General features: G+C 37.8%; 1 protein-coding gene across 1 annotated transcript; it reads right to left on the bottom strand.

Annotated features, from left to right (window-relative positions):
- Positions 1–24,950: 24,950 nt before the first annotated feature.
- On the bottom strand, positions 24,951–82,048 carry LOC122808817. The gene is made up of 2 exons (XM_044079880.1): positions 76,489–82,048; positions 24,951–26,383 (listed from the first exon to the last, which is right to left on the bottom strand). Exon 1 carries the CDS (start codon positions 81,822–81,824, stop codon positions 76,518–76,520), a length of 5,307 nt encoding a protein of 1,768 aa, XP_043935815.1. The 5' UTR covers positions 81,825–82,048; the 3' UTR covers positions 24,951–26,383; positions 76,489–76,517.
- Between the last annotated feature and the right edge of the window lie 62,131 nt (positions 82,049–144,179).

Here is a 144,179-nt window from a genome sequence, read left to right as displayed (position 1 = left end):
CCGTGAAAGTCCAACTTGGCCAGAAAGTGTCCATTTTCAGTAGAGACCTGGGATGAAAAGCTCCACAATCACAATATTACAAAAATGAAGTACAGATATTTTCAATCACAAAGTATCATGTTACATTACAAAACATAACAGTGAAAAAATGTTGTAATGAGAAAAACATAGAACATATATTTCATGTTAGAGTGCAATGAAAAACAATAACATGAACCGAAGAGAAATGTGTGAGGAAAAATTCAATAATCATGTTATTTGTTACATAGATTAGTATGTGGTAAATGAAACCTGAGACAATTTTAATAAGGTATTCAGAGATATCAGAGACAGTGAGGTGAAACCGAGTGATGTCTTAGTATGAGAGACAGTGTTCATATTATGTTTATAGAAGGAAGAAAGACGGAGAGAAGGAGATTATAAGAGGAGTGCAGGGTAGGGTGTCTTCAGGCAGCTTAGGTGAGTAGGGAGGAAAGAGAAAGAGGCAGAGGAAAGGTCTGCAGAGATAAATTAAATAAGCTAAGGTGGTGAGAAAAACAAAAAGGAGTGGAGTAGGAGGATTGTGAAGTGTGATCTAGGATGAAGGGGTTGAGTGAAGTATAGTGAGTAAGTTCAGCCAGGATTGGCACAGGAGCAGGTCCAAGATTTTGTAAAGTATTCTTTTAGGGAGCATTTAAAGGTGGGTAGGTTAGACATAGTTCTGGTGGTTAAAGATAAGAAGTTCTGTTTTTTTTTTACTTGAAGTTGCTTTTAATTGAGGTCTGTATAGCTTTGTGCTGTTATGTTTGTTACATTAGAAACTTAAAGACTATTTGGCTGCATTTTAATTGTCATAATGCATCACACTGACTTTTCTTATATTTTTGAGTGAAATACTTACACTGATACATTGTCCTTTTATATTGCATCATGTAAACTGACTGAAACATTAGGAATGCAATTTATACTGATAGGAAGGCAGTAAACCAAAATGAAGAATGAAATTTCATATCCAGTATCCAGTATGATATAAGGTTGCAGGTAAGTTCACAGAACAAATAGAGTGTTGAAAGAATAAAATAATCCTTTACAAAACTAATTCCTTCATTTCTTTGAGCTGAAGAACACAGCTGATATCTTCGTCTCCTAACGTATGAAAACAGATTATTTATGATGATTCATCCATTTTTAATAGCTATTTAATCCATTTCAGGGTCACATTGAGTCACAAGTTGTCCTTGAAACATTAGGATGCACCGCAACTTGATGGAGAGAAAGAATCTTAATGCTCATAACCAGGAATGACACAAGTCAGGGAACCTAAATGAGAATTTATTTGTAGATGGAATCTTTTCAATAATTTTATATCTTCTGTGATTGTACAAAGGTGCCTCAATGTGCAGAAGGTTAGGAAAATACTTCATGCATGTGTGCTATCATGTATGCATGCACACACACAGACACATGAACACACACACGCACTTGAGCACCCCACAGGCACACAGAAACAGACGTGCATAGGCAAGCATGATCTTGTAGACAAATACACAATACACAAAGCCACATATACAATTTCTTAATTTTAATTAGTTTAGTCATGATTTTATATAGCCATCCAGTTAAAGGATAACCACAAAGCCTTCTTTGTTGTTGTTGTTGTGTCTTTCGGCTTTTCCCGGTTAGAGGTCGCCACAGCGGAACTCCGGTCTGCTAATGATTGGCAGTAGATTTTTACGTGCCGAGTTGTCAGCCCTGACGCACAACCTTCAAAGAAGGTATGCCCATTCACGCATGTCTCCACACAGAAGACGCTCTAGCTGAGAATCGAACAGGACAACGTCTTACTGTGAGGCGACAATGCTACCGCAGCACCATTAATTACATTAAAAATCTCAGAAACCATGCCAAGCACTGCAAAGAGCTAATAGTAAAGGCTATGACAAACTCAAACCCAGAGGGCATTGCCAATCTTCTAGAGGATAAATTTAACTCAAACTTCACACTCTTTCTCCTACAATATTCTCATATCACATACCCATATCTAACCTCTCTTAGGTTCATAGGTAGATACTAGGCTATTGGCCCTAGGTCCTATATAAGCCTAGCCAAAAAGGTACCCTGGCTTTTGCCATGCAAGAAAATTATTTTCCTGTGCCACTGTCCAGCAGAGCCACAGAAGTGATCCTCGGGGTGAATTTTCTATTTCCCATCCAAGTGTGCTAATGAGGAGCTTTGTTTGATATAGATAGGTAGTTTGTTCCAGAGTATGGGGAGTGTCTGGGACAGGAATCTATCCCTCCAGCATGTTCTGTTTATTGTGGTGACCAGGTTTAGGTCCCTAGAGCGTGTAGCTCAGAGGGATTGGGATTTCTTTAAGTGGAGCATGTCCAACAGCTCTGGGTTTGACATAGCTTTGCATGTTAGGCAGAGATTGCCTCTGAGTAGGCGATATGCGACGGAGTAAAGCTGGAGTTTTTTGAGACGGTCTGCGTAGGGCATCTGTTTGAGGCCAGTAATCATCTTTTTGAGGTACTTCTGCTGCCTTTCCAGTTGTTATTCTAATATTTCAAGAATAAGTTTTCAAAGTGCTATCAAAGGTCAAGCACACTACATCTATGGGTTGAGCTAGCATACCAGTCTGCCTACAGGTCAGTAAGAAACATGACTTGTCTAATCCGTTACAGAAGCTATTCAGTATCAGGCTGAAAACAGGCTTCATGCTGGATGAAATGGAGGACAGCTGTGTAGATCAATATAGCATCATGGTATTGAACATGTATAAAAGACTGTGTTCACCTACATAGCACAACCATGATACAGGCATCAGTGGTGGGGGGAACCACTAGACTTCCAAAGATTACATATCTTGAACTGCCATGATGGCATTGACATCACAACAGGAAATGGATGTAGAAGAGCCATTAGACACCAGGGATAAAGCAAGGATAATTTCACCAACATCAGTACTGGGATCGGAGGGTGGGGTATATCCTACACCAGCACAGCATTTCAGCTATGATGCAGGTGGGGGAAAATTGGAGGGCAGACAGATTAGAGACAGGTACTGGGACTTTGGAGTGTGTGTTCATTTTGTGTGCACTTGTCTGTGTGCATGTGTGGGAGAGTGATGGGAAGAATACCACTGCTTACATGATCAGCAGTTTAGCAGATCGGTAATGATCTCCATGACGTGTTAGCAAAGGCAATTCAAAGTCATGAAAATTAGCTGATAATGAGGACTTACCTCATCATAGCTAACATGTCGCTGAACTGCAAATGGATGCACTGTGGAAGAAGAACTTTTTTAGCATGAGCTTTATGGCTCATGCTAGACCCTTTAATGAATCCCCAGATGTGTGTTATTTATGCATATATGAATACGACAGAGAAGAAAAAATGGTTGAAGAGAGAAAAAAAATCTGTGGTGTGCATATGTCAATAATTAGCATAGGAGACTGTAACTCAAGAAAAGATAACTCAAGACATAAAAGTTATAAAAGAAGTTATTAAATGTGATGTTTAATATTTGAGGGGAAAGAAACTGGACTTATCAGAGAGGTATATTTAATACAGAAATAGGTTATGTGTTATTCTCAAAAGGTATGAAAGAAAAAATGGGGTGTGTGAAGACTGCAAAATTTTTTGATCATAAAACAATATTGATTTTAGTGAGTAATAATGACAATATTGTAATAGAAGGAAAAGGAATAAAAAGGTTGACAGCTAAGTTTAATTAATATAGTAAAACAAGAAAAAGAGAAGTTGTGGTATGATCATATGACCATGAGGGAATAATATAGAAATTGTGCTTATTGGTGAGTTGTATATAAAGGAAAATGTAAACAGATATTGCTGAATATTATTTTAAAAGGCAACAACTTTGGGAAATGCATGAGTCTTATTAGCCTTGTAAAGTCACTTACTACTAAATTAAACCACTGTCTCTCTCCCCTATTTAGATCCTAGATAGCCCCCCAAGCTAACTGCTCACCGCGTGGCACCTAGACTACCTACGCTGATCTTATGGACTCCCTCCAAGTGCGAATGCACCTACCAACTACTATAAATTAACTGATAATAGATGTAAAACACCCAAAGAGTTTTAGGGTAAATAACAATTCTTGAGCCACACTTCCTAGTCAGGACGTGCTCTGTTGGCGGGAATCAGACAGTACCTCACATAAAATCAGCCTCTGTAAATTTATTCCCAAACAGTAAATCCAGGGAAAAAGGCAAGCATTTACTTTTAAAAATTGACTACTGCACCTAAAACCAGATACCTTTAGGACCCTGCTGAGTTCTTGTGGTGTAATCCCCGCTCCGCTTCGCCCTCGCTTCGCTCGGGCTTGCTCCGCTCCCCACCCTGCCCCCTTATCCCACCCGCCCCCACTACCTCTACTTTTATTAGGTCATCTAGCCCATCCCATATTCCATTCCACCAACCACAACTGTCTCCCACTTTGTCACTTTCCCCTCCCACATTTCTGACTCTCTATACTATTAAACATATTTCTTCTTGTCCTATCACTATATCATGGCCAAAAACACATACTCTAGCATCCCCTTTATAGTACCACTCCTTCTTATTCCTTATCTTTTAACTAAATACGAAACTCTCACACTCTCAGGTATTCCTCTCCCCAAAAGACAAACCTCCTCTCATTCAAACTATCCCTCCAATCTTATCTCTCCCTCACTTTACTCTATCAATACCCTAGGCTCAAAGATAGTCTATCCCACCCTCTACCACCCCAAGAAAACCACAACTAAAACAAATCTAAAATTACTATTTAAGCTCCAAAGACTACTTGACCACCTGAAAGTTTGTATCACTAAAGATGGCGATATCCACCCCAACCCAGGCCCTAGCACCACCCGAAGCTCTATACCCTCTAACTACGCCGGAAGTTCTGCTGGCTCTCTCCTTATATTTCACCTCAATATAAGAAGCATTAATAACAAAGTTCACAACTTACATGCGTTGCTAGCTACCCACTCCCCTGACATTATGTGCCTATCGGAAACATGGCTTAAACCAAGCACCAAGGATGAAGAAATTATCCCACCCGGGTATAATATTCTTAGGGCTGACCGGTTAACTAAAAAGGGTGGGGGAACAGCTGTTATATTTAAAAATTCACTGAACGTCATAAGGAATCCACTCCAAGCCCCTAAGGTCTCCAACCTAGAACTGATTGCCCTAAAACTATGCTTAAACAGTCAAAAAAGCATTAACCTTGTAGTAATTTATATACCACCAGGAAAGAACTTAGAAAACCTAGAGCAAACCCTCAGCTGGTTAGCCACTAATTTCCCTCAAGAAACCATAATACTAGGAGACTTCAACATTGACTGGTCCCTCTACTCCAAACACATAAATCCCCACCCTATCAACCTACATGGGTTCTCCCAAAATATTCTATCTCCCACTAGAATAGGAAACACTCAACAAAAAGAGAGTATTATTGACTGGATTCTTACCAACAAGGGTAAAAACAACTATACCACCGGGACCCTTCCCAATGACCTTAGTGACCACCTTATTACTTATATCAGAAAACTCAAATGCCCACCTACTAACCTCCCCCCAACCAGACTAATTAGAAACAACAAGAAATTTGTCCCTAACCAATTTCTTGCAGAACTCAAATCTTGTAATTGGTCCATCCTAAAAACTTTATCGCTAGAAGAGAGCGTCTCTTATTTTAACGACACTTTCCTTAAGATACTTGACTCCCACGCCCCAAAGCGACTTATCAGAACCAAGGTACGAATTGCACCTTGGTTAACAGGAGACACCAAAACTAAAATTAAACTTCGGGACCAAGCCTGGAACAAATGGAGAGCTACCAAATCTCCCCTAGATCGCATTAAGTTTCAACAGCTTAGAAACTCAACTAAAACTGCCATTACTACAGATAAAAAACAATATTTCTGTCACCTCCAGGATAAACATCAGCATAACCCAAAGAAATTTTGGGCTGGATTCAATAATCTCCTCCATCCTGGCAAATCCACCACTCCCACCCCTGAGAAACTCATTGGGAAACATCCAGAAGTAATAGCCAACACCTTTAACTCTTTTTACAGAGACTATTCAATCACTAGCCAGTCAACTTTCCTGTACCCCCACCAGCAACCCTAACTAATGACCAAGACCACCCTCCTTTAACTTACAGCCAATATCCACCTCCTATATAATGCACCTTCTGAAAAAGCTCAAACCAACCACCCTGGCGGACCAACTCCCAGCAGACTACTTACAAATCGCATCTGATGCCATAGCATACCCCATATCAATCTTGATTAACAGAACCATAGCTGAAGCTACCATTCCCTCTATTTGGAAAATTTCCTATATCATCCCTCTTCACAAAGGCGGGACCTCTACAGACACATCTAACTACAGACCCATTGCTATACTGTCTCCACTAGCCAAAATTATGGAACGGTGTGTTCATAAACAGCTCATAAACTACCTCACCCTAAATAGTCTATTGTCCCACACCCAGCATGGTTTTCGCCCCATCATAGCACAACCACTGCCCTTCTCTCTTCGTGGACTCACTCAACAGCAACCGTAACAACAAATTAATATCCTCCGCTCTCTTTCTTGATTTGTCAAAAGCCTTCGATATGGTCAATCACCAACTCCTGCTCCACACCTTGAAAACACTACGTCTTAGTAACCTCGCTATCAGCTGGTTCAATGCTTACCTCACTGGTAGAAAACAAGCCATCCAATGGCAAAACAAGCTATCCGATTTACTCCCAAATAACATCGGTGTTCCCCAAGGCTCTATACTTGGTCCCCTTCTCTTCTCTGTCTTTATAAATGATCTTCACTCAGTCATCCCTAGAACCTCTTGTATTCAATATGCAGACGACTCCACCCTGATCTGCTCAGACATCTCCCTCACCAAACTCCAAGTTTCTACCCAGCAGTGCTTTACTATAGTTGAAAAATGGTTCTCAGATTTAAAACTTTTACTAAATCCTACTAAAACCAAGTTACTGCTATTTTTTCCCTCTGCATCTATCGCGCAAGGTAAAGAACCTCCAAACGCCAACAACCCTACTTTCCACGTGATCTCTACCAATGGAACCATCATAGAGCCTGTCTCCCACACCAAACTACTTGGTGTGACCATTGACCACAAGCTCAAATTTGACATACACATCATCTTAACCATTAACTCTGTCAATAAGAAACTAGGCTCCATGTACAGAATAAATAACTTCCTAACCCCACACACCAAACTAACTATAGCTCGCACCCATCTCCTTTCAACCCTCCTTTATGCCTCCCCAATATTTTCATTCCTCAACAAGACTGAGCTAAATAAACTTTCTACAGCTTATAACCATATAGCCAGATTCATAACAGGGACGCCTTATCGAACCCACCACTGCCTAAATCTAAAGGCACTTGAATGGTTAGAACTGCCCAATATTCTCAAAATCAACCAACTCACTGAGGCATTTAAGATAATTAACCAACCAGACAACACCCCTCACTTAATAAAATACTTACCCCTACTCCAACCTAACCTGCCTCAGATCTTCTAAAACTGTCCGGGTACAAACCGTCAAATCTAATAACTCTGGAGGTGATGCTCTCTACACCAACTCCATTGGTAGGCTTTGGAACCTCCTCCCAACCAGCCTAAGAATTATTACCTCACTCAACCAATTCAAAAAACACCTCAAAGAATTCCTCAAGTCACACTGGCTGTGCCCCTGTACCAAACCTGACTAACAAAAAGTTCAGGCCTGTACCACCCCAGAATTCCACCACTTCCCTCTAGGACGACAATTGCAATTGAAGCATGTGAGATTATTTACTTAAGTTCTGTGCCTGTTTTATATAGTGTGTAAAGCCAATTGTTGTATTTTTATTCTCTATTTCAACTACATGTATAGCCAATTGTTTTATTTTTATCTCCATTTCAAATATATGTAAAGCCTATAGTAATTTGTACTTTCTTAGCATCTATTATGTTATCTGTACCTTCTTCTTGGAGCTTTTCTCCCCGGGCCTCTACTGAAAATGGACATGTATCCAGCTAGACTAGCCCGGTAAACAAATGTAAAATAAAATAAAATAAATAAAATAAATATATTTAAATGATGAAAGAGGACAAAGAAAAGAGAATAAGGAAAAATATACAGAAATGTTGAAGATGCTTGAGACTAAAGTTGAAAAATGAAGTAAAAATGTAAATGATCGAAAGAGAAAAATGTAAATAATATAATGTAAAATAAACTATAGAGCATTTTTCTTGACTTCAATTGAATAAATATTAAAAATATTGGGATTTTTTTTTTAAATGAATACAAGTGGAATAAATGTGAAAAAGTATGGTGATGGGATTACATGGAGAGTATGGAAAAGAAAGCAAATGTGACATTGAAAAATGAGGTAAGATTTTGTTTATTACTGTATGAATGTTATAGAAAAGGAGACATGGAAGCTTATTATATAAAAATACAGAGGATGACGCTGTGTTAAAGGAAACAAAGGGGTGGTTGTGGAGAAAGAGATGGGGTGGATTAAAGTACTTTTTAATAGGAAAATTGTATTAAGATTATTTTGTATGATATTCCAAAAACTAGATTATGTTAATAGAAGAAAGAAAAACGTAAATCTGGGGTTGAAAAGAATGTAAATAGTGCAAATGATGTATACGTTTATAAACAGCATAAATAATGTATCTATATGTTGTTGTTCTTCTTCTTTCGGCTTTTTCACGGTTAGGGGTCGCCACAGCGGAACTCCGGTCCGCTAATGATTGGCAGTAGATTTTTATGGTGCCGAGGTGCCAGTCCAATGCCCAGCCTTCAATGAAGGCATGCCCATTCACGCATGTCTTTCGAATGCCACTCGACCGCATAATGTAAATAATATAAATAACGTAAACAATGTGAAAGATGTAAACAAAGCAACTCATGTTCTTTTCAATTAGTGGGATCTTTTACCTCCACCTGAGCTGCCACTTACAAAGGCAGATGGGGCCTGTGGTTAACGTCTCATCTGAAGGATAGCTTGATTAATGGGGTTGTAAAGGACATGGCTCTGAAGGATAAGTCAAGAAGAGGAACAAGCAAAAAATGTCACACAAGTGAATTAATCAGGATTTTTCTTCCTGGCTTATAAGTAATGAAATTATAAACAAGAAGATTCTGATTGCTGGAAGCAGTTATAGAACATAAAAAACGTACCCAGGAATTCATTAAAGTGCCTAGCATGAGTCGTATGGCTCATATTAAAATTGCCCTTCTCCCACAACATGCTCCTTTGTGATTCAGAGACACTTTAGCCAGGATGAGATATGTCCTCATTATCAGCTAATTTAAATATCTCTGATAATATTCACCACTATGACATGTAAATCATTGCTGATCTGCACTTCATAATTGTAAACTGTTGCTCTTGTAGGCTCTCCCCACTCACTCTTCCAGATACACAATTATACAAAACACAAATACACAAAGCATAATCTTGTACCTGTCCCTAACATGTCTGCCCTTCTATTTTTCTCCACCCTATCACAGTTGAAGTGCCATTACTGCATGTATCTATTATGCCCTGGTGGCTAGTGTATTCCTCCATCCACAATCCCTGTAATGCTGTTGGTGGCCTTACATCACTTCCATTTCAGAGTTTTCCTGGTGTCTAGTGGTCTTCCCCAACAAACACTAATTTTTGTTGTACTGTTAATAATGTTAAGGCACTTTAATCTTTGATTATCCCTGATGGTCTAGTGCATCCTCCACTCAATCCCTGTACTGCCTTTGGTGCCATTATGGTACTTTAAGAATAATCCCTTTTGGTGTACTACATCCCCATCCCTAATTCCTATGCTGCCATCAGTGCTATTACAGCACTTTAAGAGTAATCTCTGGTGGGCTAGTGGTCCCTACCCACCAATACCCAAACCACATTTGTGGCAGGCAGTTGAAGACAGCCAAAGGCTGGCATAGTCATTCTGTCCTGTTGCTCTGTTCCTTTTTCTGAAAAGACCCTTGCTTAATGAGTCATCAGAAAAAAAATTTCCATTTTCCAAAGTTGAGTCTCTATCAAGTTTAAGACTTTTGACCATGAATTATTAATGGTGGATCTTTACTAAACTCTAATTTTCTTAACAGCAATCTATTTCTGAATTACAGGAAATTCCTAGTATTGGGGAACAATGTTTATTTTTTACCAATACATACCTCTCAACTGTACAGATTTTCGCAGAATGTCCAGATTTTTGGCTCATATTTTTGGTCCATTTTTCATAAAATTGTGCTTTTCTGGCAAATTAGTGGAAAATCATTCATGATTGACATTAGAAAATAATGACAGACATTTGAGTTTCAGACTTCATACCCTTTAGAAAATTCACGCTAATGCAAAACCTGTTATTCTATCAACCTTCTAAGTTTTGTAACAAAAAAGTGCACCAACTCACAACAAACACAATGTCCAATCCAGTAACAATAAAGGCTCTCCTCCGTATAAATAACACAATTCCACCAGGGTACTTCTCCAAGAGTGGTAGTAATCCAAAAAACGAAAGTAGCTGAATAATGTGTAATAGTTTATTATATAAAACACACAATTCAGACAAACTGATTAAGCGCTTTCATCTCCTTCACGGAGACTTCCTCAGAATCAGTTTGAAACAATGAAAATCTCCATTTAAATACAATCAGTTAATTATTCAATTAATTGTTCAATTGTTTCTTTATTGGCTGGCCATTCTGGAATGTTTATAAGGCATGTAAAAATAATTTTGATAGTATACACAAAGAGAAGAGCAATAATAACCAACATAATAATTATGGTGATATAATGTTTTATGTTTACAAATATTTAAGAGTAATACACCAAAAGCATATAAATATAGGTATAGGTATAAATATAAATATAAATATGAATATAGCTTCCACATAAATATTAAGTAAAATATTATAAAATATTTAAATTCGGCTTATAAATATGAAATATTGAATATAAATATAAATGTATTGAATAGGTGTCTATTTAAATCATACTAAAATGTAACTGATAAAATGTATTTAATAAATAGTATGTATTTAATAAATAGTATTGTGTATTTAATAAATAATATGGAATATTGTTATGTATTAATAAATAATATGGAATAGTGTTCTGTCAAGGGGTTGTTAGACTTGTGGCTAAAAATGTCTTTTTCGGTCTTCTACAAGTAGTTTGAGGGATGGGCTAATGGAAATATGGTAATTTAAACCATATATACCACATGCGTCTAACCTTAACTGTCAGATCATCTCTCTAAATTCCAGTTTGGTTTCCCAGTCACCACCTTTTTCTTGCAAACCAACTTCTTCCACTGCCCAAAATTTAAAATCAGCTTCTTCACAATTCTGTGTATGTCTAAATAAAGCATTGTTGTCATTCTTTTTGGTAATGTCCCGTATATGCTCATATATTCGTGTTCTTAAATTGCATTCTGTTTTACCAATGTAATATTTTGAGCATTTCTTACAATAACAAATATATACAACCCCTTTTGTATAGCAACTATAATATTTGTTTCCTTTTAATGTTACATTAATATTGGGGATATCCAAATCTTTGGTTCCCGCTATAAATGGACATTGTGCACATCTGCCACATTTAAATGTGCCATATTTGGCACTTGCACCACCTATGGATGTATTCACATTTTTCTTTTTCTCAAAAATATTTTTGAAATTCCTGTTTCTTCTAAAGCTGTATCTGAGTGGCTATTGAAATATATCTACTCTCGTAGGTATTTTGTTAAATAAATCCCATGTATCATTAATACATTTTTTTATCCAACCCATGCCATTATAATATGTTAAAATTAAGTAGGGCAGCTGTTCATCTTTACCATTTTTGTCATTGTTCCTTTTTTCAATATTGGTACTTACACCGTTGGTGAGTAAGGGTTTATAGATAGTCCCCCATTTTTCATATACAATTTTTTTAACGGGTAATATAATATTATCTGGGTACCCCCTTTCTTTAAACATTTTATAAATGGTCTCCATTTCTTCATTAAGATCACCTCTATCTGATGTCATCCTAGCTGCCCTAATCATTTGCCCTTTGACTATGTTCTTTTTGGAATGGTATGGGTGGTCACTTAAAAAGTGTAAGTAAGAATTAGAATAACAATCTTTTCTATAAATCCTAGACTTATATTTTCTATTAACATTGTCTTTTTTTAAGTTTTACATCAAGATAATGGATTTCTTCTGTGTCCTGTTCTGATGTAAATTTTAAGACTTCTGTGGTATTATTGATATAATTCATGAAATTGATAATCTCCTGTTCTGGTTCATCCCACAGGATAAATATATCATCCAAAAATCTATAGTAATCAATGATGTATTGATAAAACATAGAATTAAAAATATATTGTTTTTCCCAGTACAGCATAATAATATTGGCATAAATGGGTGCATAGGCAGATCCCATAGCAACGCCATCTAGTTGGTGGTATAATTCCCCTTGGAAATAAATATAGTTGTACTTCAACACCAACTCCATGTTCTCTAAAACCACTTTAAATTCATCTTGTGTTAAAATCTGCATTTCTACTACCATTTTTTCAAACCAATCTAGGCCAATATTGTGTGGAATTACTGAAAATAAATCTATAACATCCACAGTAAGAAAAATTATATTATCTCTATATATATTGGACATTATTTTGGTGAGAAAGTCCCAACAGTCTATTAAAATATGGGAATAATTTTTGTAAAATTCTTTTAGTTTTGAATCTACGTAAATGGCCAAGGGTTGTGTTTTCTAACCCTGTGAGGATGCAATCGGTCTTAAAGGGGGGGTTTCAATATCTTTATGTATCTTTGGTATTCCAAAAATCACTGGTATCACCGGTTTCATAACCTTTAAAAAATTGTATAGGTCTACATCAATTACACCTTGAGGTAAATTGTCCTCAAGAATAAGATCTATTTTTCTATAAGAAATATTTACCTCATTTCTGGATACCCTCATATACCTATTGTCTTTCTCTAGTGTATCAAACATTCTTTTCGTATAATCCCATGTATCCATTAAAACAACCCCCCCACCCTTGTTGGGTTTCATAATACGTAAATTATCATTGTTACTTAACTCATGTAACAATATATTTTCTTCTTTAGTAAGGTTTTGTTCAAAGATTTTTCGTTTTTTGCATCCTTCTCTAATTAGCCCTGTGACACATCTTTCAAAATTTAGTATGTCACTTTGTAAAGGGGGGGTTGTAGGTACTAACCTTTTTGAGAGCATCTGCATTGCATTTATTCACACTCTCCTTAAAAATGTGATGTAAATTCAATTTCCTAGTAAATAGTTTTATATCTAAAAGAATATCTTCGATACCAGGTCTCTTTACCGGTACGAAGGTAAAACCTTTAATAAAAAGGTTAAAATGTTCCTGATTAACCTCTACATCCATGTAATTGTAAATAAAAAAATTATTCTGGATATGAATAACAACTTTAGAAGCCCTTTTGGGAACTGCAGTCACTATTTCAAATTCATCTGTTGTATCTAAAGTAATGGACACTGTTGTAGCGTTTACTATCTCCTCTCCCTGAAACCCACTCTTTTCTGTGGGGGTACATAGTGATTTCTCGTGACAGCTGCATATGAGGTCTGTTGTTCTAAATTCCATATCCTCTCGGACCTTCTCGGTCCCTGTTCCCCTAAACAGATTGTCCTATCAGAATTGCCATCATCACCCAAGTGCTGTTTATATATGGGGTTGTGTTCACCATCAAAACTAATATTGTCTAATACACCAAACTGTGGTTCTTCTCTATTGTTGTGGTATCCCCCATTCCTAAAACTACTGTGTCCTTTATATCTTTTATTCTCTATGTAATATGCAGTTCCCTGTCTATAATCAATCAAATCTCTCTCTAATTTTTGTGTCTTCCTAAAGTGACTCTTATTTGTAATATTGTCAACTTCTTGCAAAGTTTTAAAATAAACATTTTTGTACTCTGTTATAGAAAACAACAAATCAGCATTAATATCACCATTAAGTCTGTCTATATCATTTTTACAGCCTACCATCAGTTCTTCATTGTTCTTAATCATGGCTTTAAGGATGGCCAGTCCACAATCATTAAGTATATCTACTATGGTTTTAAAAAATTCCGAATCATGATTTGTATTGTTCAGAAACTTGTTAATTCTGAGCCCTTTGGGTACTGTTTTGGTTTCTATACATTTTTTTTAGGTACCAATTATCTAGGGCCAAAGTTTTATACTTAGTTAAACGCCCTTTAAGAATCTTACATTTGTCCTTATATGTGGTATTTTCGGTTCGCTTTGGTCCATCTCTGGAGACGAAAGTACCAAAAGAATTGTCAAGCCACTTAGTAAAATCCATGTTCGTATATTGTTGCCAATGGTCCATTTTAGATTTATTTTCCATTCTGTTGGAAGAATTGATACTCGCACCAGCCACACGCTCACGATTATGGTGATTTGGTTCAGTATTGCCGCCAGTACAACTATTTTCCTTGTCGGCATCTGACGTCACAGTTTCTGGTTCACCCATGCATCTTGGTGAACTCTGTGCACAGGGAATCTCGTTGGTGGAAAAGACTCCGTTGTTGCTATGCCTTATAAACATTCCAGAATGGCCAGCCAATAAAGAAACAATTGAACAATTAATTGAATAATTAACTGATTGTATTTAAATGGAGATTTTCATTGTTTCAAACTGATTCTGAGGAAGTCTCTGTGAAGGAGATGAAAGCGCTTAATCAGTTTGTCTGAATTGTGTGTTTTATATAATAAACTATTATACATTATTCAGCTACTTTCGTTTTTTGGATTACTACCACTCTTGGAGAAGTACCCTGGTGGAATTGTGTTATTTATACGGAGGAGAACCTTCTAAGTTTGTAAGAGCAATATTAAAAATTGCCCCTATTTTTAGGCCTTTGTCCCACTTTTATTTATGACTTTGTCCAGATTTCTTGCTCTAAGAGGTTGAGAGATATGAAACACACATTTCTATAAAATAAAACAAACCGTGATAACATGTCCACAGTTACAAACATTAAACATCACATATAGTCCATTATACAAGTATCATCTTTCCAACATTACACATTGATCAGTTCATGCCTTCCCTTAAATCTCTCTCCTCCTCCAAAACATTATTCTGCATGTGTTGTTCTCCGAATTTCCATTTTTGTATACGTAATTTACTCCTTCCCTTTTCCAAAGATCCCACTTCCAGTTCTTTTATATCTGTTACAATATTCACTACATCAAAAACTGTTTGTTTAGACTTTTATTTCCATTTTCTAGATGTTTTTTGGGAGCCACCAGAATTAAACTTAACAAGGCCTTACTACTTCCAGGCAATTTAGATCCTGTATCCCAGCTTAAAAAAATAATTCCCTTAGTTACACTCATTTGCTCATCAAGTATTTCTGACAAGAATACTCTGTAGGGAATTTTTAAAGTCTGCCAACTCATTGTGCTCTCAAAACATATGTTCCCAGTTGCCTCTTTCTTCCCCATCCCACCTCAAACATTTGCCATCTACCAGAGGAAAAATTCTTTGGAGACTACGTGAGGTATAAAAATACTTATTCAAACACTTTCAAGAAAAAATCCTAAATCTTCTAGATTTTGTTGCATGTTTGGGAGTTGTACATATATCCTCCCATTGTTTGCTAACCCCCTCTGATTGATTCCTATAGTTATCATGCAATATTTTATATGGCCTACTAATTATTCCATTTTTAACGCAGCTTATGCTTGAGATTCAACTAAAAACTCTACCAGAGCAGGTCTTTCACTTAGGATTCCCCTATCCTTTTGTCTTTGCATATACTTTGATATCAATCTCTGATAGGGAAGGCAGTCTCTCGCCTGCAGTCTTCTTGGCTTCTTCCCATTCCATCATCTTTCCCTGTCTAGTTGTTTGATCCCAATACCTTGGCTCCATTACCAGTTTTCTCAGTAAATTACAACCCCCTCTTGCCTATTCTCTGTACCCTATTCTATGTCATCCCTATCAGTAGAATCTCCTTTCTCCATACTTATGTTGGCTTGAATATACTAATATTCTGTATAGCTGTTATTATTCTCCTCATAGATCTGCATTCAAAATCATACTCTCTCCTTATTTTTTGAATTACCCCTCCCCCTGCTTCATTATTTTCCCTTTCTACCTTGAATTATACAGTACCTTTGTAATTGTGTTATGTATACGAGCCTTAACTGTGCAGCTCTAAAATATCCCTTCAAATCAAGTAATCGTAAACCACCTTGTTCTGTTGGAAGTATCAACTTGCCCTCTTCCCTTCCCAGATAAAATCTTCCATCTCTTTATTAATTACTGTCCACAACGTCTCCTCTGGTTAATAAAACTAAGTCTGACCTGCGTGTAAAACTAAGGGGACTAAAAGCATTTTCACTGCTTGTATCTTGCTATCGATATCCATAAAAAAAGCTTCCAGTTTCTCAGTTTTTGTATTATTCTTTCTTTAGTCTCCTCCCACATATCCTTTACTTGCACAACAAAATCCATTTTAACCCATACTCCTAAACACTTTATTATGCCTCCATAAACATGGGTATTGCTGAACCCAATTCATGTACAGGTACATAGTTTACAGCTATATCCTTTGTTTTGTCTTCACTAATTTTATATCCTGAAAAGACTTGAAACTCTATCAGAATGTTTCACAACACTGAGGCATCTTTGCCTGGTTTTATCTGGTGCACAATAATATTGTCTGCAAATAAAGCCAACTTTTTTGATTACCCTACCAATTATATCTTTGAATTTCTAAGTCCCTCATTTTATTTGCCAATGGCTCTAAATATAACCCTAATAACAAAAGGGAAAGAGGACACCAGAAAGAGGACACCACACTATGGTTCCTCTGTTCGGACACAGTTTATTAGAGCAGAACTCTCCAATTCCTCATATATCCTCCTAATTAACCTTGTTATTGTATCAGGGAATGCAAATGCTACCATTGTCCTACACATAAAATTCCAACTTACTCTGTTGAATGTTTTTTCTACATCAAGACTCACAAACAACAGTGGTATTTTCTTACATTCTGCTTCCCTCCAGATCATCACTGTTCTATTAATCTTGTCAAATGTTTGCCTTTCCTCCATAAAACCACATTGATCCATATCTGTTAAATATGGCAACACTTTTGCCATTCTTTTAGCTATTATAGACACAAACACTTAATCATGATTTAAAATTGAAATGGGCCTATACAAACTTGTGCCTGATGGTTCTTTACCACTTTAGGTATTACAGCCACCACAGCTTTCTTCCAGGATGCTGGTGTTTCCCCTCCTTTTAAAATACTGTTAAAATCTTTCAGACCTTTATCACTTTTTTTCACTCCTAGCTTCCAAACGTCCACAGGAATAGCACCTATTTCTGGAGACTTTCCTCCAGATTGTTTGTACATCATCATTTTATTTCATCTCCTCTTTTCATAACGGTTAATTGTGGAGCCTCATCTACCTCTAACCTTGGCATCACTAAGTGTGACATAAATATTTCCATCTGCACTTTTTCCTGATTGCCACATTTTTCTCCTATATATAATGTTTCATAACATTTCTGAAATATCTTTACTACCGCTACAGGAACTCTGGTTATTTTCTTGTTATAGGCTCCCTAAGTTTGGCAACATCTCTTTCTACTGTTTGTTGCCTAAGTTGTTGTGCTAAAAGTTTTTCTGCTCTGGAGATATTATAAAAATACTTGGTTACAATAAACTACAAAATGGCTTATTATGTAAACTTAAAAATGATAAAAACTCCACACCAAAAGTCCCAGCCAAACATTTATTCACCACAGTTTTAGTGCTTTCGTTCCAAAACACAGGAACTTACTATTTTATTATTATCAAAAATACTTGCTTAATCTTTCTAAACTCATGCACATTATCCAGATGCAACAGTATTGTCTTGATCACTCTGCAATTGTGCCTCTCTGTGCTGTGAGATCTGTCTTTTTCTGTAATACTTTTAACCTTTCTCATCCCCTCTAAATAATTATTGTCACTTCTTAACCGTATCTCTTTTTCTTTTGTTTCTTCCCTATAGTTAAACTCCACTTTCATTTTATCCTACTCACAAGCTATAACTTTGGAAGAAATTTCTATCTTCCCTAATAACTCCCCAATAATTTCCACTACCCATTCCTTAAATTTCTCCCTTTTTAACGGGTAGGCAGGGAAACATCAGTGTATCGTTTATACTTGATTATCCTGCATTTGTGTCCTTGGTGTTACTGGCACATGATCTGAAATAGTTATTGGATGTATGTTGAAGCTTTCAATTAAATGCACATGTGCCTGTGAAATACGTTTCTGCTACTTAATTCAATGAAATAAGTTTCTACTACTTAATTCACATCTTCCATAGAAATATTTTCATAAATTTCTTCAGAAATCTACCTTCTTTTGTTATGTTTTCATTTCTGGGTCCACCAGATATATCCATGCTGTTGTAAATCAAGTTACACTCCACCAATAAGTAATATTTCTTGCTGAAAACTGATTCTTTTCCCTAACATTTTCTTAAGCTCAATAATAGCAGTTTTATGTGTAATATAAAAATAGAAAGTCCCCCTGTTTTTTATTATTACCCTCCAGAAATCTCAGTTTTGTATTTTGTCTTCCAGAACAAGACTAGTTTTGTTTATTTGGCATTTTTGTGTAAGAGGGAGGTCTATAAGAGTAGTAGTGGAGTAGCTGAAATATTTTATAAACCCCCTGAATTAGTTTCCCCCTTTCATCATATTGTTTTGGAATGTGGGTAGCAGAAGAATCTAAAGCTGACTCAAAAATTTCAGACTTTATCTGTACAATCGTACATGTTCTTTAAAGCATGTTTAGATACCTGAGAAAGAATAGAAACTGCCTGATCCCAAATCAAAAGTATTTTCTTTTATAGGAAGAGTAGAAGCCAATTCCCTCAGACAGTCCATATGACATAGCACAAATTTCCACATACGTGCTTAATAATTCCGAATCCTGAAAGCAAAAGTGGAAGAAGAAGACATTCTTTTACCTATACAGAAAAACATTCTACCCTCCTTGTCACCAGGTGAAGGGTTGGTATTGAGCACCAGCCTGTTTCTAGTATGAGACACAATTGAAATGGTACCTGAGTCTAACCTAAAGTGAGAGAAAAAAGATTTATCAGCCTGAGGTACCTCATACAACTTATCTGCATTTTTAGGGACTGACAGCTGGGTATGAGTACAGGCAGCATTGAACATATCTTCCAAGGCTTGCAGTATAGGAGTGATAGGAGTAGAATTAGATATAGCCATTTGTAATGTATAATATTTCCTCGTTTCAGGGAGAACATCTAAGTGTTTCCATAAAAGTACCGCATTCATCCTGCCAGTGGTCTGTTTAAAAGAAAATTCCTCCATAGGAGGATAAGAATTAAAGTTTTCCTCACAATCAGAGATTTGGGCTTGGGAATCTGCAGAAGAAGCCCTATCTTTGTCAAAAATCAGAATAACTTTACAGTAAATGCCCATATGTAAAGGCTTCTGCATACCAGAATGTGTGTTATCTGTGATGCCTGTGCAGCCGAAATACGAAACTCATCTTTTTTAACAGTAATGTCTGCATCAGAAGTACAATGTTTAACTTTTTGTTTTTTTCTTAATAGGAGTTCTAGAAGAAGAGAACTGAATTGAAGGAGGTGTCTGCCTAGTCTAATGGTCTCTTGTCAAAATAAAAAAACAGACTCAAAGTGAAGCAGTTACTAGTAAAACTGGAGCCAACAAAAAAGAAAAAAATGAACACAGCAATGTACTGATAAACATTTTAATGTACAAAGCTTTTGGGTAACACATGCCCTTCCTCAGTGCTAAAAACAATATAGTAACATCATGTTTAAATAGTAGAAGTAAAACACACAGCCAATAAAATTCTGTTTGCACTCAATCAATTAAAACAGCATCACAATAAAAGGCATAAACAACATTTAAAGATACAGCATAAATTACTTAAAACGTGCTTGTTTAAACCTAAATACAGATTTTACTGTAGCAGTTTGGTTGATACCTGGTGAATAATCTGATTGGAGTTGCATAATCCACTTATACTACTTCCTTGTAACATAGATGCTGTTTAAGGTTGGAACAATTTTGATAGGTAAACATAGGTTTACTCCCAATAAATTTTTGTAACTCAGGCATAGTTCATAAAATACCCCAATTATCAGATATAATATTCTTGATGCCTTCACTACACCTACTATAGGCGGTTATATATCGTACAACATTATTATCCCTAGGGGTATCCTTTTTACTCATTCCTGCAGAATCATTCTCAAAATATGGTCTAGCTACAGAATCTCTTGATGCAATAACATCTTGTCTAATGCTAGCTAGTAGCTCAGCTTCATATCACCTATCAACAAATTCATGAGTCATCTCTTCCATTTGTTGCACACAACCATTCAGATCAGTATTTAGCCTACTTACTCATGTCATCTGTACTTAACTATTCCCTTAAACACATAAGGCGCGTGCATACTCTTCCTACGTAAATATTTGTTCTTATACACATTTTTTTCTATACACTGATGTGTGCACGTTGGTCCCATCATATTTAATAGCAACATCTAAAAAATCTATACTGCTTAAAGAGGTGTGCATAGAAAATTTCAAAAAATCTAGTACTGCTATTCAGAAAATCTACAAATCATATAAGCTCACCAACTTCCCCTTCTCAAATTAAAAATATATCATCCACAAATCGCTTAAAAAAGCTTGCTTTACTTGAATAACATACAGGACCATTATAAATGATCTCATTTTCCCATCCATTTAAAACTAAAGTAGCATAAGTGTTAGCGACAGGAGTACCCATCGCTACTTTTGAGACTTGGTGGTAATACTCGTTATCAAAAATAAAAATATTATTCTCCAACACAATTTCAAGTAATTCACATAATGTTTGCACTTGTCTACCTGAAATCTGTCCATAGGCACATAAAAAATTCCTAATGAATGATACTCCATATTTGTTTGGTATTACCGTAAATAGTGATTTTATATCAAGAACAACCATTTGAAAATGAGTGTAAGTTCTTTTTCTAAACCAATCATTCAGTTGTTCAGAAAATCAGTACTATCTTTAATATAACTTTTCACATACTTAAGATAGGAGCCCAATGTATTCTGTAAATAAACCCAAAAAAGTGGTAAAAGTGCCAAACAAAGTGCAAATAAACACAATAAAGACACCGGAGGGACACACACGATCCAAAATCCATGAGTTTAATGAAAATCCACATCAAAGTAAAAAACATATAGGTTCATAGGTTCATAGGTAGGTACTAGGCTATCTGCCCAAAGGCATTTATAAGCCTAGCCAGAATGTGTTGGATTTCGCCACCCCCTTAGATTAGTTCACTGTGCCTCTGTCCAGCAGAGCCACTGAAGTGATCCCCGGGGTAAACTTTCTGTTTTCCATCCGCTCATCAAGGTTTCTCTTGAAGAGTGTTAGCGAGCAGCTCTGCCTAATGTAGATTGGAATCTTGTTCCAAAGCTTGGGAAGTCTCTGTGACAGGAATCTATCCCTCCAGCATGTCCTATTTATTGTTGTGGTGAGGTTTAGATCCCTAAAGCTTGTGGCTTGAGGGGATAAGCTTTTCTTTAGGTGGAGCATGTCCATCAGTTCTGGGTTGGACATGGCCTTGTATGTCAGGCACAGATCACCTCTGAGTAGGTTCTGAGATATACAGCAAATACCACACAAATGCTTAACTTGATCACCACATTTTTGTCTAAAAACTTCATCAGATGTGAGTGTACAAACTGCTAATAACATTTAAATATAAACTCCCTCAACCAATTAACCAATCATGGCTCATTTATAATGGACGTAAGTATAACATATAAAACATTTAAAATTCACAAAATTAATAAAATACATAAGACCCTAATACATAAACACACAGATAAAATCATCAAGTGTATGAGAATAAATATATAAAAAATATTAATTAGTAAAAAGATAAATAAATAAATACTCAATGCCAACACATTATAATAAAAATCAGTACATCAGTGATATTATTATCCAACACCACCATCTACTGGCCTAAGCCTGTAATGACATGAAGTACTTTAAAATTTAGCTGATCTAAGTTTTAAAACAGGCACAAGAGAAACAGTGTCATTTGGTCCTTGGGAAGCTCAACTGGTGCACAGGGAACTGTATTGGCAGTTAGTGTTAGAAGCAAACAAGTTTCCTGGTCTAAATATTTTTATATATTTATTCTCATACACTTGATGATTTTATCTGTGTTTATGTATTAGGGTCTTATGTATTTTATTAATTTTATGAATTTTAAATATTTTATATGTTATACTTATGTTCATTATAAATGAGCCATGATTGGTTAATTGGTTGAGGGATTTTATATTTAAATGCTATTAGCAGTTGGTATGCTCACATCTGATTAAGTTTTTAGACAAAAACACGGTGATGAAGTTAAGCATTCATATGATCTTCCCTGTATATGTTTTTTACTTTGGTGTGGATTTTCATTAAGCTCATGGATTTTGGCATGTGTGTGTCCCTCCAGTGCCTTTATTGTGTTTATATGTATTCTGCAAATACATAGATATAGGCTCAGCAGACCAACCCCACCCAGAGACAATTAGTCTCATGGGGAGGTTGATCAACGACTTGCGTATTTTAGGCAACCCATACAATATCGGTATCACAGGACAGGAAACAGTGAAATAACTAAAGGTGTCAATCATAAAATGCATCATCTACAGGCATAAATCAGCATATTGACATTGCTGATAAATTTATTTACATCCAAACATGTTATTTCTTTAAAAGCGGGTCTATATTACCATGTCAAAAGACATGTTCGCTAAACACGTCTTAATCGACAGGGAAATATCGACCTGCCAAAATCCCAAATGGCTGAGTTAGTGAATTTTTTCCCACGGGAGAAAAATTGTTCAGCCATACAAAAAAATAAACACATTTTCAAACCCTACAACAGGGGGGTTGTGCCTCCCACCCCCCCTACCCCCGTAACTAAATATACCAACTCTGAGATCGCACTATGGTGGGGAAAAAGGAAAATCCCCATTGATGGCTGAGTGACTTTTTTCCCCAGTAAAATATTCGCTGACTCGGACGTTCCTGATTTTAGCAGGTCAATGTTTCTGTGTCAATTAAGACATGCTCAGCTAACATGTCTTTTGACACGGTAATATAGACCCTTAATAGCTTATCTGATAGAATAGAATACATAGACCTTAAGTAATCAGCTTTGTTCATACTGACAATAGCCCCATCCTTGTCAGCCTCTTTTATTATAATTTCATTATTGTCTCTAATTTATGCAAAGCACCCTGTTCTTCATGGGATAAATTATAAAGTCATTTAAACCTGTTTTGATTATAAAAGTGGCGTATGTTTAATTCACAAACATCATGAAATACATTCATGACAGGGAAGCTAAAAGGAGCAAAGGTACTTGTACATTTTCAGATATTGTCCAACAAAGCTGTAGAATCTTTAATAGTTAATTTTAAATCTAAATTCCCTATGAACACTTTAAAATCAATGAGCGCATTTGTCAACGTGTCAGCAGTAGCCGGTGCAAACTTCAGGTCATTTTGTAAAAGAGACAAGTTAAGTGATGTTAAAATTAAGCTGGATAAATTGAGAATGCATTCATTCATTGTACTTGTTTGTGAACCTTGTTGTGTGTTCGAGGGCCACTTTGGCATCTTCCTCTCTTTCTCCATAATGAATGCCCTCTCAATGGATTGCACTTCATCTGGGCTATCTCTTCCGGTAATTTCATCTGATCAACTTGTGGGCAATACTGAAAATTTGAAACTACATCAACCTGCTGGGTGGTAGCCAGTGGCTGAGCCGATATAGTAACAGGGGCAGGACCAGCATCATTGTTGAGTCTAGGATTCAAAGATTCATTGTTAGACTCCACAACACTGGTAGTTTGGGGACGTGATCATTCAATTAAAATCCTAAGCCAGCATTCTAATCAGAAGTCCCATTGGCTGAAATCATACCACTGGCAATTTGAGAATGGGGTTGCTGATTGAGCTTAAAGGAGCACTAACATCATCCAATGCATACAACAAGTCTACATTCCCCAAAGGTTTATTCGCATTCATTTTAACAGATTCATTTTGATCTTTACCTTTTGGCCAATAAAAAATATGATCATTATTAAAATCATTAATATCCCTATGCAACTTAAGGGACTTAATCGCTTCCAATTTTTTATTAAAATTACACAGTCTCTGTAACATTTTATTGTAGTCAGCAGTATAAGTAGAAAAAATAGGGGAAGTGGAAATGTCACTTTCTGACTTAGTTATCTCTTCCTGGAGTTTAGATTCAATCTTAAGAAAGTATGCATTCATAAGGGAAATATAATCCAATCAAAACTTTAAGTCCAGTTCCTGCCATCTTTTGAGTAAAGCAGGGTGGGCATCCCCAAAAGAAGGCATCTTAAGGATCCCCAACCCCCGCGGCACAATCCCCAGCTCCAAGTAAGCAAGAAAACTAAGACATTGCCACTGTAACATCTTAAATTTTTCCACTTTCCATTCCAATGAGACAAGAAGTTGTAAAAGTCTCTATTATTCTCATCATTATTCTGAAAGATAGTTGCAGCACATAAACAACTCGCATTGTTGATAGAACATAAAACTGGATTCTGACGAACAAAGAATTCCTCTCAAATTATAACTCATCCTTAAACAGATTAGATTAAATACGGCTCTGTGAACAACAAAATAAAATGACCAGTATGCCTTAGACTCTTGTGGCAAACAAAGTAAAAATAAAAAAAACAGAGTCAAAGTGCAGCAGTTACTCATAAAATTGGAACCAACAAAAAAGAAAAAACAAACACAGCAACGTACCGATAAACACTTTAATGTGCAAAGTTTTGGGTAACACATACCCTTCCAAACACAGCCAATAAAATTCTGTTTGCAATCAATCAATTAAAACAGCATCACAATAAAAGCCATAATCAGCATTTAAAGATACAGCACAAATTACTTCAAACTTACTTGTTTAAACCTAAGTACAGGTTTTAATGTAGCAGTTTGGTTGATATCTGGTGGATAATTTACTTGGAGTTGCAAAATCCACTTATACTACTTAACCTCAACTCTGTTATTTATATCACCTCTCCTAACAGTTCTGTTAATAATATCTATAACCCTAAAGATAAATACCTGTGATGAACCAGCCTCTTGAACATGTTTGGCTAGGGAGTTCATTATTACATCTTTCCTAATCTCAGAATTATGTTCAATAATTCTGTCTTTTAGCCTTCGTACAGACTTCCCTACATAGAAGCTGGTACACACTTTACACGTAGCAAGATATATCACACAATTGGTGTTACAAGTTGCAAAGCATTTGAAAGTATATAACTTATTGGTCAAGGGATGCACAAAGATTGGATTCTGCTCAATAAAACCACAACAGCAGCAACTGCAACATGGAACTTTTCCAATCTTAGTTGGTTATTTAGCTACAAAACTACCACGAGCATCCTTGTAGCATAGTCACATCTGTTAAGATGGCAAGTAAGTACTAAAGAAAGCTTCACTCTGACTGCTGATTTCTCTCCTTGGGATTAGCCAGTCAGCAGTCAGAGTGAAGGAACTGGGGGAAGACAGAGCTTTATGAAGTTGGCCAGATGTTTTTTCCTAAGTGGGAAACAACCCATACAGCCTAAGGGAGAAAACTGTGAACATGTGGGAGAATGGCACAAAGTCATCTGTTTCTCAGCAAAAAGAGAAAAAAAAGTCTCATAACACAAATTCAAGAACATAAAGTTGTACCTGTTTTGCACTGATCAGAGATTTGGATTTAATTTAAAACATATTTCAAATTTTACAGCAAAAATGCTGACAGCTATTTGCTAAACAAAATTAAACACTCTCACATTGAAAACAGACGTTGGATAAGCAAAAAAGTAAGCTTCCCTTCCCTTAAAACTCACATGTATTGAAAGCACATCTAGAAACAAGTTAAACTACAACAGGCCTGCTGGGAGTCATAGTCAAATAGTTTATGTTAAAAAAATAATCAGTGGCAATGTGAAGGGTGCAGGAATTCAAAAGATTAATATGTAACACATTTGCAAACAGCCTGCGACAGCCCACTAGACAGGAGCAACCCAGGAGTACTGTCTGGTTAAGTGATTTGGTCAGAGTCACACAGAATTAGTTGAAGGAATCAAATAGTCGCTGCAAAAAGCGTAACTTCACTCATCTACACAAAGCGCAAGACAGATTTTTGCACCCCAAACAGAATGCATTTCCCATCTGCGTACCTGCAAAAAACAACCTAAATTAAAAATGCATTCTTAGTTAAAATATTAATATTCAATTTGCAGACTTCCTTATGTCCAGTTATAAACAGCTAAATAATAAACACTCTGACAACATTCAACAAAATAAGGAAACTATGGTATCTTACCCATAGAACATGGCTTGTATAATGACACTACTGTTTACTACAATCAGTTCCTTTCTTTGCAGCAGAGCTATGTGAGATGCAGAAATCATGTACTTACACACACACACACACACACACACACACACACACGTTATCATCAATTATAGCCCTTTGTATGACTATGTACATAACAAATGTTTCTTCCAATCAAATGAATGAACAAATACATTATGATCTACAAGTTTATTTCATCTCACTACTGAGAGATTCCTGCAATGCAAGGCAAAAAGGAATAAGTTTAAATATTATTTTATTTTATATATTTTTTAACCAAGTGGCCCTACTGGTCAAAATTACCCTTTTCAGGGGTGACTCAGGGGCACAGTCTGAGAAATTTGCTCAAAATTACATAGGAGGCATTTAAAGAAACATTACATAGGAGTCAGATGGAGGTGGAATAATTCAAACCAGGTACTTCAAACTACAGAAAGCAGTACATTAACATCTCAGAGACTTAATAGCTTAACAGCTTAACAGAACAACAGAACTATGACTCTCTAATGGCTGGTAATACTGACAGACTGTAATCCTAAGTGATTTACCAGAAAAGGAATTATTGTTTACTTATTTGTTGACCAGATTAACCCACTAGACAAATTGCCCCTTTTCAGGTGGGAACTGGGAGAACTATTAGGTTAAGTGACAAACAAAGGTATAAGGAATCAATCCCAGTACCCTGGGCACAGGAAGAAGCTCAGTACCAGCTTAGAACTTTAGTCCTCTGCACTGACTGTCAAACCAGTTAATAATGGACAGTGCATACTTATAAGACAAACTCAGAGATATTCTGCAAAATCAGAGACAGATAAGAGGCAACATACTTTAATTCACATAAAAGTTAACAGAACAACAGGTTCTGCATCCATGTACATTTTCTGAACAACAAAACCAATGAAACTGTTATTTCTGGCATTAATGACTGACCATAATGTCTGTGACTTAACAGAAGATGTAGTTAATGAAGGTCTGGCAGATGATTAAGGCTCTAAGCTCTTAGTGAGCTGCTGCTTGCAATAAACAATACATGATTTGATTCTACCTACCTCCATCTGTCTGCTGTGCAACTTTGGGGAAGTTATTCAACCAGACAGTATTCCTGTGTTGCCTACTGTTTACCTGACTGTGTGACTTTGAGCAAGTTGCTTAACCAGACAGTGCTCCTGGGTTGCTCCCCCATTACCTGACTGACGTCCTCAATGGTGATTTACAATCCGACTCTCCTGATTTACCTAAAAATATTTCTCTGAGGTCCTTGGAAGTCAGTAAAGTAATACTGAGCCTACCTGTTGCTGACTTACACTTTAAAAAAATGTACTGTGCCAGGTACTGGGGCACTCACCCCTGCACACAGTTCCACAGGAGCTGCCCTGCCCTTCATATGTACAATCCAGAACTCCGCTGAATAGGTTATATTTTGACAGATTTGCACATTTGTTTAGACTGATACTGAAAGGGCTGCATATATTTTTTCCATGAGGACTGCAGTTTCTTTATGCTGAGTCTGCATATTGCAGTCATCTCAGATTTGCATAGCTGTCTGTGAGCCTCATTTTTTATATAACTAATAATGTGGTAATCTGAAACTTTTTTTGTGCCTATCAGTTACTTAATCTGTGTGCAAAATGTTTTCCCAGCACAGGAAATTTGACATTAGAAATGGGTTTGATAATTCCCAGAAGATAAAGAATTGTTTTAGATATCTTTCTTTATATCAAACAAATATAGGCTGTATGGTTAACCATTCATACCTGAATAGAGTATTTAATTTTCCTGAACAGCCTTTGATATTGTAGAGCTCCATGTTAACTCCCATTCCATTATCTCATCAATGGTAGTATCTGGTAATTGGAGAAAGACAAATCAGTTATATCAGACTCTGTATAGTCTGTACCATTCCAGGCTTTTAATATATTCTCTGTCCCATCAATACCTTGATGTTAGTATCTGCTCTGCAACTCCACAGTGCAATAGTGTATGTGTGTGTGTGTGTGTGTGTGTGTGTGTGTGTGTGTGTGTGTGTGTGTGTGTGTGTGTGTGTGTGTGTGTGTGTGTGTGCGTGTGTGCGTGCGTGTGTGCATGCGTGTGTGTGTGTGTGTGTGTGTGTGTGTGTGTGTGTGTGTGTGTGTGTGTGTGTGTGTTTGTGTGTGTGTGTGTGTGTGTGATTTAATGGTAGTGAGATTTAATGGTAGTAGTCGGAATGAGTTGGTTCTGGTTCATGAATTGTTGGACCTGGTCTTGTCTAACAATTTTTTTACATTTGACAACAACTTTTATTTGCAAAAAACTGGAGTAGCCATGGGCTCCCCTTGTGGGGCCAGTGTTGCCAATCTAGTCATGGCACAATGGGAACACGATTACGTGTCCACTAACTGCCCATTTAAAGACCAGGTGATTTTTTACACCCGTTACTTGGACGATATTTTTATCCTCCTGGACGGTGACTTGCCCACGAGTGAAGCGTTAGTGGACTATTTTAGTTCAACTACACAGTTTTTGAATTTCACTGCTAGTTTCCATACTGAAGCCATCCTGTACTTGGACATCTTACTTTCTAAAGACACTAGCTTTCACAAATATACAGCTAATATATATAGGAAAGTAACGTACTCCAACTCATTCCTGAATATATATAGGAAAGTAACGTACTCCAACTCATTCCTGAATATATATAGGAAAGTAACGTACTCCAACTCATTCCTGAATATATATAGGAAAGTAACGTGCTCCAACTCATTCCTGAATATATATAGGAAAGTAACGTACTCCAACTCATTCCTGAATATATATAGGAAAGTAACGTACTCCAACTCATTCCTGAATATATATAGGAAAGTAACGTCCTCCAACTCATTCCTGAATATATATAGGAAAGTAACGTTCTCAACTCATTCCTGAATATATATAGGAAAGTAACGTACTCCAACTCATTCCTGAATATATATAGGAAAGTAACGTACTCCAACTCATTCCTGAATATATATAGGAAAGTAACGTACTCCAACTCATTCCTGAATATATATAGGAAAGTAACGTACTCCAACTCATTCCTGCACTACACAAGTTGTCATCCTTTTCATCAGAAGCGGGCGATCGTCAAAGGTCAGCTAGTGAGGGCAGCCCGCATTATCACATTGGATAGTGATTTTGCCAATGAATGTGGACACCTAAGGAATATGTTTTTACACGGGGTTACCCACATGAAATGTTAGACACTATTATAGAAGAAGTGTCGTCTAAGCGTCAGTGTCATTTTTATAAACCAATCTTGAATAGAGAATTGGTTCTTATGAATGACACTGAATCCTCAAACACAGACTTAGTAAATGTCCACACAAGTAGGCATCCTTCTGAATGTTTTGGTGTCACATTCATAACAACATACAGTCTCAATAGTAGTGACTGTGTTCAGGCACTACGTAAAAATTGGGACTTACTCAAAAAGGACAACACAGTACACCAAAAACTTGGTAATCACCCATTGGTTGTTTATAGAAAGGCAAAAAACCTCAAATCCCTCCTTGAACGACATAATATCAAAAAAACCAATGACAGCTGGCATGTTTAAATGCCAGGCGTGTCATTTTTGTCAATACATCTTGGAATCCAATAGATTTAAAGTTCACGATTACGAATACAAGTTGAACCTAAGAGCTAACTGTAACTCAAGAATGGTGATCTACTTAGCTATGTGCCAAACCTGTACAGCTTTCTACGTGGGCAAAACAGAACAACGCCTACGTGACCGCATTTATGAACATACTTATGCGATCAGGAAGCAGAAACTTGATAATGCACTAGCAAAACACATTTCAGTTTTTCCCAACCATATGTTTAAATTTTTGATTATTGACCAGATCACACAGGACTTCAGGGGTGCTCCTCTCCCACTTAAGTTAGAAGAGCGAGAGCTGTTTTGGCAAATTAGACTCAACGCATACAGTTCACCAGGTCTGAATGAGAGCTGTTCTTTAAGTAGTGTTCTTAAACTTAGGAGCCTCAATTAGGCTGTCTCAGGTTACCTTCTAGACTAGCACAACTCAGTTATTCTAATGCTCTTGAGCACCTTGGTTCAGTGACCTTATGTGTATTTTTTGCTGAGTATTTTTTGCTGAGAATTTGTAGTTTTATCTTGATACTTTACTTATTACCAATTATGTTCAGCACACTTGATGTGCTTCAACATACACAGTTTAGTGCACTAACATAGGTATTTGTATTAACTCAGTTTTACAAACACCTGCGGAGTTTTTATGCACTTGTAATTATTCTTTACCTTAATAGCTTAGTAGTAGGCTAGATTTACACATTTTTATAGACAACGTTAGTTGTACTTTTAGTCTGACTATTTGGATTTTTAGCTTTTACTTTAAAAGCAGTTTATAGTCTAGTTGTGTTTGCAAACAGGGCGTGTCTTGTAAGTCAGCTTTCACCTTAAGTAGTTAATTGACTTTGTACGTATTAGCCCAGAGAGTATTTAAGCTGTGACTTTTTGTTTTTCTTGATCTGAAGAAGTTTGTTTATTGGAATAAATGAAAAGCGCTTTATCATTTCGTTCTGTGCTACTGTGTGGTTTCTTCTCTATTTTGTTTTTCAGTAGTCTGTACATACCATTCCAGGCTTTTAATATATTATCTGTCCCATCAATACCTTGATGTTAGTATCTGCAACTCCACAGTGCAATAGTGTATGTGTGTGTGTGTGTGTGTGTGTGTGTGTGTGTGTGTGTGTGTGTGTGTGTGTGTGTGTGTGTGTGTGTGTGCGTGTGTAAATTCTGCAGAGCAGCTTACATCAGGTTTTAACATGATATCCATTTTGTTAAGAGACATTGATGGGGTGCAATTTGCTTGTACTTTTTCCACACTGGTGAATTATCACATAGTGACATGGAACTGTGGAATATGAAAGTTGTCCATTGCTGTGCTCTACTAACAACAATAATAACAGTAATAGTTATAATTACAAGAACAATAATAAAACCACCCACTCCATCCACTGACTGTGCAGCCACCACATACCCATGACATATCACAGACCCTGAGGCAATCGTTGCTCTCAGTATCAGTGATATCCATCCCATAAACTGCAGAAGAAGGAAGGAAAAGTTTGTGTCAAGCCCACCCAAGCTCCTATATAATGCTACTGAAATGATATGCCCAATGACAAAATGACAGTGATATTATAATGGCACTGGTTGATGCCCAGTGTACCAGTGTCAGTCACTAGAATAAGGAAACCTTAATTTGTAACCTGCAAGTAACAGCTTGTCATTTGAAAAAAAAAAAAACTTCTGTCCACTAATTTCATAAATCAGTGCCCACTGCACCTGTGTTATGCCTGGAATTAAAAAAGGTGTAGGTTTCCTGTAATAAAGGAAATTATAAAACATCATGTTCCATAACTAAAATTCTATCCTTTTCCCCTAGATCAAATACTAAGTTTCACAATTTGGCAAGTGATGGAAAACTAAGATAAGATGCTGTAAATCATTTTTATGAGCTTGCTAGCTCTATTAAGATTAAATGAGCTCCCTAAAGTATTGGATTACTATTAGTGAACACCCTAAAGTTCATGTTGCAGCTGACCTTTTACCCACAGTTGTTGTTGTTGTTGTTTGTCTTTCAGCTTTTTCCGGTTAGGGGTCGCCACAATGGAACTCCGGTCCGCTAAAGATTGGTAGTAGATTTTCAAGAACGCCAAGGTGCCAGCTCGACGTCCAACCTTCAATGAAGGCACGCCCATTTACGCATGTCTTTTGAACGCCACCCAACCGCGAGGAAGACATGCAGACTCCACACAGAATGCACTCCTCGCACTCCAGCCAAGAATCGAACAGGAAAACCTCTTGCTGTGAGGCTACAAATGATCCTCAACCCAACTGGATAACTCAGTTAAAAAATAAAAAAAACATAAATACTTTCTTTCGGCTTTTCCTGGTTAGGGGCTGCCACAGTGGAACTCGGTCTGCTAATGACTGACAGTGAATTTTTACGGTGTCGAGTTGCCAGCCCAGTGCCCAACTTTCAAAGAAGGCACACCCACACATGCTTGCACCTACCTGCATGTCTTTACTGTGTAGAGACCCGAGGAGAAAAATTCCACAACATAATAAAAGATAGAGAACAACTGTAGATAACTCTTATAAAATTGTTTAACAGGATTGTAAAAGTAATATTTGTAAAATTACTGACAGGATAAACAAGATTTAACAACATGAGAATAACAAGGATTTTTTTTTTTCATTTTTATATATCTTTTTAATAAACCAGTAAACATGCCAGAATTTCTTGATTTTTGATATGTGAGCACGCAGTTCATTGCCTCATAACTTTTTATTAACCGGATGAAATACTAAAAATGTAAGTGTTAAAAATGGATTTTTTAGTAGAATTATTTTAGACAATATTTTTAAGCAAGCTAGGCTGGAAAGGATATTTGTGTTTCGTGAGAAAGCAAGCTAGGCTGAAAGGAATATTTGTGCTTATTTTAAGACTGAGACAACTGAGAACAGTTGGGCTTTGTTTGTGAAAGTTGCAGAGTGAACAAACAACACTGTTAGAATTGTGCATTTATAAACATACAAACAGCTGACCATTGTGCTTTGACCTTGCTTTTATTACACATTTTTAATGAATGGAATACTATTATGTGAAAAAATAAATGAGTGTTACAACATGAGGCAATGAGAAGTATGCTTAAAATGTAACTGAACTATTTCAGTAATGAAAAGATTGTTGCATTATTTTTGTCAGTTAAGAGTGTGTAAATTATAATTAAATATATCCCAAAATGTAACACCTAAGCAGAAAAGTATTGTTTTTCTTTGCATTTAATTTACTCTTAGTTGTCAGCCATTTTAGATTTGCTCTTATGTAATCTTAGTAAGGTGTCAAATCATGTTCTAAACAATAAATTTATTGCCACAACATGATTAATTGAACAGCATTCATGGTATTTATATTGGCAAGGCAGCCTTGTAAAAACAATGTAGCCTTTTTTGTCACCTGCCTGCACAATTTGTTTTATTTTGTTCTGTTTTATTTTTTATTTATTTGTTTTCATTATAAATCATGGTTATGTGTGACTTAAAGTAGGGCTGTTACAATTATTACAGCTAAATCTTCAAAGAGTCTCACCTTTTCCCAGTTTAGATAGTATAATGTGCATCATTTCAAACCTCCTGAGTCAAAATGCCATTAACTAGGTTTTGCTAACTTAAGTGCCACGTAATTCCTTTGTATCAATCTAAACATTTAGGCATACTGAACATTAATGTAATGGCCTATATTAGTTACATGTTTATCAATATTAGCATATGTGATAGTAAAAAAAGTTATTTTCTGTTTAGATGTTTGACAAATAAATGCTAAAGAAAATGGCTTTTCACTTGAGATTTCTGACAAATAGTTGTTGAAGAGATGACGCTCCAAAACAGAACTCTATGGGACACATTGGCATATAATTGTTTACATATCATGGTGTACCTCAAGTTCAAAGTTCCATTTTATATGGCCTAACCAGTCTGCTATCTGACTTGAATTTGGATAGACTTCGGTAGGTATTCAGAAATACATAATGCAGTGTGCTATCTTGTTTCAAGCAGGATTGCTTAGAGCATTATGAGGGAATGATTCCGACTACTTTAGTGCTACAGTGGCATAAAGACCCCAACAAGTAGCTACTGATTTAGCCCTGTGCACAGCCTTGTAGCAATATACTGTGATCAGAAGAGCATGGGAGAGGGATTCCAAGACAAGCTGTATCACAATCTATGTGGAGCAAAGCGACAGAAATAGTACAGTTGAGTTGAGAAAGTAGAGGTAGATGAGGAAGGAGAAAATTAGTGGATGAAGAACAGAGTACTGGAACAGAGCAGGTGTTTATCAAAGGGCAAAAAAGAAGGATAAAGAAAAGAGGCTTAGTTTTTTGAAGTAAAACATCTTTTCTATGACAAAAAGTACAGGAAAATTTCCAAAAATGAAATAATTAGTGATAGTGTGAGAGGATGATTAGCCTGGTGAAGTAGAGCGGTAGAAAGAAGGAGTACTGAGGAGGTGATGTTTTGATTTATATTTCAATTACTGGAGATTAGTGATTTCACAAAGAGATAGGGTTACCACCTGTCCCACTTTGCGAGGGACAGTCCCTCTTTGGGCAGTTGTGTCCTGCAAACGTTTGTTTGTCTTTCGGCTTTTTCCCAGTAAGGGGTCGCCACAGCGGAACTCCGGTCCGCTAATGATTGGCAGTAGATTTTTACAAAATGTCGAGGTGCCAGCTCGACACCCAACCTTCAACGAAGGCAGGCCCACAAATTGTAAAAATGGCAAATGTCCTGAGATTTTAGGACAAAAGTATTTCCTATATTTTATGTAATAGTTGCATAAAACAGTTATTCTGTATCTGAAACACCTAAATGTTATAAGAAACAGAATAAGCAACTAAAATACTACAAGAATAAGCTTTTATTTAGGCAAAAAAGTGAAGTACTGTCCTTTGTGATGGCCATGAGTATTTTTCGGCCTGCAAAATCTGACGTTTGTACAAAAAATGTCCCACTTTGGGCATTTGAAAAGGTGGCAATCCTACAAAGAGATGATGGAAGGGAGTTCCACATCTTGGCTATAAGATAAGTAGTCAAGTACTGTGTGTGTGTGTGTGTGTATGTGTGTGTGTGTGTGTGTGTGTGTGTGTATGTGTGTGTGTGTGTGTGTGTGTGTGTGTGTGTGTGTGTGTGTGTGTGTGTGTGTGTGTGTGCCTGTCTATTGCACAAACACCTGTACAATATCATTGTGTGGACTAGTAAATTGAACACTTAATTGTTTCAAAAGACATGCAAACGTGCCACTAATGAGCTTTTGCTCACTATGATTCCTTCACATCTCTAAATCACTTAGTATCATCATAGTGCCATTAGAGATCACCAGCAAAAGTGCTTATGGTACTATGGCAATATTTTTTTTTCTGAATATCCGTTCAGTCTGAAGTTTTTCAAGGAGAAAGGGGTACTATATCAAGCAGCTGATGATCAAGTTATTTGAATAACTATATGCTAAGCAAGATATTGCATTGTGCATGTACGGGTAATCCCAGTAACATTAAAATAAAGAAAATGGCTGTTCTTGTGGTTGTTTAGTATTTTCCCTGATTGCATTTATAAGGGGACTCACCCCTTAATTGCTTACACCTTTTCTGAATTAAAGATGGACAATGAAGGAAGGTTAAGGACAATCTTAGCACTATTACAAATAGCATTAACAAAGGGCAGGCAGTCAGATGTAACCTGCCCTGGTAGTCTCAAGTAGAATGTACAAAGATTAGTTCTGTCTAGATGATACATAACACCAATAGCACTTAATTTAATAATGTCAAATGCAAAGCAAAAATCTACATCATAGGTTCACAGGTTCATAGGTGTTTACTAGGCTAACAACCACAAAGGCCTTTTTAAGCCTAGCCATGCATCCCAAATCTCTGACAAGTTCTGATACCCTTGATAAGTATAAGCAGGGGGTTGGGAGATGAACCATTTACAGGTTATCTGTGTCCATTAAAGACATAGGTGCCAAACCAGGGATGAAAATCTGGTTTCCCATCCAATTGTCCAAGTTGCACTTGAATTCGTTTAGGGGGAACTCTGCTTCAAATGGATGGGAAGCCTCTTCCATAGACGTGGTAGTCTCTGGGATACATACCTATCTCTCCAGCAGGACCTACTTATATCATAGGTAAGGGGCAAGGTTTAAGTCTTTAGAATGGGTAATACTGGTGTTTTTGTTTTGTGGATATGCAGGAGGCCCATCAGAGTGGGGTCTGACAATACCCTGTATGCCAAGCATAGATCTCCCCTCAAAAGCCTGTAGGAGACAGAATACAGGGATAGGGCCTTGAGGCGATCTGCACAGGACATTTTACTTATGCCCTGTGTTCTTTTAGCGAGGAACCTCTGTGGACATTCCAATTATTGGATATGCTTGGTTAGGTACATACCAAAGGGGACATTGTACTCAATGATAGGTCTGATGAATGCTGAATACATTAGAACAATGACTTCCTTGGACTTAGATGTCATACCTTTGTTTCTAAGTTGTGACCACTAGCATTGGCTTTGACTTCTGAGAAGTAAATGCCCAAAAGGAACAGTCCAAAAACTGATCCCTGAGGGACTCCACTTGTGACTGGCCTCTTTGTAGAGGTAGACCCCCCAATTTTAACTTTCTGGGCCCTATCTGTGAGCCAGTTGGCTATCCACTAGGTAATATATGGGTTTGTACCTAACCTCTTGAGTTTTTCAACAATGCCTGAGTGGAGTATTGTGTCAAATGCCTCAAAGATGTCTGTCATGTTGAGTAGGCATGATCTGCCCTTGATAACACCAAACTTGGTTGGGTCCAGTGTCTGGAGGTTTACTATATCTCTATTGATCATCTCCAGGATAATTCTTTCCATGGCTTTACATATAAGACTAGTGAGACTCATGGGTCTGTAGCTTCCAGGGTCTGTAGGTGGCCCACCTTTGTGCAGAGAGATAACTGTTGTGTTGCCTTTTTCCATTAATGAGGCATGAAACCTGTTGGAGGCTACAGTTAAATAATAATTCCAGAGGCCCTGATAGGTCATGTTTCATGCTAGTTAAAAGGCATCCTGGGATATTGTCTGGGCCCATTGATGCTGTGTTCTTGGTCTTAGAGAGAGAATTAATAATCTGTTCCCTAGTGATAGTAGGGGGAGTTATATTTGATGATATTTCCTGAAGGAAGGTTGATGTGGAGAGAGGGGTAAATTCGGAGCTGAATTTATCAGCCAGGAGGTTTGTTATGTCTTCTGGCTCAGTATAGGTGGCTCCATTTACAATGAGCACTGCACACAATTGTGTATTGCCTTTGAGGATGCGGACATAGCTAAAGAATGCTTTGTGGTTGTCCTTAGCCTGGGAAGCCAAACTTACCTCAACTTTGGCTTTGGTAGACTTTATTTATCCTCTGAGTTGTTTGTTTAATTTGATGAGAGTGCTTTTATCCTGCTGGGGCTGCACCTCCTAATTTTTGCCATGATTTTCTTCCACCTATTATACAGCCTACTGATTTTGTGATTCCACAAGGATGGCTTGTTTTTTGAGTTAGTTCTGTACTTCTTCCTGGTGGATACAGCTGCCTCTATGCAACTATTAACATGCTGTACAGGGTTTCTGTGATCAGTTCTGCATAGGCAGCAGTGTTCTCAGTGTTTATGGGGGCTTGAAATTTTGCCAGGTTCTCACTTAATAGCAGGAGGTTAGCCTTAGAATAGTTCCTGAATAGTCCAGGTTTAGCTGGGTATCCAGGTTTTATTTTTACTTCAAAGAAGACCATTTTGTGGTCTGACCTTACCAGGGAAGGCATTACAGTAGGGGGTGTTCATAGGTTCATAGGTTCATAGGTAGATACTAGGCTATCTGCCCTAGGGCATTTATAAGCCTAGCCCGAGTGTATTTGACTTTCGCCTCCCTATTAGATTAGCCTACTGTGCCTCTGTATAGTAGGTCACAGAAGGTAGCCCTTTAAGATTAGTTTACTGTGCCTCTGTCGAGCAGGGACACAGAAGAGATCCCAGGGGTGAATTTGCAATTTCCCATCCACACGTCCAGATTTCACTTTAAGAGTGTCAGCGAGGGGCTATGTCTAACATGAATTGGTATTCTATTCCAGAGTGATGGGAGACTCTGGGAAATGTATCTGTCCCTCCAGCATGTCCTATTTATTTTTGTGCTGAGGTTTAAGCCCCTGGAGCGTGTAGCTCTAAGGGATTTGGATTTTTTGAGGTGGAGCATGTCCATTAATTCTGGGTTAGACATGGCTTTGTATGTCAGGCATAGATCACCTCTGAGTAGTGTGCAGCACTCTCCCATATTAGTGAGGACCAGATCCAGTATGGTTTCACCCCTGGTAGGTGTATTGACTATCTGGTCCAGGGAGTTTGTGTTTACAAAATCCAGGAATCTCTGTCCATGTACGTTTGGTGTCATATAGGATTTCCAGTTAATGGTGAGGTAATTAAAGTCACCCATTTATAAGGTATTGGGTTGGATGGCTAGTGTTTTTAATAAGTTTAAATACATGGTATGGGTTTCCTGGGTCATAGAGGGGGACCTATAGCTTACAAGGAAGTGGTATTGGATTTTACCTATGGTGATCTGAACATGGAGCAGCTCAAGTGCATTGTCCTGTTTGACCAGCCTTGAAGTATATTTATCTTTGATGTAAATAGAGACACCTCCTCCTTTAGTCCCTCCCTGTGACATAACTGGCCTAAATGTGTGGATGGCATTATAACCTAGCACTGTTGGTGTGCTCTCCATGGTTTTAAACCATGTCTCATTGACTGCATAGTGTTCTCACAGCTGTGTTGCAATGCAATTCCATAGTCACTCCACATAATACCTTTCCAGCCAGAAGGATTTTAACAATTCTACTTTAGCCTGTAAAGGTGTGTGTGCGAGGTGTGTGTGTGTGTGTGTGTGTGTGTGTGTGTGTGTGTGTGTGTGTGTGTGTGTGTGTGCGCGCATGTATGTGTTTCTGTTAAAAATTGGAACAAAATTTACTGAAACTCTCTAAGTTATAAAACTGTGCGTGTATTCACATATTGATCACAACTTGCTAAATTTCTGAATCGAGATTTAAAACAAAAAAGGAAGGGGGGAACACATGGCAAGTAGAAGGTGAAAGGAAAAGGGAGAAGGAAATCACAGAAGACAGGGAAAAAACAGTAATAATGAATGAAAACTTCAATGCAGTCATTAAAAAAAGGAAGGGAAGGAATAAACCTATAATATGAAGGAAGCAAAGCAGAGTAGGGATAACAGTATATGAGCATCGATATAGAAATGGGACAAAGTGGAGAGGAAACTAGCTGCCTAAGGAAGGTTGAGGCATGGTGACACCTTAGCTGCTTCATAATGTCCTCAGTAATCTGTCCAGTGTGCTGACAGATCCCCTGCCAGATCACATGTGAGTGCTGAAGTGCCACAGGATCGGCAAATGGCAAGAGTGGTACCCTTGTATGGGGAAGCAGGAACATTTAGGGAACTACAGGCTTATTAGCACAATAGCTATGGCAGGAAAAGCAATGAAACAAGTCCTGTTTGTCTTACTAGAGACAAAAAGCTCAAGGCAGCAACAATATGGGTTTTTGAGCAGAAGAGGAGCTGTCACTTGTACCTGACATAGTTTTATGAATAAGTTCTATACGAAAGTGACAGCAGATTAGTAAAAAATGTGATTTACCTGGATTTCAACAAGGCCTCTGTCTCATTCCCATACAGAAGGGTGCCAGGAAAACTGCAGAGTTTGTGTGGTTAGGGTTAGGCCCAAGACTAAGGAAATAGACTGTACATGACTGAAGGGTAGGATACAGAAGGTTGTGATAAGAGAGATGATGTCATGAAAGGGAAGTGACTACTAGGAATACAAAAGGGGTGGCACTGACTCACTGACTGCAATGCTGATTGGTGTGTTTGATTTAAGATGTATAGGAAGGATTACTGGACATGTTCACCCACTTCACTGACAACACAAAGGTAGGAACAGTAGTGGGAGGATAAAGAAATGGTTAAAGAAAAGATATGGAAAGCTGGCCAAGTTTATGGAAATGTAAAAATTCCTTTGATACAAATCAGAGTACCACAGTTCATAGATTCATAGGTAGATACTAGGCTATTGGCCCTAGGGCCTATATAAGTCTAACGAAAAAGGTACCCTGACCCCTGTTAAGTCACAAAAATCCTGTTATGAAGTATTAGTTAGAAGGAGTGGAACTAATGACAGCAGAATAGAAAAAGCTGCAGTTTTTACTCACATCGGAAATTAATTATCAAAAGCTGAGTAAAAATACTGTGGCAGCTGCAAGCAGAACAAACAGAATGATGGCGTGTGTCCTTCAGGATAAAATGAATGCTGGGGTATATTCCTTCAGGGTAAACTAAATGCTGGGGTGTATCTTTCAGGATAAAACTACAGAAGAAAAAGGTAATGCTTCTTCTGTACCAGGTCCTGGATGGTAGATTGATGAAAAGAGTCCAGAGAAAAAAACAAATATATTGTACAAAGGATGGAAGGGAAAGAATATGCCCAAAGGGTATGGGAGTTGAGCTCTTCTCACTAGGGCACCAAAAGGAGTAAGAAGGCATGATGTGAGTACAGCAGACTGTGTCAGGGAGATATCAGAGGTCATTTTAAACATGAACGACAGAGGTGGGAGGAGGGACAAAGGCAGCAGACTGTAGGAACAAAATGTTCACTAGATCTGTTAAAGTACTTCTTCCTGGAGCAGATTTTTGGGCACATAATGACACCCAGAATGGGTGATATAGATAAATCCACAGAAATGTTTATTTATTTAGTTATTTAAATAACTAATTTCATGAATTTATTTTGCATTTAATAGAGCATGGGACACATGGAGAAAGTGTGGGGGAGAATGGAGATATAGAGTGAAGGTACAATGTTAAATGTACTTAAGTGCCAGGCTAAATATGCTAACTTTCTCTTTTTGCCACCAAATCAAATGTAATGTTCTGTAGTGCAATGCAGTTTAATATCACATTAATGACAACTTACATATAAATGAATTATTACGTGTCATACAGTTCTACAGGTATATTTATTACGGACTTAGAAACAGACCAGTTAAATTATATTGGAGCAGCAGGCACTGTGAAACACAAATTGTAACTTAACAGATCTGCTCACATAAATCTGTCAGGCAGCAAGTTTAGATTCATATCTAGAACCCTAAACAAGTTTGTACTCAGTGTCATAAAAGAAGTTCATGCATATTTAACTTTAGTACTCTGTTTGACATTTATCATTATACTCGGAGCAACTGATATCATATGAGTATTAATAGTTGCCTTCGCTGAAGTGCATTGCTGTTTCTCATATCTTAATAAGTATAAATATCTTGATATTACAATTGCATAGATTCCTGTTTTCCAAAAGGAAGCTGTTAGACTCACTTTTGAGATCTGCAGTACTGCTTCTGTTATGGCAGTGGTTCATTTTTATTGTAGCTATAATCAGAGAAGTGATGGCCCATACCAGGACTTTATAAATTTAATAAAGGAAAGTCCCCAGGGATACCAGATGGCAAACCGATTTTTACTAATATTTAGTTTTTTTCATCTCACGCCTAATAAGATTATACACTGGTTTTACATCTTGACAAGTGAAATCTCATTGTAATGTAAGTCAAATATATTACTTGTTTTATTGTGATTCAGAATAGTAGAATGATGCTTTAATCAACCACTTAATAATGTTCAACCGTACCATGAAATGATAACTGTATTAATCATGTAAGACAGCATGAAGAAAATAACTGTTGTACATATACATGTTATACTTGAGTTGAGAGATAAGACAGCCATCATCTGCAGTAACAGTTTACATCTACATTACACAACTTGTATGTATGTGGGCTATAAGATGTCAGGTCAGATTGATATGAATAAAGTATAGACAGGCACATACATTCCAGCAATATAAATTAATTTATTGAAATTGCACACAATTACATTTGCTTATAAAGTGCTCACATATACAATCATTTGAGCTGTACTCCCTGCTTTACACAAATTAAAGACAGTTTTATTTGAAACAAAAACATAAAAAGCTTAGTCTGGCTTTACATTTCATTCGTACAGTTTAAGGGTGACCCAAGCAGCCTGTCCATTTGGGATTACCTTTTTCACATATTAGGGAATTCTCATTATCCCAATAAAAAGGCAGTACTTTCCTGGTTGGTGATATGTGACTGACTTTCCATCTTCATTAGCTGTGGACTTTCATCATTGGGGTAGGTGCATATCAAAGTTAACTCACAAAATACTGGGATTTGTATGTTCTGCATTCTGTGTTAATAGCCTTATGTGCATGAAGGTCAGCTTTCTGTGTCTTATACTTATTGGTTTTGTGACCTTTCTGCTATGTGACATCATGATCTTGTACAATGGCATCATTACCTGCTGCCATGGAAAGATTTCTGCTGCCATAAGTAAAGCACTGAGACTTGGATAAAAAAAAAACAGAAAGTTTGTCCTGAGAGGCTAAGTATTTTAAAGGGTAGATACTCTAAAGATGAATATAACTCTTCCAAGTAGTTTATATTTTTCACAGATTTTGAACAAGCACATTTGGTATTCCTTCTGTAGTACTGAATTTGTGATGAGACTGAGTGTTTCTCAGTACTAAGACACAATGTTGCTATATAGCTTAGATGCATATGCTACAATGTACATCACAGTTCTGTATTACAAGGTAAGTAATCTGAAAACAATGATACATTCTGAACAAAAGCATCAGATACCTAATACAGTTCCTACATAATATGGATCAGCAAGAAGAAATACATAGTTTAAAGTTTTACCATTTATTGTTATGAAAAAAGGGAAAAAGAAGCCATCAGATAATTTATTATATCTAACACTTCTACAGCTATAAAATTAATATGATCTAGTAATAACAACTCATTTGCAGTAAAAATGCTGCAAATTCAAGGCAGATATCTCAAAATTGGATATTTAAGACATTTGTCAATTGTCTGCCGATGCCAAGTATAAATCTGATGCTAGAAATTGTACTAACACTGACTTTCTCAAGTGCTCAAGTAAAACACCTGCTATCCATGACAGTACCCGCATTTTTTTGGAAAAATTAATTATACTATCAGATCATTCATTCAGGCTCCGTGGGTTAAGGCATTCTTTTAGGCTATGAGATGTCTTAAGTAGTCATAGTCCACTGGCTGTGGACAAACATTTTGAAATGTATAGCAAGTCTGCTTTATGACTGGAGTGATACATGCATTCATACTGCATTCATGTAGTGCTCTGTCTCTGTTTTCTGAGCATGTACTCTGGAACAGGTTCTGAAAAATGATTCTCATTGTTCTACCCCACTTATTATATTCAAATAAATACATTGAATCAAGTATCTTGTGTTATACTGTGCATGTGCATTTTTTTAAGACTCCCTGGTTTCATACTTTTGCATCTGTACAAATACACAACTCACTGCAGTGTTAGATGGCTATTGAACTACTGTGGCATGTATAATCAGAGATCATATTTTTAAGAGCATAACAGCAAGGCACACAAAAAGTGGAAAATACTGATTATCTTTTCATATTGAATTCTGGATGATGAATACTTGCTTAGATTCATAGGTTGTTACCAGGCTTGCAGTTCTGGTGACCACTAAGGAGCCTACCCCAAAATTCCCAGTTATCCCTAAGCACTGTTTGCTTAAGTGTTTTGCTCATGGTCACACAGTAGACAAATGGGGGCTGTGGGAATCAAACTTTGTACCACAAGAACTACAGCTCACAGCCTTCACACACAGTGCCAACTGCCAGACACATATGTAATTACTAAAGGGACAGGTCCCCCTCACTCTTATTGTGGTGGCTATAATTCCCACAACCTTCCCTGTTTGGTATTCTCACTCTGGGGTTGCACAGACTCAGTAATAGATGTAGTATTATGGTTCTTGCAATCCTAGTGTTGCACCCATCCATTGGGTATTGTAATCTCACAGATGCAATAAAGTAGTAAGGTAGCGTGTGTCACTCCTAAGCACTGCTGGGCTGTAGGGAGACATATACCCACCACACAACTGATTACTATACTGTCACCTGTTTCACAAAGCTTTGCACAATGGGGCATATTAACATAGCATGCCACTGAGACACTACCATATTGTGCTATACTCCATTTCCTCCTTAGAATTATGATTTCTGAGTACCTTTGGCATGGTTATTCAAGTGCCACCACCCTGCAGATTACTCTGGGTACATCATGCAGTAATCCGTTACAAAACTTCAAACTATAATTACCAGTACATGCCTTTTGATTTGAAAAACAGTCAGTCAATTATTACCCAAAGGCACAAGCTGATAATTGTAGCAAATGAGTACTGATTTTCCATATTCTTAGTGTTCTCTAGCAATTCTCTTATTGCCTTATTCTACACAACAGTTGGAAAGCAGTGTTACATTTTCCGTATCTATAACTAATGTAATAAAACATGCTCACCCACATAAAATAAAATATATAGTGGCCAAAATAATTTATGTACTAATGATGAAAATGCTTTAGGAAGTCACTAAGGCATCATCAGTAGAATGCATTCCCTAACAAGCTATAATTACATGTAAACACATAATACACACCATCCAATCATTTATAATCTCTGGGTAAAGCCCCTGAGCACATTAGGATATAGCATATATGGAGTGTCAAAGTTGTACTCAGGTCTAATTTTATTACCTAGTCAATACAACAGTTTTTCTTGCCTCTGTCGTTTGAGGAACACTATATATAAGGAGCTACATAAGTTATGTCCTAATCTGTTTTGCTTTGTTCTACAGTTCCCTAGGAATAAATAAAGTCTTGTAATGCAATTCATATTTCACCACAGAGATAATGTGCTACTATCACTTCAACTTCTAAACTATGCTTTTTTGTTGGATCCCACAGTCAACCATTACCAAAATGCAGAGCAATGCTTTCTAAAGCGTTTTCACAGCATATGTTAAACTACTGTGAAATAAGTATTATGTTTTGTATGTATCATGCTGTTTTAAAGCTCTTTTTCTGCAGAAATCTACGCTTTTAATTCAGTGTTCTTAATTTGTCAGTATGTGTATCCATATTGTGTGAAGTAAATGCTGTATACGGGCAGTTCCTGATTTTTGTGTAATGTAATAATTGTGCTATGAGTACTCACTACGGCAATTTGTGCATTTAAATCAGTACGTCTGAATCTGTTTATTTAGTTGTGGTGGCAAGGCTGGAATCAGGGAAATGAGGCTAGCTATTTTCATATGCAGACTTGATCTTACAGCAGACTAGTGAAGTACAGAAACCACACAGTAGCAAGAGCACAAGTAGCAACATATCACATTAACAACAGAAGCAGGTTACACACATTTAACCGCCAAAAAAAAAACAATACAAGGCTATACAGGACAATAAATGAACACAGACAGCAAACCATTAATTATTACAATAAGAAGGCAGTAGACAGTTTGTGTAAAATGCCAGATATAAATAAGTAAAAAATTACCACAGTAGGCAGTTTAGAAGGGATGCCTTCTGCGTGATCAATAATTCAGCAGCAAACATGTAAACATATGCTTAATAAAGGCACATCAGACAGAAGGGGTAACAAGAAGACATATGGCAGAATGCTGGTGTGAACAAGTGGGAGGTAGAATGTAAGCATCACACTGAACTTTTATTAGAAAGGGTAACATTAAGTGGTTTTGAATACCCATTCATAACTGTGCATTCCAGAATTGGAGACACTGTGTACTCCTTGTTAAAAGTATCAAAGATTATAAACCTTGTATGAAGTTAAAGTGCCATACAGCACAATGCATACATTTTTTTCAGGTCATCCCTTTTGCAATTTCTCAAGTTGATGCCACAATAACAGTGACATTTCTCACTCATTGTCTTCTTATCTATTCATCTGAAATTCTGTAATCACAAAATGCTAGACTTTATTTTCATTGGAATCTGATAAACAGAATTATTTTTTGCATTTACTAACTTTGTGTATGTGTGTGTGTGTGTGTGTGTGTGTGTGTGTGTGTGTGTGTGTGTGTGTGTGTGTGTGTGTGTATGCACACATGCATGTACATGTGTGTGAGCATGTTTGTGTGTGTGTGTGTGTGTGCGCGCGCGCATGCAGGTGCATGTGTGTGTGCGGGTGTGCATGTGTGCGTGTCTGTGCGTGCGTGTGTGTGTGTGTGTGTGTGTGTGTGTGTGTGTGTGTGTGTGTGTGTGTGTGTGTGTGTGTGTGTATGTGTGTGTGTGTGCACGTGTGTGTTTGTTTAAGATGCTGCATTTAAATGAGTTATATAATAGTGGCCTAGTCTATGTGAGAGTGGCAATTTGCAACCTTTGGTAGCTAAGTAACCACTGTTTTGCTGACAGTAAAAGAACATCTATAATGTTATATAATCATTGTACAAATGCATCAGCAGTAGATGAATGGCATTTGTTCAGAGCAACCTTGGCTTATTGATTTAATGTGTAGACAGTTCCTTATTATGTAATTATCTCAATATAAACTGAAGTAACATCTATGACAAGCCATTTCTGTTTGATGCCTGGCTAGGTGATGTACGACAGTCTTCTGCTTCCTAGTGGTCAACTATCTGTAACTACACAATATTCTCATTCTGAATGTTCTGTTATTTCTTTAATGTATTATTCATTGTTTTGCAAGTAGAGATGTCAAACAACATATAGAACCAACATTGAGCTAAAGGCGGATCATGGCTACATGAAGAAAATATAAAAAATATTATTAATTTATTTACATATTTATTTTTCTTTTTCTTAATTGGGTAAATGGGCTGGTCCAATGGTGGCTTTACAGCTAGGAAATCTGGTGTGTTAAGATACCTGAAGCATCTTGCACTACTGAAGTAAGGAACAAGCCTCTTAGTAAGTGGCAAAGACACAGGTGAAGAACAAAGTTCAGTAACTTTGCATTACAAGATATTTCACGTATCACACAAATCACCCTAGCCTACATATTCCATTTACCCAGTTTTCTGCATTTTATGTTAGAAAAGGTATTTCCTATTGAATGCATCTGGCTATGTTATTTGTTTAATTTCTGTGAAATAGGGCTTTAGGTACATTGTATTTTAATTATTATTATTATTATTATTATTATTATTATTAATAAAGTATTTTTGTAGTGTAGTTAGGATTATGTTGGTATTTGTTGGTTTACTATTTTAGTTATGTTTCTAGTTAGTTTAGTTAGTCAGCATTGGATCTGTTTGCTAGTAATGACATTTTCAACAATCTAGTCGCAGTCAGTGTTTTATTTTAATTTTTAATCTTTATCATCAACTCTTTCCATTCTTATCTGGACTAATTTTAGTTGCAGAGTGGTGATTTGGGGGACAGTGTTACATTTTGGAGGTATTAAAAATGTGTATTTGTATGCACAGTGTGTGAATTGATTTATTTATTTTTTACACTGACGTGAATGAGAGACAGTGTTTTGCTTTATTTTTTTCTGTAACCCTAAGTATATACATTTGGCTTTTGGAAGGTTATTTTATGTGGGCTGGGGTGTTTGGGGACTTGTGTGCATGACTACTTTACTGTTTTATTAATTTGTTAACAAGGTAACCTCACTGAGCAGAAAAGTCCCTTTCTGGGTACAACTCATTGAGCAGTGTGACGATCAGAATCACACTGTAGACAAACGGAGTTGGAAGAAATCAAACCCATACCCATTACTTCAGGAAGCAGTTATTTGCAGTTTAGAGCCTTAATCCCCTATGACAATTGACAGAGAGCTACTGCACAGATTCTGTCATTTTTCATGTACAGCATGTTTTTTTTTTTTTGCCCGTGGGGCTGCAGAGTTTAGCATTGTTGCTTCACAGCAAGAGGTTCTCCAGTTCGATTCTCAGCTGGAGTGCCTTCTGTGCAGAGTCTGCATGGGCTCCCTTAAAGACAGGCAGGTAGGTGTGTGAGTGTGTGCGTGTGCCTTCTGTGAAGGTTGGGCACCAGGCTGGCAAATCAACGCCATAAAAATACTGCCAATCAATAGCAGAGCAGTAATCTGCTGTGGCAACCCCTAACTGGGTAAAGCTGAAAGTTTTTTATCTGTTTTTTTTTTTTTTTTTACTTTGGATTTTAGCAAGTAGCATAAATATAGCAGATTTAGGAGATTTTAATAGGCCTAATGTTATGAAAGGAATATAGGTAAAGAAAAAGCATTACAGTGTATCAGACACATTTTCATCTTAACAGTGGCAAAGAAGTTAGCACTTTTGCCTCACAGCATTTAGCACAATGTGTTAGAAGGCGCAACTGAGAGTTGCAGACATGCATTCAGAATGGCAATTCATATAAAATGTGGATATTGGCTTGCTACATTTTGAACAAAGATGTCTTTTCTTCCTGGGGGGCATGGGGTGGGCTGCTGTAGCACCAACTGGTGTTTAGCATTAAAAGCCAACACCCTTTTTTTCTGTATCAGGAAAGGGCACCCAGTGAGTAATACATAATCCAGCTATGGTTCTGTTTCCAAATATATGCTATATGTGAAATGGCAGTCTTCCAAATCACCCTTAGGTGTGCATGCCGTGTATGAATGAGTGCATATGCATTTTATGATAAGCTGGTGTCCATTCAGGATTAGCTTCCATGCTTTGTGTCTACCGAGTACCAGAATAAATCCATACTTCCCCCATGACCATGAACTGGATAGAGTGAGTTATCGGAAAAATGAATATATACCATCCAATCAATCAGCAGGTTTTGAGTAGGAAACCTCAGTACCCACAGAAAACCTATACAATTTCACAGAGAACTGAACCAGTCACAGTGGTCTGGGAATGGTTCTCAAGTAAAACACACTGCTGCTTTAATTTTAAACAGGAGGTGCTTCAACTTATGTGCTGCTAAGAAAGTATGTGGCTTCACTGAGTGTCAAACTGTAATTAGCAGAACATAGCTTCTCCAACTGATATAATCTGCTATTTTAAGATTACTTGAAATGCTTGCTATTTTTGATCCATTTCACAAATTATTTAGACATGATGGCCTGAAACACTGCAGGATAGTGCAGTACTTAGCTTGGAATGTCATTTTATAAGGTGTTATAATCTGAATCATACTGCAATGGGCTAAGCAGAGGTATTTCTTATTATGTATGATAATAATTCTAGTTTAACAGTAAACAGTTTGCCAGCCAGATTAAAAAAAAAACTATACAAGAGCAAATGTTTTGTGTTATTGTTGTCAACACTGGGCTTTGGGTCACATGCCATTGTTCTTAAAGCAATACTGCTTAGCATTACAAGGAAATAAACTAATGTATTAATTTTGAATTAGACTGCCAAAGAATTAACTACAGCACAATCTATTTTTTTCTCCTTTTCCACTGGTCTTCTAAAATTTATTTCAAATTCAACAATGTCCATGGTGTTTTTACAATGCTGAACTGCCTTATGTTTATCTGCTTCACATACTTTTTTTGTAAAATGTCGTCCATGCTGAATTTTTACCCTGGGCCGAGCATTCATTTTCTAAGTACTGAGCTCTTTTAGTAAATAGGTCTTTTAAGAAATGATGTCATTAGTTTCTGGTTCACAGCTTCAAATAAAACCAATATCAGGAAAAAGCAACATAGCATTAACATGCCACTTCAGTGAGCATATTAAAATAAAATTGCACATCACCTATATACAGCACAGCAAGTAGAGAAGGGCTGTCACCCCAATACAGTATAATACCTACTTTACAGGGTTCTATAGCAGAATTCCTCATTCTTTAAATGTTATAGTTTTCCTTGTAATCTGGTTTATAGCTTCATGCAGCACAGTATATATTTTTAGAAGGAGTGTGCTCATTCTTCTGTGTTCTTGAACCTCAAACTTTTATTTTCATTTCTAAAATTGTTAACATCCTTCAGTCAATAAAAGGTTAATGAAATCTTGGGACCTGGATTAGAAGACAGGGAAAGAGGGGTGGCTTAGTTACAGGAGACCTCTAGTTCCAACACTGAACAAGAAGGTGCCCACCTCTGCGTTAAGAAGAAGCAGGAAATGGCAGAGGCTCTGAAGTAAGCAGGATTCAAGCAGAATAAAAGTCTCCAGCATAGAACAGTGCTCTAGATCTGGTCCTTCCTTTTGCAAAGAGTGTGCAGAGATGCCAATCAGTGGGCAAAAAAGTGATTCTGTCTCAATAGGGTTCTTTGCCCCTGGGTTAAGGGTGAGAGAGGCAAAAAAATCTCTGAAATCACAGGAGGGCAAACTTCAGTTTGCTGTTATATGCAGCAAGAAGTGTTTAATAGGAAGTTAATGAGAGTGATTAAGAAAAAAGGTACATCTTGTACAGAAAAAAAAGGGGAATGAAAACTGGCATTAGGAAGGAAGTGTGGGAAGCAAAGGAAAACATTGTGCTCAACCTGGAGGTAATGTGAGTTATAAGTTAAGAGGAAATCAAATAGATGGATTAAAAGGGAATGCATATGTAAGGATTTACTGAGGAGGCTTTATAAGAAGAGTCCAAGAAAAAAAATGTTATCTTGTCATCTATGTAACCACAAAGATTAAAACAGCTTAAGCAGAAAGGAAGGCAAAAAGGAATTCAATTACACTGCAGTATACAAGAGTATATGGCTGGATGTTGTTTTGCTAGAAAAGATGGAGTGATATCTGAGAATGATGCAGATAAGATGGAGATAGTGAATGAGTTTTTTGCCGTTATTTTTAAAGGAAAGACAGTCAGGGTGCTAGAATGAGAAGACAGGACTGGATGGATGATGACCAATGGACAAGTGCTTTAGACAGCAGCATCCCATCTAAAGCAATTGTTAAGAATGAGAAGACAGGACTGGTACTGATGATGACCAATGGACACATAATTTAGACAGCAGCATGCCATCTATCAACATGCGATTGTTAATGAGAAGACAGGACTGGTATGGATGGTGACCTATGGACAGGTGCTTTAGACAGCAACACCCCATCTATCAACATGTGATTGTTAATGAGAAGACAGGACTGGTATGGATGATGATCAATGGACACGTGCTTTAGACAGCAACAGCCCATCTATCAACATGCGATTGTTAATGAGAAGACAGGACTGGTAGGGATGGTGACCAATGGACAGGTACTTTAGACAGCAACACCCCATCTATCAACATGCGATTGTTAATGAAAAGACAGGACTGGTATGGATGATGATCAATGGACACGTGCTTTAGACAGCAGCAGCACCTCATCTATCAACATGCGACCGTTAAGAATGAGAAGACAGGACTGGTATGGATGATGACCAATGGACGCATGCTTTAGCCAGCAGCACCCCATCTATCTACATGTGATTGTTAAGAATGAGAAGACAAGACTGGTATGGATGACAGGACTGGTATGAATGATGACCAATGGACATGTGCTTTAGACAGCAGCAAACCATCTATTAACATGCAATTGTTAAGAATGAGAAGACAGGACTGGTAGAGATGGTGATCAATGGACAGGTGCTTTAGACAGCAGCACTCCATCTATCAGCATGCGATCGTTAAGAATGAGAAGACAGGACTGATACAGATGGTGACCAATGGACAGGTGCTTTAGACAGCAGCAATTCATCTATCAACACGTGATTGTGAAGAATGAGAAGACAGGACTGATACGGATGGTGACGAGTGGACAGGTGCTTTAGACAGCAGTGCCCCATCTATGAACATGCGATTGTTAAGAATGAGAAGACAAGACTGGTATGGATAATGACCAATGACCAATGGACACATGCTTTAGAGAGTAGCAACCCATGCATCAATGTGCGATTGTTAAGAATGAGAAGACAGGACTTGTACGGATAATGACCAATGGACAGGTGCTTTAGACAGCAGTACTACATCTATCAATATGTGATTGTTAAGAATGAAAAGACAGGACTGGTATGGATGGCAGGACTGGTACGGATGATGACCAATGGACACAAGCTTTAGACAGCAGCACACCATCTATCAAAATGTGATTTTTAAAATGAGAAGGCAGGACTGTTATGGAAGATGACCAACGGACACATGCTTTAGGCAGCAGCAATCCATCTATCAGCATGCGATTGTTAAAAATGAAAAAAACAGGACTGGTACGAATGATGACTAATGGACAGGTGCTCTACACAGCAACAACCTATCTATCAATATGCAATTGTTAAGATTGAAAAGAAAGGACTGGTATGGATGGTGACCAATGGACAGGTGCTTTAGACAGCAACAACCCATGTATCAACATGTGATTGTTAAGAATGAGATGACAGGACTGGTACGAATGTTGACCAATGGACAGATGCTTTAGATAGCAGCACCCCATCTATCAGCATGCGATTGTTAAGAATGAGAAGACAGGACTGGTACAGATGATGACCAATGGATAGGTGCTTTTGACAGCAGCAACCCATCTATTAGCATGCGATTGCTAAGAATGAGAAGACAGGACTGATACAGATGATGACCAATGCACAGGTGCTTTAGACTGCAGCACCTCATCTATCCACATGCAGTTGTTAAAAGAATAAGAAATATGAAACTAAAATGTACTACCACACCAGGGAGACAGAGCAGAACTATGCTTTAAATCAGAGAAGGGTAAGAGGCATGGGGGGTGGGGGGTTGCAACAAAGTGTGTGTGTGTGTGTGTGTGTGTGTGTGTGTGTGTGTGTGTGTGTGTGTGTGTGTGTGTGTGTGTGTGTGTGTGTGTGTGTGTGTGTGTGTGTAGGGGTGTGTTTCTAAGTATAGCCATATGAGTCTGTGTGTCTGTGCTACTACATATGTGTCTGTCTGTGTGTAGACATTAAATACTTATACAACTTATATTTTAGATGTAAAATACTTCCTCCAGTCCAGTAACAATCACATATGCTACAGTAAGTCTGAAACATTAGGTAGAGGAGCTATTTTACATCAAAAATAAAAATATTTAGCAATAAAAAATCAAATATAAAACAATTTAACAGATATCCCATTCTCTAAACAAAGTAATACCTTACAATGTGGGTGTTATCATGGAATTTATGCCCTTCCAGGGGTTAGTAAGGTCCTCGGCCTGCAGCACTAGTTTCACAACAGCCTTGAGTGTGTGTTAATTTCCTGATAAAGCTCCTCTGTTGGGAATTATTGCTTGCATGACCGCATAGTCATCCTATTTCACTGAACACCATGGTATATGAGTATTCAAATGCAAAGCATTGTGGGAAGCACATACAAATTTCCATTAAATATTTTGGAATGGCTAACTTAAAGACATTGTAAGACATTTAAGGTTTTGAACTGCAATTTACAAAAGCCCACTTTTAGTACACTTTTTAAAGCTTGTTTGCTTTTGCATACTTTAAGCCAAGAACACAATAAAATACACAGAATACTAAGCAAACTCTCTCTCGCTGCATACATACATGCATATATATATATATAGATATATATATATATATATATATATATATATATATATATATAGATAGATAGATAGATAGATAAATAGATGTGTGTGTGTGTGTGTGTGTGTGTGTGTGTGTGTGTGTGTGTGTGTGTTCCTGTCTGTCTGAATGTCTTTATGTCTGTGTCATGGCCTGGTAAGTGTGACAAACTGGGAAAAATGTCCAGAAACACAACCCACACAGAGGGTGAATAAGCTACTAGAAAGGTAACCAACTGTTTAAGAGACAGCTATGGTCAGAAAAAGAAAAATATTATGTTTGTGATCATGGCTAGACCTTCTCTGCCTTTCTAATGCTCCTCTGTCATTTTATGTGGTTAGTGTCCTATTTGTTGTCCCACAAATTACATAGTAGGGACACCATAATTAATTGATTTGATTTTTCATTCAAGGCTGTTTTTTTCCCACAATGCTTGGTGTCCCTATATTATCACATAGTATTTCTATTTTTGCTTTTTTAGTGTTCTGTATTAAATGACATTGAATGACAATACCCCAACTACTGCTCTTTCTGACTAAATTGTCTGGTGAGGGTGTCAGTAGATTTTTTTCTCAGTTACTTTGTTGTAGTTTTGTTAGTATCAAGCTCCTGAGCAGACATAAATTATACTTTTTTTTTTCTTTAGACAGTTTAGACAGAAATGTTGCTCATATGTCTTAGCTGTCTTCTGTTTCATCTGCAGGTGCCAAGTTTCCTTCCATGTTTATGTTTGCACCCGTTCATCTGTGAATAACAATTCAGAGTGACAGAACTATTTAGCTTGGTCATACGATGTATAAGAAGTTGCGAAGTAGGTTCAATGTTAGTTAATCAATACAAAAGGAATCAAAAAGTGAGTCAGTTGAAAACAAAATAATATCTCACTTCTCAGATGGTTGTTTTTCTGTGATTAGCAACCCCCCCACCATCACCCCCCCACACACACACACACATACACAGATACACACACATTCCCCTACATCTCCATGTAGGGGAATCTTTCAGCTTTAGAATTAACATAATATCTCTAAGACTGTTGTACATCAGGGGAAAAAGGACAAACTTCAAAATCAGTGATTTCATTAGATTTAAGCACATTTCAGCAAAGTGCAATTAGTGGAACACTTGGCCATCACAGGCTACCAAATTGTTCATGGAAAGTTAAAATGTTGTGACTAGAGACTGCAGGGTTAGATGTGGGCAGGAAACAGTGCAGTAAATTATTTTCATTTTATGTGGCAGGCCATACCTCTCAACTGTCTGGATTTTCCCAGAATGTCCAGATTGGCTCATATTTTTGGTCGGTTCCTAATAAAATTAGTTTTTTTTGGCATATCACTGGGATGATCTGAGGACTGAAGTCACTAAATAATGACATACAATTGACTTTCAGACATCAAATACTTCAGAAAATGTATGTTAAAACAAATCCTGCTACTCTAGCAACTTACTAATTTTTAAGAACAATATGTAAAATGTGTCCCTGTTTTTTGGCCTTTGTCCCTCCATTTTGTAGGGCTTTGTCCAGATTTCTTGCACTACAAGGTTGAGAGGTATGTGACAGGCTAAGGATCAGATTAAGGGAGAGATTACTGATAATAAATTGCATGTAACTATCTTTTAAAACAACGTTTCACTGTGATGCTGATTAGCTCTGTTTTGTAACAAGTCTGTTATATTCATTCCTGGAAGAATAATGGCCAGATGCCCTAAATGGCACACTATGTACAGAAACAGAAAGGAGACATTTGGTAACATTGCAATATCGCCAACAGAAATAATTAAAGGCTATGAAGCAAGAATTTACAAAAAAAGGTGCTAAAGGGCAGAGGTGCACAAAAAAGTCTGAGAAAATATATATCCTTGCAGACAGGGCAGGCTACATTAGAAAACCAAATTTAGGACATAGCATGTTAAGCAGTGACTGTGCCAGCAAGGCCAATGCATTTGTAGTTACAAATGTTCATAGCAAAATTGAAAATAGCTTTGTAGGGCTAGATGGATGCCAAGAGTATTAACAGCTGTCATATTGTGATTGGTGACAGGATTATTACCAGCTGTCATACTGTGATGGGTGACAGGGGTATTACCAGCCGTCATTCTGGGACTGGGTGACAGGGGTATTACCAGCTGTCATATTGTGATTGGTGACAGGGGTATTACCAGCTGTCATATTGTAATGGGTGACAGGGTATTACCAGCTGTAGTACTGTGATGAGTGACAGGGGTGTATTACCAGCTGTCATATTGTGATGGGTAACAGGGGTATTACCAGTTGTCATATTGTGATGTGTGACAGCGGTATTACCAGCTGTCATATTGAGATTGGGTCTGTTTGTCTTCATCCATAAAGCTTGACAATATTTCAGAATCAAAACAGATTCTCCAAAGCAGAACAAAGTGCATTACAACTACCTAAAATCTTACAGTTTGCCTACTGCTTGTTCTTTAAATTGGCAAATTTTGACGAACTGTTTTCATTTACGTCTGCATATTATTTTTCAGCAAAAAATGGACAGGTGAACATTTCACTTGCTTTTCATCAAGACTAAATTCAATGTAACTTTAACCAGATGCTACAAAAAGTCAAAGTTTCATTCCAGTAGAACTAACAATATATGTGTTTTTTTTTTTTTTTTTTTTTGAAGCAATGCAAGCCCTCCTTGGCCCCTTATATATACTCTGGTGTACAAACAGAAACCACACCAAAATCAGTTAGTGAACACAGGAAGTCATTTCTCTTGCTTTTGTTTTTGATTTCCTATCTAAAAAGTCATCAGGGAATTTCAAACTGGGAAAAAGAAATGCAAACAAGTTTAGATTCATCCTCTTTACACTCAACCATGTAAGAGGAACCTAGCTATACGGGCAATCACTGACAGCTATTTAACTTGCTGCAAAGTTGTGCAATCTTGGAGTCATGCCTCTCAACCTGGACAAAAAATCCGGACAAGGCCTAAAATAATGGGGGGGGGGGCAAATGCCCAAAAATAAGCATAGATTTTGAATATTGCTCTTATAAATTTAGAAAGTTGCTAGAATAACAGGATTGGTGTCAGCCTGCATTTTCTGAAGATCATGAAGTCAGAAACTCAAATATGTGTTATTATTTAGTGACTTCAACCCTCAGTGATTTGCCAGAAAGCTACAAATTTTATGAGGAACAGACCAAAAATATGAGACAAAAATCTGGACATTATGAAAAAATCAGGACAGTTGAGAGGTGTGCTTGGAGCTGGTTACATTAATTTCAGGGTGCCATGGGCAAAGCCTTCTGAATGGTGGGGGGGGGGGGGGTCAGCTGCCCCTACACAAAAAATAAATTGGTAATCATCTATTTGGCTGAATAGGTTGAGATGTTTATATTTTGATAAAAAGCAATTTGTTTGTGGCCATAAACTATATTTGACAAAAAAACTAGTATTCATGAGAGCAAGAATGAATTAACAGAAGTGAGACAACATAGCAACATGACAGAGAAGAGCAACACAAAGACAACATGGCAATACAAAGTGCGTGTGTGTGTGTGTGTGTGTGTGTGTGTGTGTGTGTGTGTGTGTGTGTGTGTGTGTGTGTGTGTGTGTGTGTATATGTGTGCATGCGTAAGACAAACTGTGTGTGTGTGTGTGTGTGTGTGTGTGTGTGTGTGTGTGTGTGTGTGTGTGTGTTCGTGCATGAATATGTGCATACATCTTTAATTAGACTAAAAGATGTGCTACAAATCCCTCCTGATATATGGCTTTGTTTCTGAGTGTTCTTTATTAACATAGGGCTTATACACCTAAAGTTATTGATTTTGTTTAAGATGGTAGGTGGCCTTATAAGTAATAATGCTAAAGAAAAGAATTGTTCCTTAACTTATAAGAAATATTATCCAGTTCGATTGCGTGTATAACAAATTACCATATCTGCAAACACCAGCAAAGTACTATCTTGTCCTTACTTAATAAATCAATGCAAAAACATTCTCTTTGGCATTAACTTTTTTAAGCAGAGCTCATTATGACATTAGGGTAATATGCCTTATATTGAAACATTTTATATTATCTATCCCTGACATTTTAATAATATATCTAAAAAAGAGGCACTTCACTGCAATCCTTATCGGATCCAGGAGCTATCAATTTTTTTGCCAGTGTGTTACATGTACATCACACAAATCTGAAAGTACAAAAAATTAAAACGTGATTTCTTTTATATAGGCATGACCTCAGGTTCATATTTAAAAAGACAGATACATGACAAATGGGGATAAAGACCAACTGTGATACCAGAAGCCAGCTTGCGATGTCAAGAAGCCAAATAAAAGTGGCATGCCCATTGGAGAGTCAATGAGGGGAAGCAGACATAAATGCCAACATCACCTTATTCACCTTGATAAAGGAATGATGACAAAAAAAAACTGGAGTTAAGAACAGCTTTTGTGGGAAACAGGGGTTTAAGAAACTTGAACATGGTGTTTCCGACTCACATAGTAAACTGCAGACAGCCTGCATATGAGAACACATACTTGCATTAACACCAAAATAATATGAACTGTACATTGCAAGTTGGCTTGAGAAGTGATCATGTACAGTTAGGAGTATACAAGAAAAAAAATCCATATCAGCCATATATGATGACAAGCAGAAAACTAATGCTCAGTTCTGGCTGCCTGGAATAATGAGGTTAATAGTAAGATATTCTCACTCGAGAAGATCTGCCTCCATGGAAAGAGACGAATTGCTACAACAGGTAGGAAGGAGGGGACAAAGGGCCAGAGAGGATCAGCAGAGCAAAATGGTCAGGGAGATGAGGGTCAGAAATTGGAATAATTCCAAATTTCAAAACCTTACAGTCCCTAATAATTTAAGAAAGGTACACTATGGTGTAGAATACAGCAATTGGTGTTTTGGGGACTAAGTATATTCTCTGTGCTGTTGTTCAGCAGAAAAGACAAAGATTATGAAGGGCTAAGGTACTTTATTCCATCATAATGAGCTTAATTCTAGTCTGCATTTGCCTACAGTGTGATTCTCGGTTAATTTTGTGTTTACTGAGTTTGCCCAGATAACAATAAAGTGAAATAAAAATAAAATGATGTACAAGTAAAGGGTTTTCCCTTCAGCCATTGTCTGATATCAAAGTTAGTAAGTAAATATATATGTATCTATCTATCTGTATCTGTCTAATATCTATATATAAATATACATATAGGTGAACAGTTTATAATCCCAAAAGTCTGAAATGCCAAATTTCTGAATCCCGTCAAACTCTCAAAAGTTCAAAACCCCAGAAGCACGAATTTCAAAATCCCGAAGTATGGAGATTTTGAAGTAGCGCTTCTGGTGTTGCACTGTGTGAAGGGATAGCTGGAAGTTCAGGTAAGTATTAATGTTTAAGGGTTTTGGTTAGGGGCTTTAATGTGTGTCAGTGTGTTTGGTTACTGTGATCTGTGTGTGCGAGGGGAATGTAGCTTGTATGGTGGTGTTTTTGTGTGTTTGTCTGTGTAGTGCAACCGTGGAGTAAGTATATTTAAGTAGGAGGGGTGTGGGGGGTGCAGCCCTCCACATGGGTGGTGCAGGGGGCTTGCTCCCCATCTTGTATGTAGTGTAGGTTTGAGTGTTTGTGTGTTGAGGGAAGCTGTGTGTATGTGTGTGTGTGGAGTATGGTTAGTGTAGTATTTGATTTTAAAATTTGCGCTTCTGGGGTTTTGGGATTGTCAGGTTTCGGCTTTATGATCTCGAAATTCTGAAATTCGATATTTCAGGATTTTGGGATTATAAAGTGAATCTATATATAGATATAGCTACAGCTATAGATATATATATATATATATATATATATATATATAGAGAGAGAGAGAGAGAGAGAGAGAGATAAATATATATATTTCCTGGATTGAGCTGCCCCAGCCACACCTCTCGATTTCTTAACGTAACAAATCTGGACAAAGCAAAAATAATGGAAGGGTCAAAGGCCCAAAAATAGGGACAGGTTTTAATTATTGCTCTTACATACTTAGAAAGTAGCTAGAACAGGCTTTGTATTAACATGCATTTTCTGAAGGATGCAAAGACTGAAACAAATGTCTGGCATGATTTAGTGACTTCAATCCTCACTGATTTGCCAGAAAACCACAAATTTTATGAGGAACAGACCAAAAACATGACGCAAAAATCTGGGCATTCTGCAAAAATCTGATCATTTGAGAGGTAGCAGAAATGTAGCATCATGTTTTATCATAGTGGCTTGAGTATGAGCTGGTAATAGACTTCATTCTGTAGTCCTGGGTTTGATTCCCTCTAGTCTCCATCTGCTTACTGTGCATAATAAGATGTCTCATTGATTATGTGGGTGATTTAAGAGATTGTGATGTATAAAATACAATACTATATTAACCAAGTTCATGTAAGGTTTCTACATAAGCATACTTAAGTAATAGCCAGGAAGCTTGACTAGCTTTTTGATTTTTTTTTTACTGTTTTAATTTGAGCTCTCTTATCTTTTAAATAGAATATGAAATGCAAAAATTATGGGCATTTGTTTGTATGTGTCAGATTGTTATGGGTTGCTTCTGTAGTCTGGAATTTAATTCCCTCAGCCTCCATTTGTCTATTCTGTCACTGTGAGCAAGCTATTTAACAAGACAGTGCTCCTCTGTTGTTCCATTAAAAAGGCCACAAGTATTCAGTGGGTTTACACACTTAATAAATAAAAACATATAATATGTTATATTATTAGAGAACTTCTTTTGCTTGAGTCACATATCTGCATTTAACCTAACAGAAGCCTGTCTTTGAATACAATTACTATGTCTGGCACAAGACCAAAAGCTTGGTACCACACACCACTATGCGTATAGGAGAAGGTTGCTAAGAGACTCAAAGGTAAAGGCCTTGTGCCTGTGTGAAAAGTGAGGTAAGAAAACAAATCTGCAGGCCTTTTGCTCTACACAACTGTGCCTCCATGAAGATGGTGGTGAGAGAGGTGAGATCAAGGGCATTTAGCATCACATCAGTTTTTCTTACATATGAGTATGGATAGTATGAGGTACAGTCCCATGCCTTGTATGTTAGCACAGCCCATGAGTGAAAAGTGTGGTATAGACAAAAGGCCAAAGGTTATTGCCAATCACTAGCTTTCCTAGTACAGTGTTTGAGTTCCACTGCCTTACATCATCCTTGGCACATGTCTGGTCCTACCATAATCCTTGCATACTATAAGGAGTATGTGAGTACATTCAGGTGCAGCACCGTCTGCTGACTTTTTATATCACTGTACCCTCGCAATGGGCATTATTTAAACAGAAATGCCACAAAAGGCAGGCTTTATTTAGAGCTACAAGGGAACGCAGAACTGTGTGTGCTTTTTATAGATAGATACACATACACCCATAAACATGCACACAACTGAACAGGTATAGTTTTTTTTTTTGTCTTTTCGGCTTTTCCCAGTTAGGGGTCACCAAAGTGGAACTCCGGTCCACTAATGATTGGCAGTAGATTTTTATGGTGCCGAGTTGCCAGCCCAACGTCCAACCTTCAGCGAAGGCACGCCCATTCACACATGTCTTTCGGAGGCCACACAACCGCGGGGAGGACATGCAGACTCCACACAGAAGACATTTGAGCCGAGAATCGAACAATGCTAGCACTGTACCACCATGGCTACAAAATAAAAATGCAGGGTAATGAAATAAAAATGAGGCACTGGCACTTCCCCCATCAATCTGTTAAAAAGACTGTAAGGAATGGGTAGTGGAAATTATTCGGGAATTACTGGAGAAGATAGAAATTTCTTCTGAAAATATAGTTAGAGAATGGGATAAAATTAAAGTTCAGTTTAAAAACAGGGTAGAAATAAAAAAAGAAATATGATTAAGAAGTAAATAGAACTATTTAGAGGAATGACAAAAGTTAAAGTATTGCAGAATAGGGGGAATCTCTCAGAACAAGACTAGGCTCAACTGCACAGTGCTAAACAGAAAATAAGGGACTACTTCGAAAATAGGCATGAGTTTACAAAGACTGCCGTTCAGCAACTGTTTTTTTGATAATAACTCCAGAGCACAAAAACTTTTATCACAATGGCTCAAGAATCAGAGTAGAAAGGGTTGTGCCAAGCTTTGGGAGCCTATAACAAGGAAAATAACAAGAGATCCTGCAGAAGTATTAGAAATATTTCAGAAATGATGTGAAAATCTGTATAAAACAGATGTGTGGAAATCAAGAAAAAATACAAATGGAAACGTTTACAGAAAAATTAAACATGTCAAGGTTAGAGGTAGATGAGGCTCAAATACTAACCGTTAGGATAGGATGAGATAAGATAAGAATGATGTATAACGAATCTACAGAACAGGCCCCAGGAATAGATGGTATTCCTGTGGACGTTTGGAAACTAGGAGGGAAGAAAGTGATAAAGATTTGGAAGGTTTTGTTTAACAGTAATTTATAAAGAGGAGAAGCGCAAACATCCTAGAAGAAATGCCCCCCCAACTCAACAGGGAGGCATACGTGGTCACCATGGCTTGCAGTTGGGTAAGACAGAAGGGTCTGCCTAGAAGAAGGTCCTGGGCTTGGAGACACCAAGCAAGGTGACGTCTGCAGACTTGAGAAATCCAGAACGATCATGGACATGAGATGAAGGAGGGCTGCCCACTGCACTGCAAGGGTCCATTGTAGAACTCACATGTAGTACCTGGCAAGAGGGACTAACTGAATCTCCGCCGCCATTGAGCCTAGGGTTTGCAAGATTAAATGTACTGAACAGGTATAGTAGAATAACAAAAAAAAAAAAACGAAAATGCTGTAACTCCTAATGACTTCATAACTTTGTTTAACAGCTAAGTATAATGCTAGAACAAACAGAGTGAGAAGAAAACTGGAGAAGTGCAAGGTAAAATCCATGAGTGATGGGACAAATTATGCAGGCAACTACCGTTTCATTAAAACAGGTAAAACAATATATGGTGCTTTTGTTCCTAGACATGATTCTAAAGATCCAATGCTTTTCTGTTGTAAATGCAATAGTATGGTTAATTTTATAATGTTAGCTAATCTAAAACAGATAACTGTTATCCAGAAAAGTTATGAATTTTGATATGAAGTTTTTGGTTTCCTATAATACATACATTAATGGGTCACCTAAAATGACTCCTTCTTGTCAGCAGATTCTGTTGAACTCTAAATGCAGATTTGATCTCATTTTCTAAAGAGTGTTCAGCTCACCAGGAATATTTGACTAAGCTAATGAAAAGGGACTGTTGTTCCTGCTGAGTCTTTTTATAGGGTATCAACGTGTTCATAGCTAACACATCCACTGCAGTTCAGTTTCACCTTATTCTATACCAGTGTTTTTGACTGTCTCCTAGAATTACATTCTATCACCCAGAAAGGGAGGGGATTCAAAAAGTCTTCTACTCTTTTAGAGAGGAAATGACTTTGCATCTCAGATGTGAAACTAGTCCACAGTATTTACCAGTCAAGCCTCCATCCATCTTCCCTCCTCTATCCATTTCCTTAGTGCCTCTTCCCAATGACCCTCCTGTCAGTGTTATGAAGATGATATGATGGCCTCTCAGCTCTTCAGTCCCCTTTACTTAGCACGTTTGTGGCTGTAAGCATCTCTTCCTAGTTCTAAGTCCTGTAAGCTATAAGCATCCAGATTACTTTTTTTAAATTACAATGATATTAATATCTTTCTTAGACCCATTTTCCAGAGCAAGACACATGTTGCAAGAAGCCTTGCTAGTTCCCTGTACAGGGAGACGTGACTTTGGGTTTCATATACTTCATGTCTTGTGCCTTACACCCAGGCACAGTCTTTGATTTGCCACCACCACCCATGGTTCATTTTAGACTGATCAGCGCCAAAATGTTCTCTTATTTTTTTTTTACTGTTAAGTGAACCCAACACAAAAAAAGGAAAAGAAACAAGTAGCTCCACTTCATATTCCTGTTGCCAAAGCCCATACCCCTGCTTTGCTGGCACAGAACCCAGGCTACCATTTCTCTGACTGCTAGCAGAACCAGACTCTCCCACTGTGACTTACGCACACACATTCTGCTTCCTCTACCACACAGCTTACTCATCAGGCCAAACCTGAACATACTGAATACATCAAGGTTCATCAGTGACCCCTGCAGCATGCCACTTGTAGCCCCTTGCCAAATGCACTACTCCTCTACCACTACTACCATCAGCTTCATAATGTACAGTAAGTTCTAGATGCACTTTACCACATTTTTCTTTAATCCCATCCTCTGCACCCCCACCACTCACACATTTCCTGTGCTCCCTTTCCCCGCTTCTTGCTTACAAATTTATTTATTTTTATATTTTTTGTGTCTTGCTTACATATTTATTTATTTTTATATTTTTTGTGTCCCCTTGGACCTCATCCAACTGGCCCAATCCCCCAGTACCCTACATCCACATTGGGTCTACCAGCTATCGTCATACTACCAGACTTACTCCAGTATTGCTGGGGCCAGTCTTGGATCTTAAGGGCATCCTGGTGGCTCAGCCATCTGTGCTTCCATTTTGGGGGGGGGTTCCTTTAAGCCCTACCCATTCCCTGCCCCCACACACACAGTTTGACTAGATCTGAGGGCAACTCCCCTCAATGGGCCATGCCCTCCCACCCAGGATACGTCCATCCCTCCTTGCCGCTCTGTTAGTTGCCCAGTCCTGCATCTTCTTTATGAGCATTTTATGTGCAGTAAATTCACTAGATCTTGAAATCATTCAGACAGACAAACTATATCAGCTGTAATCTCACCACCTTACTCTGCTCTGCTCTAGTCATAAAAACTATATCAAGTTGGTGGTTAGAACGTTTTTTCTGTCAAAGACTTTCTGGCTGGATGTCTAACAGGACCTCAGAAGCCCTAAATGCCAGTCTTTCTGTGGGCACTGTTTTTGTTTTCAAAGGACCAATTGTTGGTTCACGTGCAATAATTTTATAATTTTCTGGATATCTCCTTTACTTCACTTTTACAGAGATACCATGTTTGCCATCATTCCATCTTGGGACATTTCCCAAAAATAGTGACATTTTGTGCAGTGTCACAAATGGCCCTACTATGGCCTCATATATTCCTCCAGAGACCTTGAAGGCACATCATCTGGTCTTTGGGCTATATCGTTCACAATTTCCTGACCTGGTTATTTGGCATTGTCCTTCACAACTTCATCGTATGCCTCGTTACACGTTTCTTCAGGAAGACGAAGTTTACTCATCTCACATCCACTCTCCCAGGTGGACAGATTCCCTGCTGTCTGCTTGATGATGCCTTGCAATAATAAAATTATTTATTTTTAGATAAAAGTAGTTACTATTCCATTTATAAAGTTTAGGAAAACCAATTATTTATTACTTATAAAACTTGATGACTGCAAGCAGTTCCAATGAACTAACATCGCTTTCCTGGGAATACACCCAAAACAGGACCTGCACCTGTGTAGTAAAGAATAAACAAAAGAGGATCACACACATAGGAATTTGACATTTATGATTTTTACATTCCTAAGAATGGGAAAAATAATCTCATCATTTATTTGTATTCTGAGGTTTCACACCCACAGCAAAATAAATTGTCCTTCCTCTGAACTCCTAAGAGCTTGTGACCTCAGGGTGAGAAAAATAAAATAGCAGGGGTGCGAGGGTAGCAGTCCTCCATATGTATTTTATGTATTTTGGGAAAAACAAATGTTCCCCTTTTCCTTTCTTTTTTTTTTTTTTTTTTTAAGATTGTAATTTTTCATTTTTTTAACATAAGGAGAATTGACTTTTTTGCATTTACTTTGCCTAAAAGAAAGCTATAGTAGTATACCCTATGCATAGTCTAAGATTTTTGACATAACGTGCTGTTCCAGTATACAGATTCATATACTTAACAGCACATTTTTGCTAAGACCATACAAGGTGATGTCTCCACTATAAGTACTCAGACTACTGTCTTGAAGCCAGGGACTCGAGTGTCTTGTATCTAGTTTTGGCTGTCACTCATGCTTGAACTTGAAAATTAGTTCAGGAAAGTAGTTACTGCAGCTCACCCAAACATGTGTTTGAGTTTGAGTGAGGTTAAGTGTGACATCTGTGGTGAGAAAGTGGGAGGGATAAAAGTTTAAATTAGGGCACCAGTTGGGAAGGGAGTTTTAGGTTAGGGAGCAAGAAAAGATACTTAGGATTAGGGAGTGAAAGGGGAGTTTTAGGGTTAGGGAGTAGTAAGGAAGTTTTACGGTTAGAGTTAGTGTTCTGTTAGGGCTATACAGTATTCTAAGATAGTATGTTCGAAGGGCTACGTAGTTACGGGAGATTGAGTTACTGGGAGTTCACTTGCCTAATTATTTATTTATTTATTTGTTTGTTCGTTTGTTTATTTTATTTTACATTTGTTGACCAGGAATGTCTGACTGAGCCAGAGTCCTTTTTCAGCAGAGTCCCGGGGAGAAAAGCTCCATAATTATGCAAAAAAAATAAGCTAAAGTTATACAAACAAGTTTAAAAAATTAATATGGTGATTCAAGACTAGACTCTGTATACTTGAACATTAATAAGTCAAAAGAAAAAAGAAACAACAGAAATGTAAAACAAATGTTTTAAAGTAACTGAAACAGTAACAATGTCTAAAGAGGTTAATACAAAGAGGGTAAGGAAAAGAAAACTGTAGGGATAATAGGAGTCAGGAAGGAGTAGGATAAAGGAAAGTGTAGGGATAATAGGAGTCAGGAAGAAGGAAGGAGTAGGATAAGGAAAGTGTAGGGATAATAAGAGTCAGGAAGGAGTAGGATAAAGGAAAGTGTAGGGATAATAGGAGTCAGGAAGAAGGAAGGAGTAGGATAAAGGAAATTTTAGGGATAATAGGAGTCAGGAAGGAGTAGGATACAGGAAAGTGTAGGGATAATAGGAGTCAGGAAGAAGGAAGGAGTAGGATAAAGGAAAGTGCAGGGATAATAGGAGTCAGGAAGAAGGAAGGAGTAGGATAAAGGAAAGTGTGGGATAATAGGAGTCAGGAAGAAGGAAGGAGTAGGATAAAGGAAAGTGTAGGGATAACAGGAGTCAGGAAAAAGTAGGATAAAGGAAAGTGTAGAGATAATAGGAGTCAGGAAGAAGTAGGATAAAGGAAAGTGTAGGTATAATAGGAGTCAGGAAGAAGGAAGGAGTAGGATAAAGGAAAGGGTAGGGATAATAGGAGTCAGGAAGAAGGAAGGAGTAGGATAAAGGAAAGTGTAGGGATAATAGGAGTCATGAAGGAGTAGGATAAAGGAAAGTGTAGGGATAATAGGAGTCAGGAAGGAGTCGGATAAAGGAAAGTGCAGGGATAATAGGAGTCAGGAAGAAGGAAGGAGTAGGATAAAAGAAAGTGTAGGGATAATAGGAGTCAGGAAGAAGGAATGAGTAGGATAAAGGAAAGTGTAGGGATAACAGGAGTCAGGAAGAAGGAAGGAGTAGGATAAAGGAAAGTGTAGAAATAATAGGAGTCAGGAAGGAGTAGGATAAAGGAAAGTGTAGGGATAATAGGAGTCAGGAAGAAGGAAGGAGTAGGATAAAGGAAACTGTATGGATAATAGGAGTCAGGAAGAAGGAAGGAGTAGGATAAAGGAAAGTGTAGGGATAATAGGAGTCAGGAAGAAGGAAGGAGTAGGATAAAGGAAAGTGTAGGGATAGTAGGAGTCATGAAGAAGAAAGGAGTATGATAAAGGAAAGTGTAGGGATAATAGGACTCAGGAAGGAGTAGGATAAAGGAAAGTGTAGGGCTAATAGGAGTCAGGAAGGAGTCAGATAAAGGAAAGTGTAGGGATAATAGGAGTCAGGAAGAAGGAAGGAGTAGAATAAAGGAAAGTGTAGGGATAATAGGAGTCAGGAAGAAGTATGATAAAGGAAAGTATAGAGATAACAGGAGTCAGGAAGAAGGAAGGAGTAGGATAAAGGAAAGTGTAGGGATAATAGGAGTCAGGAAGGAGGAAGGAGTAGGATAAAGGAAAGTGTAGGGATAATAGGAGTCATGAAGAAGGAAGGAGTAGGATAAAGGAAAGTGTAGGGATAATAGGAGTCAGGAAGAAGGAAGGAGTAGGATAAACGAGTGTGTAGAGATGATAGGAGGCAAGGAAAGAAAGGAAGGAGTAGGAAGTAGAGGTAGGTGGAAGAGGAGACAGTGGAGAGTGAAGGCAAATAAGTATGTTAGTTAGATGGTTGTATTCAGGGAAGGTGAGAGCAATGGCAGATCCATTGTTGTTTGAGATGCTCTTTTATGGCTAACTTAAATTGTTTGAGATGCTTCAGATTTCTGATTTCAAGAGGGAGTTTGTTCCATGCTATAGAAGGATGGTAGCTGTACATGTTTTGACCTGATTTAGATTTGGGTTTATAAATATCTAATAGATCAAGGGATGAACTCCTGAGATTTCTTGTAGGGGAGTAGTGAGAGATGAGAGAAGACAGGGCTGGACAATAGGCTAGCTGATACAAAACTGAGTGTATGATTTGGAGTTGTGAGAGCAGGAGTAGGTGGGGTAGTTCAAGCCAGTTTAAGTATTTCAGGGATAGACAGTGGTGGGATTTATAGGTTTGTTGAGTAGCAAATCTAGCTATATTGTGGTATGTTGACTCAAGCTTGGTTATTAGAGAGGAGTTTAGATTAGTGAGAATTTAGGAGCAATACGTTAAGCAGGGTAGAAGGTAAGCATATGTAAGTGTGATTCTAGCTTCATGGATGAGAAATGTTTTGTTTCTGTATAAGAGTCCTAATTTCTGATGAGTTTTCTTGATACAATTATTAATGTGATGGTCAAATTTTAGCTGATCATCAATGGTAACACCTAGGAGTTTTGTGCTTGATTCAACTACAATAGGGGTATTGTTAAGTGACATTATAGAAAAGGAAAATTTGATATGGTTAACTGTTTTGGAGAGAAAGAGTAGTAGTTATTTTAGGGTTGAGGATGAGCTGATTGTTAGAGAGCCATGCTTCTACTGAATTAAAGGAAGATTGGGTAGCAGATAAGAGTCTATGGCAGCAAACAAATAAGTTACAAGTATATAGCAGAAGAGGACTTGAAGTCAATCCAAGATGATACTGTACGGAATATATTCTTAACAGAATAACACTGAACAATTTACTAATTTAGCTCGCATTTTTGTTACTAGTCTCCTTCTTGCTGAATTAAGAGGATTTCCATCAGTCTTCATGCTGTGTTAGTTTGCAGTTAGGAAAGCTGATATTTTGTTGGAGGTGTATTAGGTTGAGTGTGCTTTTAAACATTTTGAAAGGGCAAGACTGATGGAAATCCTCCTGATTCAGTGAGGAGGAGGTTCCAGACCATAAGGCCAGTAACACAGAAGACTGTGACACCAGCTATAGTCTGTGTGTTCTGGGTGGCACAAAAGACTGTGCCACCAGCTATAGTCAATGTGTGTACTTACAGGCACAAAAGAAATGTCCCACCAGATATAGTCTATGTGTCCCTGATAGCAAGTGATTTTTTTCAAAATGATTTCTATTCTGTATTAGACATTTTTCTTTTTTTTTTTTTACTGTTTACCATTTCCCCTGTGCATGGACAAAAGAGCCCAGAACAGCAAATGCGATGGGATGGTGCAAGGGCCCCTTGTAGGTGGGCATCTTTGGTATACAACAGTACACTCATCCAAGGACACAGTCTGTAAACCTTCTCTCCTGGGCATACCTTTCAACTCTCCAGAATTCTGCAGAATTTTCAGATTTTTGCCTCATGTTTTTGGTCTGTTCCTCATAAAATGTTTGTTTTTCTGACAAATCATTGAGAATTGAGGTCACTAAATAATGACAGCCATTTTAAGTTTCATTCTTGGTATTCTTCAGAAAATGCATGCTAATTCAAAACCTGTTTTCCTAACAAGTAAGTTTACAATAGCAACATTTGAAATGTGTTCATTGTTGCAATAAGAGATTGAGAGGTATACTCCTGGGATTGGTCGGAAGGCTCAGCCTCATTCTTTTACCTGCCTCCTTATCCTTCAGCACCCCAGACCATTGATTGAGTCTGGGTTGTCTGGGTCAGAAGTTGAGTGTCATCCATCTGTGTCACAGAGGCAGGTCTTTGTCCTACACTAAATTAGGTTTTGCACTAATTCCTAAAGTAAGAAGTTGAGAAGTGTGTCATAGGCTATGTAGGTGAATGTGGATGTGTTTGCTTGTGTGTGTGTGTGTGTGTGTGTGTGTGTGTGTGTGTGTGTGTGTGTGTGTGTGTGTGTGTGTGTCTGTGTCTTTGTGTATTAAGGAGGCAAGAAGACAAAAAAAGAATTTGGAGAAGTTCTAGTGTGTAAGAAGGGTAGAAAATCTGAGGGGGAAAAAACAGTTTACCAACCGAAGACATCCTTAAAGGCCAAAAATGGTTCCCATCATCTGACATACTCTAGTAATACATTTGGTAAAGCTAATTAACAAAAGCATAATTCCAAGGAAACACTATTCCATCGTGATCAGAAAGACAGGCTACTTGCAACTTGAAAGGTTAAAAGTAAAGTGTTTTAATTACAGTGTATTCAGTTATTTTACTAGACCAGCTGTCTATAAATACTGGTCTGAAGTCCACTTTTGCTGGAAGAATGTGGCCCTGTTAGTGAACTGTAAATATACTTTTGTTTTTAACAGAAAAAGTATTCAAAAAGGTGGGGATATCCAATAAAGCAAGATAGGAATGCCATTATGAGGGATGTGAAGAGACGTTTTGTCACTTGTAGAGTAGTGAATGCTAACAACAATTACTGAACAGAATTTGATAGGGTAAGAACAGTTAGTAGCATAAGAACAGTTAGTAGCATCATGTACACAGAGAACACATGGAACAATCACCCAAGTCATGGGTAAGGGGATGCTACAGATTACTGAGGCCTCATGCTTAAACTATGCAGACCACCTAGTCCTTATCTGATGCCATATTAAATGCCATGTTACACAGAAGGAGTTTGGAAAAACATGACAGTTAGTTTCATCAAAACAAATGCAATGTTTTTTGGAACTCAGAAAAAACATAACTTATGCAAAAACATCTGGACCCTTAACAGCTCTGTTAGTTAACCTCTAAGAACTGTAGGCTATAAAGTAGCTTGGTGAAGGCTAAACCCATCACATACATTCTAAAGTCATATCCACAATATTACACATGAAATTGCATTATTGCTCTGTAAACACTGAAGTATTTCCAACTCACTTACAAAACAGGGCAGGCCTGTACTTCTACAATCCCTTGGATACTCCCTGATAAAGCCTGCATTGCACAATGGAACCTAGGGTAGTAGGGGCTGCTTTGCACCTGACATCCAAAGCAGTGGCTAGGAGGGGAGTTAGGAGTAAGAAATAAAATCTTTCTACTGGATGGCATTCATGATCCCTGGCTCTCACCTCCCATGCATCCCCCCATTAACTCCAAATGCAATAAAGATGGAAGAATGAAAAAGTCAGTAGGACAGGAGATCAATGACCACAGGGATGGGAGGTAGAACAAACATAGATTCAACAAATCAATATGCTTCTATTTTAAGCAAGATAAATTCTTCTATACTAGTTTTTCCAGCTTTTCCTGTTTTCCTTGTGATGCCACCTATTTGTTTTATATGCAATGAACATTAGTGATCAGCATTTGAATAAAATCATTTAATCTTTTGGACCTCTTTCAATCCTTCATGTAATTTTATTCATGTAAATAGTTATGATTATTTAATTTTCCTAGGATATTAGACGTTAAGACAATCATTTAGGATTATCTGGAATGGTGTTTCCTGTATCAATGAATAACTAAAACTTCCAGTTTTGTTTGAAACCCATCCTTTTATATACCAACATAATTTGAATGTTATGACTTGTTTTGAATTTAAACTGTGCTAGCATGTATGGGGCACTGTACCAGAATACAGTGAAATGTGAAAATCCTGTAGGAAAAAATATCAGGGGCAGCTGTACAGAAAGAACCATTACAACAGAAAAGGTAAAAATAAAGTATCCTGCAAAGCATGAACAAGAGACAACCAAAGACAGGTAACATGTTTATGTCCAAAGAGGTTGATGGTTTTAAACATTTCCTTACATAAACAGTCTTGCCATACAGAGATACACAAATGTTAACCCTGCTAGGTATATGCATTCTTTTTCAGGATTTCTGTAGCACGGTATTGTAAATAACTGTATCGGTGTAGGTGCCGTGGTTGAAAGTGTTCCTTGGATTAGCTCACCTATTCACTAAAAAAATAAATAAAGATATTTTCATTCAAAGTCAGAGCATGCTGACACTGCTACTACTTTTCAGTGTGATAACTTAGTTCCAGCACACAACAATACAGATCAGCAGCGTTGTTAAATGACAAACAATGAAGGCCAATGAAGCACACTATGTAACTGTAAAATATGGTCAATCAGTGCTGGCAGTGAGAAGCTACAGATATCACTACTGAATGGAGTTGTACTTCATTTTTGTTTCATTTTCTGCATGTAATAACTATTCATCTGTAGCCTTACAGTTGGTAAAACATGCAGAGTTAAAAAAAACGTGTAGGGCAACCTCTTTTCCAGATACAATACACAGAATTTTTTTGTTTTCCATATACATAGTAAAAGCTATTAAACATAGCATAAGACAAGGATTAAAACTATTAACAACTAGCATGTGGCAGCGAATGGGTTACAAGTAACTAATGTATGGAACAGAGAAATGCTTTGCATAAGTCAGTGCTGCATAATGCAGCAAATAAGAAGAGACAGAGTACAGCAACTAACATTATGATGGAATACCCTTACATTTTTTTTTGACAGGAGTGTATCTTTCTATCTAAATACTTGTAGAAAGACAGATATTAGTTTATAACTTAAGCACAAGTGCTTCTTTAAAAGAATGACTAGGGGCAGTTTCTTTCTGGCTGACTTCCTACAGAGTACTGCATTTTTTAACTGGAAACTGATAAAATACAGCAGCTCCAAACCCTAAGTCTCTGTGCTAAACTTCCATACTATACATACCACTGTATGTAATATACCACTTGAGAGACAAAACATAGAGAAAAATGATCCGTTGTCATATGACAGCATTTCTTTTAATTTTTGTGGCCTAGTTTTGTAGTAAACTAATACTTCCTGTCAATCATTTGTTATTATCCTTTTAAAGCACAAGCAAAACGGCGGTCATGTTGTTAAATTACTGACTAAAGCACATCTGACACCTCAAGGGAAATATTAGTGATGTAGCATTGAGAAAAACATGAACTTGTTTATCATTTGTGCTGCAGTACAGATTAACGTTTGTTGTAATGATCTTAGAATTAGCCTGAATTATGAGCCTTAACAATCTCCAGATGCTTTCTTCCTGTGCAGCATCTGGATACATGACCTTTTAAAACTCATAAATTGCCTCTGAAAAGAAGTATTTTGTCACATGGACATTACCCATTTACCAAACAACTGAAAAAAAGCAATTACAATGAGTCCTCCTTGCTTCTGTATTAGTGCAGCTATCAGAAACTGTAATCCTTTCTAACGCCACATCTTAAAACTAAATTATATAGATTTGGTGTAAGAGATAAGCATTTAGAGTACTGGGAGTTTTAAGTAAGAAGAATATATCCATATAAAGACAGACAAGAAATAATATCAAACATAATACTATAAAATGAATGCAGAACTAGTTAACATTCTTTTTATTTATTTGTTCACTGTGCGGGTTTTTTTGCAGGGGTGATGCAGGAGCACTGTCTAAATAGATGACTTGATCAGAGTCATACAATAGGAACTCAAACCCCTGACTATAAAATGAATCTCATTAGCAACTTACAGCTTTAATCTTGTGTACCACACTGACAGACAATATTGATTTGGATTGGTCTGACAGTACCTTAAACTCAGCTGTTTTGGGAACTCTGTTCTAGAGAATTAATGAAAATTCTAAAAGTAAAGTAAGGTAAAACAAGGAGCATCACTGAAAAGATAAGTATTTAGCAGTCAGCTCTTTCTGTTGCTGTCCCATAACATGGGGACCAGGCTGTTACTGCTACTGTCCCCCCTATAAATTAAAGTATAGCAGTATTAAGACCAGAGAGAGAGACTACATTTATGTAGGGTGAAGGAAATCTTGGAATCAGGGTTCGTGTATGCATACCATGTGTATGTGCTCCCCATAGCTGTGCAGTGACATGGAACAGTGAGATAGATGGCCCATTAAATCAGAGGTTTGATATCATTCTGCTCTGCTAGTGACATAGCTTCATGAAAAAAATCAGGTAGGGCTGAGTTTGAGTCTCTTCTTTTCTGAGGGATGGCTCTGGTGACAGTCACAGTTACAAGTACTGCAGGAGGCCTACTTGAGATATGCTGTGCTCTGCCTTACTGCTTTATATCACTGCAGTGTTTGGAAAAGAGAAGAGAAGAGAAGAGAAGAGAAGAGAAGAGAAGAGAAGAGAAGAGAAGAGAAGAGAAGAGAATGGAGGTGGAGGGGGACTTCAATCTTCTTGGTCGTGGCCACTTAGCACTGATGACATCTTGCTTTCACAGAAGCCCATCTGAATTCCTGACTGATATCTCATGCTATGCATCAGGTGTTTACTTACAGCTATTAAGGTTACATTCCCACTGCAGGTGATTGCAGTAGGGATATGCAAGTTGATGATTTATGGTGTTTGACTGTAATTAGGGTTTGCACAGCTGCTAGGCTACAGTTTATCAGTTCAAAGGTCTTCTGGGGGGATACAAGGGATACTAAGAGAAAGAAAGGTCAGGATAATAGTTGCTAGCCAGGAAAAATAGTTCCAAACATGCATCATGCAGCCATTTAGGCTATGTCCGAGTAGCTGCTGGGTAAGTTGCTTCTTCTATATTCACCTTCCCCTGCAATAGAACTGAATGTAGAACAAACTGCAGGAATACGGCAGTGGCAGTGGTCTGACTGATTTGAGGAATGCTCAGAGCATGTGGGATAATAAAAACAGTGTGATGACAGTGCAGGGGGGCAGATGAGAACTGATAAAGTATTAAATCGGGGTTATCTAACTATTGTTTTGAGTTGGCTTGCTAGCATCCTGATTCGGCAATGGAGTGCTACTTTCTCACATTACCCAAACTGTCGGTACTCAGTTCTCCCTAAGTAGCATAATTAATCATCCAGGCAGAAGGTGATAGTCTGAGTTTGGCTAGCTGTAATGCCACAGTCAGTAATGTAATAGAGCAAACTGAAGAGATTGACATCTATGGCTTCGGGAGCAGTGTTTTACTTATAATAAATACGTAAGGTGCCAGGTCATAGAAGCAAAATAAAAAAAAAAAGCAATAAAAATACTCTTAAAATCTAAACATATAAAACTTAATTATTTGTTAATTTGACATTCTCTGGTGGCAGTTTATTTTATTAGCTGTTTTCTTCATGTCTTTTGTTGTTTTTATGAAGCAGGGTAGAGACTAACAAATCTATATACAAAACCCAATGTAGTACGTAATGCAGCCATCTTGTGCTGAAGACTACAAATGAACTTGCAAGGGTTGCACAATCATGCAACTAAATCTTCTCTCTAGTTCTTGCCAAAAAGATAGATTATGCCCCCAACTACTGATCACAGGACATATCTGCATAAACTAGGCAAATAAATGTGGTTGACTTACTAAATACATACTTGATTCAACCAAGTACATATATTAAATACATTTTATCTTTAACTTTTTGAGATATTTTTTTTCTATTCTGCTGCTAAATGGCAAGCTTTTTTCTCTAAACAATTGTTGTTATTAGGTCCTATATCAATGACAAAGATTACAGGGCAGCTTTAATAACTTATGTAGTCTCAGTTATGTAAACAATGACCGGTGATGTATGCCTCTCTGTTAAGCCCAAATGCACTACATTCAACCTCATGTGGCATCCCTATAGAATGATGGAGAGGCAGAAAATCGTTAGCCCTTGAGATGAACCCTTCCTTACCAGAGCACGGCAGCAGTGTTTCCCTACATTGTGGTCATGAAGTGCATATCAGTAGTCACAGGGGAGCTATCAGACTGCCCAATGGCTAATGTAGAAAACTTGCACTGAGTGTAATGTGAACTTGCTCAACTCTACTAGTATTTACTATTAGGTAGTCGACTTATACCTTAAGTACGAACTGAACAAGTGGTGGACTGAATGAGAACTTCAGTCCTTAACTTTCACAGAGGCAGGCATATTGAATGCTCACCCCAGCACAGACTCACACAAACACACAGGTGCGCACACACACACACACACACACACACACACACACACACACACACACACACACACACACACACACACACACACACACACACACACACACACACACACACGTGCCAACATACAAACACACTTACAGATATGTTTTCTATGCAGCACCACTATGGCAAGTCAGTTCTGCTGAGATCACCTTTCTCCTTGGGTTACAGTTACCGAGGCCTGTTAGCCTGTTTACTTACAGATGTAGGTGCAAATGATGGGAGCTAAAACTATGGCTGTCTGAAACATTCTGACCTATCAATATGCTGTTCATACTTGTTTTATAAGTGATAGTAAATGAAATGCTACTTTATCTACAAATATGGGTCTAATGAACACAAATTTTCTCCTGTCACAATATAATAGTGTATTTACAAAGAAAAGAAACTGTACAGACAGCATGTTCACATTTAAACTGTGACTGTTCTTTTTCCAGTATGCTGCATGTTCTGACCTATGGCTTGGGTCAATAATTACGTTTCTCCTTGTTATTCTCCCCCCTTAGAATTGAACATGTTTGTACACATCATCTTCTCCTTACCTACACTTCTTCACTTAAGTTCCACTTTTGGATAGTCAGTTGTGCAAAATCATGTTTTCTGCAGCAATATAACTCAGATATGAATGCAGAAAAAAACAGTAAGTCATTTATGCATGACTTGAATCCAGGTTTCTAGATGGCAACTGCTTACCATATTCCACTGATATTATGTTTGCTTTCTTATACAGCCGTCTGAGAGGAGGTTCGTTCTGGCAATATCAAGCAGAAAGGAAAGAGGGTCCCACTTGCTCTGGAGAAATTCTGGAGGTTGCCTGGTTCAAAATGGGGTGACTGCTCATCAGCTGCAAACCTCACTGTCATCTGCTTGTTCACACAGTAGATAGCATTATCCAGTAGGGCACAACGGAAAGGACATAGATTTTTTAGGCAGAGGGTAGTGCACTCTTGCCAGCTTTTGGCCAAAGCATTATACTGAGAAACACTGATTCCTGTATCCCTGTGAACATCAAAACGGTAGATGAAGTTGCGTACAGCCACCATATCACTTGAGCGCTTCCGACTGGAGCTGTAGGGGCACTCATCCCAGGAGTCAGTACATGGTGAATATTTTAAGAGACGATAGAAGAGATTACCTCCTGAAACATAAATTTCTCCATTACAGCATGTGGCTTCATGGGCCACAGCAAAGGTGCCTTTAGGTAGGGAAGCCCTGAAGGTCCATCTATCTGCCCTTGGATCATATCTCTCCATGGTGTAAAGACACTCCCCACCTATAGCATATAGAAGTCCATCTACTGGGACCAGCTTGAACTGGGATCTCGCCTGTATCATTGATTGGACTTTACTCCAGATGTTAGTAAGAGGATTGTAGCAGAATACCTTATTGGAACACCTAGCATTTGGGCCAGAACCTTCAATGCCTCCAGCTAGGAACAAGTAGTTGTGCATGGAACAAATGCCACAACCTTTGAGGTTGGCCTCCTCAGGGATCTTAGTTAGGGGATGCCATCTGTCCTCATGATGATAGTAAATATGAAGGTAAGCTTTCTCATCAGAGGTATTGTTTACAAAAGGCTGCAGTGAGTGGACACTTAGGTCTGGGCTGCTTGAGCTCCAGTTTGCTCTCTTCAGTCCATAGATATTTTCCACATCTGCTACGCCAAGAAATTTCTTCCCTCTGCTCCTCATTTGGAGAATTACATCTCGTTCATAAGCATTAAGCTGGCTATAAATGGAAGAATTTTTCAGGGCCTGAAGGTAGTTGACACTCATGACTCTGTATGCTGCCTTCTTGAGATCATCAACTTTATGCTTTTTGGCATAAGCTAAGAGCTCCATACAGTTGCCCAGGTTTAACTGTAGCATCATGGCATCCACTGTTGCTTGGATGTTCTCAGGAACTTGGATAAAACTTCCCCTTGCAATGATTTCTACTAGACCTTCTTTACCATCCTGCTCTAAGTAAGAATCCATCAGCAAACAGAGAGCACTTCTTGCTCTGGTGTGGGATGTTGCCTTTTCTGTGGATGAAGGACACTGTAGGCTGTCGCAACTTTTCCACAAAGATGATGACTGCCTAGGACTGACAGGGCTATGTTCTTCCCACATGATAAAGTCAGAATTGTCTGCAATGGCAGATATGCTTCCCCTTCTTAGCAGAGTCTTGCCTGTGGATTTTATTGTTTGTTGATGTCTGTCCAATGTATCAGCTTCATTAGACATGGTTGAACCACTATCCATGTGCTCCCCTTCACCAGACAGATTTATGCTAAGTGCAGCGACTCTAGATTTGACATCAGATGGGAATGCACAGTCTTTTAAAACCTCCTTGGAAGGCAGTTCATTTCCCAGATTAACTTCACAGAGGGCATTATCAGGAAGTGAATCAGACCTTGGCATGTTATGAACACAGATATTAGAAGAATAATGGGTTATTTTGTTTTCCATCTCACCAGTGATCTCAATTACTGGCAACATTGACCCATATGGAGTGCAGCAGGCAGAGGCTGTTGCACTGGTGATGCTGATGTCAAGGCCTGTTGTCTTCTCTGTCACAGGTGAAACAGTATTCCTGGCCTCCTTATCCTCTGCAGGCGGGATGCCCGTTTTCTTTTCTAATTCTTTTTTATATAGAAGTTCTTCTGTTGTGTATGCAGCTTCCCATGGAATTGAGAGAAATCTACTTTTCTTTGTCTCTTTCCAGACAATATCCATTTCATTGGGAATGGTAAGGCCAGTGCATGCAGTCTGTGGGAGTGACATTCTGGATCTTCTATAACTGATGTCTTCAATGTCCTGAGATGCTGAATGCTGTGTTTGGATTCCAGTGCTGGTCACTAGTTCTTGTCCGGTCTCAGTCACAGGAGAAGTGCTACTGAATGCCTGCTTTTCATCCAGGCAGCATTGCATGGACTGCTGACCCTTTTCTGTGGGTTCTGCTCCGATTTCTTCTGGTTCCTTACCACATAGTAATGAGTTGCTAAAAACACTTTCAGTCATTTGCACAGTAAATACATCAGAATCCTGATCACTGTTCCGCTGTTGCAGCTCCATCTTTAAGGTTGAAATTGCTGTACTACAGTCTGTCATGATATTAGATGTCATGCATTTAGGTACTTGAGCCTTTCCTTCTGCAGTTAAAAAGTAATTGTCAGGTTCATGAAGCTTGCAGGGATCTCCTGTTTTCTCTGGCTGCCTAGGAGACTCTAAAGAATTATCACAGATGTAACCAGTATACTTTTCTCCTCTGTGATGTGTCATGTCCACGTGTTCATGTGAAGCATCATATTGCTCATTGTTGAAATTGTTGGGTTTCCCACTGTCCTGATCTGTGATAGTATTGATGTTTGTCTCAGTAATTGGATGTTCTAAGAGGTGTGGTTTGGTAATGCTGTTCAAAAGGTCTCTGTCACTTCCTATTTCACACCGAACAGCAATAGTTTCACTGTTTGAGTCCCTTTCCAGTATGTCAGATATTTTAACTGGCTCTATTTCATGAATGTTTTCAGTGTGCACAAGTTTTCTGCTTCCATTGTTGCCTTCCATTTGCTTGAGCAACACTTCATTGCTTGCTGTTTCTTTGTCTGGCTTCCCTGATGCTGCCACTTGTGTCTCAGTTCCTACATGCGAGTCTGAATCCACTAACAGATGCACCAGTCCTTGTTTTGTTTTTTCCTCAAATGTGGTGCTGAGCTCTTCTTCCTCTGTGTTGTCTAGTTCCTCACAGCTATCTTCTCCGGAAGGCCAGCTTGTGGCTATCCCACACTTTGGGGAGATATTCCTTGTTAAGTATCCTGAGTCACTGGTGTCCGAATTATCCAGTGGAGAGGAAGAAGGGGAGCTCATGAGATTATGATAGTTCGAAACCAACTCGAGGTGCTTAATCTCAGCTTCTGTCATTAAACTGTCTGACCCATTCTCATTGTGCATGTCATTTCTGGACTTGCATGGCACTGGATCCTCACTTGAGAGAAATATCACATTGTTATCATCTTGTGATGGTCTCACCATTTCAGTCAGAGCAAGGCTCTCTGGATGTTTCTTAGACTGGCTTTTCTTTGAGTAGCAGACCATATCAGTTATACAGCTATTGGATTCCTGTTGGACATGTCCAGTGGTGATATGTTCTGTCTCTTTGCCATGTTCCAGTAAACCTTGCACTATGCCTTGAAGTTCATCTGTTGCCACATCTTTCATGCATGGCTCTGATGTCCCTCCTACTTCATGGTCTACAGTTATCAATACAACTTTTTTAGGTTCTGGTCCTTTTAAGCCATCTTCACATTCAATGGTTTTGTTTTTACTACTTTCTGAAAGGCACGGTGTATAACAGATTCTGTCAGTATTGCCTTCATTATTCATAATAGTCACCATCTCATCTGGAAGGCATCTTCTGCATTCAGTGGAAGTGAGAGTGGGAGTAACATTTTCCATGTGTGCTTCTTTTTTTGTAGGAGAGTAATTTTTTGTTATTTTTAGATTACTTGCCTCATTCTGATTCAGCAAAACATCCCCATATATACAGAAGCTGGCCTGATGTTCATTCATTGTTTCTCCTGATGTCACTTCCTTGGCATTGTCTGTATTTACATCATTGCCCTTCCTGTCATTTTCTTTGGGCTGAGGACTAGCTGGCTCTGTTGTTAGTTGGACTTGCATATTTACTTGGTTTTCTGCTGTACTATTCAGCACTGCATTTAACATGTCTGTCTCAGAGATATCATTTACAGTATGCAATTTAAGACATGCAGAATATACATCATCATTTTTCAGACATTCACCAGTAAGATGCTGGTAGTCAGTGTTCGAGCACTGACTGTGGACATCTGCCATTGTGCACAGTACCTTTTCAGCAGTATGACTACTCTCTAAATCAAGAATACTGTCATGCTGCTGTGAGGTATGGTCCCTTTCGTCATGTACAGTGAGATTGTTCTGGTACCTGTTTACAGAGAATGCATCTAGAATGGACTCCATTTCCCTGTTATCATGGTACAACAGTAGCTCTGACCTGGAAAAGCAGAAATATTCTTCATTTTTGTCTTGTTTCTTACCATCCATTTCCTTTTGAATCTCAGAACTTGGCAACTGATTATTTGTCAGGTGTTCATACTTCTGTAGATGTGTACTAGCAGGAAAGGTAATTGCAGAAGTTTGAACATCATTACACTGAAGTGTCAGGGTCTGAAATGTAGTCGCTGGTTCCAAGGTAGGTATTTGTTCCTCATTAGCTTTTGACAGTACTTCTGCAGTCCACATTTCATCTAACGCACTAGAAGGCAACGTGTGAGGAGTCAAAGTGATAGAAGTGTAAGTTACATTCATGGAGTTACTGTCTTGGCTTTTATAAGCAGTTCTTTTTTCTGAAGACTTTATGTCATCACTGTCAAGCCCGGCCCAGCTGTTTTCATGCTCCGTGTTGTCCAGGGACAGACTATCCCCATGGACCCACTGACTATTACCTGCTGCATTCGTATTAGTCCCTTCTGATGGCTCACATTTATTGCTTTTCTTCCCCTGTTGATGCACTGCACTTGCTATGACCTGTCCAGGCTGAAAGTCTGGGTGTACACCTTTCTGCTGTGGGGGAAAGAGCTGCACATACTCCTTGTCCTCTAGCTTGTAAGAGCAGTTTGCTTTGTTTGTACTGGTTGCCGTATCACTTTTGAAATGATCACAGTTAATTTCCAGTAAATCATCTGAATGCATTCTCTGTCTTTTTACAGTCCCATCGGTACTTGTATCACAGACCCTTGAATAATGCAAAACACTCTCCACTGATTTATCTGTGCATCCAGCAAACTGCAACTCTTGTTCTCTGCTTTCCTCTGTACTAAACCTTTCTTCATCTTTTTCACTCATATTTCCAAGTTTGTCTTCCTTCTTTTCATTGTCTTCTGTACTATTGTGTATCCATTTTAAAGCCAGTAAGGAAATTAACAAAACCACGACTGTAAGAGGTGCATTTATTACAGCCCTAAGATCCCAGTGTCCCTCAGGGCTGAAACCTCCTGAGTCTTCGTCCATTCCTCTAAGTTCCACCTTCTATCAATCAGCAACATATGACAACAGATTCATATAAAGTTCCAGCCTGTCATTTTAGTTACACTCCATCCCTGGACATTATTTCAGGTGCTAATAACTCTGTTTCATTCTGTCAGGTGTACCGAGGGATTTCTTCCATTCCTCATATAGCATCAGCTCTGTTTCTATAGAGGAAAACTGCGCGTAGAGCTAGGCTGCTGCTTTATTTATTTCTCTTGAAGAGTGTGTGAGTGTGGGTGGAGGGATGTTAATGTGTGTGTAGTGCAGCATGCGTGGTGGGGTAGGTTGAGCTCTCAGAGAACAGCGCTGGTTTTATGACTCAGCTTTACCTGTACTGCTTCTGTTGCTAGCAGCACTGAGAGGCTGGCAGCAGGCCAGCCTTGTAATACGACCAGAAGGGACTCAATTACTTAAGGTGGCACCGTGGTTACAAGCCTCCTCAGAGACATGATGTTTTGTTTTTGCTTAAAGGTGCGGATACCATATGGCAAAAAAAAAAAACAATCAAACACTTCTTTCGGCTGTGATGTTTCTAATGTTGCCTGAAAGACTTGTGGACAAAGCTATTTGCATTAGTTCAGATCTTAACAAGGAGACAGGGGTAATGTGTGCATCTGAGATCAAAGTTCTTAAATACACCTGCAAACTCATACACTTCCTTAACACTTTGACATGCAGCTATTTGGCCACATTTTCATATACCTGTACCATATGCATTTTATACAAATAAGCACACTGATGCATAGCAATTTTCACTTTTCATTAGGATGTTTTTATATTGCAAGTGCAAGAATGAATACTAAAGTTGGATTAGTATGTGAGGAACTTGTGGAATTCATTCCACTGTGAATAAGTCTTAAAAGTTCCAGTTATAATTGCTTATAGAGAAGAGTGGTCCCTGCACATCAGGACTTAGGGTCTGTGCAGCAGCCATATGCTAGAACTCATTTTAATATAAGTGCATATGCAACAAGAGTTTTCCATGTTGTGCACCTGATAGATGTAGGGGACAAATAATGGTATTCTGTACACCTGAGACTGAACCACATCATGCAACACTCTGAAAAAGAACACAATAAACTTTTTTCACTGTCTTAGTTCCTGTAACACTTTATTTTATTCATTTGTTTACTAGATAAGGTCCATTAGCTGCAACTGTTTTTTTTTTCTTTTTTGAACTTTAAGCACTAATACAATTAATAAACTTACTTAGAGTTGTTCAGTATACACGTACATACCAAGGGAATCAAACACAGGACTGCAAAAAAGCTCATTAGTAACACATAGATTTAACTTTCTGTGCTATGGAGTATACTAAAATCCAAAATGGAACTTGTGTACTTCAGAACATGTATATCTTTTGAAGTTCATCCCTTAACCACACTTTACATTTAATTTTTCATAAAATTCTGTTGCCTTTAAAAATTGTCCCTACAGTTATGCAGATATGTTTTGGGGAGGGGGTTAGGAGAGGCTGGGCACTACAAGTGCAGGACAAAATAATCTTTGAGATGTAGTTAAAATACATCAAAATGCTGACAATATGAAACAAGCAGACTGACCTTGCAAGCATGATTTTATTTATTTAGTTACTTTGTTTTTGTTGGCCTGGTTAGCCCCACTAGGCATAATCTGTTTCTAGGGGATACCCAAGGTGGCATTCACACTGATTATGAGAAATTTGTCCCGATCATCAGGAAAGTTCTCCACTGTTTTGATAAGTGTGGTTTGATCTTTTGCATCTACCTAAGCTACGACCCACTCAGGCAGATTGAAACTCAGTTTAATGTCTCATCCAAAGGATAGCATCTCAGGAGTGCAGCCACAGCCACCTCACCCCCTTTGTGCTGCACCACAGTGTCAGTATTGGAAATTTCAAACCACACACTTAGTGAGAATAGAACCCACAGCCTTCTGAACTTCTAGTAGCAAAGACAAGTGTAGTAACTGTTAAGCCACCAATATCAAACATGAAGTGATTTTAAGATGTGAGACTATAGAAAATGGTAAGGGAGAAGCAGAACTAGAAAATAACACAACAGGTGAATGTTACAAGCTGGCAAGTGGCAAGTATCAGAAGGATGACAAGTAGAAGCTCATATAAATTATCTATGCAGCTATGTGGTCTACACTACAAGGACCATTTCCAGCCAAGACCTAGTTACAGTAAGTGCCATAGTAGTTTACAGCAAACAACATGATCACAAGCTTGATTGTGGCTTTAACAACAGTGCACCAGTTTCTGCGGAGGGCAGCACCACTGCAGGTCATTCTATAATAGACTACTAAGCACTCTCACTTACACTTTTAAGTGACTCTTCCCTAATCCCATCTATTAGGGATCAAGTATAATGGATAGGCACTTCCCTGTCATCTCTGCTTCTGGCCTGGTGGATATGGGCATCCTGAGGCAGTCTAGTAACTGCCACATGTTCACTGATAACCATTTACTTTAGAACAGACAAACATAGTATGTGAGAGAAGTAGATAGATACACAATGTCATTGGAGGCAAAGCATTCACATGCACACATGAAACATTCTAATCAGGTTGTCATCATTACATCCAAAACACTCACTGCCATTACTAAGGAACAAGCATATAGACCCACATATGCAGAGGTGCTCACACCTAAGCTACTCAAACCTCCAGTGCCTCCTAAAAGTATCTCTCAGTGGTCCTGCGCACACTCAAAAAGACAGCACCTCACACAACACATAACTCTGAAAATCAGAGTAATCCCACTTACAAGTCCATAAGGCAGCACACCACACAGCCAATCATTCTAGTTACCGAGGATTCTATTGTAAGACATACTGATGTCCCCCTTACCAGGCTAAATAAGGAGAAGATCACAGTCAGCTGTGTATCTGGAGTCAGGATCCACAGATCACACATGCACTTAGGTCTTTAAACCACTAGTACCAGAATGGTGTGGTCATAGTCTATGAGAGCATAAACCATCTAAGACATACCGCACTGGACTATATGAAGAGAGACATGATGGAGCTCTCTGACTACAGATCCCAGGAGCGTATGAATCTAGCCATGAGTAACATCCTACCTTCACCAATGATGATGCCACAGTACCAGCAAAAAATGATTGACTTCAAATATTGGCTAAATTTCTGGTGTCAAAACAAGGGGATCCAATACCTGTCAGCCTGGGGAGACATGATCAACAAACCATGATGCTTTTCCCAAGCTAGTTTGCATTTGTCACCATTTGGCTTCTGGATACTAGCAAAAACGTTATCTATCCCCAAAGGGATTTTTGTTAGGCTGTGCCAAGTTGTTAAACCCTTCAACTTAACAGAAATCAATCATGACCACCTAAAGGTACTGCTACTCAATGCTAAGAGTTTAAATAAAAAACTGCAGTCCCTGGAAGCACTCTTCACCTTGGAGAATGCAGACATAAGTGCAGGTCCCAGAAACATGGTTCAGAACCATGGAGAGCACCCGGGCTATCAAAGGCTTACAATGCCTTTCATACATTTCGATCCCCCATATGCTCATAACCTCAGTGGGAAACGCTTAGTAATGTGCTGAGTTAATCATGAACAGCAACACTTACATCCAGCCTGAAACTATAGCAAACCTGCTGGCTGACAACTTCGGTTCAACCCCCCCATCACCTCCTACCACACCCTTAACCACCCCCCTACCAGTTATTACAAGGGAACGGGTCCTTAATGCACTCTCTAAAGCCAAAACACAGCATCCGTGGGTACCAAAAACATTCCAGGATGCTTCTTAAATAACTTAAAACAGAATCTATCTGGGCCATTAGAAACTTTCTTTAAACACAACATCCAGATGGGTTTTGTCCCAAAGGAATGGAAGACTGCAACAGTTGTCCCTCTGCAGAAGGAAGGCCCATCAACTGACCCAGGGAACTACAGACCCTTAAACTTGACCAGTCTTATCTGCAAGGCCATGGAGAGAATTATTATGGACTTAATCAATAATGTTATAGGAAATCTCCAAACACTCCAATTTGGCTTTGTCTAAGGGAGGTTTTGCCTGTTCAATCTGGTGGACTTCTTTGAGAAAGTCACCAGGGCCATGGATGAGAGTAAAATTTTACACACTTCTTACCTAGACCAGGACAAAGCTTGCGACACAATCCTCCACTCAGGGATCATAGATAAATTTACTGCATTAAGCATAAACCCCTACATCATCAGGTGTACAGCAAACTGGCTCACTGACAGGACACATGTTGTCCAGATAGGCAAATCCACTTCTAGTAAGAAACCAGTTATTAGCAGTGCCCCACATGGCTCAGTGTTGGGACCCCTCTTGTTTGGTATACACTTCTCTGAAGTGAAGACCAATGTTGGTGGCCTATGGTTCACCAAGTTCACTGACAAGTATAAGCTGGGAGCAATCATCAAAACCACAAGCGATTTTGACATCCTACAAACAGGTCTAAAAATGACTTGTGCCAAACCTTTGACTGAGCCTAAATGCAAAAAAAATGCATAATCATATACTTCAGTTAATCAGATATCCCTACAAATTATATTGCTCATAGCATACCCCTAAAAGTAGACTCGGTGGTGAGGGACCTAGGAACACATATAGATAGATAGTAACCTAAACTTTGACCACCAGGCAGCTACTGTAGTGAGGAAATCCTTCTGTGTGGCTCAACTTTTAAGTAAAGACATGGCATCAAGGTCAAAGGAAGTGTTATTGTACTCAGCCCTCATCAGGCCGATAATCAAGAACAATGTGCCCTTCTGCATGTACCTAACCAGGCAGTTACACCAATTGGAGTGGCCCGAGAGAGTTCTCACAAAAAAAAAATACAAAGCATAAGACAGTGATTTATGTGGATCGACTAATGGCCCTATCCCTTTACTCCATCTCATATAGTTTATTCAGAGGTGACTTTTGTCTGATCTACAAGGCATTCTCTCATCCAGTCCAGATGAAAATGTTACATATTTGCAAGAAAAATTATATGAATTATACGCATTTCTTGGACCTGAACCTTATTTGTGACTCTAACAGAACTTGATGGAGAGGCAGATTCATATCCCAAAGGCTACCTTGTCTATGGAATAAAGTTCCCATCTTCATAAAACAAGGCCTATCCCTCACTTTATTCAAAAGGAATTTGGATAAATGGATGGGGAACCACAAATTCACTTGGGGGTACTGCCCATGTCCATTATGGGCACAGCCAGTCTGTAAAATGACTCAGGGCTCCAACACCAAAATACCCACTACCCTGATACTGCCCCATCCCATATTTGCAGAATTAAGATATAATATTGTCAATATCCTGGGTATTATTGGCTAGGCTTTCAAAGGTTCTTGCACCATTAGCTTAATAATTACCTATGAACCTATAAAAATGGTATCAGTAAATACACAGAGGTCTAATGTCTATTTACTTTGCAAAATGCATTACAGATCATTTTAATGTTAATTTTCATTTTGTTTTCTACATATATATATATATATATATATATATATATATATATATATATATGGGTCTACTTCAGAAGACTGACAAACCAAAACACTGAATCCCAAAAGACTAAAAATTCAAAATACTGAATACATTTTTAATGCTTCCCCCCTGCACCCCTCATGTGGGGGGCTGCAACCCCCATACGCCCTGTCAGCTATATAAACCCACTTCAAGATCACACAACAGTGGAGAAGGGGCAAATTCCATCATTCAGTATTTTGAATTTTCAGTCTTCTGGGATTCGGTCTTTTGTTTTTTCAGTCTTCTGAAGTAGACCCATATACACACACACACACACGTATATATATATATATATATATATATATATATATATATATATATATATATATATATATATTGCTGATAATGCTATTGGAGGTCCAGGTGATATTTCAGAGATATAATAACAGCTCCAATTTTGCGAAGCACCAAATGTTAAATGAGAAAGACCCCAAAATAGATCCCTTAGGAATGACATAAGTTATTAATTTTTGTACAGAGTAGTTATCTGTCATGAACACGGAATTACCTTTCACCAAGCCATTTTGTATGTAGTTCAGGAGTAAACACTTAAATGAGCATCCTTAAGACTGCATATAATACATCTGTGTTGGATGTTGTTAGATGCCTTAGAGTGATCTAAATAAATCACATCCACTGGCAATCCAGAATCCATGACATCTTTGACATTAGAATTCAGTTGCATTAATATGACTGGACTGATCTTTTTTAAACCTGTGTTGAGACAGGTCAGAGGGCTGCGATGAGTTACAGGAAAGTGTATTAAGAAAACTTGTTGTCTTTTATTGCGGAATTTTTTTATTGTATTGTGTATATGTCTTGGGGGTTTTATATAAAGATTTGGCTGTATGTATTGATTCCTCACTAATATATTCACAAGTTTTAGTAGGGGTTATGGTTTAATTTTAAAAGTTGCATAAAATAAAAATCAGTATGGTATTTAAAGTTTGAATGGCAAGTCATGTGAGTAATAATAGTATTTAAGCGCCTCTTTAAAAAATGGCAGTATCTGAGGAAGTTTTATATATGTGTAAGATGACAAATGCTTTATCATGGATGTTTTGTGAATAAACGGTTTCTTTTAAAAATGGCAGTATCTGAGGAAGTTTTATATATGTGTAAGATGACAAATGCTTTATCCTGGATGTTTTGTGAATAAACAGTTTAATACGTTGGGGAACTCCTAGTGCCTTGGTGATGTTTCTGGGGTTTTATTTAAACCATAAGACGGATAAGACATAGGAAGTTGAGAAGGTCTCGCTAAATACTTCAGCAAGAGATACATTATCAGTAATAAATCGGTCAATGATTTTTAAGTGCAATACTATTTGTGGATTCATTTGCAGTCTTCAACAACAAAAACAGAAGACATTAGGATTACAAGATATGCTTTATTAAGGACCTCTTATGTAAAGCCTTTTAATATTCTTTTTAAAAATGTATTTTTTTTGTCTTTATTTAATGGGAAAGTCTGACTGGGTAATACCAATTTTCAGCTGAGGCCTGGGGAGAAAAGCTGCATTTACTTATATTGCATTATACTAAGTTCCAGTCAAACACAGAGTACTTACATTTCTATTTACATTTATACACAAACAGTAGTTACATTTCTATTTACATTTATACACGAACAGTAGTTACATTTATACATATACATTCTAAAATTTTACAAAGGTGGAAGTAAATAAAGAAAAAGCACACATGCAACTTAGTGGATTGTACAGGCAGCAGTTATGTATAAAAGTTGTTTTGTCATTTCAGTAAGAGGTTGAGAATATTATGTTTATTTATTTATTTTACATTTGTTAACCGGGAAAGTCCGACTGACTACAGGTCCATTTTCAGCGGAGGCCCGGGGAGAAAAGCTCCAAATGTACAAAAACAAGTGTAAATACACTGCAATTATTACAGTGAGTTATCACAAAACAGATTTGTTAAACAATATGTACACACATGTACATGTTTTTCTCACATACACACAGCAAAGATTGGAAGCAAGTAGCTGAGAAAGAAATAGTTAAAGATTTCATCTGAAAAAGGAAAACACATATATTAAGGCAGTTATCATACATGGTGTAGTGTTAATGTTAAATCTTTCCAGTAGGTGGGTGATACACAGAATTTTAAACAGTTAGAGAGTCAGATTTTTATTCTTGTAATGAGGTTCTCATTTATGAAATATGTTTGAGTGGGGGTTAGTCAGGGTTTGTACAGGGACAAAGCCACTGCATTTTTAAGTATTTAATAAGGGATTTTTTTGAATTGGGATAAGGAAGGGTCAGTGGTGAGTTCAGCAGGAAGTAGGCATGGAGCCGCATAACTAGTTAGCATGGTGGAGTCTTGTTCGTTATCAGAATTAACCAGACAAATCGCTCCACCAACTAAGAATGGCCATGCACCACCACCCACAGAATCAAGAAAGAGCTATCAATTTGTTAATCCTTTCCGTGTCCGGGCCGGGTGAGGTTTCCCGTGTTTAAGGAGAGTATATGGATACTATTGTACAGTGAAAAAGTTTTAACCCAGTGATGAGCATGTACAGAACCAGGATTGGTTAAGATGTCATTTAAGCAGTGGTTTAAAACTGCTGAGTTTGTCAGAGAGTTTTATTTCCATGGGGATACTATTCCAGAATTTAGCAATGCACTGGGAGTAGAGAAAGTCTCCTGCAACATTATTTAACTTATTTGTAAGTTTCATAGTTTCATAGTATAGTACTAGGCTATCTGCCCTGGGGCATTTGTAAGCCTAGCCATAGTGATGTGGCTTTTGCCACCCCATGAAATGGTACAAAAATGTACAGAATAAATCTAGAATACTGTGCCTCTGTCTAGTAGTGACACAGTGAAGGTCCCCTTATATAATAGAATTAGTTTACTGTGCCCCTGTCTAGCAGTGACACAGATGTGACCCCTGGGGTAAACTTACGATCTCCCATCCACTCATCAAGATTTCTCTTGAAGAGAGTCAGTGAGGGGCTCTGCCTAATACGAACTGGGATCCTGTTCCAAAGCATGGGAAGCCTCTGGGTTATGAATCTATCCCTCCAGCATGTCCTATTCATACTTGTGCCGAGGTTTAAGTCTTTAGCTCTCGTGGTCCTGATGGATTTGAATTTTTGAGGTGGAGCATGTCCATCAGATCCTGATTGGACATGGCCTTGTACGTCAGGCAGAGATCACCTCTGAGCAGGCGGTATGCTACTGAATAGAGCTGAAGTTTCTTTAGTCTGGCAGAATAAGACATATGTTGGAGACCCTTGATCCTTTTGGTGAGGTACTTTTGTGGTCTCTCCAGCTGTTGCAAGTGCCGGGTGAGGTACATACCAAATGGGGCATTGTACTCAATCATGGGCCTGATGAGGGAGGAATATAGGGGTACAATGACATCCTTGGATCTGGATGTGAAACCCTTCATGATGAGGTGTGCAAGATAGAATGTTTTTCTAACCACTTTGGCAACATGGGTGTCAAATGAGAGGTCTGTCTACTTGGGTCCCTAGGTCTCTGATTACTTTTTCCGTACTCAGTGGGTTGCTGTCTATGTGATAATTTGTGGGTACTTTGTTTTTTCCAAAAGGGATGACTATACATTTTTTGGCATTTAGTTTAAGGCCGTGACTACGGCACCAGTTGTTCGTTTCAGTGAGGCCTTTTTGTAGGATGTGTGTATCTGCTGGTGTATCGACTATGGCGCCTAGTTTGCAGTCATCTGCAAACTTTGTCAGCCACAGCCCTCCCATGTTTGCTTTAACATCTGAGAAATAAATGCCGAACAAGAGGGGTCCCAGGACAGATCCCTGTGGGACACTACTTGTGACTGGCTTTGAGTCTGACTTTGCTCCAGCAATTTTAACTATTACTTTAAGTAATACAAATGTGTTACTAGAACGGAAATCCCTTGCTGGACAGTACAGAAGTAATAAGTTTAGTAGTGCAGGGCATTTTTATGGATGATGAATGGGTTTGTGTGTTTGTAGTCAGTTGTGAGTATGTTTGACAGTTGTGCAGTTCAAGGCAGTTTAATTGCTTTAAACTAAGACAGTGGTGGGTCCTATGAGGGAAACTGGTGGCAAATTTAGCTATTTTATTGTAGCAGTAGGCAAGTTTCTTTCTGTGAGTATTGTTTATGTTCGTTAGGATAGGTGCAGCATATAAGAGAGTTTGCAGTATGAAGGTGGTGGCTAGAGGTTTTCTTGCAGCATCTGTAAGCAATCCATTGATCATATAAAAGGAGACTAGTTTCTGGTGTGTAGATTTAATGGTGTGCAGTATATGCTGGTCATATTTAAGATTGTCATCTATTATAACACCTAGAAGTTTACTATGAGTTACAGTTTCAATGACAGTATTATTTGCTGACTTTATGGTAAAAGTTTACTTCTGAGTTTGGTAACTTTTTGAGGTGAAAAGTATTAACTTAGTTTTCTTGGGATTGAGTAACAGGTTTGATTCTTTCCAGGTTTCTACAGAGGAAACAGATTTTTGGGTAATGTCTTGGAGCTTATTTATTGTTGAGGTCACACATATTAATGTTGAATCATCTGCATACTAAACTAAACTAGCATGGTAGGTAGAGGTGTGAAGGTCCTTAATAAAATATTAAATGGGAAAGGGCCCAGGATCGATCCCTGAGGGACATCCGTAGTAACTGGTTGAAAGGATGAATAGGTTTGTTGCCATTTAACAGCTTTTTGCCCTCCAGATAGGTAACTAAGAAACCACAACAAGGAGTGTTGTGAAAGCCCTATTGAGGAGAGTCAAACGAACAGTTGCTGGTGTGAGACAGTATCAACTGCCTTTGACAAGTCTAAGAACATGGTGGACACAAGCAGATCATTGTTTCTATGCTGGTTTATTGTATTGGTAAAATGTAGTAGAGCAGTAGGGGTGCTGAGCTGGGGCCTAAAGCCACGTTGCGTTTCTGAGAGCAGGTTATTTGAGGTTAGGTACTGCATCAGCTGCATATGGATGCACCTCTCTGATATTTTGGAGAGGGGAGAGAATCATTATTGCTCTCTAGTTATTAAACTCTGTTGATGTACCACCTTTGTTCAGTGATATGATGTAGGATTTTTTCCACAGTGGTGGGACGTATCTTTTTGCTATGGCTTTATTAATTAGTATTTACACAGGGAAGGCTATGACATCTGCAGCCATTTTAAGTAGCCGATAAAAGTGCAAATCTGGCTAGATGAGGTGTGAAAGGATATTAATTATAAATTCTCCATGGACTTTTCTTATCTTCTTTATTCACAGCTTTTGAATTTTCTTGTTCCACAGGCAAGGTTTGATACAATATTTGGTTATATATAAGCAGGTGTCACATAATAATTGATTAGCCCATTCAACTCTTTATAAAAGATGTACTAATCTGTGTCCTCATCAATCATTTCTCAAGAGCAATCACATTTCCACAATTTGTCTTTAATGATCACATATTTGACCTTCTAGAATTCTTTATAAGAAAAAAATAGAGTGGCATAAATACTTACATGAACAAAGTATGAACAGTGCAAGTATGGTTAGAAGAATCTAGGAGGCATAAGGGCTAAAGATAGTAGCCATTTAGTATATAGCATCATGGAATTCAGACGTTTGGTATCAGTATTTCTTATCAACACAGAAGACATCAAGCTTTAATTCGGGAAGCCAAGATCACTGACAAGATGAGAAACAGACCCTTACAGACATTTTGTGAAAACACTGCCAAAATTAACTTCAGATATTAGACTATCCAGTGTTACACTATTATACAGCAGTGGAGATGATTTCTTATGTAAATGATGAATTAACATCTATGAAGACTTCTGATACATTACCATACAATTGTAATAAATAATAAATATGATCTTTAAGATATGTGGATGTTTGACCTGGTACTATGCTTGAATATATGACAATAGTGATCATCACTCTGTTATGCAATCACTAATGTGCAATTACCATGTTTTCTAATAAAAGAGCAAGACTGATGTATCTCAAGGATGTCTTCTTATCCCAACATGCAGCAATCTTCTAGTTAATCTATATATAACTAGCAGGCATATGGAGGTGCATCCCTGATGTCAGGGGTTGCAGGGGGTCTTTGCCCCCTGCATTAGGTCTTTTCACTGATTGTTGTACCTTAACAATTCAATGATTGAAGAAATGTCATTCTATCCCTCTTTTGTGATCATGGTAATTTTCATAATTATGTACTTTATGTGATGGGCTTGTCAGAACTGAACCAAATTTCTATTACAGCTGCAATATCTGTATTTCCATAGTTAACTCTGTACTGATTTCTAAGGATATGCTTTTTAACCTTTCAGCTCTATACACAAAGATTTTTAGCCTGTATCATTTTGTTCCTAAATCAATGCTTATTCAAAAGGAGGGTACTCAAAAATGCCTTTACAAATCTAGTTGCCCTGGAAGAGCGAAACATATTACATGTATGCTTAAAGAATATTTCCTTATGGATGGAAGAATACCAAGCATGGCAATCAGAAGGCTCCTTTCCTTAGCAAGAATTATTATATGTGCTGATATATCCTGCATATGGCCTTGCTGTACCCTGCCATTCTGATATGTGGCCCTGCAGTACCCTGCCATTTTCATTTAAACCTGTCATCACAATAATATGATAGTACTTATGTTGTGAATGTAAAATATTGTTTCTTTAATATCAAATAAGCTACAAACCATTAGGGCAGCAATCTATAACCAATAAACAGGTTGTGGGGGGGGGGGCAGTGAACTTTGAGAATTTAGTTCTCAGTAAGAATTTGGGCCATCTGTAACAGTATCCACTAAAACAGGTAGCTACACAGTCATAGTTTAAATTAATGAAATAAAAATCAACTGTTATAGTACTCTTGGAAGAGGTATGTTGCATTCTATTTATTTATTTATCTCATTAAGTTGCAACATTTATTCCAGACAATAGGCTCCACAGGAATAATATGTGTCCCTTTAAAACTTAGAATACACCGAGTAATACTTAAAAAACAAAGAATTTTCAAATAAGTTATTTGAGGCACAACCGATCAAAGCTTTCCACTGCCATATTGTTGTATCAGGAAACACCATTAATAGAAAGGATAAGGTCACTGTATATAAAGAAATAAAAGCTGAATATAACCAGGAATATTGTATTCAAATCCCATATGATAAAAATAGTTATTGCTACTCCAGAAGAGTCTGGCTACAGTGTGGTAGTTTGCTCAAAAAAACATTAATGAGCTACTCCCTTTAGTCAAGGGTTGGAGGTTTGATTCCTTTCATCTCCATTTGTTTACTGAGTGACTCTGCACAAGTCACTTGAGCTGATAGTGTTCCTGGATTGTCCCTCAAAAGAAACACTTCTGTCCAGAGGTTTACCTTGTTAAAATGCATAAAATAAAAATAAAATTAAAGCCAATATATACAAAATGCTAAAGAAGGCAATTAAAAAAACAGTAATCAACTGTGCTGTTACTGAATAAAACTGTTTTTGCTACAGAAAGTAACAAAAATGTTAGCACAGCAAATATGCTTTAACTGAAAAGAAGCAATGCTATACCCCAAGATGAAATACAGTACTGCAACTTGAAGGTAAGGAGTAATAAAAAAAATCAAGAAATACTACCACCATCTCTCAAAAAGCCAAGGAAGCAGTTTAAAAATCAATAAACAGTGAAGTAAAATTTAAGTAAAATACAGAAATAAGGGCCAGATTCAATAACACCTACACAAAGTGGACACTAAGTTATACAGAAATAAGGGGGCCAGATTCAATAACACCTACACAAAGTGGACACTAAGTGTACACAATCTGTATTCAAGAACATCCCTACCACATTTTTGTGCTTTCTAGTCACTCGGAAAGTTTAAACTAAGTCTACACTTTGTACTAACCTTTATAAATCCACCTCGGTATTTAAAACTGCAAGAAAATCAATGAGAAAACTAAAATTAGGAGGAAGAAGGTGTGAGCCATGCTTGTGTTGTCTGCTCACTCAGAACAGTGTGCACTTAGTGTGGGTGTTAATGAATCCCAGGGAAGGACTTTTTAATACAGTGACAGACAAAGCCAAATGTTGTGGAAGTATTAAAAGTGATAACATTTCTAGGATCTGACTCCAACAAAGGAAAGCAAGCGCCAACGTAGAGGCGATAATGAAATGCAATACAGAGATCTGCTGTATTCTGTAAAGCAAAACCACACAGTTAAGGAAACTGTTGCATATCCTATAGAAGGCCTGCATGAATAATATGAACCTGGAAGGATGAAGATTCTTCAATAAGTGTACAAACTATGTTAACTTCCATGATAAGGACAGTGAATTACTAAAGAATATTGCTCCAAGTGAGGGAAAGCAAAAATGAGTGCAAAAGCAATTCAGATATCCTGTACAACTGTTTGGTAAATTCCCCACAGAATCCACATAGTTAATTATAAGCCCTGCACGTTTAATCCCACATCAGATGTACCGGAAGTGCACTGGATTCCCACATCGGATGCACTGGAAATGCACCAGCACCACCAATTCCAGATTCACAGCCATTTGCTGTACAACTTGGAATTAATCAGCTGCACAAGTGGACTAGCCAAATGAGAGTAAGGATCATGAAGAAATATATACAGATTAAAAAAGTAAGGCTAAAAGTCAACTTTGAAACAAAGTAAAATAAGTACACTTGTGAAGGGCAAAAGAGCTGAGTCCATTTGGTGGACTCTGGGGGAATTTCCTGGGGATGTTCAGACATAATATATGAAGCATGTTGAGTATTTCTTTTTCAACATTAACAGTGCAGTACTGGGTTTTTTCAAGTATTAAAGAAGGTAGAGGTTATAAAGCAGTCCAGACACTGGTTTACATCATTGCATAGAACCTTGAAAATCTATTTGGCAGTCAAAACTGTTTTCAGGAGAGGTAGACATTAGAAGGGGCTTCCTGTGACTGAGACAATTTCTACTGGCTAGTGATGTTTCAGTGCAAATAGCAAACAGATTTTTTTCTATATATAGTCCCAGGGGGACAGAGAATTTTCACCTTCTCGAAGATGATTCTATGCTTATCACAGATAGGCTAAATTTGGTACTGCAAGAAATACAAACTGCAATCAAGGGAATTCAAGACAGACCCTAACTAGACTGTAACTTGACCAAGATATTACAGTTTAAGATAGGTGAAACAGAGAATACTAGAAGGGAAGAACTGATGACAAGAAAAGCTAGGATGGAATTTTTGGGCATAAAAATTATGAAGATTTGAGCAGATATTCTTAATTAAGTTAATTATAAGGAGTTATTGCAAAAATGTACCCATATGTTGGAGGTCTGGGAAGATGATATCTACATGACTATGGGTTATATTAATGCAATTCAAATGATGATTCTCCCTAGGGCCTTGAATTTATTTAGACACCTACCGCTGAATATCTATGATAAGTGGATACAGAAGTTGCAAATGACCTGTGAGAAATTCATACGGAGGGAAGAGGACCAAATTAGCTAAAGAAAGATATCAGCTCTCAAGTTAGAAAGTCAGTTGTGCTCAGTTTTCAGTTGTATGCCTTTGAGGTGCAATTTTGTATTTGCCTATGGAAAGTGATCCCAGATGGGGGAGCCAGAACACTCGAGAGGTGTAGTGAAGGGTGATAAATATCTGGCTAGATTAGAGAGCATACATCTAAGAAGGGAAGATGGATTTGACAGGGGTAAGATTAAAAGAGGCATAATAGCATAGTTTTTAAAAAAGAGTGGATTTAAGGAAGACTTTATTCTCAGTTTTTTTAAAAAAAACAGAGATATAGAATAATATGGAAGTTAAGGTAGTGAGAAAAAGATTGTTTAGAGAAAGTGGAAGAAACGGGCACCACATAGTTTGCACAATCTTCTTTTATGAGGAAAAGGTACAGAAAGATGCTTGTTTTGGGTGAACAGTTCAGCAAGACATTTAACTTGCAAGAATTGAATGGTAAACATTCAAACAGTAGGGATGTGCTATAAAAAGTCTGCTTGTAGGAGGAATTAAGGAAAACAATCAGGATATGAGTTGCAGAGATGGTTTTGAGATAGGCTGGGAGAAGATAACAGGGAATATAGATGCAGTAAATTATATAAGAAGTTAAATGAATAAAAGTATTTCAGGAAGATGGAGAAGCAGTGATCAACATGGTATTTCATACAGAAGAATATACTTTACCTATGGAGAATCCCATGCCTTATTTATTACATTAGGGAAGTTGATACTTGATGGCAGTAATACGAGCTCAGCACATGATAATCATGCATAGATAGTTCTGCACATCAGAACAGGTCAGTAGAAGTTGCAAAGTAGGAATACGATGGTGTTATAGGTACAGAAAAGTTGATGCAGGCAATGTTCATATGTTTTGGAACTGCCCGATTTGAACATTTATGGGAATGTTGTAAGAAGAGTAAGAAGAAATCTTTGATAAACAGATTCCAAAGATGGGGTAATTTACATTGTGAAGAATGCAGGGGAAGAAAGAATAATCTAAAAACCTACAAAAGGGTAACAGCAGTGCTAATTGCTAAAAGGTAGAAGAAAAAGCTTAGGCATAGGTGGGAGAAATTATGATGGAGACATATAAACAAAGCAGACATACAATTTTGTTAGATTCAGTTTATATTATATGCTAATAGCAAAACATGGGGAGATAAGCCAGAAATGATGCAGAAATATCACAGGATCATATTAATATGATTCATTATCCTACAGCAGAAAGATACTGATGTGTTATTTCAAGGGGTAAGCTGACTGTTAATGGAGCATGCAAGAACAATAAAGCAGGGATTTCTAAGACAGGAAACTATGTAATGAAATAGGGCTATGAATGAAATGTAGTCCTAGGAGTTTGTGGGTGTGCAAAGGACGGGATCGGGCCCTCATGAGATGGGGATATGAATGAAATGTAGTCCTAGGAATTTGTGGGTGTGCAAAGGACAGGATTGGGCCCTCATGAAATGGGGGTATGAATGAAATGTAGTCCTAGGAGTTTGTGGGTGTGCAAAGGACAGGAATGGGCCCTCCAGCTGCTGAAGACAATCAGGAGCTTATAACTATATGATTGCTGACCATCATCAATATTGCTTGTAAGTTTTTCAGGGCTTCTTGTACAAACAGGTAAGAGAGTTACAAGCAAGGCACTATAATACAGAAAAGCAAGATGGAACTTGTACAGAACTTTAGGGTAGCTTAGACTTCATCATCTATCTACTGGTGAGTTGTATACACTTTTAAAATATTCTTTCCATTTGACACAGTGTAATTTTTCATTCTGTTGTTGGAGTGTAGTTCCTCACTGTCTTCATTGTCAGTTTAGGCAACATTTATACTTAGATACACTTTGCCAGGTTGGACCATGTTTATATCTACAGACACCTAGCCAATTCATACCATGTTTATGTCTATATATACATTGCCAATTTAGACCATGTTTGTATCTATCTATACACTGCCAGCACTTGAAGAAGCACTAAAATTACTTTCCTGAAATGCTCTTTAGTATTGGCACAAATGTGCTGTTAGGCATTTAGGCTCTCCTTACAGGCATACTGTACATCTCAGCCTTAAAGTGCAAGGGATCTGGACAAAGCCAAAAACAAATTATGAAACAAAAGGTCCAGCAATCAGGGACAAATTTTAAATATTGCTCTTGTAAAATTAGAAAATTGCTAGAATAACAGAGTTTGCATTAGTATGCATTTATTGATAGATATGAAGTCTGAAACACAAATGTACAACATCATATTTTGACTTAAATCCTCAACGACTTGCCAGAAAACCACATATTTTATGAGCAGCATGCCAAAAATCTGAGACCAAAATCTGGACAATTACGAGGTATAATTATAGGCGTTTAACTATACTAATATGCTAGTCTACACTCAAGCACTGACTTATATAAATGGCATAAAGACAGAGATTCTGGCTCCACTGTATCTACCCTCTTTCTTGACCTGTCTAAGGCCTTTGATACTATCTCTCACAACCTTCTCCTTACTAAACTATCTAACCTAAACCTATCCCCTTCCTCTCTCAATTGGTTCACCAGCTATCTCTCTAACAGACAACAAGCTGTCAAGTGGAAAAAAGCCATCTCCACTTTCCTTAACACACCCACTGGTGTCCCCCAAGGATCCATCTTGGACCCTCTCTTTTCAATATATTCATAAACGATTTTTTCCATTCAATTCCCCATGCTAAACTTATTCAATATGCAGATGATTCTACAATTATCTGTGCAGCCAGATCCATCCCCACTCTTTTACATCTAACTCAAGATGCCTTCTCTACCACTGAACAGTGGATGAAGGACAATCATCTAGCACTCAATGCATCAAAAACCAAACTTATGGTATTTACCCCCTCAAAAACCACAACCTTTGATAGTAAACTATTCTCCATCACTAGCCAGAATAATACACCTCTCGAACTAGTATCTGAAACCAAACTACTAGGAGTCCAGATTGATGACCAGCTTAAATTCAAAAGCCACCTACTACTAAACAGAAAAAAAACACACCAAAAACTCGGCATGCTGTACCGTAACAATCAATTCCTCACTACATCTACAAAGATGACTCTTGCTACTACATTTCTCATCCCCTCTCTCCTGTATGGTGCCCCTCTCCTAACAAACCTACAATCATCTCTCACAACTAAACTGTCCTCCTGTTATAATAAGATTGCCAAATTTGCCACCAGCCACAAATCATCTACCCATCATTGTACATCTCTGCACAAACTCAATTGGCTAGAGCTTCCTCACTATCTCTCATATACTCAGCTCACTTTTGCTCACAAACTAATTTTTCAACCCTCACTCTGTCCCTCTCTCAACTCTACCTTTAAAATGCACATGCCACAAAGACTCCTAAGATCTAATAACCAAAACCTAATAGAGCTGTACAAACCCCTTCACTCTCCAGGACAAAACCTCCTATCCTATGCCCTGGCACGCATATGGAACTCACTTCCTCCCTCTATCCGTATCACCACCAACCTCCATGCCTTTAAAAAATCACTGCACTCACATTTAACATCCTCATGGGAATGCTCCTGCACCCACCCCTCATAGCCTATTCCCCACCTCCTACAAACAACTATATCATATATTACTAGACACCAATTTAGCCAACTGAAACAACATCTTATCATTTGACAATCCCTTCAATTCCACTCAAGGATCTATATATTTACACAACAGCAATGCTTGCTCCTATACAGAACTTAACCTAAGAATCTTTATTTCATCTGCTCATATCTTAGTTTTCCTACAAAATAAAACCCATAACTTATCACTGTAACTGCTTAACCTTTGTTTTATTTTTCTGTACCCACAAATGACTGAAATTTTAAACTGCTGTAATCTTTTTGTTATCATTGTTTAAAGATTTGTCTCTAATCTACAAATGATTGAAATTGTAAACTAATGTAATCTTTTTGTAATCTTTGTTTTGGAGCTTATCTCCCCAGGACTCCATTGAAAATGGGCTCTTTTTGGCCCAATGGACTATCCTGGTAAACCAACTGCAAATAAATAAATAAATAATATTCTCATCATGATAAAGCTCCCCTCATCTATTTCAGCAAAGTCCATATTCTTGTAGGCGGCCAAATAGTCAAAGGCAAGGTATCTATTAGCAAAAATATTCAGTCCATTTCTCCAATTTTTTTTACTCCACTGTGAGAACTGTTATGCCAAACAGCTTATTAAAATAGCATCTGTATAGCAAATCCTCTCCTGTAGATGACAGAATTAATCCCTCAGTCCTAAAGAGTGACAGCAAGGAGAAAGTACGCACATCATAATCATAGTTGTCTTAGTTTTAAATTAGTACAGTGACACTCTGCGGAATAATTAGATTCCTCTAGTGCAGATATAGGTGAAGGAATGCTGTCAAAAAGTGTGTTCTCCAGGCCTGAGAAGTTACTGCATGCAATCTATTTACAGCTTACCAGATGACAACCAGTACTGCAGTTACCTACATGGCACAGATTACAACAACAAGCTTCAATGCCATGTTGCGTAAGAATTAAAATTCCAGGCATAGTGGCCACCTTATAACAGAAAGAAGGATTAACAGCAAAACAGGCATATGACATCAACAAATATTCTTACATGAATATTTTAAACAATAGTTATTAACAAAAAGAAATCAATAGCATATGAAGAAAAAAAATAATTCTGTTGTAGAGGAGGAAGACTATGGAATTACTGCCACTTTTTTATTTAATTTTTTTATTTTGATATTTGTTAACCAGGTTGGTCCAACTGAGCAAGGTGCCCATTTTCAGTGGACATCCGAGGAGAAAAGCTCCAGTACAATACATAAATTGTGATCATAATATAAGCAGAGCAGCTGATACAAAGCCAAAATTACTAAAATTACTATAATTGTATACAATAGTGTTACATATCATTGAAATATTGAGATATACATATTTACATAGACTGAAGTAGAAAAAGAACGTAAGGTGTATTAAGGTTTGAGTTGACATGAAGTACATAATGCAGAGATTATTAAAATTATATACAATGGTGTTACATATCATGGAAATATTGAAATATACACATTTACATATATTATAGTAGCAAATGAATGTCGGGTGTATTAAGGCTTTGGTTAATGCTTATTAGAGTGAAGTACAGTCAAAATAGTTAGAGCCGAGACAATGAGAAGAAACTGGAATAAGGAAAGGAAAGAGTGAGGGTTTATGTAGGGTCCCGGCAGGGGCAGGATATTGTTAAAATATCCTTATATAAGTATTTTAACAATAGTTAACAACAAATCAATAGTACATGAAAAAAATCATTTTGTTGTAGAACAGGAATACTATGGAATCACTGCCACTTACCATTAGGAAAGCAAATAGTCCTTCAGTTTGTAAAAAAATTAAAAGATGAATGGCTTGGGCTTGGGGCATTTGACACCACTTTGACTGACTACAAGCTTCTTGAAAGACTCTAATGAAGCTCTGAGTTTGAAATTCCTGCACACTGAACTTGAACATATGGTACAAGTCATGTGCTATGCACTGAAGTGCCATGAACAGGACTTGAGGCAATTGCCCCAATGCAATGCAGCACTTGCGACGCTCCAAATGCACTGACACCAGTACATTTCAAGTAGCTCAATGTACAAACTATAGACATGAGCTATGATACAGTACAGAATCATCGACTTATCATAATACAGGCAGTACAGTATATAATAAGAATGTCATAGTGGGAGTATTGTCATAATACTAACCAATCAGTAAACTATAGACATGAGCTATGATACAGTGCAGAATCATCGACTTATCATAATACAGGCAGTACAGTATATAATAAGAATGCTGTATTGGGAGTATTGTCATAATACTAACCAATCAGTAAACTATAGACATGAGCTATGATACAGTACAGAATCATCGACTTATCATAATACAGGCAGTACAGTATATAATAAGAATGTCATAGTGGGAGTATTGTCATAATACTAACCAATCAGTAAACTATAGACATGAGCTATGATACAGTGCAGAATCATCGACTTATCATAATACAGGCAGTACAGTATATAATAAGAATGCTGTATTGGGAGTATTGTCATAATACTAACCAATCAGTAAACTATAGACATGAGCTATGATACAGTACAGAATCATCGACTTATCATAATACAGGCAGTACAGTATATAATAAGAATGTCATAGTGGGAGTATTGTCATAATACTAACCAATCAGTAAACTATAGACATGAGCTATGATACAGTGCAGAATCATCGACTTATCATAATACAGGCAGTACAGTATATAATAAGAATGCTGTATTGGGAGTATTGTCATAATACTAACCAATCAGTAAACTATAGACATGAGCTATGATACAGTGCAGAATCATCGACTTATCATAATACAGGCAGTACAGTATATAATAAGAATGCTATATTGGGAGTATTGTCATAATACTAACCAATCAGTAAACTATAGACATGAGCTATGATACAGTACAGAATCATCGACTTATCATAATACAGGCAGTACAGTATATAATAAGAATGCTGTATTGGGAGTATTGTCATAATACTAACCAATCAGTAAACTATAGACATGAGCTATGATACAGTGCAGAATCATCGACTTTTCATAATACAAGCAGTACAGTATATAATAAGAATGTCATATTGGGAGTATTGTCATAATACTAACCAATCAGTAAACTATAGACATGAGCTATGATACAGTACAGGATCATCGACTTATCATAATACAGGCAGTACAGTATATAATAAGAATGCTGTATTGGGAGTATTGTCATAATACTAACCAATCAGTAAACTATAGACATGAGCTATGATACAGTGCAGAATCATCGACTTTTCATAATACAAGCAGTACAGTATATAATAAGAATGTCATATTGGGAGTATTGTCATAATACTAACCAATCAGTAAACTATAGACATGAGCTATGATACAGTACAGGATCATCGACTTATCATAATACAGGCAGTACAGTATATAATAAGAATGCTGTATTGGGAGTATTGTCATAATACTAACCAATCAGTAAACTATAGACATGAGCTATGATACAGTGCAGAATCATCGATTTATCATAATACAGGCAGTACAGTATATAATAAGAATGCTGTATTGGGAGTATTGTCATAATACTAACCAATCAGTAAACTATAGACATGAGCTATGATACAGTGCAGAATCATCGACTTATCATAATACAGGCAGTACAGTATATAATAAGAATGCTGTATTGGGAGTATTGTCATAATACTAACCAATCAGTAAACAGAGCCTTGATTATGACCCAGCTGGCCCTAGTTCAGGCCTAGTCACTGAAAGAGCCATATGAGTAGAGAAAGGAACGAAGAGCACTGACAGCTTGTCCCTCCTGGAATGGGGGGGGGAGGTTGATGGTATGCCTCCAGTTACTGAAGCTCTGCTGGAGATAGGGGACCTAGCAATTCCTCATTGTTTGGAATGGGAAGGCAAAGCTCCCTAGGGTGCTATATCACTGCTGGAAGTGGCTGATGGACATACACACCCTGCCTCTTCATTGAGTGCTTACACGGTAAACCAGAGGATGTTAGGGCTGCAATCAGAAAATTCCTTCACGGCCGCCTGAATGATTATCACTCAGAAATTAGTTATTATCCTAAAGTAGATGAATGGGGCTCAGATTATAATGACCCATCAGAAGATTGAAAGTCCAGGATTAAAATCCTTGTCTTTCTAAAAATACTACTTTCTTCTTCTCTGTCCCTCTTTTTCAGCCTACTGTTACCCCAACTGTCTTTCTCCACCCTAATCACACTTATCTATCTCTTGCTACATTAATCAATTTCAGGCTTCTCCAATCACAACCTGCCTATCCTAATTTTTCTTCTGTTTTTAATTGATCCTTTCTATAGTCTACTAACAACATCCGTTCTATAAGTTAACAATAATTCCTTATTCAGGTTTTTAATGACAATTTAATTATGTTTGCCTTTTGCATTACTTTGTTCTTAGTATAGCCTACTTTTTATTGTTAACTTTGTTTGCTTTAGTGTATAATTATTGGAGCTTTTCTACTACGTTACCACTTTAAAGGGGTCTTGCATTGCCCATTCAGACTATACAAGTAAACAAATGAATCTAAATAAATAATAACATCCTAGCATGCTGCCACAGTATCCTATGTGAATAGGTAAAACATGGTATGTAAAAAGGTCCATGCTGTGCTCCAAGGAAGACCAGATCAGATCTGCTTAACAACAAAGCAGCATTACCTCTTAGCATTAACATTCTTTCTCCATTACTCAAGATCAATGTAAATTCTGTAAGGTTCAGCTCTGTGAACCTGACCAGTCAAAGCATACAGAATCAATCATTTTCAGACTGATTGATCTTACTCCCCCTAAAAAAATCCCAAACTATGGCTTGCTGTAGATCACAGCATAATTTCTTGTGTTTCCAATGTCAAACTTGGGAAGACTTTTGCTTGATTAGAACCCACCATGAATGGTCAAGCTAAACATATAAAAAAAACACATATGCGCAGTACATGCACAGTATTGTAAAATGCTGCTTGGAGCTTGGTCTTTTGTTTCTCTGGTACAAATGTTTTACTAATACACAGTATGTGAATATCCCCAGTCTAGAGTTTACTATATTCCTTAATTCCACCCACAGTATCAGGTTAAGTTCCCAGTTTTATGCAAATTATCACTGGAACCCGTCAGCACTCAGATTTATTGATCTATCAACAGGTGTGTCATTAAGCATCAATAGATAATAACTGCGACAATATTTGTATGAAATAATGTCTTTGAATTTTCATTCTGTAAATGTTGTAATGGATGAATATTTCAGTTAGTCAGATCTGGTCACTATTGCAGGTGTGTGGAATGTGAAATATTCACTTAACAACTTGCATTTTAGAGATAACATGTAGCTATGACAGTTCTGCTCTTTATGTAGTCATGCAATACAATAAACTTTGCCATAGAAGTTCATAGGTTCATAGGAGTTTAATAGGTTAATGGCCCTAGGGCCTTTACAAGCCTAGCCATGTTATACCCATGTTCCCTAACTGACCTCGATTAGATGGTCATTATTCACAGAACAAGTCTGTGATCAGCACCGATTGATCCTGTCCTTGAGGGATATTTGTGCCACCCCATGGGTGAATTTACGGTCTCCCATCCAATTGTCTAGGTTCTGTTTGAATGGGGTTACTGAGGAGCTCTGCTTCACATGAATTGGGAATTTATTCCAGAGGACTGGCAATCTCTGGGAGATATATCTGTCTCTCCGGCAAGTACTGTTAATGTCACAGGCTAGGTTGAGATCCCTGGAGTGACTGACTCTTGTCCCATTTGATTTGCTAATGTGCAGCATTTCCATTAGGGCAGGGTCAGAGAATGCTCTGTAGGCCAGGCACAAGTCACCTCTCAGCTGCCTGTAGAATACAGAATACAGTGACAGGGCTTTCAGTCTTTCCATATAAGTTATATTTTGGAGGCCCTGAATTTTCTTGGTGAGAAACCTCTGTGGTTTTTCCAGCTGCTGTATATGTCTGGTGAGGTACATGCAAAATAGAGCACTGTACTCTATCAGTGGTCTGATGAGGATCACGTACAGAGGAGTTATAACATTCTTAGTCTTGGATGACATGCCCTTACTTATGAGATGTGCAACTTAGAAGTATTTCCTTACAACTGTGGACACAGTGATTAAAGTTTAGATTGCTATCAACCTGTGTTCCCAAATCTTGCACTACTGGGTTTCATTTTAGGGAGGTGCTATCAATAATGTAATTTGCAGGGACTTCCTCTTTGGGGGGATAATAATACACTTTTTTATTTACTTTTAGTCCATGGCTTTAGCACCAATCATTTCTATGTGTTAGCTCCTTTGTAATATGTTAATATCATTTGGTGACTCAATGAATGTGCCCAGTTTTCAATCATCAGTGAACTTGGTAAGCCACAGGCCATCTACTTTCACCTGGACTTCTGAGAAATAGATTCCAAACAGTAGAGGACCCAGCAAAGATAACTGTGTTATGCCACTGGTAACTGGTCTACTGGTAGAGGTGGAATCCCCAATTTTGACAGTATGCATTCTGTCGATGAGTCAGTCGGTTATCCATCTAGTGACTTATGGGTTAATCCCCAGCTGGGAGAGTTTCTCATTGATACCTGAGTGGGGGGATTGTGCCAAAAGCCTTGGCTAAGTCAAGATAGGCAGTATGTACTGTTTTGCCTTCATCCAGGGCTTTGGTGACATTCTCAAATAGGTCCACCAGGTTCAATAAGCATGATCTACCCTTAATGAAGCCAAACTGGGTCAGGTCAAGAGTTTGAAGGTCACCTATGTCCTTGTTGATAAGGTTCATGATGATTCTTTCCATGACCTCGCAGATAAGGCTGGTTAGGCTTATTGGTCTGTAGTTTCCAGGGTCGGTTGATTGACCCCTTTTGTGCAAGGGGATTACTGTTGCTGTTGTCCACTCTGCTGGAACATAGCCAGTTCTCAGCCTGAGGTTCAAGAGAGTGCCAAGGAGTTCCTCTAGGTCTTGTTTTAGATTGTTAGTAAGCAGCCTGGGATGCTATCTGGTCTCATAGAGGCCATGTTTCTGGCTTTGGAGTGCATGGATATGACCCGCTCTTTGGAGAGACTAGGTAGAGGACTGGTGTGAGCTATGCTTTGAGGAATGGCTGGTGGGGATGGTTTGAAGTTTGAGCTAAATCTGTCAGCTAAGCATGACATGTTTGTGTCTCTGCAGCAAAACTGCGACAAGTGTCTAAATGTACAGACTTCTTGTATGGGCCGGGAATCGAACCAAGATCAACTACTTGGAAGGCAGCTATGCTCACCACTGTACCACCAATGCTACAGTCACATTATTTGATTGTATGTGCATGATTTACAGCTAGTAGTTCAGTACGTATAAACAGTTGCACTGAAGTCATGACATGCTATGATTCTGTTTTAATGGAATGTGCTATATCCTTACACATCCTATTAGAGCCTTATATCAGGATGAGCTTAACAACACTACTTAATTACTCCAAACATTTGAAAATTAAGATATTAGTTCAGGAAATAATACTTCTCCCACACTTTATTTATGGATGTTTTATCTATTTATTTATTTATGCTAACTTATTGGCCACATTAGGCCAATGCCAGTCTTACCATAGAAAAATACAGAAGAAATAAAATACAAAACAGAGGCATATAGTGCAATGGCGTTAAATACAGTGAGATGAAGACATATTAGAATGTTTAACATATGCCATAAAAATGTATGAAAGTATAGTAAAAATAAAGATAAAGCTGCATATTCTCAAACTCAGTCACATGCAAGCTACAACAACAAAAAGTTTAGTCTTCATGGGTCAAGGAGACTTTTTATTCTACCCTCAGTGTAAGGCATTCTAGTGTGGGTTGGTGTAGAGTGTGGTGGTTATGTGCGTCGTTTACAGTCCATCTTTTTTTTTTTTTTTGAAAGTGAGGCCTCCATATTTGTTAAATATTTGCATCTCACACAGACATAATTTCCTGTCTTGAGTAAGAGTTCATTATCTATAAACATAAAGCAGTTACTACACTGCCTACGGATACCATGTGGTATTTGGTTGGCAACAGAAGCGAAACAAGCAGGTTGACTTTCCATCTTCACACTGGACTGTGCACTGAACAGGAAGGAAGATATCAAGGAGAGGGCAACTTTAGTAAGCTAAGGAGTGGAAATTCCAGTTTGATCTTCTAGAGTTCACCAGTACAAGCAGATAAGATGAAACTGGCAGGAGCTTCCAATGAAAATTTGTAATAAGGACAGGTAAAGAGCCAAGATCCTTACTCGCTAGTTTGGTGTGTATCATGTATTCAAGATCTATGAAAAACAGTGGGAAGAGAGTATTTAACTAGCTTAGAGAATGACATTATAAAATAATAGTTTCGTATTTAACGATAACAACCAGTGAAGCTGGAGAAGGAAGGAGGTTTATGGTCCACTTAATATAAGAGGAGGTCAAAATGAGAGACACCTGGTTTTAGAACACAAGGAGCATGATGGGAGAGTGGAAAGTTTACAGCCACTTAGCTATCTTGTTGAATAGCCTGAGACTGGTGCAAACAAAAGTTGAAGGCCTAACTAAAAAGCTCTTGGGCCTCAGACAACAACAGCAATTAAATACACCCTATCTCAGCCTGGAACCAATCTAAACTTATGCCCAGCCTAGTTCTTGATTTTCTCACAAAAAAAACAAACAGGATTTAATTTATTTACTGTAATTATCGAATGAAGGCTTAAAAAAGCTAAAAACACTTTATCTAGAAGTTGTAGGATCAGAAACAGCAAAAACACTGAGAAAGTATTAAGCAGTTAACAAGCAACCAGTCTTAATATCTCTATCTATCTATCTATCTATCTATCTATCTATCTATCTATCTATCTATCTATCTATCTATCTATCTATCTATCAATCTATCTATCTATCTATTTATCTGTCCATGTACTTGCAAAATAGCAGCCTAAGAATTTACAGCATGGAATTGTAAGGTTATCTACATATGTTCATTTGTTTTTAATTTCTCCAAGTCTTTTGGGTTTCTAATACCATGATGGAAATGGACCCCATTCCTAAGTCAAAGTACGATTAAAGATCATGAAATTAGTATTGTTTCACTCTTTGATGTTAGCCAGAAGTGTTCTTGCAGCACCCGCAATGTACCCAGTAATGACTCCTTCTGCAGTTCGTACGATGTTACGACTTGGCAACATATCTAAATACGATTGTAAATTATTTTTTATAAGACCAGTTGCTCCTACTACTATTGGAACTGTCTGGGTATCTTTCTTCCACATGGCTCTCATTTCTGCCTGCAGCTCAAGGTATTTTATGACTTTGTGTCTCTCTCTACGCAAGACACTGTAGTCACTAGGTGTGGTGATTTCAATGATCAGTGCTACTTTTGTCTTCTTTTCTTGGACCACTATGTCCGGTTTTCTAGCATCTATCTTTTGAACTGCTGGTATTGGATGATCTCATGTGATATAAACTTCATCATTTTCTATGATTCTTTGTGGCTCATGTTTCCAGTGTTTTTCAGCCACTTCGATACCATAATGTTTGCACAATCTTCAGTGTAACAGTCTTGCCACATTATTATGCCTTTCAGTATACAGTCCCTCTGCCATTAGTGCATCACAACCAGCAACAAGGTGTGTGACTGTTTCCAATTTCGTTTTACAAAACCTACATATGTCTGTTTCTTCTACGTGTTCAATGGACTTTGTAAACCAGTGTGTACTTAGCCCACTGTCTTGGGCTGCCAATATTAACCTTTCATTTCTTGATATGAATTCACCGCTCCTTAATCATTCCTGCATTCATTCTTGATCAATATTTCTTAGGCCTTATGGTCAAGACAATGTCATTACATGATTTAAGAATATTAATCAAATTACCACACCTTGCACCATTTGGTGATGGCGAATGCACTGTTAAAGAGAACTGCTCAGTCTATACATTACTGCGGGGAGCTTCATGAGGTTTTAGCAGTAAGCTTTGTGGCTGCATTGAAAATTCTTTTTAAGAAACTGAATGATGGCTTTTGATATCCACAACAACTTTTAGTTGAATAAAGAGTGATGATTTAAAGAAATGCACACGCTTTAATCTTAGTTGGCTGTAGCACTGTAAATCACTGGCATTTGCTCTTTTCTGGCAGTGCTTTTTGTTCTTAAGGCTAAAGGCTAAAACTGCTGTTTGCACTTCTAATATTTGGACTTAATAAATCTATTAAATAATTTGGACTTCTAGCTTTATCCCAATGGTGCATGCGATGCCTCTTTAATACTTACTGTCAGTTGCTGAAAAGCTACACTGGTTAATTTCATCACTGCTGGAAATTATGTTATCCAGAATAACATACTTAATAATAAATAATAGAAATAATAGAAATACCACCTTATATCTTCCCTGACAAAAATGCCACTGCCCTAGTGGGACTAACTGCATCCAACATTTTGTGCTGCAGTTTAATTTTAGGGTACACTGTATCTGACATTACAGGGATAATTTTTGGCCTTATTTGGGGGCCCCTTATGAGTCATAATATGATCTTGATCACTGTGAACTTAGAAGTGTGGACTGAAGACTTGAGTGCCAGTTGCATATTAGCAGTACTTTAGCTAGGTTAGGGGTGAGATGGGCAACTACCCCAGGCACAAAGTGTTGGGGGTGGTCGATCAGCCTATCCTGATCTAATTTGATACAAGCTTTTAAAGCTGGTATTGCATTTGTGGTCAAACGTCTGAGTGCTGTAGCATTCAGTGTGTGGTGTAAACTGTAGCAACTGCTTATAAAATTTATAAGAACTGTTTTTTCTGTTAAGGAAAACATGAGCTCCTAGCATTCCATGCAGGCAAGATATAAATGATAGCAACTGTTCACTACACTTGTAGCCTACAGTTTATAACAAGAAATATTATTTTTTTTATAAAATGGAGGAGGGGCATGGCACAGAAAAGGGACCTGAATGGTGTGTGTGTGTGTGTGGGGGGGGGGGGGTGTTGTGCATCAGGTTATCTCATTGATGCATAAGTAGAATGAATATATGTATATATATATTTTTTGTGTGTGTGGGTGTGGTTTGTGGTTATAGTGTGATGTGTCTATGCATGCATCAATTGAATGTCCAGTGCTTAGGGCATCCATGGTGGTGTGCAACAGGTTTTGTATGTAATTATTTTTTTTGGTTGGTTGAGTTACAATCATTGTTTAATTATCTCATTTAACATACACTCACTGATGACACAAAAACTAAACCAGTGTGCTGCTAAACTTGGTGGTTACTGGAGACAATATTTATTTATACTTTAATTTTGAACTGTTTATTTTTATTAAAAGACGTTTTTGGTGTATACACTGTATTCAATTGCTGGATTTCTGGTGTGATATATATATATGATATATATATATATATATATATATATATGTATGTATATATATATATATATATATATATATATATATATGTATATATATATATATATATATATATATATATATACATATGTGTGTGTGTTCAGCGAAGGCACGCCCATTCACGCATGTCTTTCGGAGGCCACTCGACCATGGGGAGGACATGCAGACTCCACACAGAAGGCACTCCAGCTGTGAATCGAACAGGAGAACCTCTTGCTGGTAGAAAACTCTACTCTCTGGTATCATTGACCAAGTTTAATCCTCATTGATTTACTAGCAAATCAAACATTCTACAAGGAGAAGAGTAGAACTATGCAGCAAAAGCAAGGGCAGTTAACAACCATGGAGGGGCTGCAAAGCCTCGCATTCTATACTTTTCTTTTTTATTCATTTCCTCATAATGAGACATCTGATATGAGATTATTCACACAACTAAGTGCAGTAGCTGCTAGGGATGTGTGTGTGTGTGTGTGTGTGTGTGTGTGTGTGTGTGTGTGTGTGTGTGTGTGTGTGTGTGTGTGTGTGTGTGTGTGTGTGCACATTATATATTTACATAACTTACATTCTGGATGTAAAAATTTCCTCCAACAACAATTACATATGCTACATTAAGTTTGAAACATTAGATGGAGGAACTATTTTACATTAAAAATATAAAAAAGTGTATAGTAAAACAAAAAAAATAAAAAACAGTTTAACAAACGCTCTATTCTCTAAGCATAATAATGCTTTACAGGACATGTGGAGTAGGAGATTGGCGTAATGGTTAAGGTGCTTACCTTAGAAACACAAAGTGCAGTATTTGATTCTGACATGGGTTAACTGGCTAGGTTTAAAAATGGCCCATAAGGTCAGTTAGCCTAGTACTAACCTATGAACCCATGATGTGTTATTGGGGAAATAATGCCCTTCCAGCTATGTACAGGCTGTTCATCTGCAGCACTGGGACTCACAGCACCCCTGGGCTGATGTTATTTCCCCAGAAACACCAAACTCTGCCAGATATTATTAATGCTTTTGTGGTCTCTTCTGTCACTAAAAACTTTTTCCTGCTGTGTAGTTGTCCAATTGTTTAATGCAAGAAGTGTAATATGGAAACTAATTAGAGCATAACACATGAAAAATTTGTTCACAAACGTTAATGATTCAAGAACTAGAATTTATCAGGAAATTTTGTGCAAGCAGTTGACAGAAATATAATGTAATCAGGCATTTTAATTTTGTTACAGAGTGGCCTCCTTTAGGCTGATGTAGTAGTACAAAGTAAAAAGTCTTATCTTAAATGTACTACATGGGTTTTTTGTAACAACATATAGAAAGAATGTTGCACATTCCAGCTTTTCATGACAGAGACAAGCAGTGCATGAAACATCAGAAACGCTGAAGCGTACTTAACTAAGCTGCAAGAATGACTGTAACAATTCTAAACAAAATAATAACAAAAGTATACATTTTTCTGATCATTTGCTTTTATAAACAGGAGCACTTGCAGAATTATTTTTTAGTACTATTAAGCACTTTCTGAGATAAAAAAATGCATTGGGTACATATATTACTGCTAATTATGTTCTTGATAATAATTAACCAAAAATTATTTTCATTGCAAAAAAGAAGATACAGTACAATTTCATAGTTTCAGGGTATCCTGGGTCAGTGCCTAATATCCAAAGTTCAACACAGACAACATCACATAGGATGAAAAAAAAAACAGCTGAAGCAACCCAAATAGCTAATCATTTCTTCAAAAGATGTAAATGTATCTGAACATCTGAAAAATAGGAAGAGTGTATTCTACAATTGTTATCTATTGATGGGGAAATGAACCTACTCCTCTTAACTGTTTTCACTTAAAGAATGTATTAGGAAAGTTCAGTACCTCATAGTGATCTTTCACTATCAAAAATTTTGAGTCCGAACATCATCTTTAAAGCTTGATTGTGTAGGGCCTTGTAACGTAAGCATAATTTTACCATTCCTCTGTCTACATTTATTTATCCTTTCACCTTATGAGACCCCCAGGCTAGTAGACTCTCTTCAGGGAAGACCAGAGTCATTATTTATACAACTACACAGGGGAACTTACCTTACACTTTTTTCCATAGGTGCTGTAGGATCTTCTCCAGACACCTGAGCTAACACCAACTCAATAATTTAAGTCCTTGGTATAACATCTCATCTATAGGTAATAGCAACAGTCCCAGGTAAAACAAATGATCAGTATATGACATCTCTGCAGGGTTTGGGATTATCTTAGTAAATTACTTTGCACATTTTCCAGAGCAAACAAGTGTCCTTCAGTGTATGAAGAGAAGGAAACATTATATTCAATAAGTGTCTGATATAAGGAGGTACTTGGTTGACATCTGTGCAAATATCAGATCAACAGTCCTAAGTGCAATGATTTTAACTGCTTCATAGGTTCATAGGTTCATAGGTAGGTACTAGGCTATCAGCCCAAGGGCCTACGTAAGCCTAGCCAACAAGGTTCCCTGGCTTATGCCACCCAAGAAAGTTATTTTCCTGTGCCACTGTCGAGCAGAGACACAAAAGTGGTCCCCTGGGAGTATTTCCTATTTCCCATCTACTCATCAAGATTTTTCTTGAAGAGTGCTAATGAAGAACCTTGCCTGACATAGATGGGTAGCTTGTTCCAGAATATGGGAAGTCTCTGGGACAGGAATCTATCCCTCCAGCATGTCCTGTTTATTGTGGTGACAAGGTTTAGGTCCCTAGAGTGTGTAGTTCAGAGGGATTGGGATTTCTTTAGGTGTAGCATGTCCAACAGCTCTGGGTTTGACACAGCTTTATATGTTAGGCAGAGATCACCTCGGAGTAGGCGATATGCTAAGGAGTAAAGCTGGAGTTTTTTAGGCGGTCAGTGTAGGGCATTTGTTTGAGGCCAGTAATCCTCTTTGTGAGGTACTTCTGTGGCCTTTTCAGCTGCTGCAGATGTCTTGTGAGGTACATTCCAAAAGGGGAGTTGTACTCTATAATGGGTCTAATGAGTGTCGAGAAGAGGGGAACAATGACTTCTTTTTTTCCTAAATGAGAACCCTTTTATGATGAGGTGTGCCATGTAGAAGGACTTCCTGACTACTGTGGCAATGTGACTATCAAAGGAGAAACTACTGTCCACCTGTGTCCCAAGGTCTCTTATCACACATTCAGTGTTAAGTAGATTGCTGCCTATGTGGTAGCTCATGGGTACAGAGTTTTTACCAAAGGGGATGACACTGCAATTTTTGGCATTGAGCTTGAGGCCATGGCTCTGACACCAGGCATCTGTCTCAGCGGGGCCCTTCTGTAGGTTGTCCATATCATTTGGGGACTTGACTATGGCTCCTAGTTTGCAGTCATCTGTGAACTTCATTAGCCAGAGGCCTTCTGTGTTAGCCTGTACTTCAGAGAAGTAGATACCAAACAGGAGAGGTCCCAGGACGGAACCCTGTGGTACTCCACTTGTCACTGCTTTGAGGTCAGATTTGGAGTCTGCAACTTTTACAGTGTGGGTTCTGTCAGTGAGCCAGTTGGCAACTCATCTTGTGATGTAGGGATTTATACCTAGTTTAGTGAGTTTAGCTATAATTCCAGAATGGGGGATGGTGTTGAAAGCCTTGGCGAGGTCAAGATAGGCTGTGTGAACCACCTTACCCTCATCTACGGTTTTGGTGACTGCCTCAAAGAAGTCGATCAGGTTCAGGAGGCATGATCTGCCTTTCACAAACCCAAACTGGGTGGGATCCAGAGTTTGGAAGTTACCAATATCTTTGTTTATGAGTTCCATGATGATACATTCCATGGCCTTGCAGACCAGGCTCATCAGGCTAATAAGTCGATAATTCCCAGGGTCAGTGGTGGCTCCCCCTTTGTGGAGTGGGATAACTGTTGCTGTGCACCATTCAGTGGGCACAAAGCCTGATGCGAGGCTATTACTGAACATGGTGCTTAAGTGGGGAGCCATTTCATTCTGAAGTTCGTGTGAAATGCAGCCTGGGATGTTGTCCGGTCCCATGGATGCTGTGTTTTTGGCTTTAGAGAGTGCAGCTTTTACCTGCACAATTGTGATTACAGGGACTCTGCATTCTTCCTGTATAGATATGGGCCCTTTAGGGGGTGAGGGGGGGGGTAAAGTTAGCACTGAACCTATCTATCTGCCAGGATGCTGGCAATATCAGTTGGTTCTGTAATTTTCATGCCTTTATGCTGTAACTCAGAGCAGATCTTGGTGTTTCCATTGAGATTCTTGACATAGCTATAGAATGCTTTGTGGTTGTCCTTGGAATTAGTGGTGATTTTGTTTTCGTAGCTAGCTTTGGAAGATCTTATAAGGGATTTCAGCTTCTTACTGAGGCTGACCAGGGATCTCCTCCACTCATGGGATTTTACTCTCTTTTGCAACAGTTTCTTCCTTCTGTTGTATAGTTTGTTTATGGCAGGGGACCACCAGATTGGCTTCCTTTTTTTGGAGGATAGCGTCTTGGTTCTGTTTGGGATAGCACGATCCATGCTTATAGAGTGCATTTGTGTAGGATTCAGCAGTTGTAACTGTATTGTCCATCTGCATGGGTGTCATGAAGTTCACCACTTCTGTCTTAAGAAGCATGAAGTTGGCTTTGGAGAAATGTTTTATTGTGGTTTCCTTAATGGGAAGGTGGGGGGTGGGATGTGGATATCAAGGGTGATTAGCTTATGGTCGGATAGGACCAACATGGAGTTGACTTTTATTTTATTTTTTTATTTAACATTTGTTGACCGGGAAAGTCCGACTAGGTTCCACAGATCCTGTTTTCAGCGGAGGCCCGGGGAGAAATGCTCCAGACGCATGTCTTTAGAATGTGGGAGGAAACCGGAGTACCCGGAGGAAACCCACGCGAACGCAGGGAGAACATGCAAACTCCACACAGAAGACACCCCGGCCGAGAATCGAACCAGAGAACCTCTTGCTGTGAGGCGACAGCATTAACCGCTGCACCACTGCGCCACCCAGGACTTCAGGTGTGGAACACCGGTCACTCATGTTGGTAATGACTAGGTCTAGGATATTGTTGCCTCTGGTGGGGGTGTGGATAAGTTGATCCAGGGCATTGGAGTTTATGAATTCCAGAATTGTATTGCAATTGAACAGAATTGAACAGAATTGAATTGCAATAATATCCTTAAAGATAAATTCATTGCTCATTTGAATCCCAAGGACTTTAATAGTGTCAGCAACTGCTTTCCCTACAGCTTCATCTACTTTAGCTTATGTTTGCCTATTGTTTCTTAGTACACATGTTACGGAAGTAATATAGTTTGTGAACTTATTCTGAGTTTTGTCTGGCTTTAAGGGTAGTCCTGATGATTGGATAAGTAGACATATATTCAAAAGAAAAACAACTTTATCTGCAGCTTGTTATGTCACGTCACAGCCCAAACCGGTACATCAGAATTATTTTCTAAAAATTTCAGGCAAAAGAGAAGAAACCATAATCCCATTTGATGGTTTAAGTACAAAGAAGGGAAACTCAAAGATATAGACCAAAACATTTTATGATCCAAACTAGTCCAGGGAATTGAACCCTATAAAAGTATTTATAAAGAATCTGCTGGTATGTATGGACTGGTTCAAGTTTCCAGTGCCTAACAGTTGAGCTTAATCAGGAGGACAGACCAACATTCCTGCCATTCTTTCATTTTCGCCCTCTCAGAGGCCCGTGCTTTCAGTTTATGTACCAATATGTGAAACTTGTAAAGCTACTCATCAAAAGGAATTTTCCAGTGTTGAAAAAGGAGCAAAAGCACTGTCACAGTAACTGTTTTCACCCAAACGTTAGCAGTAGTATCTAGTGACCCTTCGTGGTTATTCAGGCCTAACAGCCAAAACTTCACATTCTGCTTAGCTTGGATGGGCACTCTCAGAGCTCAGTGGATGTTATCTAGTATAACATCGCAGACATCCTGGGCCCATGGGCATGACCATATCATGTGAAAGGAGTTTGCATCCTTTGTCCAGTAATATCAGCAGGAATCATTCCTCAACATAATTTTGCACCAGGCCTATCATGTACAGCCCTGTTTGATTTTGGAGGTGGGTACTATGAAGTACTTATAAAGAGTGGCAAGAACTTTTAAGTGTATCTGCTTAAAGGTGTATATAGCTAGGCTCTTATGGTCCCTGTGGTCACTTGTCTATTGTTCCAATGTTCTTATGTAATTAACAATTCTGATACTGTTTAGAGGCTCTAGGCGTATTGTGCTCTTTTCTGTAGACTCCTGCAGGGAAAGGATTATTCAGTTCAATTAACACTTGTTTCCTTTCCCTGTTGGAGTGTGCATGGTTTATCTGTCTCAGAAAGCACCAGTGGTCATACAGTGACCCTGTAAGTACTGGAGCCATTATGTACACCTCCTGTGTTTATCCAGTAGCTTTAATGTTATGCCATGTTTCCCTTTGTCAAGCTACCTCTGTGTACACACTCTGTATGCTAACATGCATATGAGCACCTGTGTGTGTATACGGGGTGTGTTGGCCAGTGTGTCCATGCACACACTACACTGCACACATCTGAGTTTTTATATCATTATATTGTTTGTTACATTGCTCTGATATGCAGTAGGCTAATACTGCTGTTGCAAACATATCATTGCAGAGTGGGGGTGGCATGACTACATAACTGACTGCTTGTACCATTCATGTCTTTTCACATGGCAATAGTAATTACAGCTGGCAGAGGTAATATGCTTTGTGATATTTTTGGTTCACATGGCAGCTGTGGTATGCATTGCATATTACCATTGTAAAATTCTCTACATGGTTTTCATTTGCACTTGCTCTTATGGCCTGTGTAAAAGGTTGAAAACCTTCAGAAAACGGCCAATTGACTTACCTACTAAAAACTGTAATAATCAAATTAAAAATTAAACCGTTCTACTGCTTGGCAAATTGTCTATTATCAGTATTGTGGTTTCCTTCTTGTTCACAAACTTTTATCATCTTGCATATGATATAGTGTATTTGATTTCCTGAGCTATATAGTTTTGTAGTTGTTTTGGAATTACTTTATGGTTTCTTTTAACCTTCTAGTGTGATATGATCACTTTGTAAATATATATATATATATATATATATATATATATATATATATATATATATATATATATATATATATATCCTTTTCTGAAGTGCACATGGTCTGTGTAGTTTTCACTGATTAACTTGTTTTGCATTCTGGTTGGCTTCTAAACAATGCAACAGTTAGAAGACTAAATTATTTATTAAAATGACTAAAATAATAAAAATTATAATAATAATAAAGAAATGCAAAATTTGTTGTGCCATATACATGCCTTCATTTCTTTTCCTTCTCTAACTCCATAAAGAAGCTTAGAGACAATATTCACGATAGCAGTGCCTGAGAAGTCAATGGCACAATAAAAGAAACAGGGCATCACCAATACGCTATAAATGAAATTTACCTCCGACTTTAGAATACCAACAAATAAGGCCAATGTAATACCAGACTTAGGAACTGATTCAGCCTTCTCCACCAGATATCACATTCCTAATCATGCTTTTTAAATTGAAACATCCTTGTGCAAAATCAATGTTAGCTCCATTGGTTCCAGTAGCATCCTAGAAAGTTTCCCCAGTGATGTGCAAAAAATCTAATAAACCACTCCATATCTTATTAATAGACATCTGCACAAGATTTATCTCTAAATTATGGCAGCATGCCACAGTGCTCAGTATCCACATGAGAGGATCTACAGCTGACCCAGGGAACTGCAGACATAATCACTCTAATCCTGTATTGGGTTATGGAGAGGATCATTTTAGAACTTGTCCAGAGGGAAATAATCAGTTTCTCACTTCTATATATGAACTCGTATGGATTTGTTTTTGGGAGGGTCACACCTTTTGTGAAGAGACTACAGTTGTCTTGGATGAGGGTTGTGTGTGTACACAGTTTAGCTTGATGTCACAAAGACCTTAATACTATGCCTCATAAAGGTATTATAAACAAACTTACTGAGCTCTAGAACAATGTATATGCAGTCGTCTGGACTGACAAATGGCTCTCCTGGTAGATCCAGGTGGTGAAGGAGGGAGATCAACTTTCCTTATTGGTTTAGGTTACCAGTAGTTTGGAGCAGGGCTCAGTTTTCAAACCATCCCATCTTCTTTTCAAATGTTCAAACTGATTATGGTAGCATTTGGATCACTAAGTTTGCTGATCACTTTAAACTGGATAGCATAGTCTTCTCTCCTTCAGATACAAAAGTATCTAGAAAAGGTTGGACATCACCTATACCTCATATAAAAATAAGGCCTCAACCTTTAATAATGCCTGTAGTAAAGTAGTAACTTTTGGAAGGCAGGTGATTCCTGCTACCTAGTCTGTTAAAGTCAAGCTTCTTTTTATTGTTTTATTAAGGACCTAGGTACAGTCACAAACAGGAACTTCACTATGACTTAAAGTGATACTCAAAAGAGTTAGAAGGAATACCAAGTGTGGTTATCATTCCACTGTACATTTCATTCATATAGTCTGTCAAATAGTATAATGTCCCTTCTGCAGTCTCATGACCAAACACCTTGTTCAGCACTTCAGTTGTTGCAGCTGGCCTGCTATCACCCCAACTTCATTGATATAATTTTCTTTGTTTAGGCTTCCTAAATTAGACTAGACTCATTATAACTAGTGTAGAACTCTGTAGTCCAGCTACTCTTAGGTATTTCAAGTTAGCGACATATTACTCATGTTCTGTGCAGCCTATGCTGGCTGGCAATTGGATCTTGTATCATCTTTAAGATTCTAGTATTAGTGCAGCTAGCCTTACATTAGAGTTGGATCTTGCATATCTGAAGCAGATCATGGTCCTTCTAGATTTCCACATACCACTTCACTATTCTTGGAGGTTTCAAGGCTCCATTTGGAAAAATAGGCCTTGCTGTCCTTTTCCCATCAAACAGCTTGCCCCTGAATCATACTTTCCTGTGACCGAAGGAGTCCCTCACCTTAGTTAGCTTTAAAAGGTCCCTAAAATCCCATCTTTTAAATCGTGTCTATGACTTATCTTGCTCTACTGACATTTTATTTCACCTATTTATTGTTGTACATTCTATCACTTGTCTTGTGCTTTGTTAAAAGTGCCTTAGTAATCTTGAAAGTGAATCCATTTTTTAAATAATTTTACAGCCCTGTGTCATGCTGCTACTTGCATCCTAACTAGGAGTTCCGGATGTTAATATAATGGCACATTTTTTTTTTAAATAACAACTTTAGTCAGTCCATTTACTTAGTGCCCAAGGGCTTTTCAATGGATTCGGGAATAGATCCAAGTCAATAAAAGCTCTTGTCAAATGATTCAGGAACAGATCCAGGACATAACAGAAAGATGATGCACCTAAAGTGTGCTTTCCTTTATTGGAGAATGGTAAAACTGTGTCTTCTCTATGGTATTCCCCATACCACCATCACTACTGACGGCAATTAGGAGTGGAAAAAGTTCCTTTTCTGGGAAAGGGGGTGACTATGGAATTCTGATATAGCAATGTATTTTTCCTTGCCAAAATAACCTGAAAATGAATAAGACTTTCCTGTCCGAGCTAACATGAAGGGTACCTTCCCATTTAATATCACAAAGATACCCAGGTAGCAGATCTGAAAAATACTTAACGTGCAGTCTACTTATGAACAGTTTTATTTAGTATGATTACATTCTACTTATGAACAGCCAATAGAGCTAATTCCTCACAGAAGAAGCCCTGTTTTAGTAATCAATGCCATGATCCCATATAAGCGACTGAACAGTTTGAAAACTCAGATGTTGGCTGAACAGCTTGGACTCTAAGTACAAAAGGACACAACATAACACATAAGTAAATAAAAAAGCAATTCTTGTGACACTCGAAAAGAAATGACCACACAACTAAGCTGGAAATTTGCAGTACATACAGAAATATATAAGGGAACAGTGAATTGTTCTAGTTTGTACACATAACTTTATTTCCATTGCTTCTGCCTTTAATATTCCACAATTTCTTTTCTAACACCATGTACTCCCGAGCAAAACAAAATATGTTTTACTACTTAGATCTCTTTTGAAACATGTTGTCATTTCCACAGATAATCAGCCTTTGATGCAAGTGATCAGAAGTATAGTGTGAACACAGTGCCTTTCCATAAACAAAGATTTCTACAATTCTGAGGTCAGTGAAGAAGACACTGTTAACTTCCCCAGCAGACTTTTCCTTAATATATATAGTCTTTCCATTGGTAAATGCAAAACAATCTGAACATGAGATATTGTAGTTGTTTATAGCTTTCCTGAATGCAGTACAGTACTGTACAAACTGGTAAATACTAAAGCAACTTCGTTAGCAAAACCAGGAATTCATTGCCAAACTATATATCCCTACAATCCTCCAAAATTCTCTTCAAACAAACCTCAAACAGTATATCAAAGTGAATCGGCTATGGCCATGTACCAGTCCTGATTAAGTTATAAACTAAATGCATATTCTGTAATTGTCATAACTTGTAACTACGAAACCAAGCTCTGCTTCCAATCTGATGTCTCTTACTTTTAATTGTGTCTGTCCATGAGAATTTTGAGTTCCCTACTAGGGAACACTACTAAACCATTGTATATAATCACTTTGTTTTTATAATTGTTTGCTAACTTCTGTGTAATCTATGTAAGTTTGTCTATGTGGAGCTTTTCTCCCTGGGCCTCCGCTGAAAATGGACATGTATCCAGTTGGACTATCACGGTAAACAAATGTAAAATAAAATAAATAAAATTGGTAGGTAGCAGTGGTGGAAAAGATTACAGTTGCATGTAAATTGCTGTCTGACATGAATGTTGCACCTAGCAAGCATGCAGCTGTTCTGGTCTCACTTCCTGACAATGTGTCAGCAAAGGGTGTCCTAGTGCCAGTGTAAGTAGACAGAGGTATAGGAGATCTGGCATTCATCAGCATTGTCTGTGCAGGGGCATACAACTGTCCCTGTCCCACCTTTCTTCACTCAAAGTGAGGCTCATATATTGAAAAGGTACTGCCTATGGAAAGTACATTACCTAGAATAACTGTGAGCCTGTTATGGATCTAAAATGGCAAATCTGCATAGTGCGGTTTGAATCCCAAACATGCCATTTTGCCATTTCACAGTCTGTTATCAAACCACTTAACTGTCTTATACTCACAAGCAATGCTTAGAAATAAGTTTTGACCTGATACATCTTTCATTGCTCAGAAGTCTAAATTCTAAAAATATACTTTCTATATCAGTTTGGTCACTGAGAGGAGTTCAGAGTTCATAGTTCATAGGTTAGTATCTTATTGTCAGGTGAATGGCAGTTGTTAAACAGCTTGAATGAAATAACTAATCTCTACATTTTTCATTCCTGTACAAGAACTTGTCTGTTGGAAACTTTTGCCTAGTTCACAGCAACAAAGCTTGCATCTCTTGGGAACTGAAGAAAAACAATCAATTATCAAGAAGCTGCCTTTTCTGGAGGTCATTTCAGGACCTACATATCCCTTTGGTGTAGATCTTATTGTACCTTTCCCTGCAAAGCATTCAAACCAGTATCATTTTGCTCCATTTTTTCATAAAGGAAATGGGTCTTAAGTAGAAATTAAGAAATTCTTAGAAATAGAAATTATATAAAATAGTTTCTACATTACCTTGTCTCAAACAGATGCCATCTGCTGAAACACATTGTAGCTCACAGGATAAAGATTGCACCTTCCGAGTAGATGAGAACATGTCTTATTATTGTAAGTGGTATCATACTTAAACAGTAAGTTGAGAACATCCCAAGTCTTCAGGTATCTGCTGGAGAAAATTACACCCTGGACTGCTTGGTTGTTTTATTTTCAGGGGTGGAGAAGGTAATTATATCTACCAAGAAGATTCCGGGAGCATTTCTAATTCTATTTATCTTACAAGATTCCATTACAGAAGGAAAACTTTAATGTGTGTGTGTGTGTGCGTGTGTGCGTGTGTGCGCGTGTGTGTGTGTGTGTGTGTGTGTGTGTGTGTGTGCGTGTGTGTGTATCTTTGTGTGTGAGAGACAGGGAGAGATTGAGAACTTTCTGCTGCCTAGTGTTTCTGCTTGTACCGAATATTTAATGTTTCTAAGGCAGACACAGATAATTGTATTCCTCATTTCTCAAAAAAGAGGTACTAAAGTATAATATTCTGCTCTTTTGAAATCAGCATGTGGCCTAGCAGCTGTAATGCAGTCTCTGAATTGCTGAACTGCAGGTTCAAACTCTGCCTAAACCATTTATTTTCTGTAAGACTGAACACTCACTTAACACTATTGCTTCAATTGTTCTACAAGTAAATCAGGACACTGCTGCAAAATGTTTCTTTTAACTATAAAAGGCTATCTAGAAGATCAACCTTTTTAAGCTGTTGATCTCCCTCAGTGCAGCTTGAAAATTGCTTGAGATGATGAAATGGCCTATAGGGTAATGTAAAGTGAACTACTGCCAACTTTCCACTGGATTCAGCAGTAATCCACAAAGAACTCTGCCATCATCTGATGTATGTGCTATGTGAAGCATCCCCAGGAGGACCTTACACTGTAATGCACATATTTTCTTCAATGTAAGAAGGTCTAAGAATTCCTGGGGGGGTTAAACATTCAAGCTGTGGTTTTCTGTGTACTAGACAGCTTCAAAAGTAATGTGTGATGAGGAGGAGATTCAGAAAATTGTTTGAAGCGTTAAATCAAGCCTGAAAATAAGGGCATACCGCCAGAGATAGGGACATCTAAAATCAGGCCTGAAACTAGGAATGTTCCTCCAAAATAGGAGAGATTGAGAGGTATGGCTGGGTTGCATGAAATACAGTCTACTGATTGTAGCTAATTAATCCACTAATGCAGAACATTATAATTTAGCTTTAATATCACCAGTGACCAAACTCCATTTATAAATTTAAGAAATGCATGTGTACACTTTCAGTCTGTAGGCAGAGGAAGCAGGGTTGTGAAGTAAGATGGCCAGGGAGAAGGAACAATTTGGCAGGCAGATTTAGTTGTAGAGTTTGCCATGTAGGAATGACATCAGTGAAATACATAAGGTGAGAGCTTTTAGGCAGAGTTTATAGGTACTAAGGGGAAGAGGTGAAAGTAATGCATGTAGATAGGTGGCCCTAGGTTTGATCGAGATGAATGACCCTTGCCCAGAAGAATAGGTAGGTCCATAAAGCAGCCAGGAGGATGGGGGAGAGATGGTCAGCAAGAAAACTGGAGGGGGAGAAAAGAAATAAAATTAAAAAACAAATTACAAAAAAATTGCCAAAATTCCTGTTGTTTTTTCATCAAGCTGCTCTAACTTGAGCAGTGATTTATATGCCACTGACAGCCTACCTGCACTTTATGACCCCACATAATCTTTTTCCGGTGTGAAATTTCCACTGGTGTGTCTGGACTGATATTTGAGTAAGATCATTTGGCTAGTTCCTTTTACAGATGCTGACAAGATCCCAAATGTGCAGATATGAAACACTGAATAACTCATCTCTGTAGCTCATCACCATGCAGTACAATCATGGATAGACAGCTAAACAAATTAAAACTGTACTGTTGGTGTGAGGATGCACTTCCAAATATAGTATTATTTACATGGCCTGTTATCCATTGTCACCAATGCAGCATGCAAATAACTTACATAGTGGCATTTCTTTCTTATCTTATCAAAACATAACAGCAGTGATGACACGGCTTAATGCAAAACACTGAAAAGTAATACAATAATTCATTATAAGAAGCATAACTATTTTTACCAGTTAAGAGACCAGTTCCATTTCTATACATCTGTAAGATAGAGTTAGAGTTACATAGTTATTATTTCCAATTATTTGGACTGTTTTAATTAGCTTGTGCTGGAGACCAAACCCCCCATTATCACAATCAATATCATCTTTTCACTTCTATGATTATAAAAGTGGCAGTCATTGAACTTTGAATGGCAGTTGCACATTAAATATATATTATCTTTTTTTTCTGCCTAATCTGCACCTATGAAACTTCTTATTTTCAGCATCCCAGAATTACTTAACAGGACATTAAGGATACTAACTGTTGTTAAAATTTACTGTGTTATTTTAGATATGGCATTAACTGCTAACTCAGCTTAGTACTTTTACTATATTTTCATCCTGTTGCTATGCACCAAATCACTTAGAGACGATAGATGGCTGTGTGACTTCTTTTCCCTAGGGAAGGGTTTGCATTTGCTTGTTTAACTGCAGACCTGAGATATATTTAGTGATTACATTTACTACTTATGTTTTATCACCAGACATTGCTATATTTGAATTTTGCTATACATTTGCATCTTGTCTTTATGCTGCGTTACTAAGTATGTAAATCTCCTGCAGAATTGCAGTTTGGGTTCAGTTTCAGTAACTGCATATGTATAGGGAAGGAAGTTTAGTACGTTTCAAAAATATATCAGTTACAATGGGCTACAGCTTATGAGGGTCTAGAGCAGAATGATTTTGTTTCTGGTAGTGGATCTATGACAAAATAATGAAGGAAGGAAGGAATGTTACAACCTGCTACATTGATTCTTAAATATCTAAACCAACATAATACATGATGCAATCAGTAATATTGAAAAATTAAAAAATAAATAAATAAATTTTGTAGAGGGCAAGTTCCCTTTATCCCCCATTCTTTACTCTGATCTTCTTCTTTCGGCTTTTCCCAGTTAGGGGTTGCCACAGCAGATCACTTGTCCACTCATAGAGTTTTTACGGTGTTGAGTTGCCAGACCGGCACCCAACCTTCCACAGAAGGCACACACATGCACACACTCACACCTAGGGCCAGTTTAGAGTGTCCAATCTACCTACAGCATGTCTTTGTGATGTGAGAGGAAACTGGAGTACCCGGAGGAAACCCACGTGACCACAGGGAGTTCCCTTTACTTAAATATATAACTGCATGATTGTACAACCACAGAGTAAGGCAGATGCCAAAGGAATTAAAAATAGTTTCTGCTCTCTGCGGGTACAGCATTCTGCAGCAGAAAACACTACCATCAAACTGGAGATATTAAACGCACACACACAACACATACATGCACACCCCATCCCCCTTCACTCCTATTTCTTCCAATCCACCCTTAATTAGAACAGACTAAACATCAGTCACAGGCATTTCATAAATCACACTAACTACAGTAATACTCACTATTACAGAAGTCAGACATGTGATGTGGCCTGATCATTAGGGATGCCAATAAATGGACTGTTTCCTTTTGGGCATTTGTAGACATTTGGTAACTACTAATTTTTCATAGCCTGCCAGCCCTTTTATACCTTTTTTGTGGCTGGTGCAAGAGTAAATCAATATTTTGGTTTTACCTACATTATTTGTGACTTCTCTGACCAGAATTGTAACAGAAATTCCTACAAGATGCCAATATGTTTTGTTGACTAGCAGCTAATATGGATAGACATGAGGATCTTCATTTTATTTTCAGTTCTTTTCATTATTTCAAGTGTCAGACACTTCTCAACAAACAAAAAGGAAATGTACACTTCATAGTACATGTATTTCTTTCCAGTAGTGGCTTTACTTTGTTGAGTTTGACATTATTGTAAAATTCTTTAATTTACTTCAAGTTTTACCATTAGCTAAGTTAGTGAACAAATGCAGATGTTGTAGGCAAATACCCCTAAGTACTCGATTCCCTTTTTGTTGTTCTTGACCACCAAGCATCCTCTGTGGCATTCTCAATGAACCAATTCATTCCAAAAGGTCGAGAGCACTTGTTTATACATTTATGGGATAATTTGAATCTGGAGGCAAGGGTCAAGCTACTGAGACAGTATCATCATTCTGTAGGGAGTCGGGGATTTTCCTTCACCCTAATTCCCTCCCCCAATAAGATGATGTACATCCTGTAAGGCTAGGAAGGCTGTGAAGAATGTTTTTGAGCATATTTTGCTCTGGTCTCATAGGGTAGCCATACCTATTTGGGTTGTTCTTGTACTTCCCCCAGCCCCGATGTTCCTGCTGAGTTCTAGCCTTCACCAGACCTCAAGGAAGGACCACCCCTTCATGTTCCCTCCCCTTTAGAATAGGCACACCTATCATTCCTGCCTCATCATTAAGCGACCAAGCCACTGATAGAATTTGGGTTGTTTGAGCCATAGCTATGCCTTCATTATTCTACACCACCAGTGAGGTTATGCAGTGTATTTTTTTTTTATTTTGAGCCCTGTGCATAATACAAAGGATTAAACAGGCCACAAAACTAGAAAGACATAAAGCATTAGCTTTGTTCCTAATTGAGAAACTACTTAGCTCCTTATAGAAGACGAAAGACATATTTGGTAGAGCCAACAAAGTCAGAGAAAGTCAAGACATTGATTCAGGAAAAGTAAAATTGTTGAAAGGAAGCCTTTGAGGTCTTTATCTCCCTCAACTTTCTGAACTGCATTGCCTTCAAGATGTGCTTTGTAGGCTAGAACTTTCTACTCACTAACTCCCATGAATAAACATACAAAGCCAGCTCTTTCCTTGCTTGGAAAACTTTGACTCATGTTTATGCCTCATAAATAGAAGACAAAAACTGGCACTTTTGTTTGGTAATAACATCAAATTAAACACTGGTCTTTCCAAAAAATAATTTTGGAAGTTAACATGCCTGATCCTGAAATCATGGTTAATCTTTCCTCGTTGTAAAGGGGTAAGTCTTACAGCTTTTCTTTTAGAAAAGAAAAAAAAAACTGTCAGAAGAGATATTTTTGGTTTCATCAGATTAGCCATTAGGACTGGCATTGGTTCATCATGAACTGAGATAGGTTAGAATTTTAGGCCGAACATTCAACACCTATATCAGTATTTGGCAAAGGCTTTGGACAGGAAAAGGAAATAGGAGAGAAATTCACATATTTCATTAGAAGATGATGAGTGCAGTTTTACAGCTCAACAATTATTTTCACAATTATAAAGACTGTAAGTCAATGAGCTCTTAACTACAAGATTCAAATGAAAAATACATATTAGGGGTAATGCCTGGTAACAGAGACTTCATTCTCAAAAAAAAAAAATCACACATAGCCCAGCAATAAAAATACATAAAATACTCAGATCACTATATAGACAAAAAATTCCTCACAGATTGCACAAAAGCCACCATTGATACAACTCACTTATTCTCTACACTACTCTATGCATCTCCTATTCTTACCAACATAAAAAAAAAATCTGACTTAAGCAGACTTGACACCTGCTACAATAAAATTGCAAAATTCGCCACTGAAGCTACTTATAGATCTCATCATTACATAGCTCTAAAACAACTAACTTGGTAAGAATTGCCCAACTTCATAGCCTACATCCAACTATCCATGGCCCATCAATTGCTCTACCAATCAGACAAAACCCCTGTCCTCCTTAACCTCCTTCAACCATTCTCTGCCAATTATGTCCTTCGCTCCAACAACAAATCACTATTAAAGATTACTAAAGCTAACAGCACTGCTCTCTATTCCAGCTACATAGCTACATTTTGGAGCTCTCTTCCCTTAAACATAAAAATGACCTCCAATACTACACAGTTCAAAGAGATTCTAAAAACACATTTAAACAAAACTTTGATATGTCCTTTTTCTAGCCCAAGCTAAAAATAGATATCCTTATCCAACCAGCCTCCTACAAGATGGTATACATTACTTCAAAATATCTGATACCTCTGAACTTCCACTCTGACTGTGTTCCATTAAAATCTTGTCTAAGATTACTGCTATACTAGGTACTCTAATTGTTTATCTAAGATTGTTGTGACACTCTGTATTGTAATCCAAGAACACCAAAAATGGTTGTACTGAAGTGATATAATGTGATATGCTTGATTATATCTCTGCTCCTAATGAAAATATTTGTTGATCTGTAGGATTAAAATTGTACTACCAGTGTACACTACTGTATATACTTTTTAATGTGAAGCTTTTCTCTCTGGGCATAAGCTGAAAAAAGACAATTTGTCCAGATAGACTTTCCAGGTAAATAAATTTAAAATAAAATAAATAACATAAATATAGAAATAAAATGAGTCAAGAATCTGCACATTCTGCAAAATCCTGGACTTCTGAGAGGTATGTTTATGCATTTCAAATGGGGAAAGGAGTCATATAGCCAAGTTCTGTACTACTAATACTGAAGTGAATGTGATTAGTAAAAAAGTGAACATTTAAAATAAATGCTACAAATTGAATTTTTCTGATGGAGTGTGGTAAAATGACATCTAGAATAAGTGAGTTAGCACAGTGTCACTGTGTTGCAACCAAACTTGTGAAGAGTACTGCATTTTTAGAAGGAAGGGAGGTTTGAGCTCTGTAAGATTTTAAAAGCATGATGTGTGCTGTTAAAGGTCAACTAATATGTAAAGCAAAGATTAGTAATATACAAAAAGTAGGATTAATATGCATTAATGGTGAAGGAAAACAATATATTCTCACACACATAGTAGATCAAACAGTTATAGAAAAACCTGTTATATCATGTGGCTGTAACCCTGATTTGACTCACAAAGTAATATTAGGAAAAGATTGTCAACATTTTAGGGCAGTATAGAAAATGTGGGAAAAGGGGGGGAAGTCAGAGCACAGTTTTACATGGTGATACACTTATTAAGAAAGAAGTAAAGCAACAGTTTAATGCATCCATTTAGTGTAAGAATAGGCGGAGGGACAAGACAGCTACACTCATTCAGAGGTCCTGAATCAAAACTAGGATAAGTGATTTGTATCAGAAACATACCCCAGTTGGAACACAACAGAAACACAAAACAGTAAAAGATGTTATTGTAGGAACCAAATGTTAACTGATAGAAAACCATGAAGTAAAAATAGATAAAAGACAGACATTTGTACTGAGACTTAATAAGAAGTGTTAACACAGAAAGAGAGACAAAAATAGAAGAAAGAGTCTGAGGAACTCCATAACAAGTAAGTACAAAAAGTGAGTAAAGGAGGTTGTGAACGTCTGAATCTATTTCTGCTGGTGTCAGTCAGAAACCTCAGGTAAAGGTAGACTCTAAGCAACATGAATATGTAAGTAAAAAGAAGAGATGAACGGAAGATACATTTTGTTGTGAGATACTCTTTGCAGAGAGACAAAAACATAGACATGGAAAAGAAAATGAGAGAGAGGGTATCTACAGAGGGACTGCAACCTATAAAAATACTCAAGAGACTTGCAGAGACAGCAAAGCAGGAGGTGTTTTGTCTAGAAATAAACTTTTTAGGTAAAAACAGAAAAAGTTGTAGTGCCAGTATTTTTAAAAAGGGAAACCATACTTTTCGTAATAAAACAAATAACTCTAACTTAGTGGATTTACAAGGAAGGCACATAAACTTTAATAAAAAGTACAATGGGAAAACAATAAAACCAAGACCAAAGAGGAGCACAGTGAAGAAGTTCCCATTATATCCTTATCCATTTTCAGTTAAAAGGTGACCCCTTACATACAGTAAGCAAATAAAGAGAAGAAATTCTACATCAGTTGTTAGTGTCAAAACCTCATAGAACACTAGTAATGAAACTGGCCCATGGTCAAGTGTTAGTGGGTCACATGGGGATAAACAAAACTAAGGTAGAAGTACTATCCAGATTTTATTGACCAGGTGTAACAAAAAAGATAGAAAATGTTTTTGTGCTTCTTGTCCAGAATACCAGAAAACTGCAACTCATCTTGAATTTAAGTCCATTGATTCAAGTGTCTGTCATAGAGGTATAATTTGTATGCATTGCTATGGGTGTTGTTGGGACACTATTGAAATTCAGCAATGGAAATCAGTATATGCTAGTAATAATGGGCTATGCTGCAACATTTCCAGAAGCAAAGTTAATACTAAGACTATTGCCAGAAAAGTGGTACTATTACTCCTCTGAACAAATACTACTGACCAAGGCACTCCCTTTATGTCAAATGCATCAGTTAAGCCAGTGGTTTAAAGTCAAACATCTGAAAATATCAGACTATCACCCAAGACCGACAGATTAGTAGAGAGGTTAAATAAAGCACTGACGATCATACTAAAGGACATTATTAACACAGAGAGTTAAAACTGGGACCAGCTATTACTCTATTTACTGTTTATAATTCAAGCCATAACCATAGCCATTTTATCTTCAGTGTCTAAGCTCCTTAAAAAATGCATGCACATGCAACTCCTGCATTTCCTCCTTAAAAACCAAATCCTATCTCCTATTCAGCATGGATTCAGACCAGGTCATAGCACTAACACTGCCTTAATACCCTTCATAGACACAGTCAATAAAGCTAGAGACTCGGGGAAAATTGTATCCACGCTATTTCTTGACTTATCAAAAACCTTTGATACAGTATCTCACTCTCTACTTCTAACTCATCTCTCAAATACTGGTTTGACAACCCACTCTCTCTACACTGTTTTTCCGGTTACTTAGCAGACAGCCAGCAGGCAGTAAAATGACAAAACTCTTTATCTCCACATCTTCACACCTCTACTGGTGTTCCCCAAAGTTCTATATTAGGGCCACTACAGTTCAGTATCTCTTCAGTATCTTTATTAATCATCCTCAGTCTTCATTCAGACGGGGGTCTCTCATACAATATGCAGATGACTCTACTATTATATGCTCCGCAAACACTACATCAGATTTACAACAAATTACTCGATCAGCATTCACTTCCATAAAGAATTGCCTATACAATAACCACTTGTCTCTTAATTCCAACAAAACCAAGTTTATTATATTCACCCCCAAGAAAAACACCATCATAAACAATCTCAATTCACTATACTTTCCTAGAGTGACACAATACTCGAAGTAGCTTGCCACACCTAACTACTACGGGTAATAATCAATGAAAGTCTAAAATTCATCCTTCACATACAACACAACATTAACAAAACACATCAAATACTTGGTGTACTTTACAGGCATAAACATTTCCTTTCTCCTGCCACTAAACAATTACTTGCTATCACTTAACTGTTTCCCTCTCTTATGCACAGTGCCCCTACTATACTCCTTAAAAACTACATTTAAATAATGTTATAACAAGATCACCAAGTTCACAGCAAATGCTGGGCATTCTACCCACCATTGCAAATCCCTACAAGCTCTGAACTGGCTTGAACTGCTACACTATCTCACCTATCTACAATTAACTACAGTGTACAAAATAATTTTCAAGCCTTCAGGTTGTCCTGCTCTAAGCTTTGCACTTACCCACTATCTACCCAACAAGTCCCTTAGATCTGAAAAACAGCACCTTTTGCAGGTCCACAAGCCCAACCGGCCTGCAGGCCAACTACTTTACTCATGTGTGGTAGCCAGAGCCTGGAATGCCCTTCCATTAGTAATTCGTGAAATCGTGAAAGTCATGCTTCTTTCAAAATTTCTTTCAAAATGTCTTTGCATGAACACCTCTCTACTAACTGGATCTGTACCTGTACTAAACCTCCCCCCTTCAAAGCCCAACTAACATCTCCTCTTGTATATACTCACATCTCAGATTCTTCTATCAGCTAATCCCTTTAGATAACTTAATGTATATTCTTGCATATTATACCCATTATGCTCTTATTTCAAATTTTTGTAATCTTAATAAAGCATTGCTAATTTGTGCCTTTGCATTTATTTTCTTGTATATCTTACATTTTACTAATACAGTACTGTTATTTTTTTCTATGTCTTATGGAGCTTTCCTCCCCAGGTCTCCACTGAAAATGGGCTCTCATTGGTCCAGTGGACCATCCCAGTAAACAAATGCCAGTAAATAAATAAAGAAAGAAAGAAAGAGGTTCACAAGCTTCAGCTGAGTTTATTCCATTTGAAATTCCTTATGTCAGGCATCCTCAAGGACTCCAAAACTAAAACCAAACGAACTTCAAACAAAATAAAATAAAATAACACCAGAAAGGAAACAGTAAAATCCAACATAAGGACCGTAAATTTTAAGTTAAGCGCTTTCACTCACTTTATTAACAATGAGCTCCTTCAGAACAAAGTACCTTACACAATTAATCCCTTTATAAACATAATCAATTAAGTTAATTAAGTCACATGACATTCCCAACAGGACATCAATATAATGTTCAATATTTAAATGTTTAAATAATCAATGTTGATAATAATAAATCTGTATAAATGTAAAAAAAATAGATAACTTATACAACATATTTACATATATTTGTGTATAAAAGACATATGTATATGTGTAAATAAAAATAATAATAAAAATAAATATAAAAAAAATATATATGTATATATAAATGTGTCTATGTGAATTGATGTGTGTATAAAAATACACCTCACAATTGACTACCTACTCCTAGCTAATGTTAAAAAACATTTAATGTTAATGGTGCCATTAAGGGCTGTCATTGCTAAGGAAATGGGAAGAAGAGAATTCACAAGTTAATAGTGTGATAGAACACAATGTTAGCTTGCAGGCTATACTAAAGCTGGTGGTGCTCATAGTAAAGAAGCATATCTAGACAGCCAAGGAAATGAAACAATGAGTTTTTAATAAAAATGCAAAACTCAGACAACTTAATTCTGAAGAACAGATACTAATGGTAGTGCTCTTCATACAGAACAAATATTAAGCTAAATGGCAAGGGAATAATAAATGCACTGACCTATATGGTTAAACAACCAAGAAAGAGAAAGAGAGAGCAAATTTATCACTTTAAGGTTTAAGCCGTGGAAAGAGGAAGGAATTTCAGTGGTGAACTTGCAAGATGAAGTTCGTGCAGGAGAGACCAAAGAATCTCTACCTGAGATGCAGAAAAAAAAAAAAAAGCACAAAAACACAGACATGATACAATACCTTTAATGAGGTGCAGTAAAATGAATCTTTGTCAAAAGTACAAAAGCAGGAAATAAGAGAATTTCTCTTCGGAGATAAAGGAATATTATCAGATGTACCAGGGGAACCAAACTGACAGAACATAGCACAGAAGCAACAAATGGAATGAAAGCTACACTAAGACCTTACTGAGTAACATAATCTCAAAAAACAGCTATTAAAATGAGTTCAAAATATTTAATATTCTACAAATTCTTTTGCAACATGTGGGACGTTCAAGCTAAGGCGATACAGGAGACAAAGTGAATGGAGAAGCCCCTAAACCCAATAAAGTATTAGAATCTGTAACAATTTTAGAAAACCGAATAACATCTACATTTGATAGTGATCCCATACTCAGAACTGATGAATTTATAGAAAAAATAGGGAAAGGCCAGATACTTGACAACATTAAACTCAATAAAGGGGTACTGGCAAATGTCACTTGTGCCTTCTGCAGAAGAAAAATAGCCTTTATAACCTCTGACAGTTAATCTCAGTACACAGTGGTACCATTTGGCTGTGGCCTACATGGAGCTACCTTTCAGAATCTGATGAATAAAATACTGAGACTCCTTCTTACAGTATGTTGCTGCATATCTGGATGAAGGGGTCATCCATTCAGGGGCCTCTGAATCTCAACTATAAAAGTGCAGACAGTGTCTGAATGCTTAAGGCAGGCAGGCAGGCTTGGCTGCATATGTTATAAAAAGTAAACTGCATATGGTAGAAGCTAAGTATTAAGGAACTTTATAGAAAGAAGGTGTGGTAAGACCACAACTTAAAAAAAAACAGAAGCAATAAAAAACTGGCTTGTATTCTCCACTAAGACTCAATGAAGTTTTTTTTCTTGGACTAGCTGGGTACTACAATAAATTTATACCTAATTTTGTGATCTCACATGAGGGAAAGCTACTGTCAAGGTGTGGTCTCCTGAGACTGACAGCTCATTTAATGAATGCAAAAAGATCCTGTGTTCTAAACCTGTATTAGTGATTCCTAATTTTACTAAAATGTTTACCCTATACACAGATGCATCAGAGGTAGGCTTAGGACAGTACTATCCCAAGACACTGAGGTGCACCTGGGGTACGCTATATCTTTAGGATGGCGAGTAGCACAGAAAGCTAGAAAAGCGATACGCAGCCACTGAAAATAAGTGTCTAGCAACAAAGTGGGCTTTCTAGCCTTCCAGTATTATTTGTTAATGTGACACCTCAACACTGACCTAGTAATCAAGCATCCTCAATCCTCACCACTGGCAACAGTGGGGGATGTACACACTGGGAGGATGACAAGTACACACACAGTAAAGTGCAATTTCCCTTAAGAGCACACAGAGACCACAGTCAGTCTAGGGCTGGTTTCTTCCAATTTCTCCAGACCCCCAATACGATTCCCCACTGGCACAGCTGTAGGGTTGAGATCACAGTTGAGTGGCCAAGCCAAGGCCTCCAGCACACTTTCTGTCCAACCAGCCCTTCGTGTCCCTGCCCAAGTAGCTGACACACACACACACTTTGTGGCTTGATTTATACATGTACACATGCACACCTGGGGAAAGCTGGCACAGATTTATTAGCTATGCCCCCTTCTGCCCAGACTATAAAGTAGTTTTCATTGCCACCTGCCACTACTTATCAGCTATGTTAAGAGTTAGTAAAGGGTGTTCAATCTTACTGTGTAATGTTACTATTAATCCAAATGGTAGTTTGACCAGGAGCAAGGCTATTAGGAGTGGTCTGTACAGTGTCACCAAATAGATATGCAAGTACTCTAAGAGCTTAAAATATGTCTAGACAGACTAGCCACAATTGAAAGGTTTAAATATATTTAATAATAAATAATAAAAGAACAAGAAAATACTGAGTAAACAATCCCAGTTACTTCAGAGTTTAAAATCACAGGAAATATTTAAAACAACATTGCAGGACAGTCTCAGATAAATAAAGAAAACATCTAAGCTACACTTCACTATATTCCTAACTGTATTAAAGAGAAATTACTGTACCCTAGTTAACTTACTTACAGAGCAAGCAAGGCAGATGTGGTGAATGGGTTTTCCCAGCTGATCCTGGCATGTCAAAGACAAATACAAAATGAACTGTCACTCTCTTAGAGAGTTCTTAAATTAATATTTCAAATATTACTGCTGGATACTTGCAGTATGACATCACTTCTTGTCATTTGACTATCCCAGGTGAAAACCCCCACTGCAGCTGGTAGCATCTCCCTGTGAAAACACATAAACAAGGGCCCTTTTTAAATCTTTTGGCAAATGGTGAAAATCATAAAATAATTTACACTCCTCCCCATTTAAAGACAATACAAAAAACTTTAGTTCTAGACATTGTGTCTGTTACTGAACTGAAACTGAGAGATAACATCTTTTGTTTATGGCCCAGCTATAAAGTTACTTAACCTCAACCATTCTTCTGAAGTTTTACTAGTTAACCGCCTATGTTTCAGTCTCCCCCATTAAACAGTTACAATAGTATATAAAAATATCTCTTCAGCATACGTCTATACAATATGACATACAGTTCTAATAAATTTGTAACACAGGCATATGAATCATGTTAATATTCACAAATGACACACAATCATTTACAAAATTCCAGATAGCTGGGCTGGCAGTATCTCCTTCTGTCATACTTCTATATAAATCATATTAATATTCAAATGACATATAATCATTTACAATATTCCAGACAGCTGGGCTGGCAGTATTTCCCTTTGCCACAGTTAGATACACAGTTTAATCATTGATAGTACCAAGTGGCAACGCTTGACTAGGCATACTGATGTCAATATGAAGTCATGGTGATGGTACTATCTGTCAGCCTTTTCAATATACAATGACCCACAGGCCCAGCATAGCCAATAGAAATGCTAATGGGCAAGGACACTGATTCTCATTTTTCAAATAAATAAATACATTCTGATTTCACAAGGTAAAATCTAAGAAGTATATTTTTGAGTTTTAAGAGTAATTTCTTGTCATTTCCATGATTTCATTCTATCGTTCTAATGCATTTAAGCAAATACAAAATCACAACCTATTCTAGGTATAAAACTATCAAAAATGCAAACTGACTGTATTATAAGTACCAAATATTTGAAGAAACAGAAGTTGTGGTAAATCAGTGCTCCAGCCTAAGATGCCAAATTCCATGAAAATGCCATGCTTTTTTGAATATTCAGATATTCCACATTCAGGACTTAACAGTATTTTTCTGGAAAAATGGAAAATCAGTGTCTTTGCTGATGGGATGTCAAGTGCCAAGAACCTACAGTTATGAGTTCAAAACCCATGGTTTTGTGCTGAGAAGGGAGTAGTCATAACATGCTGGATATGGAAAGAGGACAATGTGTTGTTAAATGTGTGCTGCAATATGCCAGATATATTTTTCCTTAGTTGTTGGACACCTCCCCCAATTTGCCTCTACCTTTCCCTAATCTGACTTTGACTTTTTTGCATAAAGATTGACGTCAAGATAGCAGCAATGTAGTGTGCTACTCTACACCATCTATTGTTTGGTATATTTTTTTAATTTAAATTTTGGATCATGCTTTTGTACAGAGTCTTCAAACCTATAGGCTTTATAATTTCATTCAAGCAAAGCCTCAGGTCATGAATCTAGGGGTAAATCACCTCACATTGCATAAAGCAAGCACTGTGGGATGGGAAAATGAAGCAAAGCATCTGTTTGATTCCTTTCACCTCCATTTGTCTACTCTGTAACTCTGAGCAAGTCATTTAACCAGACAGTGCTCCATGGTCTCCCCTGAAAAGGGACACTTGTATCCAGTTGGCTCAGTTGGTCAACAAATATATAAAAACCTTACAGCATCCAGTACATAAGAGCTACAGTAGCATAGAACACCTGCACAGAATATGGTGTACAGCATGCAGCAATGGGATGCTGAATCCATATATCCTCAGGAAGACACAAATATATACCCACTGCAATGGCAGACAACAAACACACACATGCCCATTTCAACATACCAATGATTTACAAAATATCAGAGTACTACAATACACATTAACATCTGCAAGTATGCACAGATAGTATGTGCAAGACAGGGTTAGCACTGTTTCAAATCTCCAAGTGGGGCACATGGGGGTGTGCCCAAACATATGACATCACAGTTGGAATGTCCAAAACTGCACTTCAAGTAGCTATTAGAGAAACAGATAAATTAAACTGGAGGTCTGGGAGCTACTAGGCCCTCCAACGAACCATAAGGTTTTGGATGCTTTGAAGTACATTTTAGAGGGATTTTTTTCAACATTTTGATGTAGTGATGGCTTAGTGCAACACTTCCTGTCCCTTGTATGCCATGGTGTTTTAGATGCTGTGTAAAGTATTTTATATTTTTTTCCCAACAATTTGATCCAGTGATGGCCTAACACAACACAGCCCCATCCTCAAGCAATGTCTAAAAAATACTGAAAGTTCCTGCTCCTTGCACTGCAAGGAATTATGTTCAGGTGTCTGATAAGCAGCTTGCTATGTGTTCTGGAAAGGGATATCAACATTCACCTCAGAAATATTATTTGTAAGGTGAATGTCTTGACATCCATGTCATAAACATGAAGCTTATGATCAGACATACACCTGATTGTAAACATAGAACAGACGGTTAGATTAGATTGCACAGTAGGACTCCGGGATGGAATGTATGATACATTCTGTGTAAGTGACTTAATATGTTCAGTAAAGTTTCCTGTGCTCTCAGTCTCACATTCACCAGCCATAAGCCACTGTCACAACACTTACCATCTGATCTTAAGCTGTATGTGCTTGTAAATGGATGCCATTCAGTTCCACTTCACTTACAAGGTGAATTTCATGATATTTCTAATTCAAAAACAAACTGCAAATGCAAACACCATACAATCAGATGGTCATAATCCCCTACAGAGGATCATTAGATTACATTGTCAAGGTTTTTGCTGTTTTGCTCTAATCTTGTACAGAAAAGCACTCTATTGCGTTGCCTAGAGATTTCCTGTGTCACTATATACAAATGTGTACTGCTTGCCTTTGCTGTATGTTGAATATATTTTGAATTTATGTCATACAGCAATGAATTTCCTGCTTACTAAATTGTGAAATGGCTACATAATATCACTACTGCATATGTAACTAGCAAGTGCACCCATATTGCCTTACAGATTATGGCAGATAGCAGACTTTGTCAGAATAATTCTATAGCAGGTAAGAATGAGGTACCCACTGAGGTGGTCTGCCAGCAAGACATGTCCATGCTGGGATGAGGAGCATGGGCACAGGGTATATCTGGAGCAGCTTTTCAGCACCAAGCCATGAATGTATGGTGGGCAGGATTAGCATAGTGGTTAAGGTCTTTACTTCATAGATACAATGTACAGGGTTTGATCTTGACTTCTGTTTTTTTGGTTAGGCTTGTAATGGTCTATAGGCTGATAGCCTAGTATTTATCTATAAACCTTTTAACCTATGTAAGTGACCGTGCACAACAAAGAGTCTGGGATATTGAGACTGCAAGCCATGCCACAACTGGACCCCTCCAAAACACTGACAGAAACTGAAAAAATTCTGCTTTGCTTGAGTGACCATGGCTCCAACTGCTAAATGCATATTGGTAGTACAGATGCTGGTTCCCCATCGCAAACAGGTAGGTATTATATACACATTAATCTTCATACATTGGTTCACAGGTGTGCCTTTACATGTGCATTTGCTTTAAAGTTACTGACATCTATGACACGCCCACCAGGATAGGATACACCTGCAGTGTCATCTGATTATGCAACATGCACATGAATACCATCTAGAAAAGATAATGTATATACACAGAGTATGTGTTAGCATGCACCATTTTCAACATTCCCTTAAAAGTTTTGCAGGCCTGTTTTAGCTATACATCTGGCACAGAGTCCAAAAGGTGGGTTTTACTGTGACATTCTTTCTTGCTATATGTGTAAGCAATGTAAATGTGCCACACTTACATGTATCACATAGTATGTTATATCATCTACATGAGAAGCACAGACTGCACCTATGCCAATCAGTACTACTGACCATATGGATGTCCATATTATTACAGGCAGGACAGCTGGTTGCACATGTCCTGTTACAAATGAGAATGACCCATGATAATGTAGCCAACACAAAAGGCATGCTGCTAGCAGTACAGAAAACTGTTCTGTTGAGCACACAAGTATTCTCATCTGATGCTAGGCATTCTAACCCACACGGGGTGGTGAACGCAGGGCTTTACTGAGACACTTTGGGCAGTGTTTCTGCAAAGAGAATTCTGGAGAAAATAGTCACTACAGACCATTACCTGTAGGCAATAGGGTCCACAAATATCATGAAGGCAGCCACCAACATCTGGGGAAATGCAGAGGGCAGTGACAACCTTGGGGACCAGGACATGCATGGGATGCAAGTTCTTTCTTTACATATATTTTTCATATATTTCACACACACGCGCGCACACACACACGCACACACACACACACACACACACATATATATATATATATATATATATATATATATATATATATATATATATATATATATATATAGCCTGGCCCAGTCCAATTAGTTCCTACACTTGTAGATCATGGGATCGAATGCTAAACAGACTGTGGCACTTCACGGTGTGCCATGTGTCCTGGCAACTATGCATGTCAATGCAGAAAGATGTCACATTGAACATATGTGGTATGGGGATGATGATGTCCAACAGAATGTGTATGATCCTGGAAAATACAGGGACTATAATTTTACAACAGCAACCACCAACCACACTGGCATATGCTTTTCATTACTTGGAACATGGACAACATGTCCAACACATATGTGGTATCTATACAGCAGCCAGCAGTTTTAGTCTGAAGTGATTTGTTGTGCAGGCTGTGGGTGATAGACCTACAGCTTCCTAGACAGTACACAACATACTATGTCATATCAAACCTTCTAGCAGTGGTGGTTTGTCATGCACATTGACCCCCAAACTCTCTGATATGTAGCTCTCTGGATACCACCATCTCAAGCCTACTGCCCAAACAGTGAAAAAACTCTATCTGTAAGTGTTCAGCATTTAGAACAGGATATTATAGCTGTGACATCACTTTGTGGCCCCACTGTGGCCATCATCCTTCCTATGCTGTAGCCCACATGCATGTGTAGATGTGTAATGGTGCAACCCTATGACTGCCTGCATGTGTCTCTACTCTGATGTGCTGTTTGTGAATATATGCATTGGCAGATGATCACTGTTGTGCCTTCAGTGACAAAACATGGCATTCATAGAGAGATGTAATATATGATGGCACATGTTATCAGAAAATGCATGTCAGCATGTCTAGGCTGGTATTGTTATGCACATGTACCACTGTGGATATCATACTTCTCTTTGTACATGTAATTCCCATAGCATATCATGTCACATGCATTTGCACCAGGCATTCCCTAATGGCTGTACTTGGGTATACCAGAAGCACATGCCTACTCCCCATTGCTATTCTTATTCTATTTGTTTTTATTTCCAGTCTGTTCTTCATCCATAGAATTTTTTATTTCAAGTTTTATTTCTGGGAGATTACATCAATAACTTTGCTTAGGAGACAGTATTACCCCAAAAAGTCTGGTAGTTGGCAGAGATGGTTAAGGCTATGAGCTGTAGATCCTGTTGTAAAGGGTTTGATTCCCTCACCCTCCTTTGCCCAGAGTGTCACCTTGAGCAAGTCACTTAACCAGACATTTTTCACCGTCATGGATTTTTCCTGAAAAGGGACCATGAAGTCTAGTGGGCCTAACTGGTTAACAAATGGGTATCGTTATTATTAATTTTACTTCACTTTTTAGGAATTCTTGCTTATTCTCTCTCTCTCTCTCTCTCTCTATATATATATATATATATATATATGAATCTGTATCTATATATCTATCAGTACACATACATTTGTATATTTCAGCGATACTGAAATAACCGACATAACTTTACCGAAACTGCAGTTTGCCGAAACATCAATTTGCCATGTCTCCTTTAAGCAAAAGTCATTCTGGTAGTGTGAGATGTAGGGCCACATGTCCATAGCAGTATTCTTTTGAATGGTGGTCATGCCGGTAGGTGTAAATTGACTTTTTAATTTTAAAAGTTTTTTTAAAAGTAAGTTTATAGCACTCTTAGCTTGTATGGACGGATCACACTACAGTAACAATCGGGTATTCCACCCATGTTGTCTTTGTACTGCAATCTCGGAGTTGGTATATATAATTTGTAAGGGGTGTGGGGGGTTTAGGGGGGCTTGCCCCACTGCAAAAAGACACTATGTGTTGTTATGTGATTAGTTTATGTAGAATTGTTTTGTCAGTGTGCTGTGGTTTGGTGAAGTGAGGTTTCGGCAAACTGTGGTTTCTGTAAAGTCGTGTCAGTTATGTCAGTTTCCCTGAAATGTAAATTCAGTGAAGCAAATGGGAGCAATGTATATATATATATATATATATATATATATATATATATATATATATATATATATATATATATATATATATATATATATATCTACAATGCGAAAGATAGAAATCTTTCCATTCCGCTCTGTTTGCAGATGCCTGTTCCGCATGGTCGACATTTCAAATGTTGATCATATGGTCTCGGCCATATGGTCTTCGACATTCTGAAATGTCGACCATGTGAAGGGGACCCATATATATATATATATATATATAAAATTTCACAACCTTTAATCACATACCTACTTAATTACTATTATTTTATTCATGGTAATTTAATAACAATCTTGTTGGGACAAAGAGTTTTATTTTGCATCTAGTATGGGTATAGTTAAGGTTGAAGTATTCGGTAATACAAACAGCTAAGGGTTTTAAACCCCCCTTTTGTTTCTTAAGTCATTAACAATTTTCTTCAGAAATATTAGAAAATGTAGGTACATTTGTAGTCACTGTACTGGATTTGACATCATACATTCTATTAATGCAGGCAAAGGGCTATCTGCCTATCACAACCACTCTTTCCTGGATTTATACTGAAAAATCTCCTCTCCTTTAGTTGAGGAGCAAAACATCATAACTAAAGTTATGTTTGTAAAAGTCATGCACCCTCACATAACAGACATTCGTTAATAAAGCATTTAGCAGATGTAAAACTCTAGAAGGAGTTGGTAAGAATGCATACTTTATTTATTTATTTGACATTTGCTGACTGGGATAGTCCGACTGGGCTATAGCCCTTTTTCATCCAAGGCCCAGGGAGAAAAGCTCCACAGTACAAATATTAAAGAAACTTACATGATTTTATTTATTTTTATTTTACTTTATTTTACATTTGTTGACCGGGATAGTCTGACTGGATATATGTCCATTTTCAGTGGAGGCCCAGGGGAGTAAAGCTCCAGGATAATAATACACATTGAACATTTAGTAAATGCTAGTTTCAAGCAGA

Source organism: Protopterus annectens, chromosome 8.part0 (genome assembly GCF_019279795.1).
Source record: "Protopterus annectens isolate FY-2018-M chromosome 8.part0, PAN1.0, whole genome shotgun sequence".
NCBI lineage: Eukaryota > Metazoa > Chordata > Ceratodontiformes > Protopteridae > Protopterus > Protopterus annectens.
This window is presented reverse-complemented; position numbering and strand designations above follow the sequence as displayed.

Coding starts and splice junctions, on each gene's coding strand:
- LOC122808817 (XM_044079880.1), bottom strand. CDS start 81,824: ATGGACGAAGACTCAGGAGGTTTCAGCCCTGAGGGACACTGGGATCTT.